Raw genomic sequence first — 143324 nt, 5'->3', positions numbered from 1 at the left:
TGAAGCCAGGCCTGGAGGTGGGGCACGATGGCAAGCGCCTGGTGGCCGGGCTTTTACCCACGGAGCTCACCCGGGCTCAGCCCGAAGAGGAGACGAGGGTCCCCCTTCCAATGAGCTCACCACCTGTCGGAGGGGCCAAAGGAGTCGGGTGCCTTGTGTTACGGGCACCCGACTCCCGTAATGCCCTTGTTGGGCACCCGACAAGGGAGTGCCCGACAAGGGACCGACGAGGCGGTCTGATCAGGACCTCCTGGCGGTCCTGATCAGACCGCCAGGAGGGGACCCTGGCGGTCTGATCCTCGGCTGCAGGGCTGGTTCTTGGGACGTGGAATGAAACCTCTCTAGTGGGGAAGGAGCCAGAGCTAGTGTGCAAGGCTAAAAGGTTCCGACTAGAAATAGTCGGCCTCACCTCGACGCATGGCTCTGGAACCAGTCTCCTTGGGGAGGGGCTGGACATACTTCCACTCTGGAGTTGCCTACGGTGAGAGGCGCCGGCCAGGAGTGGGCATACTTGTTGCCCCACATCTTGACGCCTGTACGTTGGGGTTTACCCCGGTGAACGAGAGGGTAGCCTCCCTCCGCCTACGGATGAGGGAACGGGTTCTGACTGTTGTCTGTGCTTACGGGCTTGTGGTGGATGCCCCTACCACCACCACATCGTGTTAGTATTATTTCTTTATTAGTATAGTTTGTTAGTCATTTTATTTAGACATATATTTTCTAATGGGTGCACACTTTAGTTAATGTCTGTCTGAATAGTTCATTTATACTTGTGTTTTGTTTGAGGTGCCACTTATAGGAACCAGCTGGTGGAGGAACCTGGGGCAAACCATCTACAAATTGTTGAAAGACTGAAGGGGGAGACTTCAAGTTTTATTTAATCTTGTCACTTAAATATTCACTTATTGTTTGTGCTAAGTTAAAGTTAGTTTGCTTTATTTCTTTATAGTATGTTTTGGTTAATTTTGTATTTATTTGTTGTTTTGTTTGGTCAGACCTCCCTCATGTGGTAGATTTAGGTCACTCCACCCCTATATAAAAAGCCATTGTTCTTTGTCAGGTCAGTTTTTGTTGTGTTTAGTTAGAGTTCAGTTGACCTCAGTTAATTTGGATCCACATTTGTTATTTATTCTCTGATTTATTCTTGCTTTAAATCTTAATGTTTTGTCAACAATTTTTTGAAGAATTAAAATTGAAACTTTTTTCCTACTTTGAACAAATGTTTGTCCTCGTTTGAGTTTGGTCCCTTACAGGGCCGAACACCAGTTCAGATTACCCACCCTTCCTAGAGTCCTTAGAGGGGCTACTGGAGAGTGCCCCTCCTGCAGACTCCCTTGTTCTGCTGGTAGACTTCAAAGCTCACATGGGCAATGACAGTGAGACCTGGAGGGGCATGGTTGGGAGGAATGGCCCCTCGATCTGAACTTAAGTGGTGTTCTGTTGTTGGACTTCTGTGCTCGTCACGGATTGTCCATCACGAACACCATGTTCAGGCATAAGGGCGTCCATATGTTCACTTGGTACCAGGACACTCTAGGCCGCAGTTCGAAGATCGATTTTGTCATCGTTTCATCGGATCTGCGGCCGTATGTCTTGGACACTCGGCCAAGACATATGGCCTCTCCAAGATAGTTTGGAGAGGCGATGGAGAAAGACTACCACACGGCTTCGAGGCGATTCTGGTCCACCATCCAGCGTCTCAGGAGGGGGAAGTAGTGCAGCACCAACACTGTTTATGGTGGGGATGGTGTGCTGCTGACCTCAACTCGGGATGTTGTGGGCCGGTGGGCGGAATACTTCAAAGACCTCCTCAATCCCACCAACATGCCTTCTGTTGAGGAAGCTGAGCCTGAGGACTCTGGGTTCGGCTCTCCAGTCTCTGGGGACGGGGTGGTTAAAAAGGTCCTCGGTGGCAGGGCCCCGGGGGTGGATGAGATCCGCCCGGAGTTCCTTAAGGCTCTGGATGTGGTAGGGAAGTGTTGGCTCACGCGACTCTGCAATATCGCATGGACATCGGGGGCAGTTCCCCTGGATTGGCAGACTGGGGTGGTGGTTCCCCCGTTCAAAAAGGGGAACTAGAGGGTGTGCTCAATTACAGGGGGATCACACTCTTAAGCCTCCCTGTTAAGGTCTATTCAGGGGTCCTGTAGGGGAGGATAGGATAGTCGAACCAGGAAGTGCAGTGTGGTTTTCGTCCTGGTCGTGGAACACTGGACCAGCTCTACACCCTCAGCAGGGTCCTGGAGGGTGCATGGGAGTTCGCCCAACCAGTCGACATGTGTTTTGTGGACTTGGAGAAGGCATTAGACCGTGTCCCTCGGGGAGTTTGTGGGGGCTGCTCCGGGAGTATGGGGTACCGACCGGGGCCTTTCAGGTCCCTGTATGACTGGTGTCAGAGTCTGGTCCGCATTGTTGGCAGTAAGTCGGACTCGTTTTCGGTGAGAGATGGACTCCGCCAAGGCTGCCCTTTGTCACCGATTCTGTTCATTACTTTCATGGACAGAATCTCTAGACCAGCCGAGGAGTTGAGGGGATCCGTTTTGGTGGCCTTAGGACCATATCTCTGCTTTTTGCGGATAATGTAGTCCCGTTGGCTTCATCAGAACGTGATCTGCAGCTCTCGCTGGAATGGTTCGCGGCTGAGTGTGAAGCGTCCGGGATGAGGCTCAGTGCCTTGAGCCGGAAAAGGGTAGAGTGCATTCTCCGGGTCAGGTTTAAGTATCTGGGGATCTTGCTCACAAATGAGGGAAGAAGGGAGCAGGAGATCGACAGATGGATTGGCGCAGCGTCTGTCGTGAAGCGGGTGCTGTACCGGTCCGGCGTGGTGAAGAGAGAGCTGAGCCAAAAAGCGAAGCTCTCGATTTACCGGTGGATCTACGTTCCCACCCTCATCTAAGGTCATGAGCTTTGGGTCATGACCTAAAGAACGAGATCACGGATACAAGCGGCCGAAATGGGTTTCCTCCGCAGGGTGGCTGGGCTCTCCCTTAGAGATAGGGTGAGAAGCTCTAAGGGAGTAGAGTCCCGGGAGGGACTCAGAGTAGAGCCGCTGCTCCTCCACATCGAGAGGAGCCAGCTGAGGCTCGGGCATCTGGTCAGGATGCCTCCTGGACGCCTCTCTGGTGAGGAGTTCCTGGCACGTCCCACTGGGAGGAGGCCTCGGGGAAGACCCAGGACACGCTGGAGGGACTATTTCTCTCGGCTGGCCTGGGAACGCCTTGGGGTTCCCGGAGGAGCTGGAAGAAGTGGCTGGGGAGAGGGAAGTCTGGGCCTCCCTTCTGAAGCTGCTGCCCCCGCAACCCGACCCCGGATAAGCGGCAGAAAATGGATGGATGGATAATTTAGTTGCTGTTGGGCCCATAAGTGTTCTTTTTTATTATGCTAACTTGAGGCAAAGCCTGATGTCAAATTTTGTAAAAATGCCATCAGACCTGTGGGCTTAAGCCAAGTCTATTTTATTTGTGCAGCTGAAATCTGCCATGTTAAGTGTTTTACATGTTAAAAGTATAACATAGTGACCAATTAACTACCACTGGTGCTGTGACAACGTTTCAGCAGCTCTACACTAATTCTGATTTTTTCTAGTTTTTAAATCTCTTTAGATGTGTTTTTTGTTTCTGTGTCCACCTGCTCATTTGTTTTTCTGGAGAACTTTGTTTTTGGTGTCTGTTTTCTGGCTTGGAGACTGCATGAGTGACCAATGCTTTTGTTTACTCCTGGGGCCAGCTGCTATCCATCAATAGCTCCACTGTACCACCTATGTAGAACGACCCAATGTTTCTTGTGAGGTGAGAAGGTGAGAACACGGGCATTGGGTGTGCCAACCTGAGTAGAAGGTGTATGTCATGAGATGAGAGGCGGTGAGGTAAAAAGCTGGGACCCAGACAGATGTCCTGAAAAAGGTGACTTTTAATGAAGTCCACAGGAACAAAAACATAATCAGTCCAGAAGGCAGGCGGCACGGCAGAGCGGAAACCAGGGCTCAGCACCGGTAGCAACTGCTACACGAGGACTTACGACAACAGACACAGTTCATCCGAACTGAACGTCACTGATACTCAACAAATTATGCATCCTCATATGCGCAAGTGGGAAGAAAAACAACTTTGAAGGACTATAATGAGGATTAAGTTGTTAATATGCTGCTCTGGTTGGACAACAACTTCAAATATATAAGCTAACCTCCACCGTTAGCATCCATGTTTACTTCCGCAAACACCAAGCACTTCTTCTTTTGATGGCGGTTGGCAGAACACTGAGGACACTTTCAGGTCGTTTGCCCGTTCAGACTGCAGAACTCATACAGGTCGCATTTACTGGCAATGTAAACGGCCCGGCGAAAAAAATCCGATTTGACAAAAAATCGGAATTAGGTCACTTCAGGTTGCAGTGTGAACGCACCCTAAATTTTGTCACACCCTCATCATGTCTTTGTCAAAACCAAAGCCTACAGTTCATGTATTGGAAAAATAATTAAATGTTGACATTTGAGGATATTTTTAAAATGTTTTTTGTGGAATCCTTTATTGCAGTCCAGCCGCCCCCCGGGTAAATTGAGTTTGAGATCCCTGTTCTAGGGACACCTGAAATAGCTGATGGGTGTGGTATGGCTAAAAGGACTGCATTTTTTTCAAGTTGCAAAGACAAAAGGACAGATGTGGAGGAATTCTGTGTTTTTTGCCTCAAGAAGTTCTGCTAAACTATTTGGCAACATAATAAGCTTTTAGTGGAAAGCTTTTAACTATTTAAAAATGGAATTGGATACTTAGCAACCCTGAACAGGAGCACGTAGTTTACATACTTTAGAACATTAGATTAATTTTTTCCTCTTTTTTTCTTTCCTTTGGTTTGTTATTTTGTTTGTATTTCCTTTTAACTCATAAAGCACTTTGAATTGCCTTGTTGCTGAAAATGTGCTATATAAATAAAATTACCCTACCTTACTCTGAAACCATTTTCATCAAAAACTACAATATGTATGTTTGTAACAAATTTAAATGTTTGCTTTAATTTATTGTAAGCAATCATGAATCTATTGTCAGCTGAGAGCTGTTCTCTGCTCTTGCAAGATGGTCAGTAAGAAATATATGTATTGTATGAGCTACATGATTGTTTTAAAAAACTATTTTACTTTATGATTGCAGAATAATTTTACATGTGACGAAAGTGTAAATTTACCTTGAGGGAGTTGTTGATTCATCGTGGATGTGGTTTGGCTCCTCCCTTTATTTAAGCCCTAAAGGAAATAAGGAATCTTTAGTTTCTAAATTCTTATCAGTAAAACGGAAGCTAAAAACTGATCTATCTACCTAACTAATTTAGTATATTTACTCTTGAAGTGAAAAATGATCCGTTATAACCTTAACATGCACACCCTGTATCATAGAAACAGAGCTCTATGCAAAACAATCAAAATTATTTTCTCATTTTCGTTATATTTACTATTATAGATCTCTAATAAACATAAATGCGTAATTATAAGAAAAACAGTTTTAAGTCCTCTTTATTTGACCGAAACTTACCTTGCATGTAGTGAAAGAGGATTCTGAGACTGAAATAATGCCTGTGTTTATTTTCAACCTGAAATAGAAAGAAAAACATGTTCTATGTTTGAACAAGTTTTGCCCTGTATTTAAATTTGAATAAATTCAAATGTTTTCTGAACATGTTGGTTAAAACCAGAAAAGTTTCCTGTTTTTATTATGTTCATGTCATACATCTGCCTCTTACAGGAATTTTAACAAATTTACATAACTGACCCTGAAGGGTTGGGCTTTTTAAAGTGAAATTCTGTGAAGCTATAACCAGTAATATTTCCCTGACTTGTTACAGCAGTGGTCCCCAAACTACGGCCCGCGGGCCGGATCCAGCCCGCCTCCACATTTGGTCCGGCCCCCTGAACAATACCAGGAAGCATTCAGATTTTTTTTCATATATTGTATTTTCCGGTTTATATGTAGATTTTTCTTCAACCACCAGGGGGCACTTTAGCAGGAAGTGTGTCCTGTAAACTGTGGGTGTTTTGTTTTGCATGGCGCATTGCTGCCATCTGTTGGACTTTTAGGGAACTGCTTGACTTTTATGTAATCAGTACGTTAGTAGCGGTAGAGCAGATGAACACGTGTCTGTTATGAACGCCGCATTCCGGAAGCAATGCCTGTAAGTAGCAGCTTATACTTCAAAACGATCCTTTATGTTAACATGTGATAAAAGAAGTAACTTGTTTATTGAATTAGTTTTGGAAATACCTGCGGGCGATTTGATTATGTGCTTCATCATTGCTAACTAGCAGGCTGCTAAGATTTCTCAGGTCGTTACGTAGCATTGCCGCTCATAGCATTCAGAGGTAGCTGTTGTAGCTGTTGTACTTCTAATGTATGCATCTGAATGTAAAACACTTCTGTAAGCTGCTCTGAGCTCATCCTGAGTTGTTTGTGTTTTGACAGTTTCACTCCATTCTACGTGGAAATAAAGGAAGAACTAATTAATCCAGACTCGTGTGAAAGGAGTTTGGCTGATGGTTAGTTTTGGTACAAGACACCATGGCGAGACCATTACAGAGTGAATCAAAATTGGTAATAAAAGAAGAATGCACCCATTAAAACGGAATTAGGTTTTAATAGGGAATTGAAATTTGAGAATGTTGATCAGTTAAATAGCATTGAGGGGAAATGCTATTTAACAGTTTTTTAAATAATACTGGGATCATTATGAGAATTTGAGGTATAGATATTAGGATTCAGTAGATGGCAGTAGTGCAACAATAATGGATGCAAGCTGCTGTTGAAATCTAAAGAAGAAGAAGAAGGCGCCTATTTTCATTTAGCACATGCTAGTAGCAACACGAAGGATTAGCACTTTTACTGTTACAGTTACTGTTTGGAAACTACCGTAATCAGTTGAGTTAAATCTAAACTTGGCAACTTTTCTTTTTCAACGTAATAAATGTGATATTCAATTAACCTGCTATGACTCAGATTTTGACTGTCCGCCCCCCTCTGCTGCTGCTGCATCGCTGTGGAAAACCTGGAGCGGCAGAGATATCTGAGGCTTATATGTGTATGTTTACTGGTTAAAAAAAAACTTTGGGGTTTGGCTTATAGTCCGGTGCGGCTCATAGTTAGGAAAATATGGATTATAATCCGTCCTGGATTTTTTCTGTGAAGAACCCAGAGAGGGTTATTTGATTGTGCTTTCTGGAAAACAATACATTACAATACAATACAAGCAATCGTCTCACTTTTTCTGTTACAAACTGACGCCGGCCCCTGACCAGAGAAGGAAAACGTTATGTGGCCCTCAGGAAAAAGTTTGGGGACCCCTGTGTTACAGAAATGTCAGATCACTGTGAGGTTGTTGGATATGAAAATACATTCTCAGAGCAGTTCAAAGCTAGCAAGCCAGTTAGACCTCTGCAATGCCACCTGATTTTTTAGTGGATCTTGAGTCTGCCTAATTAATTTTTGGACATTTAGCTCAGATTAATGTATCATTTCTAAGAGTAATCTCCACTTCTGGCAGAGCTAGAGAGGACTAGCACTTTGAAGAATATTTGATCATTTGAAATCTGACTCGACCAGTGTAACTTAACATAGCATGGATGTTGATCAACTCAGCAAAACAGCATAAAAAAATCTTGTAAAGAGCATCCTAGTGAGCCTGCTTCTTCCTGTTTGTCTTACACTATTTCACTATCCGTACTTGTTATATTTTGTCGAATGGATTCTTGAGGGCTATTTGTGTTTTTGCAGCCCATGATTCTGCAAAAATATTTAGATTTTGCAAATACTATTGATACTAGATGCCTATAGTTTATGTTTAGTATCTTTCGGTTTCAGACAAAGAGTAGCTACTTTCAAAATTACCTTTCTGATTAGTTTTTATGCTGATAGTTTTATGCATCAGTTATTGGGTGCGGTGGTTTTTTTTTTATTACTGCTTACTTGCTTCAGATGGAAATGCACTTTTGTTGTGCTTTTTCTAGAATTTAGTAACCTGCAGATTGTCATTTTGTATTTCCTTCTACTTTGCCTAACCTGAAAGGACTTGTCTCATTCATGACAGTTCTACCATACTGTTCAAACCTTTGAAACATTTATTACACTGTGCAACATTAAATTTACACCCCTGACAACTTTATATTTATGGCCATCTTTAAATCTGACTAACATGCTCCTTCTGTAATATCAACATTTTGAAATGCACAACCAGATTCCAGACTTGAGTCTGAATCTGAATCTGGAACTAAAGATTTGAGTGATGGCAAAAAGGCCTAACAGACTCGGAGCTCATTATCAAAATATCAGTGGAGACTGAAGCTGTTCAGCATTTACATGGTTGCTGTACTACCACTCTAAAAAAGTATATTTGGGCAGTAGTTCATGTTATGGTCTTATTTACATTAATCTCACTCAATTATTTTGGTTTAGTGATAACTAACTTTTTTGCACTGAATTAACTTAAAATTTACACATTTTTAACTTAGAGGAACTTTTTACTTGAAACAATTAAGTTCAATGCCATGTTCACATCCTGTGTCTGATGTCATAATGCAACCTTCACCCGGGACAGATCCTAAACCTGTCATGAATTGTGGGTGATGGTGGTGAGGGCAAATGAAGGCAGGACCCAGGTTGAGAGGTGATGATGATTTTAATGATGAATAGCTGCTCAGACAGTCCAAAAACATCGACTCGAGACACTGACACAAATGGAGACCGAGACATCTGACACAACAAGGATCCGACAAGAGACGGAGACAACAGGCGGGCTTAAATGCACAGGGAGACAATCAAAGGGAAACGAGAAACAGGTGTAACAAATCAAAGGGTAGGCGGGACAACACAGATACACAAGAAACAGAACCTAAACATGAACACAGAGAAAACCAAATCCTTACAGAACCAACCTGGTGGTGGTACAGGAGTAGAGCACATCTCAAATGAAGAGGCCTTAGTTCTCGACAAGGCCGTCACAGGTTTGATTCCCTGCCTGATGCCATTTACTGCATCTCTACCCCCTTTGTCATTTCCCATTTTCTTGTCTAACCACTGTCAAATAAAGGCTGCCTGAGCAAAAGGAAAATTTTAAAGGATCTGTCAGAATTGGGTTTTTCTTTGTGTATGTTTCTTTAGTTTGCTGTGTTCTATGGAGTCTCTGTGTTGTCTTGTCTGCCCCTGATTGTTCCCAGCTGTGTCTCATTCCATGATTACCCTGTGTGCATTTAATGCCACCTGTGTCTCTGTGTCTTTGTTGGGCCCTTGTCTAATGTGGTCGTTGTTCATTAGTCCAGTGTTTTTCCAACCCTGGTCCTCAAGGCACACTGCCCTGCATGTTTTAGGTATTTCCCTGCTTCAACACACATGATTTCAATTGATGGCTGATTAACAGGGTTTTGCTGAACTGCAGTCATTTAAATGGGGTGTGTTAAAGCAGAGAAACATCTAAAACAAGCAGGGCAGTGTGCCTTGAGGACCACGGTTGGGAAACACTGCATTAGTCGTCACAGGCTTTCGTTTCACTGTGCTGCCTGCTCGTTGTGGACTATTTGAGCAGTTATTCGTCATTAAATCATCATCTTCATCTCCAACCTGGGTCTGCTAGCGTCGTCCTCATCACTACATACTGCAACTCATGACAGGATTCTTCATTAGTTTACTTCCTTATTGAAAGTAAATTAAATGATTTGAGCAAGACCTAAATTTATTAAGTCAAATCAACTTATAAACTTAATTGAATTACTTGTTACTAATTGAATTTAAGTTGGTTCAAATATTTTCCACTTATTATTGAGAAAGGTGTGAATAAACTTTTATTAAAATGTAAATAAAAATAAATTTGTTTAACCACACTATATTATCTTGACGTTCCTTTCATTTCTTTTCAGACAAACTTGGTTGAATGAAAAATAGTTTTCTGTTTAAATCAGTGAAGGCTATGGTTTCTATGATGTTCTATGTAAGTTTCTCTGTAGCCTTTTTGTAACTTAGTAAACAATTGAGAACAGTAAAGAAAGCACTACACATAGTATAACAACTCAATTGAATTCAGTTGCTGAAGATCGCCTTACCTGGCAGCTGATGAGAAAAGGTTTGGAGACGGTGTCAGCGCTGGGGTTTTGTACAACATCCCAAAACCGAAAGCAAATGCAGGACTGGAAAAACAAGTTGTTGGAGATTTTGTTTTTCTCCCTCAATAACTTATGCAAGTGTTCACAAATTTTGTATTGTCAGTTGCCTTTTGCAGAGTCACAAGGCGGCTGCAGTCTAATAGCTAATCTGTTTCAGTGTATTTATAAAATACACCAGGTTTTGGTCATTTGGAAAGGAAATGGTAATGACTCCATTCTAGGTTTTAGTTGCAGACAGTCAAGTGCAGACGTGTGTATTTTGCAGTACTGGATCATTTCAGATTTGTATTGAATGTTTTTAAATTGCTTCTCTATTTGAATTCAAGAAGTTAATATCCTTGGACTCATTGCCTTAATACTTGGAACATTGATTTAGTTGGCTCAATTCTTACAGTTCTTCAAGTTCTTTACTTATTAGAACATAATTTCTGTCATAAATTGATGACAAAATAAAATAATTGTACCTGTATACAGAATATCAGACAGACAATAGATTTGAACAAATGTCACCAAGGTATGTTGCAAAAAAACAACTACAATTGTCTTCCAGGCTGTGATGTTTAAACGATGCCCAACTGGTACTTAGGGGCCAAGAGTGTGTTAAACCCAGGCCTCTGGTAGAGGACCTGAGCTCAGAGGATGAGAGAGACCACCCACGGAAGGGTGAGAAGGAAATATATTTATACACATATATATGCGTGTGTGTGTGTAAAATAAAGGCTGTTTTTTGAATAATTTTGCTGAATATTTAAACTTATTCCTATAACTTCACTCACTAAATATTTTAAGACGATCAAGATCAAGTCTTTCTTCTGCTAAACTAGGTCTACAGTCTGGGTACTTACTGATACCAGTACCAATTAAACAATACAAACAAGTTTGTATTTTCAGTCAAGAAAGACAGATTTGTATTATTTAGAACAGGCTGGCACTTCTCTTGGTTGCTTTAACAAATCCTAAATGGAGAAATACAGATGGCTTAGTTTTCAAATGTTCTAAATAACTTATAATAAATTAAATTAAATGACTCCACTTAAATTAGCCTTCACCTGCTGCAGCCTGAATGCACAGCCTCACAAATTCCTCCTAGTCGCATCTACAGAGAAATCTGCTCTGGTTCATCGGTCAGTCTCCATCCATCCATCCATCCATCCATCCATTTTCTTACATCTTGTCCCTTAGTAGGGACAGGAGGTACTGCCGCCTCTCCAACTAACGTTCTGGGCGAGAGGCGGGATCACCCTAAACAGGTCGCCAGTCTGTCGCAGGGCAGTTGGATTTCTCTGATCCAAACCGATCAATTTAATTATTTTTATTATTCTTTTTTTTTACTGTGCGCGGTCTGGGTGTGCACTTTGAGGATTTCTTGTTTTTGTTTTTTGCGTGGTTTGTGTGGTTTCGCCTCCCCGAAACGGACAGATGTTACGTCTGCCACGCTTCTGAAAATAGTATACACTCCTACACTCCTCTGGGTGCAGGAGTGTAACGTCTTCCAGCTCCATTTGTTAAAACCGCTGGGTGAATTAAGTTTACTTGATCGCAGCAGCGGAGCCGCGTCCCCATTGGTTGTGCAGCCGCAGCGCACTATGCATGTTACGGTCTCATTAACTTCTACACCGTCATTTATTTCCTCAAGATAAACTGCCGGCTCCTTTAGACTATAAATGGATTAACACAGCATTGCATTCTGTTTAGTTTTTTCTGGTCCGTAATGAAGACTGGAATTAAAAACCATTTCAACCAAAGGTTTGCAATGTGCTTCCTAACCAGACGCTCCAAAGCGTCCGGTCCATAACACCGTCAGCTCCCAGTCAGAAAGACGCATTTAGTTCAGAGTCCATGAGATGAGATTCAGTAATGATTTTTTTAATTGATTAAAAAAAAAATTATTTAGTTGCCTCTTCAATTAAATATTTGCTTAAAGTCTATAATGTCTTCCCATGTGCACCATTCGAGGGAGTTAATTAGAACTTGTCAAATGACCGACGGGCTTCAAATTAACTGGTCAAATACGGAAAATATTCTGTTAACGCGACCTCTGGTGTTATAACACTGGACATAATTCATTTAAAAAGTAAGCCTGGTTGGGTAAGTCTCAGTTTCAGCTGCAAATGCCAGATGCTTGGGTCAGAATTAGGTGTAAAAAATGTAAAACCAGAATTCATCCTGCCTCAAAGTAGCAGTTCAGGATGTTGGTGAATGGTAGTCTTATGTGTGCAGTGTTTTCTTAAGGATTTGAGTTTTCCTGTGTGTTTATTTAGATCTGTGTTTCTGTGGAGTCTCTGTTGTCCAGTCTACCCTTTAATTTGTTACACTTGTTGTTTCCCTTTGATTGTCTCCCTGTGTATTTAAGTCCACCTGTTGTCTCTGTCTCTTGTCGGATCCTTGTCTACCCTACCGTATGCCATCTTGTCATAAGTCGTTTGTTTATTCTGTTATATGTCGTCACAGTAAAACTGGTTAAGTTCTGTGTCAGCTTCAGCTCTCATTGGCAGTCTGTTATTTGAACAGTTGCTACCAGTGGCTAACCTAGCTTCCGTTTCACTGTGCTGCCTGCTTGTCTGGACTGTTGAGTTGTGTTTTTCCTCTTCAATACCCCAACATTCATTTTTACCTGGGTCTACAGCGTTAATTCTCACCACCACCACCCACCAACTTCATGACACTGGGAGCAGGAGGTTCTCCTCCAGTATCTTGCATGAGCCTAGAACTGCACATTTCTGGACTGAGATGTCTGATGTTGTTCCTGGGATCTGTTTTAGTCACTGCTCCAGTTTGGGGGTGACTGCCCCGAGGGCCCCGATGACCACAGGCACCACTGTGGTCTTCACCTTCCAGGCCTTTTCCAGTTCCTCTCTGAGGCCCTGGTATTTCTCCGGCTTGTCCCATCAGGTTCTGTTTTTAGTACTGATTTAGACCTGATTTACTGCTTCTCCCTCGAAGCAGCACAAGACCAATGTGCCTAACAAGGGGCAGTGCATGCGTTGTTGAAAAAGCTATTTCATCATGTGCAGCTGCTGTTTAACTTGATTTTGCTACCTGTAGAGCTTGGTAATAACTGAACAGCCATCTGCACACCCAGGTTCAATTATGTGTTTTTAATGTTGATACTGTTATGAAGTCTTTTTTCAGACCAAGACATTAAACAGCCCTTCAGACTTGAGCATCACCAGCAAATGGTTGTAAACTGAAATCTTGCGATTCTAATTGCATTCTTCTCATGTTACCATAATGTCATGAACAATTTATGATTATTTACATTAAATTAGGATGTTGAGAACATTGACGTTAAAAACACAGATAAAATAATTTCCAGGAACCATCAGAATGTCGTCCAACAGGTGAACACTCCCCTGTGGATCAATGCCAACTTCTTCTGTTCCAGAGAATCTTCTTGTTGGAAAAAAAAACAAAACAATGAAATGATGCTCAGTTTCTCTTCAACTGAGTTATTGAGATTGTGTTGAAAGTTACCAAGCACGTTTAGAGCAGGATTCTGTTGAAATGGGTAGAAAATGACAAAACATTCTCACTCTGAACTCGTCATATATGGACGCTGTAATGGAAAATTTTATAATGTGCCCCTCATCCCTCGTTCTTTAGATTGTCTGCATGATCTCCTCATGAGATTGGTCAAGCTGTACTCCTAAAGACTTCTACAGTGCCGTAACAGCAGGGCCTCCTTGATCCTAGATAGACCTGTCGTGATAAACAATAAATCAGTTGCACAAGAAATTAAAATGATCTATGAACTACTAAACTACTATTATTGCCTTTTTTGTTTCTTGCTGCGTTTTCCTTTTTCTATTGATGACACTAAATGAAAAAAGGCTAAACTCCGGTGCTCTCCACTGACCCTTCCTTCTGATAGGGATTTTTTGATATTATCATTTTGTTGTTACTTTAGTTCATATTCAGTCTAATGTTAGTCAGTTTAAAGTGTTCTCTTCTTTAGTGTGTGTATAAACTGACCTGGGGGTCACAGCTGCCTGTTCATCTTCATGTGAAACAGTTTGACCGAGATTTGAACCGGGCTCAGATCGTAGGTCAGATGTTAAATTGTTTTACAACTTTTGCTGTTTTTCCTCTGCTGTCTATCTTACCTATCCTCCCTCTTTGAAGTTTGATAATAAAAGACAAGCTGTACCCAAAGATCTTCAGACGCTCTGTGAACGGCTCGGAGGAGCGGTTGACAGAGTATTTTCCTTTTGCAAAAGCTTTGTCATGAAATTCATATACGTTGTCTGTGGTTCTTTTATGTAGGTTCTAGGAAAATACCTATCACCTTCCTCATTTCCTTAGTCTAATGCCCAGCTCACACTACACAATCTTAAGAGTTGTTGGTCGACTTTTAAAACCTAAGAGACACATTAGCCGACAGAAATCCTAGGTATAACGGTTCGATTGAGTTCAATCGTGTGATGTCCAACAAAGGGCACAAAATAATGGCTACAAATCCAGTTAACTCATTTCAAACTAGGCATTAATCAATGTTTCACTACAATCTACCTGTGATGCATGTGGCTAGAGTTGTAAAGTCCTGACTGAATTAATATCATCATAACCTATTTATGTCATTTTAATGAACAGCTGAAAAGTCACCGGGTTTATCAGTTGCAGTAGAAATAGTCCCATGTAAAGGGCACATTTTCAGTTATCAGGACAAAGACCTTGTTTGAGATAACGGGGCCCTCCTAAAAGTTACTAGGAGTAGAGTGGCCGGATAAACTAATTATCTGAACTCTGGAAAAGACATTTTCAGAGTAATGGAGATCTTCACCCTTTCAAGTAAAAAAGGGATTGCGTTCATGGGTTCCAAGTCTGTGCACCGTCCTGAAGGAAAATAAAAATTAGAATATATGAGAAAACATTGTAGGGAGTGATGTTTAAACTGTGTTGCAGATTAAATCAAATGGAGTGATTGTTCTAAAATGAGTCTTTAAAGTCCTCTGTACATTGAAAGAACTCTGAGATAAAGAGACCAACAATTCAATACATATATACGTAAAGAACAGGTTGATTAGTTCAGCCGCAGTTTGCATCTTTATGTCATGGGTTATTTTTCCAAGGTGCAAATCTGATGTGCATGTAGACTGAGATGGCAGACCTAATTATCTTTCATATGTTAATGAAGATTTATAAGAGAATATGTCTGAGATGTGGACCAACACTAGTTCTTTGGATAAAATGTTTTTATTGGCAGTGCTGTGGGTGAAAATAAAACTAAAGTCAGTTTAAGGAATAATCAGAATGTTGTTCAGCAGGTGTAAACACCAACATTCCACCTTTTGTACCAGACAATATGTTTCTCAGGAAATCATTAAAGCAATTCCTTGTCAACGCCCTTCTTCCATTGCATGATCGAGAAACAGTCGTAAGTTCTCAAGCTTTATTGCTTCTCTGTTTCTACGGTCCATGCTGAACTGGAAAAACACTGCATTCGGTGCTGCTGTGTGGAATAAAATGAGTTGATCTCAGAGGTCTTCCACCATTCTTTTTGCAAAATAATGTTACAATTCCTGTAATGTAACTTTTTCAGCTAAAATTGAGACTAATCCTAAATTTCAGATTTTTTTCTGGATACCTGGAACTTTTCTGATTGTTCTTGAAAATGTAGTTTTATTTTCCCTTACCTTGCATTGTGTCTAATTCTCATTTTCGCAGCTTTTTGGATTCAGTGAAAGCGAACAAACATAAATCAATACACAGAGAATAAAATAGAGAATAGGATGAAATTCCTTCTACTTGAATGCTGTTCTGCAAAACAACCACTAGATGGCAGCATCGTCCAGTGCTGCAGCAAACAGGATTTTATATTCATTTTACTTGAAACAAGTACAGCACATTAGTTATTGTCTCCAGGTTTTTACTTTTTATTAAATGTATTCTAGTTTATATTGAAACTGTTATTTTATTAATACCAGCAGAAAAATGTCCAGAACTTTAACATCAGAAGCATCATTGGATATTTGTTGTTTCCATGCAGTTTAGTAAGAGATTTAAAATATAAAGGGAGGTATTGATGTTAACAATGTCATTTTTAAAGCATCGTTGGGTTTTTAAACTTTATTTTCATGTTCTGAGTTTAATGAAAACCCGTCCAGAGCCGTTCTGATAAATACTGTTGGGACTAGAAGGACGGTGGTTCTGCACTGTGAGCGTTGTTAGTAATTACAGCCCTTTGCCAGTTTAATTGCGGAGCTCTAATCTAAATAGGCTTACAGAGCAACGGTCTAATTTAGCAGTTTTATAATTACTACTGAACTGCATGTGTATCACTTCAGCCCCACTTAATTACCAACAATTTGCCTCTGGAAAATCTATTGTTGCGTTGCAGCAAAGCAGGAGGGAATTAGAACAATAGACTTTGTTTTTCCATCCACTGCTGCAGCCGAACGTCAGCAGAGACGTTTCAGACTCTCCTACGACCAACACCCACAGGAAGACGGGCAAAAACCTCCAATTCAACCTGAAATATTATCAAAATTCAACATTTAATCTGAGTGGTGAGGAAACTGCTGTTAGCATCAGTTAGTCTGTCCCCCCATGTGAGGGTTCTTGCATAAACCAGCCAGAGAGACACTGAATGGAATCCAAAAATAATCTTAATTTATTACAAAAAAGTTCAAAAATAATTAAACAATGAAGAACTGGGCCCAAAAACTGAGGTCAACATAACAAACTCCAACTCAGGTAGTAACACAAAGAACTCAAGCACAAAACTGACCTAACAAACAAGACATGAGGGGAACTTAAATAGTGGCTGATCAGACCACTCCTGACACACAAGGGGTAATTAAACATACAAAAACTTAAATAAATACTAATCAATACAACACCAAATCTTTAAATTAAACAAACATTGGACTGAAACTACCAAATAGAAGAAACATTAAAGAACTGGTCAAATTAAATGAAAGAAAACCAAATTTCCCCGTCCCCTGGCAAACAAATGGAACGGCCCGCTGAGGAGGTTTGCCAGCCATATATGGACGTCAGTTAGCTGGAGCTCTTCTGTGACCCTCCAGCAGCAGCTCCAAAGGAAACTGGTAACTCAAAACAAATTAATTAATTTGTTGCTTTTAACAAAAATATAAAGAACTGACAAATAAAGTTAACTAAAAAGTCAAGTTAATGAAAATTTTCAAAAATAAAAATCTAAACTATTCACTAATTAATATCTAAATTAATATTAAGGATGAACAAAACAAACAGTTACCATTCAGGTCTGTGTGACAGTAGGGTCGGCTGTCACACCCCATCAGGACCGTTTCTGTCCAGATGATCCAGTTCGTTTCCTCTCAGTTTCTGATTTAGGTCTGAGACACGGCTGACGGTTGATTTGGTGTCTGATGAAGCATTTCTGTGTTGATTTGGTCAAATGTTCTGGATCGTTAACCTGCTGAAAGACTCAATGATGAACCATGTTTGGTTTGGTTATGTCTTAGTTAGTTTATGTACATATTTGATCCGAAAATGGAAAAAATCCACCAGAAATTCAAACTTATTTTAAAACGTTTTGCTTCATTTTACCCTAAAAAAATCAGAATTGATGACAGATGAAATTATTTATCCTGTTCTGTGTTTTCACCATTATTTGTTTGTCCTGAAACTTAATAGAGCCACTAAATCATTTCTGGTTAACTCCAAACTTTTAACATTTTAGATTGATGACAGTGGAATAATTTAGCACAACAATGTTACTAATTAACTGATTTGCAATGAAATAATCTGGTAAAACACCTGGAGTTCAAATTTCAAACTGAATTTGTTCTTCACATTAATAAAAAGAATCTAATTGAAGTATAGAAGATGAGTTAATTAAAACCCGCCTGCTTGTGGAAACAGAATGAGTTGCATCTTCTCTCTGATGACTTTCAGCTGAAATATTGAGCCTCTTCATTTTTCTGCTGATGGAAAAAATATTCAAATGGTCGGCGCAGCCTGCACGGCGTCGCTGATTAATGTGTGGGCCGTCTGAGCAGCGCTGATGTTTCTCTGTGAAATTATTTCTCCAAAATAAACAGTTTCCTCCTGAAGTCAGAACCTCGGACCTGGTGATTCATCGGCCGGTCGGAGGAAATGTCCTCCTGCTCGGTCCTGCTTCACTCCGGCGCTGAGACTGGAGCGTTTCAGAGTGTCTGCATTATCCCGGCCTGTTGGCAGCAGCAGCAGCCGCTGCAGCAGCAGCAGCCGCTGCAGCGCTGACTGATGCAGAAACAGACTGCAGGCTAAGCTCCTTTTTCCTGAAACGTCTTAAAACCTGAAGGCCTGTTCCCTCTGTATTTATGTCGCTGCTGCAGAAATGTTTCAGTGGCTCTGATGTGAAGCTAATTATGAAGCTAGCATTTCATTTGATGATTTAATGCTCACATGCTCAACGCTCTGTTTGTTCTGGTGCTAATGGCTCCTTCAGATGGACCTCATTACGCTGAAGAGCTGAAACAGAACCAACGGCAGCAGCAGACCTGATGATAAACGGATCAATCTGTTGTCAACAACAGAAAAAAGCTAAATTACCATCATTAATTGTTTTAATACGTGATATGAAAGGATGTTGAATCAAGTTGTTGTTCATAAATCAATCATTCATAGTTAGTCTCAAGGATTGCGTATTAAATTAAGAATCAGACGATTTCCCTTTACTTCTCAGGTATATTGAGAATCAACATTAAAATTAACATCAACTAAAAGCAATAAGAAGAATAACAGGAACTATTTATACTCCACAACAAGCAGTAGACCTGAGATCCAAACTAGTTTCTTTTCTGTCCTACTATTACAAACATAAAGGGTGAATTTATTCTGATTTTAAGGTTCAGTAGGATAATTGAGCTGCTGCTCCAACGGCGCCAAACTGGATGGATGGATGGATGGATGGATGGATGGATGGATGGATGGATGGATGGATGGATGGATGGATGGATGGATGGATGGATGGATGGATGGATGGATGGATGGATGGATGGATGGATGGATGGATGGGTGGATGGCAATTGTTTGTTCAGCTCTTGAAAAACAACTTCCTGGAGGTGTGGACTGAGTTAAAGTTTTAAATTTTACCCAGTTGCTATTGTTTTCCATAAGACATAAGTAATGCGCCAAAGGAAGCTACGGTATGAAGCTAACTGGAAACTGCATGCAGTGTGAGGTATTACAGCCTCAACATCTTTGTCAACAATAAAATGTCTTAAACATTCATAACTCACTGATGATTCACTGATTGGTTGAAATTCATCCTGAGAAATTGAGCTTAATGGGAGAAAAGCCAGACGGAGCAGTGACGGTAGATGAGAATCCAAAGGTCAGACTGCTTTTACTTCATCAGGGACGTAAAACTGAGTAAGTGAAAGTTTTAAAATGGTCCAATCAGAGATGTTGTCTGTGGCAGAAACTGATTTAGTTTCATCTCTTCTGTACAGATGGAAGGGAACTAATGACCAGAGGAATCAAGAATCAAACTTGTTGAACCTGAAGCAGATGTCAAATCACAGTTTGACAGCAGGGCAGTCAAAAATAACGTATTTATTAATATATTTAAAATGTTGTGTTTTTATGCTCTGAAGATTTAAAACTCTTTGATCATCTGGATTCAAGTTTCCTTAACGTCTCCACCAGAAGTGAGATGTTGAAGCTCAGATGAGCTTCAGACGACGAAATGCAGCGTCTGTTTTAATAATCTATACCACCATTATGATTTATGACAATAACGTCACAATTCTGTCATTTTCTTAAATCATAGAGCTGGAAATCTGAATATTCAGCACCTAATATGTATTTATTGATTAAACAAACACAAAGATAATCTCTCGTCATCTGGAAAACAGGACAGATTTAAAGTTCTTTCACTTCCAGACAATCCCTCCCCGTCGTCCTGCTGTTTCCTCCTGATCCTGGACCATCTGCAGATTACTTCACATGGAGCCGATCAGACGGTGTGGATTTACAGCAGGAGGTCAGATGGAGCAGATCTGATCCCACACAGAGGCACGAGTCGACCAGGAGGCGCAGGACGGATGTGTGGACAGAGGTCTGCCCCTCCTGAGGGGTTTCTGACGGAGGAGGGGCTCCGGTGGCCCTCCATTAATTAACACCAACTAATATGAAGGAAAGCTGTCCCACAGAGACCCCCACCACCCCGCTGCCTTTGTTAGAGGCCTGGCGGTGTGTGTGTGTGTGTGTGTGCAGGGGGAGGACCAGGAGGAGGATGAGGGGGAGGCCATCTGCCGCTGAGCCTGCTGGGTCAGGAGGCTTTTGTTGTGAAGGAGTGATGAGGCTGATAGATGGTGGTTGACACCTACCGCTGATTTAATCAACTGAAAGTGTCCCAGCGTGTGACATGTTTGATTCTCCCACTGCAACACACACACACACACACACCTCCCACAGCGGCAAATAACGATTCTCCATATTTACTGAATAATTTAAAGTTCAGAAATGTAAAATCGATGGATGAGAAATGAGCAGGAGGATGAAGTTCTGGGTTTTAGTTTCATATTTGGGTTATTTATAGATTTCCTAAAAAGAGTGGCCGCCTTTCATCTCCCGCTGTCACCCCGACCCGAATCCAATCAGGAGAGAAGGGAATGCTGCGCACTGCGCATGCGCGTTGGCTAATTAAAGCTGCTGCGTCAAGCTGCATTGGAGGCGGAAATCAATAAAACTGACTTTCATAATAAAACCATTTTAATATCTAGCTTAAAATGGACAAGACTCGGTGACCTTTCACCTCCAGAACCAGAACATGATCTGTAAGTTTTAGATAAAAACAATTGTAGAAGTAATTAAAAAAAAAATCTATTAGATCATGAGTTGTTTTTTTTTGTTATAGTATGGGAATGTTTTACTTTGAAATCAATTAATTATTAAACTCAATTAAAAATAAAGGCCCGGATTGTTGGCGTTTGCCAATTTGTTTTAATAACTTTGTAACAATATTTGTGACAGTATTTATTTTCTTAATAAAAATTTAATTGAGTTGTTAACCTTGTAAGCAGAAATTTGGAAATATTCTTGCTACAGAATATTCACATTTCTAAAATCAACTTGATTGTATCAAATTGTATCTACCTGATATGTTCTTAAATAAACAGCCTTATGTCTTGTTTAAATATTAAACAAGACATTAGATATTTAGTTTCTTAGCTCTCACACTTCACCACCTGTCACTTAAGTGGGTTTGACAGCAATTAACCAATCAGCGTACATGACCCTTACCTGGAGGAACTGAACCTTCATCACTATTTTCAGGGTAAATAATAGGAAGAAATGGTCCAATGTGTCAGTGGGAAAGATGTTATCCTGACTGATATCCCTGAGCATTTAGAAAGCAGAATACAATTTATTACATTTCCAAAACCCAAATGGAATAGAGCATAAAAAGCATCAACGGCAACTTCCACATGTTCATCTGCTCAAATGTGGCTGGTAGTAAACATCCTGTTGTTGTCATAACAAAACTTATTGATGAGAGAAGGTCGGTGTGCTTTATCTTATGTGTAAATTCCAACGGTAGCATTGAAAACGTGCTGCAGTAAGTATTTACATTCAAGCACCTTTTTATCCATCCATCCATTTTCTTTCACCCTCGTCCCTTAGTGAGGTCGGGAGGGTCGCTGGTTGCACCTTTTTATGCTAATGTTTGTTTTAAGCATTTTCCTGAAGGCAGATTTTTATTAGCCGGTATTATTGAAGTGTTTTGTATGTGAACAATGCTTCAGACTCACATCCACAGAGCCTGGGCCCCTCATTGTTCCTCTGGCTGAGAAAGACTTTGGCTTTAATGCTGATTTCTCCTGATGTTTCCCCTGATTTAGGACTTTTTTAGCCGTCAATGTTGGCTGATAAGGCAAAGATGACTTTAAAAATTTATTACATTGATTAGACCAAATGTTAAACATTATATTATCCATCCATCCATCCATCTTCTTGACACCCTTGTCCCTCAGTGGGTCAGGAGGTGCTGCTGCCTCTCCAGCTAACGTTCCGGGCGAGAGGCGGGGTCACCTGGACAGGTCACCTGTCTGTCGCAGGGCAACACAGAGACACACAGGACACACAACCATGCACACACACACTCACACCTAGGGGCAATTTGGAGAGGCCAATTAACCTGACAGTCATGTTTTTGGACTGTGGGAGGAAACCGGAGTACCTGGAGAAAACCCACCATGCACAGGGAGAACATGGAGACTCCATGCAGAAAGACCGGGAATCGAACCCAGAACCTTCTTGCTGCAAGGCAACAGCTCTATCAACTGCGCCACTGTGCAGCCCAACATTATATTTATATAATAAAAATAAATATCAATATACTGAATATTACAAATGACTGAATTTGTAGTAGAAATAATGTAACTATCAAAGAAATACTGTAAAATTAGTCATCAATACATAACACTGATATTACAGATTAAAAATAAGGAAATAGTTCAGCTTCAGACAGTTTTTACACATTTATTTCATCACCATTAAAAAAGCAGAGGAGCCGGTCGAGGCGTTTTACTTTGAAAGGATTCCCGGAAGTGTGTGTAATTAGCGAGTTGTAGCAGTTGGAGGCAGCTGGACCGGCGGCAGCAGTCGGTGCTGTCCCATCATCAGATCACACCCAACGGGGCCGCAGCGCACCGCTCCTCCGGCCGAACACCATGACACCCGGATCCAGGACCGCAGCCTGAGCCGCGCCGAGGACCGAACCCCCGGAGGACCGCGGGCACACGCACACAGCCGCGCGTACACGCACGCACGCTCACGCGCGGGTCAGCGACGCCGAAGATCGCAGCGACCCACCGGCAGATTGACGGAGGGAGCCGCGGAGCTGCCGCTGCGGAGACGCGTCCCGCCACAGAATCCGGTCCGCGCGAGTCATTTCACGCCCACGCAGATTTTAAAACATGTCATCTTCGGGGAAGGACGCCAACAGCGGGCATTACGCCAACTATGTGGGACCGTACCGGCTGGAGAAGACGCTGGGAAAAGGACAGACAGGTTAGTGAAAACCGCACCTGCTCCGCACGCATCACGCGTCCTGCTAACTGGCCCCAGTTTGGTGCTGCGTGTCCTGAATGTGCTGATGGATGCGGGAGAGGACTCCTAAATGCGGATGCAGACTGCAGAGAGAGGAGCTGCTCTGCTCATGATGCTGCTGCTGCTGCTGCTGCTGCTGCTGATGGTGGTGATGATGGTGATGATGGTGGTGGTGGTGCGCCTTTAATCCTTGTTGTCAGGCAGACAGAGCGGGGTGATAATGGGCCCTTGTGAGGTTTGCGTGTCTTTTAGTTTCATCCATCTGTCACTGGGGCCTCTGCAGAAGAGGCAGAGCAGTGATGCTGCAGCTCAGGGTGATGCTGCAGCTTTGGCTCCAATGCAGCACACTTCAGCTCTGTGCCTGCACTGGAACAGCAAGTTATCCTCAGATTCTGATCCAGGCCCGCTCCGTTCGGGGACCAGTCAGAACTCAGAGAGGACTTCCAGGTTTAGGACCGGATCAGACGCGGAAATCCTTTCTGAAGAGGCAGAATCTGGACTCTCTGCGTACGATCCAGCAGAAATGAGCTGAATCAGGTCCTTCTACCGCTGAATGACATCAAACTTAGAGGATGCAGAGAGAAGCTGGAGCTCATTGGTTAGATTTTTATTCATTTTAACAGCATTCACAGATTCACAGGGATCTTTGGAGACCTGGTTGGATCATACCGGAGGATCTTTTTGACTTTTCAGTGATTCAAACAATTCAACATTTTTTTTATTGCTGAACATTTAGAATTAAAACCAATTAACTCACTGATATTAGGGAGAATCTGACTCATTGACATAGAAATGTAAATCATATACAGAGGGTCGAAGGTCATACCAGCACCTGGTATGGTCGAATCAATGTGTGATTAATAAGTCAATCACACATTTATAGTCATCACTAGATAACCTTTATGTGTTCTTCATACACTTGTTCTGTCTCGGAAGGTCGAGACAGAACAAGTGTAAATAAAAAAGTAATCATGTCTGTGGTAGGAGAGATCATAACGATGATGTAAATATTGGAAGAAGAGTGTTCTAAGAACGGAGCCCTGAGGAACCCCACGTTGGATCGCTGCTGAGATTTTTAATTGCTAAATGACACAAAGACGACGTTCACAAAGCAGGCGAATGCGACGCACATCCGACTTTCTCTGAACGGCTCGGTTCCAACTTCCCACCCTAAAAAAAAATCCAATTTCCGCCACTTCCATAAATCAGATATAGATCCGATTCCTTTAAAGTGACGGTCAAGTCACATTTTTCTAACTTTCACCTCATTGATGTGAGACATGCATCATCACTGTGGATGTAGAGAATGGGAGAAGCTGGATTTTTACACTTGGTTTCCTTTTTGTTTTGATCTTGTGACGATCCTGTCAGTTGCTCAAGAACTTTAAAATCTGTCCATCTGTGTGTGAAGCTTCTGTCCATGCAGGTCACTGTGGGGCTGTAACTGTTCACACAGAACGCATGTGGTTAGTGGTATGGATTGTCACGTAAAAAAAAAATCAGAATTCAGCATCAGGACTTCTTACGTGGATGTGGCCAAAGTTGTAACAGCCAGTGAATTAAAGTGGTCCGAGAACGGAGCCCTGAGGAACCCCACATGTCGTCTTTGGTGAGATCTTAAATTGCCAAATGACACAAAGTATTCTGAATCGATATTCTCCCCATCCGATCAACCAATCGGCATTCTTTAATCAGTGAAACGTTTCACTTTATGCAGAACACATCAGAACTTGAGTCCATTCGGCTCTCGCTCTGTTTTCTGTTGCTTTAGAGATTTAATCCCCTGGTGGACGTGAACTAACCATAAAACCACAGCTGGCTCTGAACTCCAGGTTCCAGAAGACGGATCTTTACATCCTGGATTCTCTCTGGTAGCTCAGACGTTCCGTTACGGCTCGGTTGGCCGAGTCCAGGTTCTGGTCTGGATGCTCCACCATCTGTGATCACACACGGCCAGGAATAATCGGGTCCAGCAGGTAGAAGTGATTCTCAGCTCTCTTCCTCTGCGGGTGAATAATTCATAGCCAGCCAATTAGCTCGTCTGCAGACTCAAGAGTTGGAGCTTTGCAGAACGAGTTGCCGCCATATTAATCACAGTTTCTTCTGCAGAGAAACGGAACAAGTTCATTTATTTTTAAACCTCCTCTGTTCAGACTGACTGAAGTTTCTGATCGGTTCCTCTCAAGCGCAGATCAGGTGAAGCTGTTTCTTCATCCTCATGCTGTGTGGAGAGGAAGCAGCGATGCAGAACATCTGGAGTTCAGTTCCAGATGTTCCTCACAGCATCCAGAACCTGTTCTAGTTCTCCACAAACGGCTTCAGTCCGTCTCTGTAGTTTATGGTTATGAGATAATGAACTGCAGGTCATTAAATAATCATTTCTGGACCTGAAACTTCACAAAAGTTAGGAGGTGAAACACAAGTGCAAATTTTCCTCTTGTAAGAATATTATTTGTGAATTATTCAGATAATAGAAATCCCTTTGATCCGCACGTCTTCAGATGACTCCACAGGCTGTAGAAGCTCCTGCCTCAGCAGAAAGTGACGTCAGCTCAGAGTTGCATCAGCTCAGTTGGAGGAATAATGAAGAGGAATCAGTTTCTGCAGCCGAAGCTCTGCAGGACTCAATGAATCCCAGTTTGTCCTGTTTGAGGCGCAGCACCGCTGCAGACAGCAGCTTCCTGTTCGCTCACTCTAATGCTGCGGTTTCTGTCCTCCTGCTGGATGATGGGGTGATTATGGATCCATAGAAGGTGCACTGATGCAGAAATGTGTCCATGCTGCAGACTGAGGGCGGACGGTTAGCTCGCTGATGGTTTTCATGCAAACCCAAAGAATCTGGTGCTGAGCTGTCAGACTGGGAACTCCGGATATTGTCAAACCTCCTACACGAGTTCAGGCTGAGCTCTCGCTGCTCTCGCTGCTCTCGCTGCTCTCGCTGCTCTCGCTGCTCGTGGGAAACACTGGTCGGCTCTGTTAGCTGCTGCTTCATTCACATGTTTGAGATTCTCTGCATTTTTTGGATATGAAAGGAAAGAAATGTTGCAGTTGTTGGGGTCTCGCAAGGCCAGGTCCTTAAAAATGATGAAGTGTTTTTTGTTGAAAGTACTTATGAATTATATTTTCATAAAAATGAAATACTTTGGGGACTTTTTCTGAAAAACCTTTTGCTTGAATAAAATCATCTCTGATTATCTGAATCTATTTGTGGCAGTTTTGCATTTTTTTGTTTTATAAAACCACAAACCAGTTATTCTGCAGCACTTCTACATGACCAAACACTTAACAGACTGCATATCTGTTGAGTATAGATATTAGTCCATGCTGTTATAGGATCTGCTGTAACCTTGATGAGCGGTTCTGGTTCTGAAGGGCCCGGCCCGAGTTCTGCAGGTTTTCAGTGCATCTCTGCTTCATCCCAGAAGTTTGATTTTCTGAATTAAATTTGTTGTTGTTACCTGGTATTCTCTGAAATGATCTCCCCCAGACGTGTTAATTCTGAAAACTCACCATAATTAGCTTTGGATGGTGACGTTAGCGTTAGCTTATCTCAAACTACATTACATTATCAGATGTATTTTCTCTATTGTTCTACTGTTGATGAATCACAATTTTCTTGTAAATTTCTTGTGCACAATGTATGGATAAAAACACAGCCACGCACCTACAGCAAGTCTAAATCATTGCTGTGGATGCTAGCATTAGCATACTTGGCTAACATTTTATGTTAATTTATTGTCCAATCTTTGCACACTGGTGTTTTACTGTCACACAGTTTATTTTCTTATCCACTACACAGAGGAGATTTCAGTTGGAGATTTTCATGAGGTCTGAATCACAGTAGTTAGCTGTGAACGCTAATGTTAACCAGCTAATAACATCTTTAGCTTGTAAAGCAGTAGCAGTAGCGCATTTAGCACATTGGAGGACATTTTGTTTAACCTCTGTAAACTTGGATAACAGTTTCTTGGTACGGGTCATGTACGCCGTGTAGGACATAAAATAATACAAATTAGCTTCTCATCAAATCAAAAACACAATAATTAGCTGTGGATGCTAGCATTAGTAAGCTAATATTATGATGAGCATGCTAATATTAGAGTTGACTTGCTTAATTAGCTCATCACACAGTATGTAAAGCCTCATTTCATCTGATTTATTGTACATTTATTCATTTATCTATATTTAATATTAAATATAATCTTTTCCACTGTGCTGCGGGTTGTTAGCTTTGAATTTAATTATTTTATAAACGAGTATTTTTGCTTTCCAATATGCCTGATTTATGTTTTTAATGATTCGTTCTTCGTGTTAATATTTTGCCAATTACGCCCACTGTGTAGTTTGGAGAGTCGGCCATGTTGGAAATGTGAATCTTTTTCCTGTAGAAGAGAATCTGCTTTTCCTCTTCAGTTTTACTTTTGGCATATTTTAAATTAAAGGCTGAAATGCTTCAGTGAAGAACTCCCAGCTGTAAATTAGCTCAGTTGAATCTAAATGATCTGCCACAGTTTTAAAAAACTCCCACTCTGAGCGTTACTTTCCCGTCTCAGGGCGACGAGCGAGGAACAATGGCTTCATGTGTTGGTGCTGCGCCGACTGAACAGTTAGTTTGTGTTCATGTGTGTGATTGTGTCTGTGGAGAGGGGGGTTATGGTAAGGAAGTCTTTTAAACGGAGGCCTCACGCAGCGCTCCTTCTCTGAATGTTGGCTAACGGTTTGGATGGTTGTCATGGTTTCAGCTCTCCTCCAATGAGAGCCTCCGATCTTCTCTCTGTCCTCACTGTCAGACTGCCAATGTTTCCCTCTTGTTGTTGTTTCTCCCTGATCTGCTTTCCGACCGACTGTTGACGTTTTTATCCGATTTGTTGTTTTTCTGCTGCAGCCGCACAACATGTGGTCTGTTTCACTCTTTTATTTAAATGCAATCAGCATGTAGTGGAGGGCCTTGTGGGCGGTGGCCCAGGGTGGCATCTCGAAGGGGGCGCACATCCACCAGATGGATATAAATTAACCCTATGTAGTCGCTGCTCACCGTGCGGCGTACAAGCATGTGACGCATTAATAAGGATCCGTAATAACAGACGGCATACCGAGTTTTCATTTCTGTTGGACAGCACGGACTTCAAACTTTATAAAAGTTCTGTTTTTATATTGGTTTTGTGGTTATTTACTTCAAAATAAAGCCAGAAATAAGATCGATCATTTCCACCTTATTTTGTGGGGTCTAAATGTACCACATTTCGTAACAACCAATGAAAATGTGTTGACGGTCTGTTGCTAGGTAGAACAGAGACACGCGGAGAGAGAGGAGGGGGGGGATTTGGATACGGCAAGAGACGAGGGTGCAGCGATGCTGTGGATTTTACTAAGAGAGTTTTGATGGGTTTTTTAGACTATAAGTGTTTTAGTTAGAGTTTGTGGTGTGTGTAGGGTTAGTAGTAGTTTAGCTAGCTATCGCTACATGGCTTCATAGCGAGAAGAGAGACTGGGACGGCCAGTTAGACCTCGACTGCAAAGGGTTAAAATCCATTGGATTTTATTCTGCGTTTTAACTGGTTGGAGGAAACATGCATGGAAGAACCGTCACTGTAAGCAACTAGGTGAGAAACAAGTGAACAGGATTCACTGTTTTCTGTTTTTTCAGTTTTCGCCTGGAGATTTAAACTTTTGGGTCACTAAGCGAGAACAGTCGGCTTTAAATGAACGACTGAATGATGGATGATGGGTCAGAGTTTGTGACTCTACTGAGAAAATACGTCTCTGATAAATTACCTAAAAGGACAGAAGATCCAAGAGAAACAGGAAGTATTAAAAAGAGATGAAGGATCTTAATGTACACGGATATCAAGGATAATGGAGGGAAAAAGTTATAACTTTAAACTAAACTGTAACTTTTAGACTTTTCTAAAAGAACGGCATTATTACCGACAGTGAAATCTAGTGGTGGCAGCATCATGCTGGTGGATAAGATTCTGAACCGTCACTTTGACCAAAACCTTCAGGAGTTTGTTAGAAAGTGCAGATGAACGAGTCCAAACCCGGACGTCGTCTCCAGGAGAGAAGTTTCCTCTCGATCTGAGAGATTTGGAGAAGTTTTGGAAAGTGCAGGTTTCTCACCTGGAGGTTCTCCAGGTGAGAAACCTCACCTCTCTGGAGGAGACGCCGCCGCCGCGGCGGCTGCATGCAGGCGGTTCCTTCGCCTCCCGTCAGTCTGAGGATAACGACGCCGGCGAGACGGCAGCGTTTAGTTTTATTTGTCATAACCTGTCGTCGGCCCCGGTGTGCGCTCTAATGAAAGTGTCATGTTATTGACGGGACGGTCCTAAACGCTGCGGTCCCTCGGCCCCTGAGCAGAGTGATGATGATGATGATGATGATGCTGAGGAAGGGCAGCAGATGGCTGCCTGCCGTCAGGTGGCTGAAATACGGCTTCATTATCAGCAGGTTGCAGGTGGAGAGGCTCCCAGCAGGCGCAGCGCCATGCATTCATGTGTGTGTGTGTGTGTGTGTGTGTGTGTGTGTGTGTGTTCTGGGTCGTCACCGTGTTTTATTAGACTTGCAGGCTTTGCTCCATTATGCTGCATTAAATGTAAAACAGCTCACATTAAATTCGCGGCGCCTCATTTGCATCCAGACGATAAAAGCTGGAAACACCTGAAGTGTTTCCGGGTCTGAATCCATCATGAGCCCAAATCAGCTCACAGCTGATGAAACCAACAGTTTTACTGGGTCACAATGTTTTATCAGAACAAAAAAATGATTTTTAATATAGAAATGTGAGTGTAATTAAGGTCCTTGTTGCCTGAGTTACTGCGTCAGTGTGGCGTAGCACGGAGGAGCTCAGCCTGCGGTTCTGTTGGGTTCAGGAAGTCCAGTTTGTGTCCTTCAGCTCTTCTTCGTTGGTTCTGCTGTCATTCATAAGCCGGGCTGCATCTCTCCTGATTCTTCTAGCTCTTCAGATGATTTCATCTTCCTGTGATGTTTCTCATATTCGGCTATCAGATCGAATCTGAACTAAAATCCTGTTTTCTGTCTTTGATGTCTGAGAAACTAAAGTTTTGTTTTCCATCAGCTTTAAGTCGGAATAAAGCTTGAAATGAGTCTCTCTGTGACATCAGTTTCACTTTGTGAGTTTCTGTATTTCTGATTTTTTTGCATTATAACGTCAAACCTCTGATCTGATGCAGCGTTTGGTCAGGTTCGGTTTCCACACGCTGCGTTCTGATGATGGGTTTTGGGTTCTTGCTGCTCTGCATTATCTCCTAAATGTTGGTGTTTTAATCATTTTAAAATAAAAATTAACCTGGATAAGTTCTAGTTTTATGTGATTCAGACTGAAGGAATTCATCTTTTATTTTAAAAGGTAAAAACAATCCTGCATGTTGACTCATTTCAGGTTTTCAAGCTTTTATTGTGAAACTACAACATTTTATTCTGTGGGCCACTGTTGCTATGCAACATGAGGGGCTATAGCTGTCTGACTGTTTTAAATTAACTATTTTAACAGTTAAAACAAACTTTTTCTCATCTTGCAGTCAGGAAACCTGGTGGACGTCGAGGTCTGAGAAATTATTTCACTTGTTTCTGTTGTTTTGTTCGTTTTCAGCTGATTTAACGGTTAAAAGCTGAATTCAGTTTACAGTCAGACTGTGTGAAGTTTGCATATTTCTGTGGTTTTGTTCGTTTTCAGCTGATTTAACGGTTAAAAGCTGAATTCAGTTTACAGTCAGACTGTGTGAAGTTTGCATATTTCTGTGGTTTTGCTCGTTTTCAGCTGATTTAACGGTTAAAAGCTGAATTCAGTTTTTAGCTGCAGACTGTGTGAAGTTTGCATATTTCTGTGGTTTTGTTCGTTTTCAGCTGATTTAACGGTTAAAAGCTGAATTCAGTTTTTAGCTGCAGACTGTGTGAGGTTTGCATGTTGCTGGTTTTCATGTCTGCAGATTTTATCTGTGATATCATGAAAAGTTTGATCTGATTTACGGTAAGAGATTCATCACCGATATGACTCTTAGAAAACTGATCGAGTTTCTTTATTTCCGTCTTCATGGATGTAAACTGACTGACTGAGGAGGTTAAACTCACACAAAATGACTTTTATGAGGTTTTTAAAGCCACCCTGCGGTGCAGGACTGAAACTGAGCGGGCGTTTCTAATATTTCTGATTTATTTTCTGTGTAGAGAGAAAGGAGTGTTGGGTGTGTTGGTCTGCAGGTTGGATCAGCTGGTTTTAAAACTCTCTGCTCTGTTCAGCCTCCGTTATGATTGGTGCTCAGAAACATGATGGAGATTCTGTTGATGTGAAATAAACTGGACAACGGAGCATTTTCCTCCACTTCCTGTTTTATTTCCTGCAGGTTTTTGAGAAGCTTGTCGTCTTTCTGAAAGTTCCCCTCGTTTTCTGGCTTCAGTTGTTTTTATCTGTTTAGCCACAGATAGCTGGTACTGATCCAAACCCGGTCCAGGTCAGAGGCTCACGCAGGCTTTATATCTTCATCTCTGTTTGCATTTATCTACATTTTCACTTCCTTGTTTTGGCTGAAGTTTGACTTTTTCTTTTGAAATAATGAGTTTAAAATAATGGTAGAGCTGTTGCCTTGCAGCATGAAGGTTCTGGGTTCGATTCCCGGTCTTTCTGCATGGAGTCTCCATGTTCTCCCTGTGCATGGTGGGTTTTCTCCAGGTACTCCAGTTTCCTACCACAGTCCAAAAACATGACTGTCAGGTTAATTGGTCTCTCTAAATTGCCCCTAGGTGTGAGTGTGTGTGTGTGGTTGTGTGTCTCTGTGTTGCCCTGAGACAGACTGGTGACCTGTCCAGGTGACCCCGCCTCTCGCCCGGAACATTAGCTGGAGAGGCACCAGCAACCCTCCCGACCCCACCGAGGGACAAGGGTGCAAGAAAATGGATGGATGGGTGGAGTTTAAAAAGTTAGCTGTTAGCTGGGAAAAACCCCTGAACTCAGCAGAAGCTGTTATTCCAGTTTTCACATTAAATGCTCCTCTGATGTTTTTTCCTTTTGTTCTCAAGTTGAGTGAATATTTAAAGTCTCTGATCTTCTATAATCTGTTTGAGCTGTTTGGCTGCAGTGGGACTAAACCCAACAGCCTGAACGTCTTATTCATGCAGAACGTGTTTTTATGACACTAACAATATGTCAACCAGCAGATATCACTTTATAAACCGTCCTTTGGGGTATTATGACGATATATTTCACATATTCTGTGTTTCTCCCTGTAACCAGCCTCAGATTTATGAAGCTGTTTGTGGACGTTTCTTGGTTCTGTGTTTGAAGTATCCGGGTGTGAGCCGTCCTTTTCTGTCCGGGATTTTAGTCCTACAATAATCAGAGCATGAATATAAACGTCCAACTCCCTGAAGAATTAACAGTTAATAACTAAACTATTCAAACTGATCAGTAAGTTAGTAGTTAGGAAGTTATCTGGACATTTTTATTTACGGGAATCTAAGTCTGCTAAACATTTATAAAGTTAGCATAAATGCTAAAGTGCTTTACAAAAACTACGCTCTGCTATTAGCGCTTTAGTGTATTTGGTCTCATCTCTGGTTCTTGGTTTGCAGGACTTTAATTCAGCTTGTTTGTAAAGTGTTAAATAAAGTTCACACAACTGAAAAGCCCCAAGTGTATGACCCTGAGGTACACCGATGATGAGACATGTCATGGACATGTTGTTTTCTTTCACTTTATTATAACTGGTTTTACATTAATCAGGTTTGAACTTCCTGATTTATATAAAATGTTTTCTTCAGGTCAGGAAACATGAGATTATTTTAGTTTTCTCATTTATAAATCCATATTTTATGTAATCCAGATGTTTTTGCATCATAACCAACGTTCCCATGTTGCTCTGGTTTCTCTCATCTTCATGTTTTTGGGTACAGAAATAAAAAAAATCAGAGTTTTTAATGAGCGTAGAAGAGGGGGAGGAAAGCTGCTGGGGGACTAAAAGGCTGTTTCACTCTGCAGGGGGATGAGGGGGTAAGAGGGGTAACAAGGGGTAAGAGAGGGAGCAGGGGGGTGAGAGGGGTAAGAGAGGGAGCAGGGGGGTGAACGGGGGTAAGAGAGGGAGCAGGGGGGTGAAGGGGGTAAGAGGGGTAACAAGGGGTAAAAGGGGGGAAGAGGGGTAAGAGAGGGAGTGGGGGGGTGAGAGGGGTAAGAGAGGGAGCAGGGGGGTGAGAGGGGTAAGAGAGGGAGCAGGGGGGTGAGAGGGGTAAGAGAGGGAGCAGGGGGGTGAGAGGGGTAAGAGAGGGAGCGGGGGGGTGAGAGGGGTAAGAGAGGGAGCAGGGGGGTGAAGGGGGGTAAGAGAGGGAGCAGGGGGTGAAGGAGGGTAAGAGGGGTATTTAAAATTATGTCTGGTGTCAAACAGCCTCATTCTCCTCCTCCTCTGCGTCTCTTTCCTCTCTTTTTTTTATCCACTTCATCCCTTTGGTTTGTCTCTTTACCCCCCACTCCATGCAGAGGGTCTCGGTTACCGTGGTAACCGGCTGGTTGGAGGTATCCTCGCTCTTCATCATCCACCAGTCCCAGAAGGGGGGAGGTGGGTCTTTAGCTCGAGCCATTAAACAACGAGTGAGAAAGAAATCCCCCATCGCTGTGGCGCTCCCTCTCTCTGCTGCCTCTTCCTCACATCACCCCCCCCCCCCATCATCATCATCATCATCCTCACCCTCAGAGTCTTCCTCAGTTCATGTCTGAATGCCCGCCTCTTCCATGAATCGTTATGGAGGCGACGCAGTTCTCATCTCCTGTTGTCGCTCCGTCCAGCAGGTTATCCACAGCTTCATCCAGCGACCTGACCCCCCATAAACCCAACCCCCACCCCCAGGGCTCTCTGACCCCCCTCTGACCCCCCTCTGACCCCAAACACTCTCCAGTCGCTCCCATGGAGAGGAGGAGGCGGGGAGGAAGCCGAGGCTGCAGAGGGAAGTTGTTGAAGTTGGTGAAAGGATCGAACGTCCGGCTCCGATCTGCTCTGGTTGTTTTCCCGCCGCCATGCAGGCGGGTTGGAGGAGAAACTCACCAGGTTCTCACTCAGGTGGTGGAGAAGAGCAGCAGCTTATCAAGTCTGAAGGAAACTGGAGGAACAAACGGTGTTTGTGGTGTGACTGGATGATCTGGAGCCATGTTTGTCTCAGGCCAAGAGGCGCTTCAGGACGCCGTCCCCATCAGGACGCCGTCCCCATCAGGACGTCGTCCTCATCAGACTCCAGGCGACAAACCGGCTTCTCTTTAACTTGAGGATATCAATATATTGACATCATATAAAAGCAGCTGAAGCGTTTTTACAGCTGATCAGAGATTCTCAGCAGTAACTTTGTTCCTCGGCTCAAGAGATGTTTGCAGCGTTTCGACGTTACGACAGAGAGGGACAACAGGGCCCTCGCTGTCCCGGTTGTCCCTCTCTGTCCCTGTTGTCCCTCTCTGTCCCGGTTGTCCCTCTCTGTCCTGGTTGTCCCTCTCTGTCCCGGTTGTCCCTCTCTGGTCTGGTTGTCCCTCTCTGTCCCTGTTGTCCCTCTCTGTCCAGGTTGTCCCTCTCTGTCCCTGTTGTCCCTCGCTGTCCAGGTTGTCCCTCTCTGGTCAGGTTGTCCCTCTCTGTCCCTGTTGTCCCTCTCTGTCCCGGTTGTCCCTCTCTGTCCCGGTTGTCCCTCTCTGTCCCGGTTGTCCCTCTCTGTCCCGGTTGTCCCCCTCTGTCCAGGTTGTCCCTCTCTCTGGCTGCGTCTCCAGGGACTCCTCCCGTCTCTCTGCTGTACTTTCAGACTCGTGTCCTGAATTTGTCTCCAGTCAATTATGTTTATAATGTGGAGCTTAAGGATCCTCCAGCCTGTTTGCAATGTTGGCTGTAAATCTTCAGGGGAAGTCGTGTGTGTGTGTGTGTGTGTGTGTGTGTGTGTGTGTGTGTGTGTGTGTGTGTGTGTGTGCGTGCGCGCGCGTGTGTGTCCATGTTTCTTGCTGGTTACCGTGGCGTCGATGCGTTTCTCTCTCTGTCAGCTGGAGGGAAACGGGTCCGGAGGTCCTGCTGCGCGGCGCCGCCACAAAGCGCCACAAAGCGCCACAAAGCGCCATCAGAAACTGGATGTTTGCAACACCTGGAAACGCAGCTTTAACATCCACACACTGTCAGATAAAATAGATTTTAGATGAAACAGTTTTTAACCAAACGGGACTGGAAACGTTCAGCAGGACTGAGATCTGGAGCCTCAGTGAGATTCTCACTTCCTGCTGCTGTCAGATTTTAATCCCAATCTGTTTTCTGGAAGCTCTTAAATCCGACACAAAGACATGAAAAAAAAACCAAACATCTTTTATAAGTGCAATAATGAATGTTTTCTCAGATGATTTAAACACTTTCTGTAGGACATCCTGGTCAGCGTTCGTCCATGAAGTCGTCGCTGAGTTATTTTAACCTCTGGATTTCAGGTAGTTGTGGATTTGACTGGGCCGTTTAAATCTACCTGAGCTCCACAGACGCCTGCTCTGCTGTAAACTGTCCCGCCCTTTTATTGTCCCCTCAGATCTGTGTTCTTGACGTTCTGCTGTTTTTTTATCAGACACGGTTTGAAGGTTTGATCAATAGGCGGCAATCGGACAGGGACGGGTTCCGGCGCCAGATAAGCCCGACACCAAGCTGCAGGCTTCTTCCTGCGGCCAAAAACTTAATGAAATTGAGCATAAATCCTCCTCCTTTCACGCTCCCTCTCTCTAAAAGTCACTTTCATCCTCTTCCAAAAGCAATCTGGACTTTCCCCCTGAGTCAGCAGTCGGCGTGAAGCCGGGGGAAATTATCCATTCAGGCTCTCTGATCCGGACTCTCGCCCACGCGCCGGCCTCGCTTCATTTCGGACCAAAATGAACTTTGAGGATTCTCATATGAGGAAGATAAATTCTCCTCCCTTCGTCCCCTAAAAGGCCTGACTGCTGCATGTTGGGAACCGGACTCCGTCACGGATGGGAGGTTCGGTCCGGGTCAGAACCCGGAATGAATTCGACGTTTTCCTGCTCGTTAGTGCATGGAGGACCCGCTGTGTACGGAGATAAAGATGCTGCAGCGTCATCACAGCTGCAGCATGAAAATGATTTTACATTTTCACTAAAACTGTCGCCGTGTCCTGACCATCTGTGAAAAGACCGGTCTAATCCTCAACCAATCAGAGCCAGGAGGCGGGGCTTAGCGCTGTCAATCATCCTTATGTATTCACTGCTGAATGTGTTGATGGAGAAACAACTTCTCATTACAGAGAAACCATTAACAGCTATGCCAACTAGCCTTAGCATTCATGTGCCAACTGCAACATAGGAGAGAGCAAGGGGGAGATGAGAGGATGAGCAGCACCACATGACTCACAGCGCTAAGTCCCGCCTCCTGGCTCTGATTGGATGTTTGTAGTTAGCAGAAGGCAGAGCAGTCAGAGGATCTGTTTCATCCTGTCACCACATTGTGACATTTCAACAAATATGTAATAAAATCTTTTCTATAAAGTTTCATTCTGAAGTGATTGAACCCGTTCTGAGGATCTCTGGGTGTCTGAGGTGATGTGAACTTTGACCTTCCTGTTAGCGACGCCAGCGTTGCGCTCTCCTCTGATCCAGATGCTCTGACAGATGTTCTGCCTCCACCCAGATGTCCCATCAGCACCACCTTATGCAGACGATGTCGCCTCCGGCTGCAGCCGCAGGGAAACGTCCAATCATGTGGCATAATCAGATTACGGTGGGAGGGAGAAACTCCATTAAACTGGTTTTACTGGTGTCACTGGCAGGTACCTGCTGTCAGCCTGGGAGCGAGTCGGGGATACAAACAAGCCTGGGGAGGGCGAACACACACATTTCACCACAGGGTGTGTGTGTGTGTGTGTGTGTGTGTGTGTGTGTGTGTGTGTGTGTGTGTGTGTTGTGCTGCGGAATATCCAAGGTGTGCTCGGTCTGTGGAACAGTAAAGCTGTAGTGCTGCAATACAGCAAAGGCTGCAGCCTCACTGCAGTAAACGCATACACACACACACACACACACACACACACACACACACACCTGTGTGTTACAGGTAGCTGAAGGGCTCTAAATCTGAAGCTCCTGCTGGAAGATGCTGCTGATCTCTGGGAGCCTGAATATTAGTTCAACCTGAGACAACGAGGTTGACTGAGCAGAAACCTAAAGGTCAGGATCCGTCTGACCTTTAGGTTTCTGCTCCTGACACAGTCACTTCGATTATTTAGGACGATTAAAACCAAAATCAAATACACGATTACTCAAGATTTAAAACCTTCAAGCAGAAGTCTGGTGGTTCGCGTTCACGTCTTCGTCGTCTTGTTTCCGCTCGGCGCTCCTGCCGTTTTCGTTGAGGCGCAGAACGCTCCGGTCGCCGCTCTTGTTAAAATGTCAGCTCCGTAATGAGAGGGAGGCGGGGTGACAGGAGGTCGTGACCCTCATTATCCCCCCTGACAGATGGCGTTACACCACGCTGAGTGTGTGTGTGTGTTGGCGTGAATGAGCTTTCACATGAACACAGGCGAGGTGATGACACGGTGAGACGCTCCAGCAGTGAGGAAGAGCCACACAGCCTCGGTCTGCTCAGCACCAGTCAGCCACTGGTTTTACTGGTTTCACTTGATGACATCACAGAGGTTTGGAGGAGGAAGATTCATGTTTCATATTAATGTGTTTTGGTGACTGAAGAGAATGAAAGATGTCAGAATGTTGGAGCTGGAAGAGCCGTCGTTTGGGTTTCCATGCCAACAGTTTGATGTATCAATTATTTTAACCTGAATCTGCCTTCGTCTTGAAACTCATCATGTTTCTGTCCCACATCCTGTCCTCTGTCCTCAGGGACGAAACCTGAGCAGTGGGGCGAGTAAAGGGGGTGGGACAGATGAACGGAGTGGAGCTGCCCGGTTGACCCTCATGATGGCGGCGGCTTTAAAACGTGACGTCTGATGATCTGAGCAGCTGCAGCGTCTCTGACGGTCCAACATGGACGTTTGTTTCGTAACTGAACACAAACCGTCTGTAGAAAACATCAGCAACTTGGTACATTATTTATAATGTTCACAAAGATCCGGTCATAAAGCAGTAACCATCTTTAAATCTGGACATTTAGATCCAGTTTGAATCTGTTGTGTCAGATTCAGGATAATGATCATCACCTGACAGGAAATGAGACTCAGAAACGAAAATGTTTTATTCTCCTCTCAATGATGGATGGAAAAATATTCATCCATCCATTTTCTTGCACCCTTGTCCCTCAGTGGGGTCGGGAGGGTTGCTGGTGCCAATCTCCAGCTAACGTTCCGGGCGAGAGGCGGGGTCACCCTGGACAGGTCACCTGGACAGGTCGCCAGTCTGTCGCAGGGCAACACAGAGACACACAACCAGGCACACACACACTCACACCTAGGGGCAATTTAGACAGACCAATTAACCTGACAGTCATGTTTTTGGACTGTGGGAGGAAACTGGAGTACCTGGAGAAAACCCACCATGCACAGGGAGAACATGGAGACTCCATGCAGAAAGACCGGGAATCGAACCCAGAACCTTCTTGCTGCAAGGCAACAGCTCTACCAACTGCGCCACTGTGCAGCTCGATGGAAAAATATTTATTAGCCTAAATGTTTGAATGTCTCCTCTGGTATTTTGGTCATTTATATGTCAGGATGAGCTCGAAGTCTTTGAGCTGGAAGTTCTGGTTAACGTCGCCGTAATCTTCCCTGACTGTCCAATCAGATTCATGTCAGAATGCTACCTGAGCCGCGTCCAAACGTTTTTATCCCCTCCAGAACAAATAAACATGTCGGTATAATAAATCACTTCAAACCAAAATCCATCAGCGGTGCCCATAACGTTTGGTATAACCTGTAGTTGTAAGCTAAGGCCCTGTAGCGTAGCATGTTGCATCTTAGCATAGTTTGGCACAGATTCTTAGAGAACGCATCATGAAATCCTGCAGCATATCGGTGACGCCACGTATTCTGGAAATGTTCCCTGCTGAGCCCTTTGCACATGTTGCAGCAACGACCTGATGACCCAGATGTAGAAACACACAGACGGATCTCTGCTTTCCCCAGAACAAGCCTCTTTGTCTTCCTTGGTTACATGGAGACGCCTGAGGTTTTCCCTCCTGGAAGGTTCCTGACTCCTCCGCCTGCTGGCATCGGATCTGAAACGTTCAGGCTCTGGACCTTCATCGCCTCGGAGCTGCTGCTGCTGCTTAAAACCACCTTGAACAGCCACAGCGTCTAGTTTTCATTCTCCTAACATGGAAACAGAGATGTTGGTGAGGACTTCAGAGAACTAGTTTCAATAAGAAAGTGTTTCTGTGTTGAAACCAGCCTGCAGCTCCACAGTCTTTGTGATTTTATGGCATAATTTTCTACATTTTCACTATTTTTATGTAAGTTTGATGATTTTCTGGGTATTAAGACCTAAAACAAAATCAAAGTAGATTTTGTAAAATAAGCTTGCTTGTTGTATATAAACTAGTTTTGCTCAGAGCAGAAAATGTCTCTCTGTGTTGTAAAAGTTGCTGATGTCAGCAGAATTCACCAATCAGAATGGATCAGGTACCAGATAAACATTTAACTGTTTTTAATTTATAGAACATTAAACCCTGGAGACCAAAATCTGTCGGTTTTTATCTGGATCAGAGTGTCTGAACTGTCTGGATGAACTGGGCATTTCCCAGTGCTGCTTGTTTTCTCACCAGTAGCCGTGCTGGTGGTGCTGGGGCTGAGCGCCGAGGTCTGCAGCAGCGGGTCGGCCGGCGCCCCCGGGCCCTCCGAGGAGGAAACCCGGCTGAAAATCCGCCGTAAAGCGGGCCTGCTGCCAGCCCGGCTCATCACAACCACACAGACAAAGGCAGCGCCGCCAGCGGATCTGGGAGGAAGGAGGCTGGTGGGCGGAGCTGGACGGAGGGAGGGAGATGGAGGGAGGAGGGGGATGTGGCAGAGGATGAATAGAAGCCTGCGGGGGGAGGGGAAGGAGCGGAAAGAAGGGATGGAGGAGGGGAAGAAACAGCTTTCTGGGAAAAACGAAGAAAACAAACAGAACAAACGTGAAAGGTGGACAACGAAAGCTGGGATGTTAAAATAAAAGATGGAAAACGGAGTTCTGGTTCTTCTGGAGTTCTGATGAGCCGCTGAGTCCCGGCTGCGCTCCAACTCAAGCATCGTCCAGCGATGATGTCATCACTTCCAACTGCTCAGTACGGGTTGATTGGCGCCGTGGCTCAGCCAATCAGGCGGCAGGATGGGACAAAGTGGTGAGTGTCCCGTCCTGTCAGGGAACGCTGGAGGGGACTGCTGGGAACGCTGGAGGGAACTGCTGGGAACGCTGGAGGGGACTGCTGGGAACGCTGGAGGGGACTGCTGGGAACGCTGGAGGGGACTGCTGGGAACGCTGGAGGGGACTGCTGGGAACGCTGGAGGGAACTGCTGGGAACGCTGGAGGGACAGCTGGGAACCCTGGAGGGAACCCAGCACACCCCGGACCGCCATGCGGCTGCAGCTCCTGCGTTACTGCGAAGGTCGCCACATGCAACCAGAGGAATTGTGTCCAACTGAAACCAAACCTTCCTAATCTGAATTCAGATGTTCCCACTGGTTGAAATCAGAACATTCAGGATCCAGATCTACATTTATCTATGTTTAACACAGAAACAATTAAAGTAGAAAATATGCAGAGTATGTAAAACTGCTGAGTCCGACAGAAACTCCTCAGTGACCCAGATTGACTTTCAGCAGAACATTTAGCTTCTGGTTTATTCCCAGTTAAATGTCTGATAAACCTCTGAACACGTCACTGTCTGCTGGGTGATTCCTGTTCAGAAACCAGACGACGGTTAACAGAAACTAACTTTAACAGACAAACCCTTCCTTAACCCTGAAACACATTTTAACAGTATTAAGACATAAAAGTAGAGATGTGGAACCCATTCATTAACTGGTCTTCTTTTATTTATAACTCAAACTTTGAATATGCTTTTGTAAAATGTTACTTACTGGTAAATAACAGTTATTAACATCCTAATTATTTATATTTTCTCTTCATTTGTTAACCTTTAGTTTTAAGTTTACGATGTTGGATCACTTGCTCAGCTTTAGGTTGCATTCACACCAGCTCTGCTCAGTCTCCTTCAGTCCGACTCCAGAAAGTCCGGTTCGGTTGTGGATGTGTGAACGCTGGTTCTCCAAGCCTCCATCTGGGTTCGGCTGAAGTGAACTCTGGTTCGGTTTGAATGCACATGTGAACGCCAAGCTAGTACTTAGTTTAAGTTTGTTGAATAAGGAAGTTGCTCTCAGTGGTTTTCGTGTCGTTTCCTTCAGTGCTTCCTGGTGCAGCGCCCCCACAGGCCAGGAGGGGAACAGGTTGGTTTGACTCAGAGCCACAGCAGCTGGAGGAGGAGCAGATGATGAAGTTTTGAGTCAAAGTTGTAACATTAGGCATAAAGTGTTTTTGGTTCAGACTAATACTTGGAATACATTTCCTAAAATGTTGATTTAAATCCCTGAATTTTTCAGTTTTTATGCTAGTGGAGCTAATTAATGTTGTATCATTTGATGAAATATTGCTACATCTGTTAAATATGTTGTTAAATATTGTTGATGTGCTGCATTTTCTGCACCTGTGTGTTAAAGGAGGCCATGCTGATTTCACAGTGAAGCTTATAGTGATGGAGACTCTGGCTGCTGAACCTGCTGACAGACGGGGTTCCCTGAACTCCTCGTCCTCCTCAGTGATGAAGGGCGACTGCATGTGCTAACTGATGGCTGTTGGTTTTGTTTAACTGTAATTGAGTAAAAGTAATGATGCCTGGTGACTGGATGGCAGCGATTACTTAAAGTATGTTCAGTGGTGTGTTTGTTCTCCATCTGTCATCAGACGGTCGTCTCTGTGCCGCTGCTGCCGCCGCAGCTGCGTTTGTTTCACCGCAGCCTGCAGAGTCGCTGCTTTTCATTCGCTGTTGTGGCTCTTATGGATAAATCTGAGGTTTGAAGTAGCTTTAATGGAAACTCTGGGTGTTGCAGATGATTCACCGAAACAAATCACAGTGAAATGTGATGATGTAATTGGTTTCTATTCTTTCCATGTTAATAACATGATTCCGTTGAACAGTTTTATGCAAACATCAGCTCTGCAGGTTGAGTCACAGCTGATATGACGGATGATGCGGAAACGATAATAGCAGATGTGAAATAAACAGAAAAATCTCACCAAACCATTAAAATACGGTTCAGATCATCAGCATCTGTTCTTCAAAACAAAGATCAATAATTGGTGACAATCAGAACCTTGGTGGTCCTGTAAGGCAGTGGTGCCTGAAGCGGGTCCTGGAGGCCCCACCGGTGTCACGATAGTTTTATTCACAAAGCTCAACCTGATAAATAATAGTGAACGAATGTTAGAAAAACTGTTGGTAAAAAATATTTTGAGTAGGAAACTGAGAACCCAGAAGGTTTAAACTGAAACGTCTTCCAGTCTGAGCCGTTTTCTCTCTCTGCTCATTTTAAAGGCAGAAGCCGGATATTTATGAGGGAATTTAAAAGATTAACGTTGCGTCATTAAAATAAATGTGGACTTCAGGCTGAGACTGAAGAACCGGGCCGAACCTGTCAGATTCCTGGGGCGGCCGTCCTGCGGACAGGAGCGATGTGATGAAGAGGACGGTCTGCTGATGAAGAGAGTCAGCCAGTTACAAATGGAGGAGGTTTCTCCGAACCCGCAGATTTGTCAGCGCGGGATCGGGACCGGAGGGCGATGGATGTGACGGGGAGGCGGGATCCGAGGAACGCCGGCTTCATCTGCGGATGTCAGGCTGATGGAGGAGCCTGAAGACGACGAAACGGAGAAATGAAGCACACAGAACCTCCGGAGGTGACTAACTACCGGAGGTAACCAACTACTGGAGGTAACCAACTACCGGAGGTAACCAACTACCGGAGGTAACCAACTACTGGAGGTGACTAACTACCGGAGGTGACTAACTACTGGAGGTAACCAACTACTGGAGGTAACCAACTACCGGAGGTAACCAACTACCGGAGGTAACCAACTACTGGAGGTGACTAACTACCGGAGGTGACTAACTACTGGAGGTGACTAACTACCGGAGGTGACTAACTACCGGAGGTAACCAACTACTGAAGGTGACTAACTACCGGAGGTAACCAACTACTGGAGGTGACCAACTACCGGAGGTGACTAACTACCGGAGGTAACCAACTACTGGAGGTAACCAACTACCGGAGGTAACCAACTACTGGAGGTGACTAACTACCGGAGGTAACCAACTACTGGAGGTAACCAACTACTGGAGGTAACCAACTACTGGAGGTGACTAACTGCTGGAGGTGACTAACTGCTGGAGGTAACCAACTACCGGAGGTGACTAACTACCGGAGGTGACTAACTACCGGAGGTGACTAACTGCTGGAGGTAACCAACTACTGGAGGTAACCAACTACTGGAGGTAACCAACTACTGGAGGTGACTAACTGCTGGAGGTGACTAACTGCTGGAGGTAACCAACTACCGGAGGTGACTAACTACCGGAGGTGACTAACTACCGGAGGTGACTAACTACCGGAGGTAACCAACTACTGGAGGTAACCAACTGCTGGAGGTGACTAACTGCTGGAGGTAACCAACTACCGGAGGTGACTAACTACCGGAGGTGACTAACTACCGGAGGTGACTAACTGCTGGAGGTAACCAACTACTGGAGGTAACCAACTACCGGAGGTAACCAACTACCGGAGGTGACTAACTACCGGAGGTAACTAACTACTGGAGGTTACTAGCTATGTCTTGATTTTTACCCAGGAAGCATTTCGGCTAAACCGTTAGTGAAACAGCCATTGGGGCTGACTAGTATATATTCCATTGGGGAAGGTAAGTTTAACATTAAATACACCTTTCTCAACAGGCGAGGGCGCACTCTCTCCATTTAAGCCAGTGGTCCCCAACCCCCGGCCCGCGGACCAATTGGTACCGGGCCGTGCAACAAATAATTAAATATTTCCGTTTTATGTATTATCTGAGTCTGGAGGATCTTTTGTTTTGAAAATCCTTTAACCGGATTCTCTCGGTTGCTTGCGCGCCAACACTGAGCCCACAAACAGCAAAATGAGTAAGAAACAGATCAGATGTCTTTGGAAAGTTTCTTTGCAAAGGGGAAAAGGCCCAGAGAAGAGACAGGAGAATGGATTTATCCCGGACCGGTAGGTGACTCCCACATTACAAGCCGCTCTGCATAACATGCGGCGACCGGCTGCTAATGAGGCAATGAAGCTTCAAGCTGCTTTGCCACGTAGAGACCAAACAGGCTGCGGATATAAGCAACACTTCGGGTCTCATTGTGTCCGATCACCCCCAGATGGGACCGTCTCGTTGCAGAGAAACAAGTTCAGGGCTCCGTTAGTCAGTATCGTGAGTTAAAGTTTTCACGAAAGTAAAATGTTCGTTTTTGTGGCACATCTGTATCTTATTTTGAAGGGATATATAAACGTTACCATTGCGACCAGAGTCAGAGCGTTTGGGCAGCGGTCGAGAGGAGATGAGTAGAGCTTGTGAGTCTTAAGTCTCCAAACCTCTGTGACCACAAAGCTGATAAAAGTCCAACAGGTTCGATCGGTTTGTGTGTCCAAGGCAGGAGCAACACGAACCGATTCCAGTCACGAACATCCCGATTCTAGAGGATAATCCAGTAAAACCCCCAACATAGCGGGAATTTAGAATAAGCAAACACGGATGACGATGTAGAAGCAACAGTGATAGTTTGTGGAGTCATTTTAAGAGATAAAAGACGTAACAAAAAGAAAAGGCAGTGGATGAAAGACGACGGGAGCAGCCGCTCTATTTGCTGCACTATGATTTGGAGGTGAATATGTGTTTTCATAGCTAACATTTTTAACTGAATGAACATAATAATGACCTTTAGATTTAATAATAAACATTTCCACATATCATCTCTGATATCCACCGGGCTCTCAGTTGCGCAATATGTCAGCTGTTTGGGATTCCCCTCTGTTCTGACGTCACCGCGCTTTCTGATTGGCTACCTGTTACATTCAGCAGGTTTTATTCTCGTTCCCAGACAGGAAAAACCCCACAGGCTGCGATAAAAGGGCCAAGACGACCCAAATAGGGCATATTCAGGATTTAGCGGGAACACCAACATGCATAAAGCTTCTCCCCTTGGGGTAATCTTGATTAATTACCCCAACTGGTGTTTTGGTCTCAACTTGTTCCTTTTATTCTAGAACAATTTTGTTTACAGAGAGTCCATGATTAATTTTTTGTTGTTTTTATTTATTTTGGTTATTTAAAATGTTCTCTGGTTCCAATGTTGATCTTTGAGAATGTGATCTTGCATTATTTTGCCATTTTCATGATATTATTAGAAAATAATCTCAATACAACAATATTATCGTTTATCTTAATAAATTCTGGGATGATTTATCGTCCAGCATCGTCCTAGTCCAAGGTGTCCCGCCGTCCCAGTAGGAACTCCTTTCGTCCAATCAGACGAAGGCGATGGCGGCCTCAGTCTGAAGCTTCCCTCCTGGATCAGACTCCTGTTTTCCTCTGGATCTGGTTGCTGATGCGTCTGCAGCTATAAAGAAACATGAGTTGGGAATCGGGAAGTTTTCCCCCAGCGTGTGTGTGTGTGTGTGTGTGTGTGTGTGTGTGTGTGTGATCTAACAGAAAGCAGCTGCAGACACACACAGGTCCGTCTAATAGGATTTCTCCGTCTCATTCAGGCTTACCACAGTCTGCCTCTCACTCTCTGTCCCAGTAAGCGGATCTGGACCTGGCAGCGCCGCTGACCGACGCGCCGCTGACTGATAATCGCTCTGGATGCAGAGCGTCTGCAGCTCTCAGGCTGCCGGGCCTCCAGCTGCTGTAGGCCCAGTTTGGCCCCAGTCATCAGCAGATATTTCTCTGAGGAACAAACAACTGTTGGTTCATTCACGGCTTATTTCCCAGCTTCATGAACGCATCACGAAATCACTTCTGTGCATCAGGATAAACTGGGATGGAATCTAAGTTCAGCCTTTGCTGCTTCATTACAATATAAGAGGAGAAGCAGCAGCTGGATTCTGCTGATCAAATGCATTGATTAACTGATCATGTCAGTTTTGTGGGAGTTTTCAGGTGTGAAATACAGATGGACTGGAGGACGATTACTGTTATTTTCATGATGTTTCTCTCTGTTTGGAAATATCTGCTCACTTCAGCAGCTTCTTTCTCCTGCTGCTCTTCTGACCTTCTTGGAGTCAATAACTTTACTTAGTCATCATTTTGTAGAGGAGCTCCTCTTCCCAGCTGATCTACCTGAGGATCAGACCAGGTGTTTGTTAGATGCATTTCCACAAGTTGGACGTTTTGTTCTGGCGGTCGGGAACCACAGCGCCCCCTGTGGTTCAGTTCTGCCTGACGGCGGTGATTTAGGAGCAGCCATTAGGGGCAAAGTGGCGTTAATCCATCCACCAGGGCTGATTGATAACAGTCTCATTAAACCATCGATCAGCTGCTGGAGGAGGATGAGGAGGATGAGGAAGATCTGTGGTCTGTTTAAAGACCAAAAACACCAAAACAGCAGAATCAAAATGTTCTTCAAACATCTGCTTTCTTTCCTCGGAGGATAATAATCTGATTTATTTTAGTTGTTACATTGATTGATTAAAAATTTCTTGAATGTTTTCCGGGTTTTTATTGGAATATTTCTTGGATTCATTAAACTTAATGGGGAGAAACAGATGCAACGATTCATTTATTCATCAGTTTATACATGTTGAATGAAATATGAGGTAAAATCTGGATGGCCATCAATACCAGACGTCACAGTTTGCATCTGTTGGTGAAACGAAATGTTTTCGGTTAAAACCATCAATTCATCAAGAAAATGAGATTTAGATTATTTAGTCATGAGGAATAATCATTTCATGCCCTCAAGTGCCAATAAATCATCAGCTATTTATTCTACTTCCACATTTCTCTGTTAAACCCTCGTCCATGTTGGTTCTGTCTCAAACACCTGCCGGCTCCCGGACCGGGTCGGGTCGGTGTGTGAAGGTCAGACCTGCTGCTGCTGCTGCTGCAGGAAAACGCTGAGTGAGCGCAGCGGCGGCGGCGTGTCGGAACAACCTAATGGGCGTTTATCTGCCGGCAGACCCGCCGCCCCCCGCAGACTTTCTTCATTTCCTCTCAGCTGGAAGCTCTCCAAGCAGATAGCAGAGCGCCTGGCGGAGGCCCGCCGCCGGTTCTGAACACTTCACATGAATACAGATCATAAGAGAGGCTTTTCCAGCCAATCAGAGGGCAGGAAGAGGCAGTTCTGAGTTTAAACAACAGGGATTCATGCTGTTTGTAGATTCAATAAATCATTTACAACAAAATGATTTATTGATGTTTTTGGATCATTGTCTCAGAAAATCATCAAGAGAAGCTCGGATATTTTTAACTCGTGGTTCTATTGAGGCTGTACAGTAGTAAATATCTTGCCTCTCTTGGCGCCTTCACTTTGATGAATATTGATTAAAATTGATTGATTGAGTGTGAGATGGAGGGACTTGGTGCCTTTTAGCTGGACTGAGTGAAACGTTTTGTAGCAATAACTCAACTTCATGATACATTTTAAACATAAGCTAAAATGAATAGTTGGTGTTGAAGTTTTTATTGAGCAGAATATCGTCACGTTTCACCCTTTTCTCTTTGCAGAATAATTAAAATATATAAAGTTATTAGCTGGTTGTTTGTCAGGCTGCTGAACACACTTTAGATTTTATGCATCTTTTCATTTTCTGGACTGGATTTAAAGAGGAGCAGCAAAAGCAAAGGAGGTGGATTAGCAGAGCTGGCAACAGCTGATGGTGAGATCCAGGATGTGGAATATCGTCTCATCTTCTGTTAGCAGCTGGAAACGTTGTCATATGAGTTATGAGATTTAATTTCCCTTTAGTGTTGAACTAAAATCATTTTCTGCTGCAGTAAATGAGCTTCACTGAGTTAATTAGAGGCATAAAATCAGGCTAATGTCGCAGCCAGATAATGTTTAGTCTAGTCCAAGTATCTCTTTGCATTATAGGCACATTAGATCCAGTGACTGGATCATAAGTTTGCATTATAACCATGCAGCAGTAGTGTAGATGGGTACCAGTAAGCAGCTCATTCCCAGTCCATTTAAACTGGTGATACTGGTTTCTGATTGATGGAACTGTGAGGCTGGTTTGCTCTGTACCTTCAGGAAGCCGTTAATCTCAGGTTTAAGTCGGATTCTGGTCGATAATTAAACGTTTTGTCTTCAGGCGGCTGCTGGAGGTTTTTCACTCTTTAGATTTAAACCTCCATTATCCGTGAAAGCGACATTTTTCCCCTCTAAACGCCGTCGTTTCATGAGGTTTCGCCATTTTTCTTCCTTTGTCTTGTGTCAGATCACATTGCAGCGTTATTAAAATCCTCCGGCCTTCATCATCATCACAGGCGCCCCGCGGGCCCAGCAGCCGTCCCACAGTCACGCATCTCTGATGAATAAGTAATGTCTTCTTCTCAGTCGCAGCGTCTTCCCCGGAGCTGCGGCAGCATGCAGCGGGCTGAATGCTGCGTCCAGCATGCAGCGGGCTGAATGCTGCGTCCAGCATGCAGCGGGCTGAATGCTGCGTCCAGCATGCAGCGGGCTGAATGCTGCGTCCTGCATGCACCAGGCTGCCTGCTGCACCGGGCTGCCTGCTGCACCGGGCTGCCTGCTGCACCGGGCTGCCTGCTGCACCGGGCTGCCTGCTGCACCAGGCTGCCTGCTGCACCGGGCTGCCTGCTGCACCGGGCTGCCTGCTGCACCGGGCTGCCTGCTGCACCGGGCTGCCTGCTGCACCGGGCTGCCTGCTGCACCAGGCTGCCTGCTGCACCGGGCTGCTGGTGCTGCAGGCTCCCAGGTCTCCGGCTGCTGATGTGCAGAAAGCCGCTCTATTTCCTGTTCTCTGATGGTTTCGTCTTTAATCCCCAAACAACGTGGAGGAAACGCCGAGCGGACCCGGTCTGGCCGGGTTCCCGCTTCAGGCAGCAATAAAGACGACATCCACCTGAGATCCTGAAGGAAATGAGATTACAGCCGAGTCCAGAATGAGGCGAATAAATGACCCTTTCATTATGAGGCTGCTGCTGGAAACCAGTCTGGGATTTAAAGTCATTTAGATGATTATGAAATAAACGGATTAGAGAGTTTTCATCCAGAGGTCCGTTTTCAGCTGAGACTTCTCCAGAAAAATCCTCACAGGTGTGAAGATTTAAATTAAAATAGAAAGACGTTTCACTCATGACATTTTAAATAAACTGAGCAAATTATTTTTGATTGATGCTAATTTGACAAAACTGATTAAAACATCTGTGATATTTATAGTGCAGTTCTGAAAACAGAGCCTCCTGTTGACCTCTGACCCCTAAACGCAGCGTCAGGGTGAGGATGGAGTTATAAATGTTTGGACAAGAGGAGGGTTTTAGTCTGGATTTAAAGAATCTCAGTGTTTCAGCTGTTTTTCAGTTTTCTGGAGGTTTGCTCCAGATTTGTGTTGGATAGAAGCTGAATGCTGCTGCTCCAGGTTTGGTTCTGGTTCTGACGAAGAGCAGAACCAGAACCTGAGAGGTCCGAAGGTTGATACATCAGCAGCAGATCCTGAAGCCGTTCAGTGATTTATAAACTACCAGCAGGTTTAAAGTCTCTTCTTTCAGTGAAGGAATGTAGAAGTGGGTGTCGTCTCCATCTTCCTGGTTTTACTCAGAACTCCAGCAGCAGCTTCTGGATCAGCTGCAGATGAATTATGGATTTTTTTTTGTTTTTATTTTTCTTATTTTTAGTCAGATCTATCATCAGTGGTTAATGAAGACGCTGCTGCAGGAATCAAAGCCACTAAAGATCAACACACTGATCTCATTGGGTCTCTAATCTGAAAATGTTCTTCAGGTGATAGAAGGCCGACTTTGGAACCGTCTTTGAGGCTCTGAAGGTTCAGGTCAGAGGTCAGCCTGGTCTCTAGTTTCCAGATGTAATAACTGAATCTGTTCAGAACAGATTCTCAGCTGGCTGCAGGGAGGGAGGTGGTCCGACCGGTGGAACAGCTGCTGTGTTTTTAGCTAGCGGTGCGTGTTAGCATGAAGCGAGGCTGCAGGCTGTTAGCTCTCACAGTGGGGGGGCTGCAGCTGGGTGAGCAGGGGGGCGCTCCTCACCCCTTCACCCCCACCCAGACACATAAACGGGAACACGGCGTTGCTGTTCGCCTCGTTCTGCTGCTTCACTCCTGGTTTTTATTTCTTTATTAAATGTGTTTTTCCAGAAGCGGCTGCCGTTCCGCTTCGGGTTTCTGTTCTGACGTCAGCAGAGCGTCTCCTGCAGTCCGAGGCTCGGATCTGTCACTTCACGTCAGCCCAACAGACTCGTTAGTATTCGTCTGGGCCGTATGACGGGCGCTGCAGTCATCAGAGGAAAACATCCAGCCTGATGTCTGGAGTTTACCCAGAGTTCCATAAAAACATCTGAAGCAAACGTCAGAGCAGGAGAAACTCCTCTGACTTCATGAATTATGGCCAGAGTTGAACTTTTTAAAGTTTTTGATTGATTTAATTTGGCTGCATCCATCCATCCATGGGCGGTTCTAAACAGGGGCCAAGGGGGGCCAGAGGCCCCTGCACTGAACAGACAATATTAAATCTGGAGATTGACCAGTTTCCAAATTATTTTAATGTTGTATATCTGAATGTATCCAGACTTCAGCTCTGTCTGGTTCTGCTGTTTTATTCACTGAAACAAATCCAACCAACTCTCCAGTCAGTTCTGTATGTTCCACTATTTTATCTTTTGGAAAATGATAAAACAAAATTAATTTCAGAAATTTAAAAAGATTCTTTCAAAGTAAAAGACATATTTTATTTAAAAAAAAAATTACATTACTTTTTTAGTGCAGTAAATCTAAAACATACAAACCATGAATCACTTTACCATTTCATCTCCTAATCCTGACTGGTACCTTTACAGAAGGAACTTATTTTGACCCTTTGTAACCTTCCTGCAAGCTGTGACTTGAAATATGATCAAAATAATCCTGAGCTTCTGAACAGACTCTTCATGCTGACGATTCGCTTTATGCAACCAGTTGATTGGAGATTTTTATTTCTCATGTTTTCATTTAGTAAATATGTTACAGGATGAAACAGTTTTAAAATAATTGATCAGAGCCTCATTTTCTTACATCATAAAGCATTTTATCACCTTTATAATGTGGCTTTAAATATCTTCTGCAAAATGTTGGACTTTATATTTGCATTTTCCTTCTTTGTGTGGAAATAAAACCACCAGTTAAAGCTGGAACTTTAACTGGGCCGATTTGTGGCTTTATTTTGAAGGTGTTATTGGTTAAACTGATAAATGTTAGAATGAAATTCAAAATAAGACGCATTTGGACGTCTGTTAGAATGAAAACGTGATTAGCTCCAGGTAGAACCCGGCTTCTCATGTTCTGCATTAGGTCCTGGTCCTGGTTCTGGTCCTGGTTCTGGTCCTGGTCCTGGTTCTGGTCCTGGTCCTGGTTCTGGTCCTGGTCCTGGTCCTGGTCCTGGTCCTGGTCCTGGTTCTGGTCCTGGTCCTGGTTCTGGTCCTGGTCCTGGTTCTGGTTCTGGTTCTGGTGTCGCCTGGCAGACTGCTAGGGATCAACATCCATTCAGGTTGGAAAAGGAAATTTCCTCGCTGTGATATGAGAATATTCCCAGCAGACTTCTCGGATGGATCAATCCCAGAATCATCTTCCCGACTGTTCTGCTCGGCTTTTCAGGGATTACCCAGAGCGGGGGAGGGGGGGGGGTTACAGTTTGATCTGGGGGGCGCGGGGGGGGTAACTAAAGAGGCCAGGATGGAGGATCTTTGTTTTTATTGAGGATTTGTTTTTTTCAGCCTTTACACAAAGAGGGATTGGTAGGGATCAAGCCCCTCTAACCTTATTCCCGCTTCCCTTTTCCATCCAGCCGTGTATTCCTGCTGCTGGGATGTGGAGCAATGACAGCTTAACCCCCTGCCAGAACCCCCCCCCCACCCCCACCGGCTCGGCTGCCACCACCTCCACGGATGCAGCAGCAGCAGCAGCAGCAGCTCTGAAAACTCCCCAAACCCCCTTCCTCATAAAGCCCCTCATCACGCTGCGAATGAACTCCTGCTCCACTTTCCCACCACTTCCTGTTCAGGCTTCAGGGAATCTCTCTTTGTCTCCTCTGGAAGTGGATTTTATTGAATTATGCAGAAACAAGCTGCATCTTCTCAGACATGAAATAAAACGCCCTTTTGGAAGCCTGCAGTGTGAAACCAAGACTTTTTGCAGCATTAATCTGATGAAAGTGAAGGTCTGTGGAGCATAAAGCAGATTAGCAGCGGTTGGTGTGTCCCACTTTTTTCCAGCTGAATTTCTCGCTCGTCAGTAGAAACCCAGTTATGTCAGCAGAACAAACTGATGGCTGCTGAAGTTCCTCCAGTGCCTCTCCGGATCGGCGCTGCGGGCTTCAGACAGGTTTTGCAGCGCTGCGTCTTTTGGAGAGATTCTGGCGCCGAGCGCCGCCACGTCAGTCAGTCCTTTGAAACGCTGAGCCGAACGGCGGTCCGATACAACGGCTTCTGGACTCACTCACACAGAGACGGTTTGGTGCAGAAAGCTGCTTTTAAATACGGATGAAGGTGCAGATGGCAGCATGAGGTGGGAGGTTAGAGGTTCTTCTTTTCATGGTAGAATATATTAAATCGTCTGACTTGAGAACATTAAAAATGAGAGACGGGGAGGGAGACTCACTCAGATGTGTTTGGATAACCGAACTGAAGAGATGATAGTTTAAATAAAACGCTGTCACCTGAGTTCTGGTCTGTAAAATCTTATGCTGGAGTCAGAACTGTGCAGAACTTCCTCACATGAAGTTATGCATCAGTTTGGATGAACAGACTTTAACTCTGCTGCTCAAAGTAAATCATTTTTGAAGCAGGACACGAGTTAGCGATGCTGTGTTACATTTCTTTTGTCTACAACAGTAAAATAATTCCAGAGGTTGTTCCTGTTTCTCTCTCCCTTTCAGCCTCGGTTTTGGTCGGATCTGTACTTTGGTTTTAAATATAAGTCCATCAGAATTAAATCTGGGATTCCTCAAGGCTCCGTTCTCAGGCTACTTTCATATTTACATTTTCCCATTCCTCAGTAGGACACTAATGTTTCAGTGTAACAGCATGACTATCATATAGTCTATTGTGGTGGTGCAGGATAATGTCAGAGTGGATGGAGCCATGTTTCATCCAGTTTAATGCAGTTTAAAGAGAATTTGTTGTTTTTCGCTTTAAAGATAAACTCAGTGAGGCTCTGATTCCCAGAGCATGGAAGGACATCCCATAAAGACCAGAGGCCAGTTACTTTATTTTTTTAATTTGGTGTCGTTAGAAGCTGTGGTTCTGGTTCTGGTCCGCTCCTCTGGATCGTCCTGCAGTGCAGTCGGAGCTGTCCGTGGTGCTGAACAGAACCGTCTGCAGGAACTGGGCCACATTTCCTCTGCTTACCTAACCTCCAGCGCTCAGAAAGATGCTGGTGCCCGCGGCGGCGCCCGCGGGAACGGCGGCGTCCAAAGGAACGGTGTCGCCCACGAGAACGGCGTCGCCCACAGGAACGGTGTCGCCCACAGGAATGGTGTCGCCCACGAGAACGGCGGCGCCCGCGGGAACGGCGGCGCCCGCAGGAATGGCGGCGCCCGCGGGAACGGAGGCGCCCGCAGGAACGGTGGCGCCCGCGGGAACGGCGGCGCCCGCGGGAACGGTGGCGCCCGCGGGAACGGCGGCGCCCGCGGGAACGGTGGCGCCCGCGGGAACGGTGGCGCCCGCAGGAACGGCGGCGCCCGCGGGAACGGTGGCGCCCACGAGAACGGTGTCGCCCACGGGAACGCCGGCGCCCGCAGGAACGGCGGCGCCCGCGGGAACGGTGGCGCCCACGAGAACGGTGTCGCCCACGGGAACGGTGGCGCCCACGAGAACGGTGGCGCCCACGGGAACGGTGTCGCCCACGGGAACGCCGTCGCCCGCAGGAACGGCGGTGGCCGCGGGAACGGCGGCGCCTGCGGTTACGGCTCCTGATTTAAACGCTGAAATAACGGCGACCTGCAGCTTCATCTGCATCATGAGTCCCAGGATCTCTTTGATCTGCTCTGGATCTCGGGAGCACAGAACCCTGAACGGATCCGTCTGGAAACATGCGAACGCGCGCGCTCGGTCTGCTTCAGCCTCGGAAACGTAGCTGGTCTTCTGCGTTTCCTGTCCTTGGAGACGGCGGAGTGTTTATGTAGATTATTGCTGTAAAGTAGGTTAAGATGAATGTTGTGGCGCTCCATCATCTGCCTGTGAGTTGAATGAACGCTTTGAAAACCAATCAGTGCAGGGAGGCTGGGTACGAACAGGACGCCGCTGTGTGTGTGTGTGTGTGTGTGTGTGTGTGTGTGTGTGTGTGTGTGTGTGTGTGTGTGTGTGTGTGTGTTTTCTGGGGGATGGGATGTTTCCTGGAGCCCATCTGTCCTTCGTTCACTGCTCTGCCTCCCGTCATGGATTTGGATCAGCTTTTGTTTTTCCTTCCTAATGAGAGCAAAAGGAAACAAAACTTCATCTCCCAGAATCCCCTGCCCTCCCATCCTTTGTTTCTGAGCCAGCATTCAGCCATCAGAGGTTTTCCTCTGGATGTTTGTTGGAGCCCATAAAGCTCCTCTGAACACAGCGGAGCTCAACAAGCTGCTCGGCTTTAAATGTCAGCGTCTGGAGATTCAATTTGATTGAGACATTTAATAAAAAAGAGAAATAGCTCCGTGACCTTTGGATAACTTCTCTCCCAAATGAATTGAAGTGTTACAAGAGGACAGACTCACGTAATCCAATATTTGCTGCTGCCTTTTATTCCCCTAAATGATGATTTGTTGGTAAATTTCAGTTCCTTTGAGGCTCGATGTTTATTACTGTTTGACATGAGATGTGTGTTATCAGAAGGTTAAAAAGCTGCTGCTGCTCATCCTGGACACCGTCACGGTTTATTATCAGGCCATAAACCCAGATGGAGGTCAAGAGTTCAACAAAAACAAAAAGAGAAAAGTTACTTACTGACTTACTGTCCAAAATTTCTCTCACAGAAAAAATTTAATTCTCATTTACTTTGACTACGTCCCAAAATCAGTTTTAAAAAATTAAACACATTTTCTATTTGTCAGCCTGAAAGAGAAAAAGATTCAACTGGTCACATCTTATTCAATGTCACATGCTGCTTTTTTTATTTTTTATTATGTAGCACCTTGAAATGTGGGGCTGCACAGTGGTGCAGTTGGTAGAGCTGTTGCCTTGCAGCAAGAAGGTTCTGGGTTCGATTCCCGGTCTTTCTGCATGGAGTCACCATGTTCTCCCTGTGCATGGTGGGTTTTCTCCAGGTACTCCGGTTTCCTCCCACAGTCCAAAAACATGACTGTCAGGTTAATTGGTCTGTCTAAATTGCCCCTATGTGTGAGTGTGTGTGTGCATGGTTGTGTCTCTGTGTTGCCCTGCGACAGACTGGCGACCTGTCCAGGTGACCTGTCCAGGTGACCTGTCCAGGTGACCCCGCCTCTCGCCCAGAACGTTAGCTGGAGAGGAACCAGCACCTCCCGACCCCACTGAGGGACAAGGGTGTAAAGAAAATGGATGGACCTTGAAATGTCTTGCTGCTGAAATGTGCTATACAAATAAAATTTGATTGATTGATCTTTTTACTAAAAACCCAGAAAACGAGTCCAAGGTTTAGAAAATGAAATTTAATCACTTCAGGAAAACCACAGTCAGGGTTTGCCATCAAATCTGTTTTACATGAAGTTCTGAGGTTGTAAATATTCCCACCCATATTATTTACAGATCTAAGTAAATTGGGCTGAACCAGCACCAGGCACCAGATATGATCATCTATTAATGAAACCCTCAGACTGAACTGGAAAATTGGGCGTTGTGCTGCCAACACTTAGCTTTTATCAACAACTGGAGCGCTGCACAGCAGCAGTAATGACCGGCCGGAACATGGTTCACTAAATAATGAAGCATAACTTAACGAAGCTTCGACGCAGATCATTTTCCTCCAGAACTTTCATAATCGAGGAACTCGAATCATTCGAGGAATCGTTAGACTTTAAATACTTTCCTCAATATTTAACTCTAATCAGTCAAAGCTTGATCATTTCCTAAATAAGATTTTTGAGATTTAAGATCTCAAACCTACTTTAATATGTAATTAATATGTAACTTGAGCTCTTTGGTTTGGAAGAAAGTGTTTGAATAATGAAGCAAATCATAAAGTGTGTAAATATTCATGGACCTTTTCCAGAACCTGAGAGAAAACTGAGCAGCTCCAGATTTAAAACTTCGTTGTTTTGTCTGCTGATCGATTATTGGCAGGAGGATTTATAGAGAACAGATGGTTTGACTGTTGATGGTATCTGTCAGTGTTTGCCTGCTTTTAGTTTTGACGGCAGATTTTCCAGTTTTCCGCCATTAAACTCAGATTGAATTATTTTGGATGATCCAAACGCTATCAGCTGATTTAGTCGAATTCCTCTTGACTTCATGTTTTCACAATCGATCGTGTCGAGGAAGTCTCTGAGTTTTCCGCCTGAGCAGGACGACGGCGCATCCAGCAGCCAGAACGGTTGTTCCTGCTCAAACTGAGGCCCGTCCTGATCGCCGCTAACAGCCGTGTTTGTTGAGTGGAGGAGGAGGGGCTTCTGTTTTTAGGCTCGGATAATAAAGGTGGTGGAAGCAGGAGGAGGAGGAGGAGGAAGAGGAGCGGGATGAGCAGGAGGAGGAGGAGGAGGAGGAGGAAGAGGAGCAGGATGAGCTCATCGCTGCTCCAGTCGTCAGGCTTTGTTTCTCAGCTGGAGGCAGAGTTGACACTTTAAAGAAAACGTCTGCAGTCACATCGTCGGTTTCTGTTCCTGATTCTGACATTTTGCTTAATGAGTCGCTGTGACATCATCTGTTGTTTTGACTGAAAAGAGACAACAGACCTCTGGCTATGCTAATGTCCCTGGAAGACGAGGCGCAGAGGACGGAGACGGGCTTTGATGTCTGGCCTCTGATTTGACGTTTCCTCGGGACACGAAGGCATCGTGATCATATTTAACGTCTGCTGTCGACAACAAACGATGAAAACGTTTCTCCATCCTTGAATTCGTCTAGTTCCTGCTGAAAGCAACGCCGTTAAAATTATTTTTATCAAACCAAAAAGTATTTACATGAAGAGAACACAACGATAAATCCACTTCCTGTCCACTTCCTGTCCACTTCCTGTGGCCTGGGTTCAGTTGTATTAAGACTCACTTATTGCTGAACGTAATTTGGCGACGTGAACAGAATCTGTTCAGGCTGATGGTTTTGTGTCGGCTGCAGGTTTTCTCTTTGTTCAGCAGCTTAAAGAATAAAACGTGTTTTTTTTTCAAATTTGACCAAAGTAAATCCATCAATTTCATCATCACAGCAAACAAAGAACAACAAGAATAAACTGTAAACTGTCCTAAACGCAGACGGATGGACTCCAGCTTCTAACTTTAGAGTTTATTGTTGCGTGAATGTCAGTAGTTTTGGAAATGATTCATTTGAACAGTTCTTTTTTCCAGGATGATTCTGTGGGATGTTTTTAGAAACTTCACTAATCTGAGTTAAATGTCTGTCTGATGTTTTTCTAGCTGCCAGGTGTCTGAACTGCAGTTTCCTTCCTGGTTTGAGTTTAGCGCCGAGGTCGGAGCGTTGGGATCGTTGTCCTGCTGGGAACACCAACTCCATCCCAGTTTAACCAGTCAGCTGCTGGTTTGAAGTTGAGGAATCTGGGTTTAGTGGTTCTTTTGTAAATCTGCATATCTTCTGTCCCTTCGTGGTTCAGGATTCGTTTCGCTGATTCGGATGATCCTGTGACTCACAGGTTTTATTTCTATCATCACTTTTATGAGATTAAATAAAATAATGAGACGTTCCTTTAGCCTCCTCCTCCTCCTTCCAGTCTTTATCCTCTCTCCTTTCTTTCCGTCCCTTTAATCTTCCTCTCCGCTCCCAGTGGGAGCAGACAGGAATTATAGCTGAGGTCGTTCATTTGCATCCGGCGGTCAGTGAGATGATGGCAGCAAAACGGGAATCTGTCACTCAGATTCCCACAGATTTGAATTTTTATTTTCCTAAACCAGCAACAGTTTTCAGATAAAAACAGATAATTTAGCAACTTTCTGTAAAAAACATAAAATCAGAGACACATTTTCAGAGAAAATCACCACAGGACTGAGTTTTTAGACTTTTGGTGGTGAACTTACTGCTTTTCTTTGTCTACTTTAGCAATACTTTATTATTATTGTTTAAGTTAATAAGTTGACGTTTTCTGCATAGAGTTTAGTCTGGAAATAGTCAGGAAATAGTCTGATTATTGTCCACCAGGCCTTAAAACCAACCATAAGTATTTAAATGATGATATTTGTCTTTTGACAGTCATAACCTGAAGATGAATGTCTCCTTTAACATGTTCAGGCTGCAGAGTCTCTGGGTTTTCACTCGTTCATCCCTGCACTGGTTTGGTGTGGAGAGCTTCAGCTCGTTTCTCAGTCTGCTGATTTCCTCCACACGGATTTAAGATGCGAGTCTTGGTTTGTAAGAGTTAAAGTTATCGGTGTGAAAGTGGCTGTTAAAGAGGCCTTTCTCTCCCTCTGCTCCAGGAAACGGCTGTATTTTCTGTTAATGGTGAGTTAAAGTGACGGCGCCGGGCCCACAGAGCTCACCGGGTCATAAATCAGGCCCTGAGATGCAGCCGGACCCGGCAGCTCCAGGCAGCCATGTTTGTTTTTATTTGTTTCTCTGTCCTTTCATTTCTCTTCTTCTCTGTTTTGGTGAGTCGGTGAATCGAACTCATTTTGTTTTGGCGGGAAGCTCCACCCACTGTGAGTCACAGCTGCGTAGCTCCGCCCCCTCTGCCTCCTCCCGTTCAAACCGATGGAGTCTTGTGATGTGAGACATCATCCTCCTCATCCTCATCATCCTCATCATCCTCGCTGCTCCATCCGTCTCCGTCTGTGAGGTCATTGAGTCAAAGTGACGGCGCCTCGCTCCGTTCCTCCGGCGCTGCTGCGGGAACGGCTCCACCAATCGGATCAGCATCGATCGGACATTCCCAGAGATGAGGAAGTGAGAAACGCTCCTCATCTGGACCGACCCGCTCTCCGCTCGGACCGGTCAGATTCCCTCAAACCAGGAAATGCTTCAGCTTCCACCAGTTGGAGGCGAATATTTACTGGTTTCTGTTCATGGAGCAACTGGAAAAGGCTTTTGTTCAGATGTTTTTATTTTTAATGTTTAATATATTATTGATATTTGATTCATTTTAACAGATTATTTACGTATTGCAGAAATCTTGCCGTTTATTTTTTACATTTTATACATTTAGTGAAACTTCCATCAGAGTTCAGTTAAGCTCAGTAATTCATTGTTAATCCCACAGAGTCGTCATGGTGATGCTGTGGGCCGGCTGGATCTCCTGTAGCAGTCAGTGCTGCATTAAATCACAAGGCCTCTGACTGTGAGCGAATGCAGTCAGAGGCCTGACTGCATTCGCTCATGAGCCATGTTAGCTCATGAGCTAACAGCTCAGCATTCGCGCAGCAGAGACGATATTCCACAGTAACAGTGACATCATCATCATTAGCCAGCTCTGCTAATCCTCCTCCTTTGCTTTTGCCACTCCTCCTGAAACCTCCGTCTGTCTGTCAGAAAGATGCTGGAGTCTGGGATGATGATGGATGGTTTCAGCTCCCTTCTCTCTGATGCCAATCAGCCTCTCCCAGTTGCACAAACAATACCTTGTTGCCACGGTTACGCATCATAACATCTGTTCACCTTAGCAGGTGTTTTAGCCGCGCTGCGCATGCTATCGGCGGCTGCTGCCTCCAGAGAACCAAACTAAAGCGGTTTTATTGCTCTAATCTTCATCGTTGCCCCAGAACGACATTATTTATCTGTGTTAATTCAGCAGCTCAACGTTTATGGGTTAATCAGAAGTTCTGTTATTAGTTTTGCAGAAAATGTGGGTTATTTGCAGGATATTGTGCCTTTCATGCTCTCTGTAAAGGAACACGCTGATGAATTAAACCTTCATGACTAGAACGGGGGTCGTTGTTCTCCAGCGGGTCCCAGGGAGCCTGCTGGAGGTTTTTATCTGGGGAAAGAAGCAAACCCCCGCAGCATGCTGCTGACTGGACCGACAGGCAGGATGTGACGTCAGAGCTGACTCCATATGTAGCCTACCTGTTAATCCTGACCTTTATCCATGTCTACAGAGAAAACGGAACAAACGTTTTTATCTTGTCGGCTCAATTCTGATCGTCTCACCCAGAAAACAAATCCAGTTTTCAATATGTGGAACTAAATCAGGTACCGTCTGATCGGTCATGTCGCCTTTTATCTGACTTTTACATCGTTGATGTGAGACAACAGAAGAAGCCAGACGGTAAATCTGGACTGAAGCTCAGTTCTGCACCGTCTTATGATCACGTGATCAGGCTAAAATCCATCCGTTGACGGCGGCCGCCATCATTATTTCCATAAACGGAGCGCTGCTGTGACGTCAACGCTCTTCTTCTGCGCATGCGGCTTGACTGGGTTTAGACAGAACTCTGATTTGCGCCACATGTATTTAGCAAAACAATAGAATAAAGTAAAAAATAAGAATATAGACCTGCTGTGTGAACGTAGCGCTGGTCCTGATGGATCCGGTCCACCTGAGCTCAGCCCTTCAGTCTGAGGCTGAAAACATCGTTTGAGTTAAGAAACGGCAAAGTTCTGGATCAGATGCTGAGCTTCATCATTTTTATTGTTTATTTTTATCTGGGAGATTTGCAGAAATATCTATAATTAGTTTTAAAAAAATCCCCCTGCCCTCCAAACCGTTCAGCAACATGAACGTTTTTCTGCTGAACGAGAAGCGAAAGTCTAAAGTGATGAACTGATTTCCTGACGGAGCAAATCGGTAACGACGAGGGAAGAAGAGCGAAGGAACGACGATGGAGGCGTGTGTGTGTGTGTGTGTGTGTGTGTGTGTGTGTGTGTGTGTGTGTGTGTGTGTGTGTGTGTGTGTGTGTGTGTGTGTGTGTGTCAGTCACAGGGAGTTAAAAATAGCGGAGGGTCTCTGAAGACGGGATGGGAGCGGAGGAATCACCTCTGCTGCCCGCGGCAGACACTAATGGAGGCCCGGGCTGCTGAATGGGCTGAGCTCCTCCATGCTGCCTTTTATTCCTTCATGCACTCTGGTTTTTATGTTCTGGTTTTTATGTCAGAACAAGCAGAGCCGTCTTTAGAAACGCAGAATAAAATAAATATTTCAGATAAAACGCGTCCAGCTCGCTGCAGCGGTTTGATCTGGATGCTGATATGAGTCGGGTTATATAAACGCGGCGTCTCCCTAAAAGGTCAGAGCTGTCGGCTCACTTTTAAAAGATAAATGGCGTCTATTCATAATTTACACAGCGTATGCCTGATCCACTCAGAGCTGAGCTGAGAAATGGACCCAGAGTTATTACACAACCAACACGGACAAAGTTCTGTCGTCTTCAAGCCTGCAGTTAATCTGAACCAGGATATGATCAGGATTATTAATCCGAGTTTCATCCACCTGATAAATCTGATAAAACATTTAATTTTGCATGAAAAATCTTTCAGAAAGCAGAATTAATGTTTTGCTGATTAAACCAGAGAGGATCAAATCAGAGAAGAAAGAAATGTGAAACAGCCAATCAGGTTCATCAGGTAGCGCTTTAGCCCCGCCCCCTTGCTGCTGTATATGATTATTATTGCTATAGTTGTTTTGTATTGATTGAGCTGTGTGTGCTGCTTGTCGACACACACCGCTGTCAAACTGAAAGTGTGTGTTGTTTAAAGAGCTGCGCTGGTGTCGACTATCACTTCAACACACACACACACACACACACACACACACACCTACAGGAACACGCTGGCCGAGCGCCGGACTCTGAACAGATGTTGGACTCAGCAGGTCTGTGGCCTTGGGGAGCCGCAGAGTGTCAACACAAACTCCACGCCTTTAATGGCCCCTGAGGTGTGTGTGTGTGTGTGTGTGTGTGTGTGTGTGTGTGTGTGTGTGTGTGTGGGGGGGGTGTGTGTGTGTGTGTGTGTGTGTGTGTTCCCGTGCTCAGCATCCAGCCTGCTGGTGGTGATGTGAGCCCAGCAGCCGGCTGAGCATCAGAAAGTAAAACCCGACTCGTGACTCTTCGTTTCTCACCTGGACTTTGGTCTGAATCAGTTTTTTAAACTTCTTTCTTTTTGCTCAGTTTCTTCTCGCTGAAAACCAGAAGTGGAGTTTTTCATTTTTCACACCAGATCACGTACTGAGTGAGTGAATTCTGGCATGCAGTCATCAGCCTGACTGGGATAAACTCAGTGACCCGGTTCTGGGGAAGCTGAGCTGAAGCCCCAAACTGAGACGAGAACAGAAAAGGTGTTTGACTCGACCGGACTCGGAAATGTTGACCCAGTTCAGCTGGTTCAGTTTCTGTTGATCCGTTTGAAACATGAAACCATCCAGAACCGCATCGTGTGTCGAGTCGTTTCGTTTATCGTTCTGCTTCCTCTGAACTCGACATTTCGGATCAGAACCGACTCCATCCACACAGGCGAAGCCGGCTCCGTCGCCTCCCTCCGCTCCTGCTGCAGCCAATCAGGAGCAGCAGGTTGTATTTGGGTCAGGCAGCAGGATTCCTGCTGAGCTCGGTGAACCTCAGAGCTGCTGCTGAAGATTCAGACGCTGAGTTTCGTCACCGAGAGGAAAACATTCAGACATTTAGGAGAACCTGGAAGAACCTTCTGGAAACCAACGGCTCATTTTTACTGCAGATCTTCTGCTCTTAGCTCATTTCTTTGGGATTATTTTCTACATCATCAGTCAGATTGAAGGTTATTAATAAAACGTCCACTTTGGTTCTTGGAACCATTTTATGCATCAAAACGTTGCATAAAATCTGGGAACACTTGACAGATTTTGTTGCATCTCTGTGCAGATGGTTCATAAACTGAATCTGTTCGTGTCTGACCTTTGAGGCGGTGATTTAAAGTGTTTATCATGTAGGAAGTAAACATGTTTCCTCCTCAACATTTTGGACCACAAATCCCGATTCCAGGTTTTCCCATTCATGAGCCCGTCTGCCAGGACGAAGCTGCAGTCGGTCAATATTCAGTTAATAATTCAGAAGAGAATATTAATTCAGCATCCGGTCAGTTAAAGCTGCTCCTCGTCTGTTTTTAGAGTCCGTCGTCTTCGTGGCGCGTTGAGCAAACACGTTTCATCTTCAGGCTCCTGCAGGAGGATTTCAGGAAACGTTCTGTTCTTGTTTTCTGCTGATTTGCTGCAGATGTGTGATTATTCCCGTGGGATGTTGAAGCTGACAGACCGTTCCCTTGTTCCTCTGACTCGTTCTGAAATGCCGAGTCAGAACGGCATGACAGCAGGAACATCATGATCATGATGCTTTATGATGAACCGTCAAGCTTCATGAACAGGAGCTGCTGCTCCTCGGCTGTTAGAGGAGTCAGTCCAACCATCTAACCAGGATTCCTCAGGGCGCCCCCTGTGGAGCGGAGTCCCTCAGGGACCAGACCGTTCTGGAGAGACTTTTCCTTCTGGTCTGGAACATCCATCCTCCAGAATGAGATGGATGGATGGATGGATGATAGTTTGGATGGATGGATGGATGATAGTTTGGATGGATGGATGGACGATAGTTTGGATGGATGGATGGATGGATGATAGTTTGGATGGATGGATGGATGGATGGATGGATGGATGATAGTTTGGATGGATGGATGGATGATGGATGGATGGATGGATGGATGGATGGATGGATGATAGTTTGGATGGATGGATGGATGATGGATGGATGGATGGATGGTATCTTAGATGTTTGCTGTCATGTGATGCTTGTTGCGTTTATCGGTGATGGAAACATTGCGCGGTTTATAAATGTACAAACTACAGATCAAATGTGTTTTTAACAAATTATGAGAAACAAAGTAAACTTTGCTGAGTTGACAGATTGGTGTGTCTCGCTATGAATGCCCCCTGGTGGAGACCAGTGGGTGGTGCAGCAGTCTCCACCTGAACTTGGGTTTGGATTTCAGAAACAATCGAGCCTCGTTTAAATATTCCTGCTGCCAACATGTTGAACGCGCCCCGACTGAAGCGGATCTCCGGTTCCTCCTGGATCCAGAACGTTCTACGTTCACACGTTCTGATTCCTGCTGCTCTGGTTCCCCTCTGCTTTCTGTTCTCAGAGAAAAACTTCCAGGCTCGTTGGCGTCTGACAGGTTGGAGCGTTGCTGGATATTAATTTGCTCTGGAGCGTTGAGGGATTCAGGAAACCAGACGTGGATCTGAGGGGAGCAGGGCGTTCTGCAGGCGATGCGTTCAGGGACTCATTAGGAAACTGTAGCTCTTCTGGCCGAAGGCCACCGATTGGATTTAAGAGCAGATAATCACATTTTCTGTTAGTATTCAACTTTCTGGACTCATGACTAATTTAGATGAACTTTCTCTGCAGCTTCAGCCTGAATTTAAAACCTGAAGATGTGGAGGTTTTAGAGAACCTGTGGTTGATGTTTAAGGTCAACATTTAAATAGCATATCCTCTGTGAGAGTGAGGGAGGACTGTGCAGCGCAAAAATGTAACGCAAATTCAAAAATACAATAAATAAATCTCTCTAAATGTCAACATCTGGAACCTGTTGGAATAAATAATTTAATGATTTTCCTAAAACAGTTTGTTTCCTCTTTCCATCCTGGATTCTGACAGAAATGCATTTAGGACGTTGTTTTTCTGAAAACAGGATTTGAGGTGTTTGCAGAAAGTCCCGGGTTTGTGAATGAACGTCGCTCAGGGAGGTTTGCTAATGAGAAAACAGGAAGTCGTTAGTCTCGTCGAGTTCAACGCGGCTTCACGCTGAGCTCCAGAATTAATGATTCTTTTATTGTAGCTGTGAAACATGCAAGCGAAGCAGCTTCCTCCTGTTTCAGCAGCAGGTTGGATCTGAGCGCTCACTGGGGCCCCCTGCAGGCAGCGGGGAGGCGTGCGGGGGCCACACAGGAGCCACGCAGCGGAGAGGAAGACCTGGTGGCAAATTCACATCATCGAGTCACTAAAACAAATCCGCTTCTTCCTCCTGAACCGTGAAAGATTGTCGTTTTGAACTCCTGCCCGTCAGAGGAAGGTCACCGACTCGCTCTGTTCTGTTTCTGTTAGCGTCCAGGAGGTGAAACAGTCTCGCATTTTCACAGCCAGACTTTTATTTTATCTGTAAGACGTGAGCGGAGTGGAGTAAAAGGACCAAAGCTGAGCAGGTTTTACTCTAATCCAGGGGTGTCAAACTCCAGTCCTCGAGGGCCGGTGTCCTGCAACTTTTAGAAGTGCCTCTGCTGCACCACACCTGAATAGAATAATTAAGTAATTAGCAAGGCTCTGGAGAACTGAGGAGGTAATTAAGCCATTTGATTCAGGTGTTTTGTACCTGTGGCACATCTAAAAACTGCAGGACAGCGGCCCTTCAGGACTGGAGTTTGACACCCCTGCTCTAATCGGTTCGGTCCGTTGCGTCATCTGGGTCGGAACCTCTCAGAATGTCTGTCTTTCCTCGGCTTTCATCATGTGAGGATGGATTTTGCTCCTCTTCCCACTCAGCTGCGGCTCTGTCCCACGTCGGCTGGCTGCGTGTCTCCAGTGGGTTCATTACTGCTTCCCCCTCACCGCCGTTCGGAAACCCAATCGTTAAAGTTTTGTCTCCAGCAGCGTGTCGGAGGACGTCCCGCTCCTCAGATGCTCTGGTTCCTTCATGTGGAGCCGCTGAGCCTCTCATCTGATCTTCATCAACAGTCTAAGTGACTCGAACCACAATAGATGAATCGTTTTGTTTTAACAAAAAAAAGTGGAGAAATTGAGGATGAGAGAGAAATATGGAGATATTATCTGTGAAAACTGATCGATTCTTATTGTCCTTTATTTCATCCATCCATCCATTTTCTTGACACCCTTGTCCCTCAGTGGGGTCGGGAGGTGCTGGTGCCTCTCCAGCTAACGTTCCGGGCGAGAGGCGGGGTCACCTGGACAGGTCACCTGGACAGGTCGCCAGTCTGTCGCAGGGCAACACAGAGACACACACAGACACACACACACACACACTCACACCTGGGACAATTTAGAGAGGCCAATTAACCTGACAGTCATGCTTTTGGACTGTGGGAGGAAACCGGAGTACCTGGAGAAAACCCACCATGCACAGGGAGAACATGGAGACTCCATGCAGAAAGACCGGGAATCGAACCCAGAACCTTCTTGCTGCAAGGCAACAGCTCTACCAACTGCACCACTGTGCAGCCCGTCCTTTATTTCTAAAATGGAAAATGGAAATAAAAAGGTTTGATATTGATCAGCTTTCTGGTATCAATGTTGATGATATATTATATATTATTAATGTTTATCATCTTTAAGCTCCAGAAAAGCTTTTTGAAGGTGAAGAAACTGATTCCTGTTGTTCTGAGTTTAACCCATTAAACACTTTTTCTGGGATTTCATGTGACGGATAAACACAAAATGGTGAAGTGGATGGAAGATGATTTATGATGTTCATCATTCTTTATTTAGGAATCTGAAAAGTGTGGCGTGCATTCATATTTAGACCCACTGAGTTGTAGAGGAAGCTTTTATTGCAACTCCAGCTGCAGGTTTTTTTTATACATGACACCGCTCAGTTTTCAAGTTTTTCTGCAGATTCTCAGACAGATTTACATCTGGACTTTGACTAGGCCATTCTAAGACATGAATATGCTTTAGTCTGAAACATTCTGCTGCATCTCTGACTGAATATTTACTCTAAACAGTTTTTTTTCTAGGATTTCCCTTCATTTATCTCCATTGGTTAAATTTGACCAAATCCCCACAGCATGATGCTGCCACCACCAGGTTTCATGACGTTGTGTTGTGGTCATTTTCTCATGAAATGAACTTTTTTCTGTGATATTTTTATAATAAATCAGAAACCTACATTGTGAATTTGTAACATTTAGATGAGTAATTTCTCAGTCAGCAGACAGGAAGTGTTTCAGCTCCGCCGCCATCAAACGCCCAACGCTGCACCAAACCTTTAGCTCCGCCTCTTCGTCCGCCTCCCGAGGCCTGACCCGCTTTCTTGGCCTTCCTCTCTTCCTCTTCATCTTCCATGAGGAAACGGACAGAAAACATGCAGCTGGTTTATTAATCACCTCATTAAGCGGGAAGCGGAGCCGGTTTTGTCAGAATCTGGAGGAAGAGCGATGGAGGAAAAGATCACAGTCGATAAATTGAAAGGGATTCCTGTCGTCGGGGGCGGGGCTAACCTTGACACAGAAACACTCAGAGCGATGGAAGGATGTTGGTTCCCATGTGGGTCAGAATGATTCACATGTAAAAACAGGAGGAATTCATCCTAATTAAAGCACAAACAGCCGTCATCTGTTGCCGGGTAGATTTCCTAAACTAACCACTGCTTTCTCCTTCTGCTCTCTCCTCACGCTCTCTGCTGATTGGACGGCTGCTTTCTGCACACAATATGCTGACTTGACAACACAGGTAAGCACTTCTTATGTCTCTGTGTGTGTGTGTGTGTGTGTGTGTGTGTGTGTGTGTGTGTGTGTGTGTGTGTGTGTTTTATTTGTTTGTTTGTTTGTTTGTTTGTTTGTTTTAAAATTAGAACAGTAACATATCAGCTGAATTCATATTTATTTTGGAGTAGCATGTTTTCAGGGGAGAGATGTTGCCTTGCAGCAAGAAGGTTCTGGGTTCGATTCCCGGTCTTTCTGCATGGAGTCTCCATGTTCTCCCTGTGCATGGTGGGTTTTCTCCAGGTACTCCGGTTTCCTCCCACAGTCCAGAAACATGACTGTCAGGTTGATTGGTCTCTCCAGATTGTCCCTAGGTGTGTGTGTGTGTGCATGGTTGTGTGTCTCTGTGTTGCCCTGCGACAGACTGGTGACCTGTCCAGGTGACCCCGCCTCTCGCCCGAAACGTTGGCTGGAGAGGCAGCAGCACCTCCTGACCCACTGAGGGACAAGGGTGAAAGAAAATGGATGGATGGATGTTTTCAGGGGGATCAAACTATAATCAAACTGTTTAGGTCCAGCTACGCTACCCTATGCTAGGCTACGCTACCCTATGCTAGGCTATGCTAGGCTACGCTAGGCTACGTTACGTTACTGGTTCACCTTCACATCCTGGAGGAAAGAGCCATTTATGGTCGTTTATCCTCTCATATGAACACATGAACACCAACCAGCAGTGAAACACCTGAGCTGACTTCACTGCTTCGTTCTGAGAGTGAAATCTTCCAGGCCCGTTTCTCTCCTCCGCTCGGCGTCCGGCGGACCCGGAGGTCAGCAGATGGATGTTCCAGGGCGTCATGGCCGCATCGGGGCGCTCAGCTGCTGCCGCCGACCGAGGAAGACATCGAAGTTTCTGGTTGAGATGAGGAGAAGGAATAAAATGGATCAAACGTGTAATGAGACGTAAATGGGCCGGAGCTGAGTCCGGTTCATCGGTGGTTCTGACAGCTCATCAGAACCCGCTGGGCTCCACATGTAGGTCTGGTTCTGCTGGATCAGAACCGGTTCAGCGTTGTGTTTGTCTGAAACGCTCCTCTGGGCGTTTCCTGGCGGTCCGGTCCTGTTCAGAACCCAAACAGAACCGGAGCTGATTTACCAAACAGCAGCTTTCAGCTTAAAGGCCAGATAAAGTTATTTGTTATATAAAAGGTCCAGGTTCGGTTCGGTTCTGCTACTCATGACCCAAAACTGTCATCCAGCTTTATGGTGTTAATTTGTTTGTTTGGAGGATTTATGAGTTTCATCTGCAGTGAGATTAGAAACGTTTGAACCAGCAGCTGATTTCAGGACAGGATGAAGAATCTGGAGGTCATGTTTCATTATTACATCCGTTTTGTGTAACGCAGTCCCACAGCATGATGCTGCCACCTCCATGTTGGAGGGTTGAAGTTTTTTTTTATCTAGAAGCTTTGTCTCGACATCAAGATTTTCTCCAGATGAGAAGCTTTTAGTGTTGCTGTGGTCAGGAAGGATCTCCAGTAGCAGTCAGTCTTGCAACGCCTCTGAAGATGCCTCTGACTGAAGACAGTTAGTGTATGACGTCTCATAACTTTGACATGCTAGCAGCTCAGCCTCCAGGCAGCAGAGACGATATTTCACTGGATGACATTATCAGCTGTTGCTAGCGCTGCTAATCATCACCCTTTGCTTTTGCCGCTCCTCTTTACACGGTTAGAAAGCCGAGCTGACGTTAATGTTTGCCCATCATGATGGATTAAAGAGTTGGTTTAAACCTCCGGCTTCTCTGTGTCTCATCCGGCTCCTCTGGGATTTGGGGTCAGAGGTCAGGTATTATTTGAGCTTCTGAGGCGCTAATCAGCAGCTCCCAGGTGTAACAACACCTTGTTTCCACGGTTACGCGTCCCAACTGCCTGAACATAAGACAGTGGAAGGGAGAGGGAGTCATTTTTGAGACTTTAAACGTCCCAACCAAAAATGAACAAAAGTCTAGGGAAGCAGGCAGCTGGTGTGCTGATCGGTTAGCTACGTGTTTATCAGAGAAGAAGAACAACAACAACAATTCACCTGGGGGTCAGACGCTTGTCTCTTCTCCCAGTCGACACGTTCGTGACGAGCTAACGGCGGGCGACGCGCGGCGGCCGTCTCACACCTCCGAGGGAAACGTTGTGACACTTCCTGGCGCGGCTGAAGGTCAGCGAGGAAAACTGCTAACGCTAATCGCTGCAACATTTACGGTTCCAGCGTTAGAGGTGGGAGCTGGCGCCTCCTACTGGTCGTCCCGAGCTTCAGCCATTTGTTTTTGTCTTGTAGCCGTCGGCTGGTTTGGTGCAGCTTTCATTATAAAATAAAATAAACAAATCTCACAGTTAAATTCAGTTTCTTTAAGACGAGATAAAAAGTAAGAGTTGTTTATTTTAAAGGGCTTCATGACGGAGGAACATGTGAGTTCAGTTGAATGAATCTGTGTTACAGGATCTCCTGCTTGTTAAAGTTCAATTATTCTTCAGCATTTCCTCCATTTATCTCACCTACAGGAAGAGTCATTGCTCTCATTTGCAGGCCGTCGTTTCCCAGCAGGACGGATCAATCCGGTCAGTCTGCTCCAGGAACTGGACCGGCGCAGGGCTGAAACATTTTCACCACAGCAGGAAAGACAAATGCACAGGTTTATCTACAGATATATCAGGTTTTAAGTAGTTAAATTACCAAACAGGCAGGAGATTCAGGGATTTAAACTGCTCTGGTCAGCATCACAACGGTTTAATTTCCACTATTTATTACAACAATATAACCTGATGAAAATAATAACATCCATAATTAGGAATAAATACAGAAATGATGGAAGAATTACTGTGGAAATACATCAGTTTTAATTCAATAATTTGAATCAATGTCCTTAAATGCTTTTACACTTTAATTTTACAGAACTTATTCTAAATAACTGTATTTATCTTTTTAATAGTTTGTCACTAAAAGCCTTTAAAGGCTCGGTGCTGTGGATGAGTCCCAACCTTTCGGGTCTCGGTTCCCGTCGGGTGGAAACTTGTTTCCTCCTAGGCTGAATAAAGATGGACTGAACACACGGCCCTGGGGGACGCCATGTCTGAGCGCTGGCAGATCGTCTTTAAGCCCAAAATACACAAACTTATAAAACACAAATGAGAAACTGAAGGATTAGTTTTTTATTTAAAAAGTGTCATTTGTTTGTAAGCATCAAAATAGAAGCTTTTACATTTCGTGTCATTTCGTTGGTAAGAAACTGATCGTATTTATTTTATTTTGATCTTATTTATGTTATTGATTTTTCCAGAATTTGCTGCCACATGTTTTAACCAACCAGCTGTTATGATGAGGAGTTTTTAATATTCAGAAAACCTTAATTTCTCAGTAACAAGCTGAGCTCCAGAGGATTTAAACTGAAATAGTTCATCAGAAAGCCGCGTCATTGAACGCAGCGTCCTGTGGGGCGTTCAGGTGAATCATGTTGTGTTTCTGTTAGTCAAGTGTTTTTCATTAAAGGAGATAAATGGACTCTTTACGGGTCTTTCTTTTTTTTTTATCTCTGGGGCTCAGAGCAGAGAGAGGAAACACCTGGGAATGGATGAGAAACGAGTTCAGCCGGCAGAGGTCAGAGGTCGGGTGATATCGATCTGATTAGCGGAGAGGACTGATCTGATTTAGGGGAGAGAAATCAATGGAAGCCAGTGTGACTTCAGCTGCAGTCATGCATGGATTTTATCTTCCTGTGGCTCTGATATTTAATATTGATCTGTGTAATACATCTGAATCTATTTACTCCTCTAATCTGGTTAGTTTGGGTCGTATTTACTCGGCTAACCTGGTTTCTGTTTTCTTATAGCGCCACATTAAGAGTTGGTTACTTAGAAACTGCGGTTTGAAGTACTTAAATATCAATAAACATGCTTCTGTTGGCTGCACAGTGGCGCAGTTGGTAGAGCTGGTAGGTTCTGGGTTCGATTCCCGGTCTTTCTGCATGGAGTTTGCATGTTCTCCCTGTGCATGGTGGGTTTTCTCCAGGTACTCCGGTTTCCTCCCACAGTCCAAAAACATGACTGTCAGGTTAATTGGCCTCTCCAAATTGCCCCTAGGTGTGAGTGTGTGTGCATGGTTGTGTGTCTCTGTGTTGCCCTGCGACAGACTGGCGACCTGTCCAGGTGACCCCGCCTCTCGCCCGAAACGTTGGCTGGAGAGGCAGCAGCACCTCCTGACCCCACTGAGGGAAAAAGGGTGCAAGAAAATGGATGGATGGATGGATGGATGGGTGGATGGATGGATGCTTCTGTTGGTCTTTGTGATAAACTGGATCATCTTTGGTTCTAGAGTGTAACGGAGTTCAGGTTTGACTGGATAAGTCGGTCCTGCGGCTGTAAAACGAGCCCAGATCACCCGCCCTCCTCCGCCGTGCCGGACGGCTGGTCCAGCTGTTTGTGCCGATAGGTTTTCTGGAAGCATGGTGCTGTGGGAGCCGAGGTCTGTGGAGTCTGGGCCGGAGCCATTCAGGGGTTTATTTCCCAGATCTGGGGCTGAACTGGACTGGCGGTTGGAAATAATCCTTTCCTCTGATTGTTTTGAGTAGCAGCGAGTTGCTAACCTGCGGCTGCAGCTTTGCACCTGGGAGACGTTTTCACTTCAGTTTCAGTTTGATTCTGATAAGATTGGAGGAGAATACAAATGATGTCAGAAGGCTAGCTGCACTAGCCGTAGTTTCACTATGCTACTATTACAAACACAGCATTTAGTGGAGGCTAATGCTAACGCGCTAACTTCAATTCAAATGGCTCCTTGAACGACTGCGATCCTCGAGCAGCAATTTAATTTAATCTTGTTCTTCACTGTCTCTGTTTTATTTTTGCTCCTGTGTTTCTTTCCAAGATAAAAAAAAACAAAGTATTGACAGAAATGTTTAACTGTTTGAAGATTTCTTAGCTGTCAAGCAAAACAATTATTTAACCGAACGTTTTTAAAACATTAATTCTTTCAGAATTATCCAGAAAAATTCATTTAGAGGAAGTTAAGTTCACTAAATATTTTAAAATACAGCAGAAGAGCAGAAAAATGATCTCCTCTTAGTGTATTAGCAGATTAGCAGAAGTCTCCCAACCACTGCTTGTACCATTTAACTGCTTTTCAGACATTTTGACACCAGGTTCAACTACCAGCTGTTTTCTCCTCCTACATTTTTTGCTCTTTGTCTATCAGGTGCAGGAATCACCAGACGACTGAAAAGTTGTTCCAAACAGCAAATGTCAGAGCTGAATAACGAGGCAGGGGGAAACTAAGTGGATGTTTCACCGTGTGAAAATGTCAGAGATTATCACTTTGGGCCCAGTTTGGAGCTTTGTGTTTGCAATAACACGCTGAAAAATGTCGGATCCAAACCGATTTTTATGCTTCTCATTTTGCACGAGATCAAAGCTGCGTCGCTCGTCTTCTGAGACAAAACACACAGGGGAGTAATCACAGGAGAGGCAGAGCTCTGCAGGTGATCATCAGGTCATAAATGGGTTTTTAGTGGGATAAGTGAAGCGTTTGGCTCTCAGTGGACCCATGTTGCTCTAACCTCCACCCTAAAAACCGTCTTTTCTGTCTGTGTGGAAACATTCCCACATTAAACCCGGTCTGGGTTTATGTCTCCTGAATATTACATCCGTTTTCATTTGCTCCTTTAACTTCAGAACCTTAAATATTAAAACTCCTGTCATTTACTGATTATTGGGATGAATAAATTATTTTAGTCTGTTTTTAAATGCAGAAACTGCTGAAGTACTTCTGAGCCATTTCCATCCATCCATCCATCCATCTTATCCGGGTCGGGTCGCAGGGGCAGCAGCTTCAGAAGGGAGGCCCAGACTTCCCTCCCCAGCCTCTTCCAGCTCCTCCGGGGGAATCCCAAGACGTTTCCAGGCCATAGAGAGACATCGTCCCTCCAGCGTGTCCTGGGTCTCCCCTCCTCCCGGTGGGACCTGAACTCCTCACCAGGGAGGCGTCCAGGAGGCATCCTGACCAGATGCCCGAGCCTCAACTGGCTCCTCTCGACGTGGAGGAGCAGCGGCTCTACTCTGAGTCCCTCCCGGATGACCGAGCTTCTCTCTCTAAGGGAGAGCCCAGCCACCCTGCGGAGGAGGAAACCCATTTCGGCCGCTTGTACCCGTGATCTCGTTCTTTCGGTCATGACCCAAAGCTCATGACCATAGATGAGGGTGGGAACGTAGATCGACCGGTAAATCGAGAGCTTCGCTTTTTGGCTCAGCTCTCTCTTCACCACGACGGACCGGTACAGCGCCCGCTTCACGGCAGACGCTGCCCCAATCCGCCTGTCGATCTCCGGCTCCCTTCTTCCCTCATTCGTGAACAAAATCCCCAGATACTTACTTACAAATGGCTCAGATACTTCTGAGCCATTTGACCTATGAAATCAGAAACTGTGTAACTGGAATAATATCAGTAAACTTTAGTAAACCTTTGGATTATGATTACGTTACGGAGGAAGCTCATTCCTCGGACCCTCGGTCTCGTTCTGTCCGTCTCCCGTCATTCCTGACCAAACCAGGTGTTTTCCTTCACTTCTCCTCCAGCCGCTCGTTGTTGTCTGGGTTCCTACAGGGAGCCTGTCAGGCTCTCTGTCCTGACTGACGGGACGCAGATGAAACCACGCTGGCTCTTCCTCACCACCAGATCGATGGGACCGGACCAGCACGGCTCTGGCTGCCGTTTCAGATCTACCTGGCGGCATGAAAGCCCCCAGGCTGCCGTGCTGGTCACGCAGGACGCCCCCATTGTTCTCAGCTTTGCTCATTTCCCAGCGGAAAGCACCTTTCAGGCTGACGTCCTGTGAAACACGCGCGGTAATGAAGAGCTGCATATGCGCCGTGGCATTTCCTCCGCCGCCTGCAGACCTTCAGTACAAAGTGAGACACACAGTCTCTGGTGTCAGGGCTTTGATGGAGATGGATGGAGCCATTGTGGCCGCGTTAAGATAAAGGTATTGCTTGTTGACATTTGCGTTACGCTGCAGCAGTTCCATCAGATGAACTCTCAGAGCTGCACAACAGAAAGGAGATCTGGGAGCTAAAGGACGCAGATTTATTACAGCTTCATCTGTCAGGAGGCTCCAGCAGCTCAACTCATTTATTCTGATCACAAACATCTAAAGGTTTATCTTGTATCCACTTGTATCATATTGTGTAAAATAATCCACTCTCCGTGTCTTAGAGTGTTTTTCGTAAAGCAGATTTTATTTGGATGCAGGCAGTCGAGGCCGAGCGCGTTGACGTGTTTTACAGAGTTTCAGTTTTTTGTGGGGACAAAGGAGAAAAGTTAAGAGGTTGCAGCTCCTGATCATCCATGTTGGTCTCCTGTGTTCACACCGGAGTGGATGATTGGTTGATTGGTTGGTTGGTTGGTTGGTTGGTTGGTTGGTTGGTTGGTTGGTTGGTTGGTTGGTTGGTTGGGTGTGAGTGGATGATTGGTTGATTGGCTGGTTGGATGGTTGGTTGGTTGGTTGGTTGGTTGGTTGGTTGGTTGGTTGGTTGGTTGGTTGGTTGGTTGGTTGGTTTGGTGGCTGCGCAGGTGTTTGGTCAGAGCATCTGGTTGGTTGGTTGGTTGGTTGGTTGGTTGGTTGGTTGGTTGGTTGGTTGGTTGGTTGGTTTGGTGGCTGTGCAGGTGTTTGGTCAGAGCATCTGGTTGGTTGGTTGGTTGGTTTGGTGGCTGTGCAGGTGTTTGGTCAGAGCATCTGGTTGGTTGGTTGGTTGGTTTGGTGGCTGTGCAGGTGTTTGGTCAGAGCATCTGGTTGGTTGGTTGGTTGGTTGGTTGGTTGGTTGGTTGGTTGGTTGGTTGGTTGGTTGGTTGGTTGGTTGGTTTGGTGGCTGTGCAGGTGTTTGGTCAGAGCATCTGGTTGGTTTGTTATCGCTGCTCTCTTCCAAAATGTGATGACTTTATAATTTTTAAAAGGTTTTGCCGTTTTGCTTGAGCCAGGTTGGATGTGAATGTTGTTTGCTGTCTGTGTTTCAGGTCTGGTGAAGCTGGGTCTCCACTGTGTCACAGGTCAAAAGGTCGCCATAAAGATCGTCAACAGAGAAAAGCTCAGCGAGTCTGTTCTAATGAAGGTAAGACGGTTTCACCTCTAAACAGGGAGGAGCATCCTTCAGCCTGCTGCTGATCACTGCTATGCTGGACACTTCTGATGCATGGATTTACTAAAGCACTTCTGAAAATGATTCACATTTTTTACTGTGGTTTTTTAACAGATGTGCACCTACAGGTGCCTCATGCCGTCACTGTTTTCTAGCAGGAATTGTTTCTTCCTAGCGTCGGTTTTGCAGAAACATTCGTGTTTCACTCCCACAGGAGCCAGAAATAGAGCAGAAATTATGCAGGTGCACTTTGGAGCTGTCACCGTGTCACCCACTCGCATTGAACCGGCTACAGCCTCGTACAGCGCAGGTGTTCGGCTCACACGGCGGCAGGCGCCTGCTCCTTACCGCTCCTCTTATTACCGCCGTCCCGCCTACGCTCTGAGCAAACAGGTGGATGCAGCGAAGGCCGAGTGAGTCACGTGGGCCGGGTGGCGCTCCGACTCACCGGACAGCGCTTCACTTCCTGCTGTGTGACGGGTTCAACACGTTCTCCTGCTTCATGGTTTGGTCATTTCGCTGAGAAAAGTTCCGCTTCCCTTTAAACGCCGATTTATTCTGAACATTCGTAATGCAAAGATAAATGTGCTGGAAATGAATTACAAGAGTTTTCTGAATCTAAACAACAAACTGGCCTGGTGACCTCTGACCTCCCACTGATTAGAGGTGAACAGACTAATATCAGCTTCTCCTCCTGATGTTATATTAATCTTCCATGCATCATTTTGATGTTTTTAAATGTAAAACGGTTCAGGGGCTTTTCAGCCTGTCGTCTTATATTTGGTCTCATCTGCTTTGATTCCTTTCAGGAACAAAATGAGTGACGATGCTGAACCAAAACTGCACTAAATATTAAAAATAAAACAGAATACGTCCCTGAAAGTGGATTACTGAACAACTAGTGAGATTATTTCTGCCTGTTTTCATCTTGCTGCAGAGTAAAAGTGGAGGATTTGTCTGATTAAAGTGATTTCCCACTGTCCCTCCATCAGGACGGGTTTCTGACTCGACAGGCTTTTTCAGCTCCTGCCTCATTACGACCCGTCTCACTCAGACTCTGATGTTAAAATGTCAGAGTTTGTCTCGGCATTTATAGTGTTTTAATCTGCATTACTGGCACATAAAAAGTTACAGCTGGAAATGAGTCAGTCGTTCATCATCAGCAGAGCCAATTTTCTTCCAAAATGACTTCTTTTCACCTCTTTCTGAGCCTCTGCTCCGGCATGAGGCGTCGTTATGAAACCGTGTGAGTGACAGGAGAGGAGCCGGTGGAGGTCATGTGACCTCACCACTTACATCCTATTGGTCGGCGTGAGGAACTCTGTGGCTCTGCAGCTAATTGGCTGTCTGCACGATGCTGAAGCGAAGTCTGGCGTTGAGTGAAGGAACATTTAGGCGGCGATGTCAGGACGGCTGCAGCAATCAGCTCGCTGCTGATTGGCTCCTGGCTGCAGCAATCAGATTGGAGGAGTTTGTGCTAAATTGCATTTGAAGGAGTTTTTATTTTCTACTGACTGAATGTGAAAACCTCCCGACTCTCAGGTCAGACGTTCTTCATGTGGCAGGAGAGGCGAAAACATGTAATAAACATTTAATATACAAAAGAGTTCAGAAAGATTTAATTTAAACTTTTATTTCTGCACTGGATTCACAAAGCAAATTTCACTAAATACCTGCAGGAGTGGTAGTACCCACAACGTCCAGCAGGTGGGAGCAAATTGCACTTTAAATTTTTCATACTTAAGACATTGTTGTAAAAATCATGATAATGGAAAACTTCAGGTCCTTTTATTGTAAAAGTTGGTTTCTTAACTCCTCCCTTTAATTGAAGCCTCATCAAATTATAAAATTATTACATAGTTTATTCAAAAATACAGTGGCAGTTATATAAGAAACAAGAAAAATTAAATTTTCCCACAGTTTGTGTTCATCTTTACTAAATAATCTAAAGTTTGTCTTTTAAAAAGTGATTATAAACACAATCTGAACCGTTTTCTTCACAGAAATAAAACCTCCAGCTTTCAGCAGGTGGTATTTTCTGGCTGAACTCTGTAGATGAACATGGGCAGGTTTCTCATAAATGCAACCATTTCCCTCAGAAATACCTTCATTTATGACTTTTCTCCAGTCGAATGAAGAAGAAAATGGATCTGCAGTTTGGAAAATATCCAGATGAATCGCATACATTTACCATCTCAGTCTGAGAGGAGGTGCGATACTTTTTGTTGCAAATGTCTGACTTTAAAATCTCAGTAAATTTGAGTTTTTTCTTACAATTTCTTCATTTGTAATACTAAAGAATTTCTTTGTTTTAATCTGCTAAATTTGTGCCTTTTAATGGGAATTGTAATTCCTTTTTAATTCAAATTTACACATTTTTGACATCAGCAAATTTCCTTGTTTCTTGAAAATGTGTGAAATTAAACTTTCTTTGCCATTTTTTGAAGTTTTATCAGCTGAAAGAATTAATTATTAATTCTGAAAGTGAAACGATGAGCAGAGAAACACTTCATGTTTTAATCTCTGAGTCGGACGGACATTTGTTGTTCTGTAGCGACTTGAAATGCATTGCTTTGGTAGCGCTGCATCGTTAGCGTTGTTGCATCGTTAGCATTGCTTTGATAGCGTTGCTGCATCGTTAGTGTTGCATCGTTAGCATTGCTGCATCATTAGCATTGCTTTGATAGCGTTGCATCGTGTTGCATCGTTAGCATTGCTGGATTGTTAGCTTTGCTGCATCGTTAGCATTGTACTTTTAGCGGTGCTGTAATCGTTAGCGTTGCATCATTAGCATTACTGCATTGTTAGCATTGCATCGTTAGCGTTGCATTGTTAGCATTTCTTCATCGTTAGCATTGCATCGATAGTATTGCTGCATCGTTAGCGTTGCATTGTTAGCGTTGCATCGTTAGCATTGCATCGATAGTATTGCTGCATCGTTAGCATTGCATTGTTAGCGTTGCATCGTTAGCATTGCTGCATTGTTAGCGTTGCATCGTTAGCATTGCTGCATCGTTAGCATTGCTGCATCGTTAGCATTGCTGCATCGTTAGCATTGCTGCATCGTTAGCATTGCTGCATCGTTAGCATTGCAGCGTTAGCTTTGCATTGTTAGCATTGCAGCTGTTTCTGTCTGCTGGTTCTGCAGCTGGTTGTGGATCCAGTTAGAGGCGACTACCGTTGCAGAGTTTTTCTGCTCCTCTCAGCTCTGCTGACATCTTTCTGTTGATGAAAACGTTTCCCTCCCCTCACGCCTGTCTGAGGGGTTCTATCCCCTAGTAGCAACCCCCCTGTTGTCACGGCAACAGGTCCTTTTTAATTTGTTTTGTACCGAGTCATGGCCATTGTGAGCTCAGGTGAAAGAGTCCAAACAGCCGGCTGGAAACGGAGAAAACATCGCCCTGCGTTGGCGGGGATTTCCTCACTTCACTCCATCGTCTGTGACATTTAAAGATGTTTCTGCTGCAGCTTTTTCTGCTGCATTTTTTACTGCTGCAGCTTTTTCTGCTGCAGCTTTTCTCGCTGATCTTTGCGGCGCGTTGAGCGTCGTTCTGAGGAGTTTTGCATATGAATGTCTCCTTTTGTTCACACGTTTACATTCCCCTGACAAACTGTTGCTGTGTGAAGACAGATTGTTTTCTTTTTGTTCATCCCTCTCTAAGCTGCTTTTTATCAAATCACTTTAATGGAGAAGAAAATATTTTTCATTGTGTTTCTTTGCTTCAAGAGAAAAAAAACAGGCTGTTGTCATGAATCCGTAGTTGAAGGGATTTACTGGACAAAACGAAACAACCGTTTTTGATCCTGAATGAAGAAATATTAGGAATTATTAGATACTCTGGTTTAGGATGAAGCTCCATCTCATTTTTACTAATATAATTATTTTTGTCTGGTTTCTGTTTCCTCTACTGGGAGCCAAACCTGCAATGTGAATGAATAAAAACAACCAACGCTAACATGTTAGCCTAGCGCTAGCAGCAGAAATCCTCCAACCGCTAAAATCCTCCATCTTGTTTCCATCTGGTGAAGAAGGAAGTTGCTCTCAGTGTCTTCAGAGGTTTTCGTGTCGTTTCCTTCAGTGGTTCTTGGTGCAGCGCCCCCACAGGCCAGGAGGGGAACAGGTTGGTTTGACTCAGAGCAGCTGGAGGTGGAGCAGATGATGGAGTTCTGGTTCTTCATCAGGGGCGGTACATTCGCACCATCAGGTGGGAAACATCCCGACAGCCTGGAGCCTCTTCCAGGACTGGAGCAGCTGGAGCTCACAGCCGTTCGTTCTCCAGGATCTCAAGTTTTCCTGGGTTTTGTTGCTGAACGATGGAGGAGAGCATCCGACCTGCTACCTTGACTCACTGAGGACCTTGAACCAGAGCTTTCACACAGAGGAGAGGCTGTGAAGGCTGCTGCCTTCGTCTCACTCATCATCAGACGTCTGAGTCGCCGCCCGGCCGTTTCCCAGCGGGGAGATTCTCCCTGCTGATGTGACGTTTCTATGCAGACTTTCCTTCTTTCCCTCTGGAGCTTCCTCTTCACTTTTCCTTTTATTCGTCTTTTCCTTCCTGGAATCTGTTTGCGCAGCAACAAAAGGACCTAAATGATCACTACTTGAAGATGCAACTCGATAAATGAAAATGTGTGAAAGTTTATTTCAGTTCCAGAAAAATGATTATTCAGTCTGATGAAACCCAAACTCCAGTTTCTCATACAAATAAAGGATTTTTAACAAAGATGAGCTGCTGACCTGCATGTTCATGTGTTGTACAGTGTTTATCTGGTTGGGGCTCATTTTGCATGGATTAATTAATGCAGGTTGAATTGAATTACTGAGTTAAATAATTGTTGATGAGAACATTTCCAGCTGCTCCTGTTTGTTTTTCTAATACTTGATTTGTTTCTCCACAAATTAGAAGTTAATTTTAATTTAGATTTTACATTTATTTCAATGCTTTTTCTTTCTTCTTCACTCTCTGCTTTATCTTTCTCCATTTTTCGTCACAACCTTGTCAGAAGCCTGTTTAAAATAACAGATGAACGTTTAAAACCTCCGTCATAAAAACTAAATTAATGGCTGTAATTAAACAATATGGAATAATTCAGAGTTGAGGAAAACACTGCAGCATAAATGAGGCCATTAGAGACAAAACCAGCTGAGTAAAGTTCAGCGTCGTCTGCATAAAAATGCACTTTAGCCAAAAAAACTGGGCCTAAAACACAGCCCTGTGGGATTTATTTTAAACGTTTAACTGGACTGTTATCATGTGGAGGAACAGCCTCGGTCCACCAGAATGAAACGATGAGATCACTGAGAGCAAACGGTCCAGCTGGAGATTATTGGTGGAAATTTGAGGCTCCATCCTGCGGGACGATCCGTCAGCTGGAACCGGATTGATGGCAGAAACGGTTTTTCATCAGGGGTCCTGGGAGAATTAAAGCTCTCAGGAAAACCAGGGAGCGGCAACAAAACGCTGACCGAGAGGTTTTAGGTTCATGACTCAGCAGTTTTTCCCCTCCTGACCAAGTAATTTCAACAATTTAATGTTACAAATCCAGAATTTAAGCTGTTTTCCAGTGGTACAGGTCCAATACGTTTCTGTCCTCCCTCTTCTTTCTTTCTCCTCCCGTTTCTCCTGTTTCACCGTGGAGCAGAATTACTCCTCTGAATGGATCCGTGTTGCTCCATGAAGCGCCTGGATGCTCCGTGTCTGTGGGACCTGACTGATCCGGGCTCTCCTCTGGGCGTCATGGCAACAGATGGCGGTTTGATTACCGAGGCGATGTTCCAATTTACGGCCCCCGGGTCCCCCGGCAGCCCCGCATCGTGTTTCACTTAACCAGAGTCAGTCCTCATAATTCATTAAGCTCTGACGTGAGGAGGAGTTTGTTGGCGTCTCTTGAGAAAATGGAGGGAAATGTTGCCGGGTTTCAAACATGAAACCAGCAGAGGGGGACGGGTGATGATAAAATCAGATTTTAAAGTTAAGAGATGCTTGTGGTACCGCTGGGAATTGGGAGAAAGCGTCTAAACTTTTCAGATGTTGCCTCGTGTTGCTCAGCAGCAGGAAAGGCGACAGAGCTCCGCTGAGCCACGTTAAGACGGGAAACCCGGAGTTGAACCGGAAGTTGCCTCACCGAGTCTCTGATCCGGCTTGCAGAGCAGCAGGATAATCGCTGCAAGTTTGGAGTCTCGCTGTCGGGTCGTTGGCAGGTTGTGATGAGATCTTTGATGTTGTGCTTGAGGTGAACGTTGAAACAATCTGCAGTTATTCTCCTTAAAGGAGGCGATGAAACCGGCAGAGGAGGATAAATAGTGTGGCAGAAATTCATCAAACGGTTTGTGTGTTTGGCTGAGATAGAAGCAAATTTCAGTTTTAAGCAGTAGAAATGTCTAAAAGCCTGTTTCACACTTTGGGTGTAAAATCTCAGCTTTACTGTCACTGCTTCTGTTTGCTGTGATGGACAAACAGAAGAAAACATCAAGTTTCTCCACATGTTCCTCCTGTACATGTTCCTCCTGTACATGTGCTTCCTGTACATGTGCTTCCTGTACATGTGCTTCCTGTACATGTTCCTCCTGTACATGTGCTTCCTGTACATGTGCTTCCTGTACATGTTCCTCCTGTACATGTGCTTCCTGTACATGTGCTTCCTGTACATGTTCCTCCTGTACATGTTCCTCCTGTACATGTTCCTCCTGCACATGTTCCTCCTGTACATGTTCCTCCTGTACATGTGCTTCCTGCACATGTTCCTCCTGTACATGTTCCTCCTGTACATGTGCTTCCTGTACATGTGCTTCCTGTACATGTGCTTCCTGTACATGTTCCTCCTGTACATGTGCTTCCTGTACATGTGCTTCCTGTACATGTTCCTCCTGTACATGTGCTTCCTGTACATGTGCTTCCTGTACATGTTCCTCCTGTACATGTTCCTCCTGTACATGTTCCTCCTGCACATGTTCCTCCTGTACATGTTCCTCCTGTACATGTGCTTCCTGTACATGTTCCTCCTGTACATGTGCTTCCTGTACATGTGCCTCCTGTACATGTTCTTCCTGTACATGTGCTTCCTGTACATGTTCCTCCTGTACATGTTCCTCCTGCACATGTTCCTCCTGTACATGTGCTTCCTGTACATGTTCCTCCTGCACATGTTCCTCCTGTACATGTGTTTCCTGTACATGTTCCTCCTGCACATGTTCCTCCTATACATGTTCCTCCTGTACATGTTCCTCCTGCACATGTTCCTGCTATACATGTTCCTCCTGTACATGTTCCTCCTGTACATGTTCCTCCTGTACATGTTCCTCCTGCACATGTGCTTCCTGTACATGTGCTTCCTGTACATGTTCCTCCTGTACATGTGCTTCCTGTACATGTGCTTCCTGTACATGTTCCTCCTGCACATGTTCCTCCTGTACATGTTCCTCCTGTACATGTTCCTCCTGTACATGTTCCTCCTGCACATGTTCCTCCTATACATGTTCCTCCTGTACATGTTCCTCCTGTACATGTTCCTCCTGCACATGTTCCTCCTGCACATGTTCCTCCTGTACATGTGCTTCCTGTACATGTTCCTCCTGCACATGTTCCTCCTGTACATGTTCCTCCTGTACATGTGCTTCCTGCACATGTTCCTCCTGTACATGTGCTTCCTGTACATGTTCCTCCTGTACATGTTCCTCCTGTACATGTGCTTCCTGTACATGTTCCTCCTGCACATGTTCCTCCTGTACATGTGCTTCCTGTACATGTTCCTCCTGCACATGTTCCTCCTGTACATGTTCCTCCTGTACATGTGCTTCCTGCACATGTTCCTCCTGTACATGTGCTTCCTGTACATGTTCCTCCTGTACATGTACCTCCTGTACATGTGCTTCCTGTACATGTTCCTCCTGTACATGTACCTCCTGTACATGTGCTTCCTGTACATGTTCCTCCTGTACATGTTCCTCCTGTACATGTTCCTCCTGCACATGTTCCTCCTGTACATGTGCTTCCTGTACATGTTCCTCCTGTACATGTTCCTCCTGTACATGTTCCTCCTTGTACATGTTCCTCCTGTACATGTACCTCCTGTACATGTGCTTCCTGTACATGTGCTTCCTGTACATGTTCCTCCTGTACATGTTCCTCCTTTACATGTTCCTCCTGTACATGTGCTTCCTGTACATGTTCCTCCTTGTACATGTTCCTCCTGCACATGTTCCTCCTGTACATGTGCTTCCTGTACATGTTCCTCCTGTACATGTGCTTCCTGTACATGTTCCTCCTGTACATGTGCTTCCTGTACATGTTCCTCCTGTACATGTTCCTCGTGTACATGTTCCTCCTGTACATGTTCCTCCTGTACATGTTCTTCCTGTACATGTTCCTCCTGTACATGTGCTTCCTGTACATGTTCTTCCTGCACATGTTCCTCCTGTACATGTTCTTCGCATGTTCCTCCTGTACATGTTCTTCCTGTACATGTTTTTCCTGCACATGTTCCTCCTGTACATGTGCCTCCTGTACATGTTCCTCCTGTACATGTTCTTCGCATGTTCCTCCTGTACATGTTTTTCCTGCACATGTTCCTCCTGTACATGTTCTTCGCATGTTCCTCCTGTACATGTTTTTCCTGCACATGTTCCTCCTGTACATGTTCTTCGCATGTTCCTCCTGTACATGTTCTTCCTGTACATGTTCCTCCTGTACATGTTCCTCCTGTACATGTTTTTCCTGCACATGTTCTTCCTGTACATGTTCTTCGCATGTTTCTCCTGTACATGTTCCTCCTGTACATGTTCCTCCTGTACATGTTCCTCCTGTACATGTTCCTCCTGCACATGTTCCTCCTGTACATGTTTTTCCTGCACATGTTCTTCCTGTACATGTTCTTCGCATGTTCCTCCTGTACATGTTCTTCCTGTACATGTTCCTCCTGTACATGTTCCTCCTGTACATGTTCCTCCTGTACATGTTCTTCGCATGTTCCTCCTGTACATGTTCTTCCTGTACATGTTCTTCGCATGTTCCTCCTGTACATGTTTTTCCTGCACATGTTCCTCCTGTACATGTTCTTCGCATGTTCCTCCTGTACATGTTCTTCCTGTACATGTTCCTCCTGTACATGTTCCTCCTGTACATGTGCTTCCTGTACATGTTCCTCCTGTACATGTTCCTCCTGTACATGTTCCTCCTGCACATGTTCCTCCTGTACATGTTTTTCCTGCACATGTTCTTCCTGTACATGTTCTTCGCATGTTCCTCCTGTACATGTTCTTCCTGTACATGTTCCTCCTGTACATGTTCCTCCTGTACATGTGCTTCCTGTACATGTGCTTCCTGTACATGTTCTTCGCATGTTCCTCCTGTACATGTTTTTCCTGCACATGTTCCTCCTGTACATGTTTTTCCTGCACATGTTCTTCCTGTACATGTTCTTCGCATGTTCCTCCTGTACATGTTCTTCCTGTACATGTTCCTCCTGTACATGTTCCTCCTGTACATGTGCTTCCTGTACATGTGCTTCCTGTACATGTTCCTCCTGTACATGTTCCTCCTGTACATGTTCCTCCTGTACATGTTCCTCCTGTACATGTGCTTCCTGTACATGTTCCTCCTGTACATGTTCCTCCTGTACATATTCCTCCTGTACATGTGCTTCCTGTACATGTGCTTCCTGTACATGTTCCTCCTGCACATGTTCCTCCTGTACATGTTCCTCCTGTACATGTGCTTCCTGTACATGTGCTTCCTGTACATGTTCCTCCTATACATGTTCCTCCTGTACATGTTCCTCCTGTACATGTTCCTCCTGTACATGTGCTTCCTGTACATGTTCCTCCTGTACATGTTCCTCCTGTACATGTGCTTCCTGTACATATTCCTCCTGTACATGTGCTTCCTGTACATGTGCTTCCTGTACATGTTCCTCCTGTACATGTGCTTCCTGTACATGTGCTTCCTGTACATGTTCCTCCTGTACATGTGCTTCCTGTACATGTGCTTCCTGTACATGTTCCTCCTGTACATGTTCCTCCTGCACATGTTCCTCCTGTACATGTTCCTCCTGTACATGTGCTTCCTGCACATGTTCCTCCTGTACATGTTCCTCCTGTACATGTGCTTCCTGTACATGTGCTTCCTGTACATGTGCTTCCTGTACATGTTCCTCCTGTACATGTGCTTCCTGTACATGTGCTTCCTGTACATGTTCCTCCTGTACATGTGCTTCCTGTACATGTGCTTCCTGTACATGTTCCTCCTGTACATGTTCCTCCTGTACATGTTCCTCCTGCACATGTTCCTCCTGTACATGTTCCTCCTGTACATGTGCTTCCTGCACATGTTCCTCCTGTACATGTTCCTCCTGTACATGTGCTTCCTGTACATGTGCTTCCTGTACATGTGCTTCCTGTACATGTGCTTCCTGTACATGTTCCTCCTGTACATGTGCTTCCTGTACATGTGCTTCCTGTACATGTTCCTCCTGTACATGTGCTTCCTGTACATGTGCTTCCTGTACATGTGCCTCCTGTACATGTTCTTCCTGTACATGTGCTTCCTGTACATTTTCCTCCTGTACATGTTCCTCCTGTACATGTTCCTCTGCACATGTTCCTCCTGTACATGTTCCTCCTGTACATGTTCCTCCTGCACATGTTCCTCCTGTACATGTGCTTCCTGTACATGTTCCTCCTGCACATGTTCCTCCTGTACATGTTCCTCCTGTACATTTTCCTCCTGTACATGTTCTTCCTGTACATGTGCTTCCTGTACATGTTCCTCCTGTACATGTTCTTCCTGTACATGTGCTTCCTGTACATGTTCCTCCTGCACATGTTCCTCCTGTACATGTTCCTCCTACTGTTCCTGTACATGTGCTTCCTGTACATGTTCCTCCTGCACATGTTCCTCCTGTACATGTTCCTCCTGTACATGTGCTTCCTGCACATGTTCCTCCTGTACATGTGCTTCCTGCACATGTTCCTCCTGTACATGTGCTTCCTGTACATGTTCCTCCTGTACATGTTCCTCCTGTACATGTACCTCTGTACATGTGCTTCCTGTACATGTTCCTCCTGTACATGTTCCTCCTGTACATGTTCCTCCTGCACATGTTCCTCCTGTACATGTTCCTCCTGCACATGTTCCTCCTGCACATGTTCCTCCTGCACATGTTCCTCCTGTACATGTTCTTCCTGTACATGTTCCTCCTGCACATGTTCCTCCTGTACATGTTCTTCCTGTACATGTTCCTCCTGTACATGTTCCTCCTGTACATGTTCCTCCTGCACATGTTCCTCCTGCACATGTTCCTCCTGTACATGTTCTTCCTGTACATGTTCCTCCTGTACATGTTCCTCCTGCACATGTTCCTCCTGCACATGTTCCTCCTGCACATGTTCCTCCTGTACATGTTCTTCCTGTACATGTTCCTCCTGTACATGTTCCTCCTGTACATGTGCTTCCTGTACATGTTCCTCCTGTACATGTTCCTCCTGTACATGTGCTTCCTGTACATGTTCCTCCTGCACATGTTCCTCCTGTACATGTGCTTCCTGTACATGTTCCTCCTGCACATGTTCCTCCTGTACATGTTCCTCCTGTACATGTGCTTCCTGCACATGTTCCTCCTGTACATGTGCTTCCTGTACATGTTCCTCCTGTACATGTTCCTCCTGTACATGTACCTCCTGTACATGTGCTTCCTGTACATGTTCCTCCTGTACATGTTCCTCCTGTACATGTTCCTCCTGCACATGTTCCTCCTGTACATGTTCCTCCTGCACATGTTCCTCCTGCACATGTTCCTCCTGCACATGTTCCTCCTGTACATGTTCTTCCTGTACATGTTCCTCCTGCACATGTTCCTCCTGTACATGTTCTTCCTGTACATGTTCCTCCTGTACATGTTCCTCCTGTACATGTTCCTCCTGCACATGTTCCTCCTGCACATGTTCCTCCTGTACATGTTCTTCCTGTACATGTTCCTCCTGTACATGTTCCTCCTGCACATGTTCCTCCTGCACATGTTCCTCCTGCACATGTTCCTCCTGTACATGTTCTTCCTGTACATGTTCCTCCTGTACATGTTCTTCCTGTACATGTTCCTCCTGCACATGTTCCTCCTGTACATGTGCTTCCTGTACATGTTCCTCCTGCACATGTTCCTCCTGTACATGTTCCTCCTGTACATGTGCTTCCTGCACATGTTCCTCCTGTACATGTGCTTCCTGTACATGTTCTTCCTGTACATGTTCCTCCTGCACATGTTCCTCCTGTACATGTTCTTCCTGTACATGTTCCTCCTGTACATGTTCCTCCTGTACATGTTCCTCCTGCACATGTTCCTCCTGCACATGTTCCTCCTGTACATGTTCTTCCTGTACATGTTCCTCCTGCACATGTTCCTCCTGCACATGTTCCTCCTGCACATGTTCCTCCTGTACATGTTCTTCCTGTACATGTTCCTCCTGTACATGTTCCTCCTGTACATGTTCTTCCTGTACATGTTCCTCCTGTACATGTTCTTCGCATGTTCCTCCTGTACATGTTTTTCCTGCACATGTTCCTCCTGTACATGTTCTTCGCATGTTCCTCCTGTACATGTTCTTCCTGTACATGTTCCTCCTGTACATGTTCCTCCTGTACATGTTTTTCCTGCACATGTTCTTCCTGTACATGTTCTTCGCATGTTTCTCCTGTACATGTTCCTCCTGTACATGTTCCTCCTGTACATGTTCCTCCTGTACATGTTCCTCCTGCACATGTTCCTCCTGTACATGTTTTTCCTGCACATGTTCTTCCTGTACATGTTCTTCGCATGTTCCTCCTGTACATGTTCTTCCTGTACATGTTCCTCCTGTACATGTTCCTCCTGTACATGTTCCTCCTGTACATGTTCTTCGCATGTTCCTCCTGTACATGTTCTTCCTGTACATGTTCTTCGCATGTTCCTCCTGTACATGTTTTTCCTGCACATGTTCCTCCTGTACATGTTCTTCGCATGTTCCTCCTGTACATGTTCTTCCTGTACATGTTCCTCCTGTACATGTTCCTCCTGTACATGTGCTTCCTGTACATGTTCCTCCTGTACATGTTCCTCCTGTACATGTTCCTCCTGCACATGTTCCTCCTGTACATGTTTTTCCTGCACATGTTCTTCCTGTACATGTTCTTCGCATGTTCCTCCTGTACATGTTCTTCCTGTACATGTTCCTCCTGTACATGTTCCTCCTGTACATGTGCTTCCTGTACATGTGCTTCCTGTACATGTTCTTCGCATGTTCCTCCTGTACATGTTTTTCCTGCACATGTTCCTCCTGTACATGTTTTTCCTGCACATGTTCTTCCTGTACATGTTCTTCGCATGTTCCTCCTGTACATGTTCTTCCTGTACATGTTCCTCCTGTACATGTTCCTCCTGTACATGTGCTTCCTGTACATGTGCTTCCTGTACATGTTCCTCCTGTACATGTTCCTCCTGTACATATTCCTCCTGTACATGTGCTTCCTGTACATGTGCTTCCTGTACATGTTCCTCCTGCACATGTTCCTCCTGTACATGTTCCTCCTGTACATGTGCTTCCTGTACATGTGCTTCCTGTACATGTTCCTCCTATACATGTTCCTCCTGTACATGTTCCTCCTGTACATGTTCCTCCTGTACATGTGCTTCCTGTACATGTTCCTCCTGTACATGTTCCTCCTGTACATGTGCTTCCTGTACATATTCCTCCTGTACATGTGCTTCCTGTACATGTGCTTCCTGTACATGTTCCTCCTGTACATGTGCTTCCTGTACATGTGCTTCCTGTACATGTTCCTCCTGTACATGTGCTTCCTGTACATGTGCTTCCTGTACATGTTCCTCCTGTACATGTTCCTCCTGCACATGTTCCTCCTGTACATGTTCCTCCTGTACATGTGCTTCCTGCACATGTTCCTCCTGTACATGTTCCTCCTGTACATGTGCTTCCTGTACATGTGCTTCCTGTACATGTGCTTCCTGTACATGTTCCTCCTGTACATGTGCTTCCTGTACATGTGCTTCCTGTACATGTTCCTCCTGTACATGTGCTTCCTGTACATGTGCTTCCTGTACATGTTCCTCCTGTACATGTTCCTCCTGTACATGTTCCTCCTGCACATGTTCCTCCTGTACATGTTCCTCCTGTACATGTGCTTCCTGCACATGTTCCTCCTGTACATGTTCCTCCTGTACATGTGCTTCCTGTACATGTGCTTCCTGTACATGTGCTTCCTGTACATGTGCTTCCTGTACATGTTCCTCCTGTACATGTGCTTCCTGTACATGTGCTTCCTGTACATGTTCCTCCTGTACATGTGCTTCCTGTACATGTGCTTCCTGTACATGTGCCTCCTGTACATGTTCTTCCTGTACATGTGCTTCCTGTACATTTTCCTCCTGTACATGTTCCTCCTGTACATGTTCCTCCTGCACATGTTCCTCCTGTACATGTTCCTCCTGTACATGTTCCTCCTGCACATGTTCCTCCTGTACATGTGCTTCCTGTACATGTTCCTCCTGCACATGTTCCTCCTGTACATGTTCCTCCTGTACATGTGCTTCCTGCACATGTTCCTCCTGTACATGTGCTTCCTGTACATGTTCCTCCTGTACATGTTCCTCCTGTACATGTGCTTCCTGTACATGTTCCTCCTGCACATGTTCCTCCTGTACATGTTCCTCCTGCACATGTTCCTCCTGTACATGTGCTTCCTGTACATGTTCCTCCTGCACATGTTCCTCCTGTACATGTTCCTCCTGTACATGTGCTTCCTGCACATGTTCCTCCTGTACATGTGCTTCCTGCACATGTTCCTCCTGTACATGTGCTTCCTGTACATGTTCCTCCTGTACATGTTCCTCCTGTACATGTACCTCCTGTACATGTGCTTCCTGTACATGTTCCTCCTGTACATGTTCCTCCTGTACATGTTCCTCCTGCACATGTTCCTCCTGTACATGTTCCTCCTGCACATGTTCCTCCTGCACATGTTCCTCCTGCACATGTTCCTCCTGTACATGTTCTTCCTGTACATGTTCCTCCTGCACATGTTCCTCCTGTACATGTTCTTCCTGTACATGTTCCTCCTGTACATGTTCCTCCTGTACATGTTCCTCCTGCACATGTTCCTCCTGCACATGTTCCTCCTGTACATGTTCTTCCTGTACATGTTCCTCCTGTACATGTTCCTCCTGCACATGTTCCTCCTGCACATGTTCCTCCTGCACATGTTCCTCCTGTACATGTTCTTCCTGTACATGTTCCTCCTGTACATGTTCCTCCTGTACATGTGCTTCCTGTACATGTTCCTCCTGTACATGTTCCTCCTGTACATGTGCTTCCTGTACATGTTCCTCCTGCACATGTTCCTCCTGTACATGTGCTTCCTGTACATGTTCCTCCTGCACATGTTCCTCCTGTACATGTTCCTCCTGTACATGTGCTTCCTGCACATGTTCCTCCTGTACATGTGCTTCCTGTACATGTTCCTCCTGTACATGTTCCTCCTGTACATGTACCTCCTGTACATGTGCTTCCTGTACATGTTCCTCCTGTACATGTTCCTCCTGTACATGTTCCTCCTGCACATGTTCCTCCTGTACATGTTCCTCCTGCACATGTTCCTCCTGCACATGTTCCTCCTGCACATGTTCCTCCTGTACATGTTCTTCCTGTACATGTTCCTCCTGCACATGTTCCTCCTGTACATGTTCTTCCTGTACATGTTCCTCCTGTACATGTTCCTCCTGTACATGTTCCTCCTGCACATGTTCCTCCTGCACATGTTCCTCCTGTACATGTTCTTCCTGTACATGTTCCTCCTGTACATGTTCCTCCTGCACATGTTCCTCCTGCACATGTTCCTCCTGCACATGTTCCTCCTGTACATGTTCTTCCTGTACATGTTCCTCCTGTACATGTTCCTCCTGTACATGTTCTTCCTGTACATGTTCCTCCTGCACATGTTCCTCCTGTACATGTGCTTCCTGTACATGTTCCTCCTGCACATGTTCCTCCTGTACATGTTCCTCCTGTACATGTGCTTCCTGCACATGTTCCTCCTGTACATGTGCTTCCTGTACATGTTCTTCCTGTACATGTTCCTCCTGCACATGTTCCTCCTGTACATGTTCTTCCTGTACATGTTCCTCCTGTACATGTTCCTCCTGTACATGTTCCTCCTGCACATGTTCCTCCTGCACATGTTCCTCCTGTACATGTTCTTCCTGTACATGTTCCTCCTGCACATGTTCCTCCTGCACATGTTCCTCCTGCACATGTTCCTCCTGTACATGTTCTTCCTGTACATGTTCCTCCTGTACATGTTCCTCCTGTACATGTTCTTCCTGTACATGTTCCTCCTGTACATGTTCCTCCTGTACATGTTCTTCCTGTACATGTTCCTCCTGTACATGTTCCTCCTGTACATGTTCCTCCTGTACATGTTCCTCCTGTACATGTTCCTCCTGTACATGTTCCTCCTGTACATGTTCTTCCTGTACATGTTCCTCCTGTACATGTTCCTCCTGTACATGTTCCTCCTGTACATGTTCCTCCTGTACATGTTCCTCCTGTACATGTTCCTCCTGTACATGTTCCTCCTGTACATGTTCCTCCTGTACATGTTCCTCCTGCACATGTTCCGTCTGTGGCTGCTGCCACCTGGATATCTTTACCTTCAGCTCATCCAGACACCAGCAGTGGGTCGTGAAGGTTTGATCTGATGCTGAATCAGCTCTAAAAGCCACCTGGGGATAAAGTGAGTGAAGAAGCAGCGGAGGTTGACCTCTGGATGACCTCTGCGTCCTCACGCTGACTTTTCATCTCACTTCATGAAGGAGACGCGCAGCGTTTGCACTTGTAATGAGGTTTCTCAGTCTGGAGATACTGGGCTGTGAAATGTCACACGTTTATTTCCATTCCTCCCATCACACATGAACTCAACCAGCACTAATTGCTTTGTGTTAACATCCAGGAGGTAATTGAATTTAAAGCGGCTCTTCTTCGCCTGCGTCCTGCGCAACCCGACTTATTAGAGCCTTAAACATCATCACCTTTCTAAGCTGTTGCCTCAACCAGGAAGCAGTTCTGCTGCCTCTGCTCTACGGGGACGATGAGTAACCCGGAGTTTCACCTGCAACCTTCCACCCACCGTCACAGCGCTCTTTATTACAGCACATTAAAAAACCATATGGGACATAATAGAGTCTAATAGCCGTCAGTGTGGCAGTCAACTCAGGGGGCGCCAGGTTCAGAGCCTGCTTACCTTGTGCATGTCGTTCATCAGCCTCTGCCAGGCTGCACTGTGTGAGCCGGCGGAGAACTGATGAAAACAGAGGCAACTGTATGTGATGGCAGCAGGGCTGATGTGTGAAGGCGGAGACACCGGGGGCATTCACAGAGGATCCCTCACCGACGCAGCGCAGAGAGTGATGACGAGCGGGAAAACCAGAGCCGGAAACTCCAGGGAAGGAGGACAGGAGAGTTGATTCAGTGGCTGAGGATGGAGAGAGAAGACGGCGTGTGATCTGATAAAAAGAATAATAATGGATGGTTTTATGGTCTTTCTCCGGCATAAGACCATCACAGAAGCCAAGAGGAGAGGAAACAAACTCAGAACATTCAAGTTGGAAACTTAGAAACTTGGACTTCCAAAATGTGTACCATTTTTGCTAACAATGTGTGAGCAGTTACTGCTCTAGAATCCAATTCTAGTTTGTTTAGTCCGGTTCGTTTGTGGAGGTGTGAATGCACAACTGGGCCAGAGGAGTGAACTCTGGTCAAACCTCTGGATCAGACCGAATGTGAACACCATGCGGACTGGAGACCGCTCCAGAAGCAGGAAGTGGACTTACAGCGCAGGGCATTCTGGGTAAATGGTTTCACCAAAGACAAAAGAAAAATCCTCCAGTCGTTTAATTCTGACGCCTCCATTTTGTTTCCATCTGGTGAAGAGGGAAGTTGCGCTCGGTGTCTTCAGAGGGTTTTGTGTCGTTTCCCTCAGTGTGTCTGGGTGCAGCGCCCCCCACAGGCCGGGAGCTTCTCCATGTTGTGACGGCCGGTTCTGCAGGACAGTGGGTCCAACGACTGAAACATGATTTGTTTTATTATTTATTTGCTGCCAGCCTGCAGCGCCGTCCTCAGCGACGGAGCTTTGAAGAGCGGCGGCTTTGATGGAAGAGAAATTGATTTTCAGGGTCTTCTGTCCCGAGTCTGTCCGTCCTCTCAGTCGGAGCGGAGTCCAGACGGTGAGGCGCTCTGACGAAGAGGCAGAAGGAAGGACCGCTAACGCAGCGACATGTTGACGTGTTTGAATCTGATGACGATCAGCGGGATGGATTTAACTTATTCTATAAATATTGATGCTTAGACGATGATCAGATCTTCTTCATCAGACCTTCACATCCTCCTCATCTTCTGGAATCTGACAGTTTGAGTCAATATTGTCTAATTTATCAACTTTTTGTTGCCGTCATGTTTCCAGCCTCCTTCGGAACATGAAACGTCCCCAGAGGAGTGAGATGAAGAGACGTTGAATCGTTTCTGCAGCCAGACGTTGCCACTAAACCCTTAATGCTGCGTCTGCAAGCAGACGCCTGAAGGAACCGCAGAGTTTCTCTGGTTCTCCCAACTCACACGAAGGTTTTAGATTCATCTGAGTTCTGTGCTGCACAACTCACAGCCTGCCGTTCATTATAATACAGAATGATTTAACACCACTGATAACTGCGGAGCAGTAAAATATTCAGTAGTGATGGTGAGTCAGAGTATTTAGTTCAGGACTGATTCCAGACTCCTGAAGCCTGTCCGGTTTCTGGTGAGCAGAAAATGTTTCTCTGTGCAGGAACCACAACAAGCTGGACGTCTGAAGATCCGACCTGTGAAAATGTCAGGAGTCACAGCGTCTGTCTCACCTGGTGTGAGTTTTATTCCTCAGACTGGCTGGACTTCACCCACTGATCTGACCAGGAAGTGGAGCGGAAACCCGGCCAGCTGAACGGAGCGTTCAGATGTTTAGTACCGGTTTGTTTCTGCAGCCCAGAGGTCCAGAACCGGCCCGGCCTCCAGCCCACTCAGGCGCCGGCAGGCGGCAAATGGCCTGAGCAGCAGGTGGTCTTTATGCTGCTCAAGGCTGCGACTGTAAAAACATGAATGACTCTCGGGTGAAACGACTGCCGGTAAAAACACTTCTGTCCTTTTTCAGACATTTTGCAGCAGATCTGCTGCTGCGTTTGGGATGATGGTTCTGTTGATGACCCGGCTGCAGCTTTTGGACTCAGAGATCCATCATGGCGTCATATGAACAGAAGCCGAAGAACAAACCACAGTATATTCTAGCTCTTCTCTGTGTAATTTGAATTTTCAGCTCAGATCCGTAGGAGACTCTGTTCTTATTTCTAGATAACTGATGACTGTAAGAAAATCATTTTATATGGAGCAAAAACGTTTATTTTTACAGAACTAAAAAACTAACCGAAGGTGTTTTTAAATAAAATAAAATGTAACTTTATTCGTTTTTCTTTTTATTCCCCTGCTGTTTTTAGCCCCTCAAGGTTGATGGGAACTCAGGCGCTGTGTCTATAAGGTCATTGCTGATTACGTTCCAGCCTGGCGTTGTGCTAACACACACACACACACACACACACACACACACACTCCTGTTTGCTCCAATCAGCCACCTGAGAAGATTTGTGTCTGTTTCCTGTTTCAGTCCCTGAAACTTTCTCTCCTCAGACTCAGGAGGAATTTGATGTTTTCTGAATGAAATGAACAAACTGCAGGCTGTTGGTTTCATTTATTCTGTAGTAGATCTGGATGTTTACCTATAAATCAGCAGTTTGTTTCTGTCTGTTTTCTGTTAACTGAGTGAATTCAGTCTGCTCAGCCACACATTCAGCTTGGTGGGTTTTTTCCTGCCAGCCTGAAGGAGACGATGTGAGAACTGAAATGATTTCTGTTTTCTGTCGCTGCAACAAGCAGCTTTCCTTGTTTCTGGTTGTTGAGGCGTGACCAGCTGGTCGCTGTAACACATTAGTGTTAAACTAAAGTGTCAGACTGTAGATCAGCGGTGGTTACGGCTGAACCAACTGGGGTTAAGGTGTGAATTTCTGCTTCGGCTGCCTCCAAACTGTGAAACCCTGCAGGCCCACTTTGTCTGATTAAAGTGATGGAACGGAAAGATGCTGCGTTTGTGTCGGCTCTCATCACGTCCGGAGGTTTTTACTCTCAGCTTCGGTGTTTTTAACTCATTCTGTGTGTTTTTGTCTGCAGGTGGAGCGAGAGATCGCCATCCTGAAACTCATCGAGCATCCTCACGTCCTGAAGCTGCACGACGTCTACGAAAACAAGAAATACCTGTGAGATCCTTTTTAAAGGTTCAACTGAGGTCAGATTTTCTGGCTGGAGAAATAAAATCGAAAGGTTTGAATTTGTATTTGGGACGTAAGAGTCAAAACGAGCTGATTGGACGACGCAGCAGGAAGCCGGAGCGCCCAGAGAGAAGCGGCTCCTGACCAGGGAGAACATGCAGAGAGACTCCAGGCTGGGATTCAAACAGATTCTCACCCGAGTTCATTTAGCTGTTAAAAAATAAACGAATAAGTAAAATATAATTTTTTTTCCTATTAAAATTAGTAAAATAATTAAAAATTATGACTTTTTAAAAAATCATTTTAAGCAGAAGTTGTAAAAGTTGCTGCATGTTTGGATAATCAAATGAGGCTTTAAACTCAGGAACGCTGCAGCGGCGGTGGCAGCATCATGCTGTGGGCCTGGCATTTTCCACCCGCTTCTCATTTTTTTAGAACGATTGCTGCAAACAAACAGCTGAGATAATCGCTGAGAACATTTCATGCCTCTAAGTGATGAAAGAGTCTGCAGGTAAAGGTCAAAGGTCACTGCTTGCTGCTGAATGTTAAGTTATAAAGTAATTGTGCAGCTAATGTCCGTTTAACAGAGACAAGAGGATCAGGTTGTTCTGTCGTTTCCTCATTAGGCCTGAATTGTTTCTCCATCAGTCCAACCTGCAGCAGCTGCAGCTTTTTCTTCATTTACTGTCTGCATTAATCTGCTGCTTGTTGCTCCAGCGCAACGCTAAACGCGACGCTCAGCGCGACGCTAAAAGTGACGCTAAACGTGACGCTCAGCGCGACGCTTAACGTGACGCTAAACGCGACGCTCAGCGCGACGCTTAACGTGACGCTCAGCGCGACGCTTAACGTGACGCTCAGCGCGACGCTTAACGTGACGCTCAGCGCGACGCTAAGATTGACGCTCAACGTGACGCTCAGCGGCGACGCTGAACGCGACGCTCAGCGCAACGCTAAACGCGACGCTCAGCGGCGACGCTGAACGCGACGCTCAGCGCGACGCTAAAAGTGACGCTAAACGTGACGCTCAGCGCGACGCTAAGATTGACGCTCAACGTGACGCTCAGCGGCGACGCTGAACGCGACGCTCAGCGCAACGCTAAACGCGACGCTCAGCGGCGACGCTGAACGCGACGCTCAGCGCAACGCTAAACGCGACGCTCAGCGGCGACGCTGAACGCGACGCTCAGCGCGACGCTAAAAGTGACGCTAAACGTGACGCTCAGCGCGACGCTAAGATTGACGCTCAACGTGACGCTCAGCGCGACAGTCAGCGCGACGCTCAGCATGACGCTCAACGCGACGCTGAACGGACGCTCAGCGCGATGCTCAACGCGACGCTCAACGCGACGCTCAGCGCCGTCAGATGGAGCCGGAATTTGTTTCCTTAATGCTGCGCAGCCGGCGACGGACGGTCGTCATGGATGCAGACAGGAAGTCCCGCGCTCCCAAATCACAGCCGGCCGTGTTTGTAATTTAAACGGCTCTGACGGGGAGACGCTCCAGCGGATCCCTTAATCTGCTAATAAATCAGGCGGCGAGGAGATCAGGGATGTTCCTGAGATAAATCGGTCCTGGAGATGGATGAAACATTTTACAGCACAAACACGCAAAGCCGCAGATTTACTTCATACATCAACGTAGGTTAGAGCCGAACGCGCTGCAGTTTACGGCTGGATTATGTGATTTATGCCTCCGTCAGCCGGACGGAAGATGAAACAAAAGATTTGTGTGAAATCCGGGCTGACAGGAAACCGTCTGGATTATGAACCCAGATATTTGACGTCTTCTGCGAGGAAAATGCTGAAACTGGTTGAATTTCTTTAAAGTTCAGATCCAGAAACAAAAAACACAAACCAGATTCTTCAATTTATTCATGTAATAAAGTTGCTTCAGTTTGTTGCACAGAAAAAGTCCAACAGCCAAAAGGATCAAATAAAAACCTGAAGAGTAAATCAGTTAAATAATGTTTTATTTATAAATGTTTCTGCCTCAGTGATTCAACCATGTGAAGATCAGTCCATCTGATAGCTGCAACGGTCTAGTCAAAGTCCTTTGATAAAATGGGGGATAAAATCGTAAGCTTTACGATGTGATGACCTCTGACCCCTGCAGGTACCTGGTGCTGGAACACGTGTCTGGAGGGGAGCTGTTCGACTACCTGGTGAAGAAAGGCCGGCTGACGCCAAAGGAAGCCCGGAAGTTCTTCAGGCAGATCATCTCGGCGCTGGACTTCTGCCACAGCCACTCCATCTGGTCCGTAGCGGTTCTGACCCGGTCCGATCCAGAACCAGCACCGCGGTCCTGACCCGGTCCGATCCATGGTTCTGACCCGGTCCGATTCACGGTTCTGACCCGGTCCGATTCACGGTTCTGACCTGGTCCGATTCACGGTTCTGACCCGGTCCAATCCATGGTTCTGACCCGGTCCGATTCACGGTTCTGACCCGGTCCGATTCACGGTTCTGACCCGGTCCAATCCAGTCTGCTGGGTTCAGAACCAGCCTGCGGTTCTGACCCGGTCCAATTCATGGTTCTGACCTGTTCTGACCCGGTCCGATCTGCGGTCCTGACCCGGTCCGATCCAGAACCAGCACAATGATTCTGACCCGGTCCGATCCACGGTCCTGACCCTGTCCGATTTACGGTTCTGACCTGGTCCGATTCACGGTTCTGACCTGTTCTGACCCGGTCCGATCTGCGGTCCTGACCCTGTCCGATTTACGGTTCTGACCCGGTCCGATTCACGGTTCTGACCCGGTCCAATCCATGGTTCTGACCCGGTCCGATTCACGTTTCTGACCCGGTCCAATCCAGTCTGCTGGGTTCAGAACCAGCACCACGGTTCTGACCCGGTCCAATCCATGGTTCTGACCCGGTCCGATTCACGTTTCTGACCCGGTCCAATCCAGTCTTCTGGGTTCAGAACCAGTCTGCGGTTCTGACCCAGTACGATTCATGGTTCTGACCCGGTCCAATCCATGGTTCAGCACCGCGGTTCTGACCCGGTCCAATCCAGTCTGCTGGGTTCAGCTGCTGCAGATCAAAGACAGTCTGCGCTGGACGTCAGGTGCTGCTTTGAAGGGTTTATTTCGCTCTGTGTTTTTACACAGAGACGCTGAAAATCCTCAGGTTTTAACTGGCCGTTTAGGATCAAAGGCTCAAGTTTATTGTAAATGTTTAATGATTTCACTTTGGGCTAAAAGGCAAAAACAGACTGAACTGCAGCAGCTGTCGGCCTGTTTCCTTCGTCTGAAGCTGTAAATTCATAGACGACCAGAAATTCATGTCGACTCGAACGTTCAGTTTTTACTTCAGCAGATTTTCTTCACATTTAAACGGAAAACATCCACATTCAGTACGGACTCTGAAGTCTGCGCTGGCCAGGAAAGGCCTCCAGAGCTAACGGCTTGTTTAGCGCTTTATTGTTTTTGCTAACTTTGAAATTGTTTAGCACATTTAGCACATTTAGCTTTTAGCGTTTAGCTTTCACTAAAAGCTAAATGCTAAGGCGCTAAATTGTTTTGTAAACCTTCAGTTGAATAAAGTTTGACATTTTTATCAAAACTTTGGCGACGACTGAAATTGACTCTCTTTTGTCCCCCATCCCTCTGTCCTCCATCCCCTCTGTCCTCCTGTCCTCTGTCTCCCGTCCCCTCTGTCCCCCATCCCTCTGTCCCCTGCCCCCCTGTCCCTCATCCCCCTGTCCCCCATCCCCTCTGTCCCCTGCCCCCCTGTCCCTCATCCCCCTGTCCCCTGCCCCCCATCCCCCATACCTCTGTCCCCTGCCCCCCTGTCCCTCATCCCCTCTGTTCCCATGCCCCCCTGTCCTCCATCCCCTCTGTCCTCCTGTCCTCTGTCTCCCTGTCCCCTCTGTGCCCCCATCCCCTCTGTCCCCTGCCCCCCATCCCCCCGTCCCCCATCCCTCTGTCCCCCTGTCCCTCATCCCCTCTGTTCCCCTGCCCCCATCCTCTCTGTCCCCTGCCCCCCCGTCCTCCTGTCCCCATCCCCTCTGTCCCTGCCCCCATCCCCCGTCCCCCATCCCTCTGTCCCCTGCCCCCCTGTCCCTCATCCCCTCTGTCCCCTGTCCCCCATCCCCTCTGTCCCCCGTCCCCCTGCAGCCACAGAGATCTGAAGCCAGAGAACTTGTTGTTAGATGAGAAGAACAACATCAGAATAGCCGACTTCGGCATGGCGTCTCTGCAGGTCGGGGACAGTCTGCTGGAGACCAGCTGTGGGTGAGTCCCGACCTGCTGCCTCATTTCTGGTTTCTCAAACTTTTCCTCCTTCACTTCTTCTCTACGTATCAAATATTGTTGCTCCATCGCTGTTAAACTCAGTCATTTCTGCTTCTTATGTTAAATATTCGTTTTAAGATTTTGAAGTTTTCGTTTTCAACTGCAGAATTGGCTGCAGGACGTTGTGAAACAAGCCCACAGCATGACGCTGCCAGCACCATGCTTTACAGTTGTTGAGGTTTTCTTAGCTTTGAAAGCCTCACTAACTTTTCCCATCTTTCTTCTCGTCTTTGTGTCCAAACGACTCGACGTTTGTTAAACAGAACAGCAGCTGGACGAGCTGCAGCTTCTGATGCGAAGGTTTGTTTTCCCTGCTGCTCGGTTCTGATGGTCCGTCTGAAACCGAACCGCGTGCAGGAAGAGCTTAACGGGTTTCTGAAAACGCCTCACCAAAATAAACATCAGGAGTCTGTTAATGCAGATAAACATCTAACCAGATGTGTTTAATCAAAATCTCAAAGCATTTATTTAAATGATGGATTTAGTTTTTTTTATTTGATTTGTTTGATAAATTATCCACTGAGGAGGAAATGCAAAGAGAAATGCTGAGACCTATCAGACTAGCACTTCAGCTGGGATTTAAAAGCACTTCTTCTGTTAGCAATGCTTCTGTTAGCATTGAAGCAGATAAACTCCCAACCTCATCACCCGAATGCTTGTTTAAAACAAAGCTTTAGTGGATGGAAGCAGCCGAAAGTCTCAATTTTCTCAGCCTCGTCTTATCTGTTGGAAAATGATTCAGAGCCCAAAAAAAGTCTGAACTTAGCGTTAGCATAGCATGTTTGGCTTCAAAACGTCATGTTATGCTAACGCTACATGTGGAGGAAAGTCAGAAAACTCAAGTACAAATCTCTGCTGCAGCTGATCATTGTGTGTAAAACCATGTAAGAGCAACATTTAAAGGGGCTGCTGATTGATTGATTGATTGATTGATTGATTGATTGATTGATTGATTTACAGGGATCAGCAGCAGATCTCTAAATGAAAAACTGAAGTTCTTACCCGAGTAAATTCAGCCTGATTCCTCGGTTTTGGTGAATAAAGAGGGGAAAACAATCAGATTTGAGTAATTTGTCTCGGAAAACTGATCGATCCTTTCATCGATCCGTTTGTGGAACGTAATCTCTCATATTCTGAGTTTGGCCACTAGAGGGTCTCAGTGAGTCTTTGGTTAATTTTCAGCTGTTAAAACTGGTTTCTGCAGATCAGCAGCAGCCATGTTTGTTGTCCTCCTGCAGCGACTGAAACTTTCTCCGATCCGGTTCTGATCTCCTCCTCCTCCGCGCTCCGACGGGTTCGGGTCAGATCGGCTCCACCAAGCGCCGTTAATGAAACCCAAACGAGCCGAGTCCGACAGGAAGCTGTGATCTGACGGCGCTCGGCGTGTTGCGGTCGACCTGCTTCACCTCCATTTACATAATTAGGAATGTCATCAGCGGAGATGAAGTGTGTGTGTGTTCACACACTGCTGGGGGAACCGGGCTCTCCGCTTCGCTGGTTCTGAGGACCAGACGGAGGTTCTGCAGAACCGACCTGTCGGAAAATACAACATTTTAATGCCGTTTGTCGCATTTAAGTAGAAATATTTATCAGCAGATGAATTGTTTTTGCAGCTGTTTGAGATCTGCTACAGGATCAGTTACACACTGAAAAAACACAAAATCTCACCAAGATTAATTCACTTATTCACGTTTTATAAGTAAAATAATCTGTCTGGGCAACGAGAGCCTTTTAATCAATACTGAGGAATTATTTATCCTACGTCTTGATGAAAAGTTACCTGTAAGTTGGTTCAGTCTGACTTTAAGTGAACTAAGACATTTGCAGCAGAAACTTGACCAGAATTACTTGCCAATATTTCGTGTTTTTGCAGTGCAGCTCGATTAGTCGTCTTGTTTTATTTCCTCTTTCCAGGCAGTTTTTCAGAATGTGGAGTGATGAATGTTTCTCACTGAAACCGCAGCCGACGATGCATTTCCTGTTCTTCTGCATAAATATGTAAAAATAAACATAAAACACAAATAAAATGAAAACTGAGCAGCTGCAGGGAGACTGGATGAAAAAAAGTTTTCTGCAGGAGAAAAACTTAAATCTAAAACTTCAAACTGACAGAAACTGTAAGATATTAAACATGAAAATCCTCTTTTCCTTCATGTTTGTTCACATTTTAATAAAGTGAATTACAGTAACTGAAGCACCTTCACTGAAAGGATCACACAAGATTCAACCAATCAGAATCTGATTCACAACTCTTTAAATGCACCTAAATTATTGATTTCTGTTAAAACTCCGTCTTTTCCTGTTTATTCCTGCAGAGTCACTTTTTATTGAATAAAATGTAGAATTTATTTATTTTTTATGTAAACTGACGATAGATGTTCATAAGGATCTGGATTCAAAGCTGCTGGTTTAAATCTGCTGCTTCAGATCAAAACCAGGATCCACCAGAAAAGAAAAACGCTTTTATTTCTGTTTCTCTGTCTCGGTTCTTCCTCCTCTCTCTGTTTTGTGTTTCTCTGTCTCGGTTCTTCCTCCTCTCTCTGTTTTATGTTTCTCTGTCTCGGTTCTTCCTCCTCTCTCTGTTTCGTTTCTCTGTCTCGGTTCTTCCTCCTCTCTCTGTTTTGTGTTTCTCTGTCTCGGTTCTTCCTCCTCTCTCTGTTTTATGTTTCTCTGTCTCGGTTCTTCCTCCTCTCTCTGTTTTATGTTTCTCTGTCTCGGTTCTTCCTCCTCTCTCTGTTTTATGTTTCTCTGTCTCGGTTCTTCCTCCTCTCTCTGTTTCGTTTCTCTGTCTCGGTTCTTCCTCCTCTCTCTGTTTTGTGTTTCTCTGTCTCGGTTCTTCCTCCTCTCTCTGTTTTGTGTTTCTCTGTCTCGGTTCTTCCTCCTCTCTCTGTTTTGTGTTTCTCTGTCTCGGTTCTTCCTCCTCTCTCTGTTTTGTGTTTCTCTGTCTCGGTTCTTCCTCCTCTCTCTGTTTTCTGTTTCTCTGTCTCGGTTCTTCCTCCTCTCTCTGTTTCGTTTCTCTGTCTCGGTTCTTCCTCCTCTCTCTGTTTCGTTTCTCTGTCTCGGTTCTTCCTCCTCTCTCTGTTTCGTTTCTCTGTCTCGGTTCTTCCTCCTCTCTCTGTTTTGTGTTTCTCTGTCTCGGTTCTTCCTCCTCTCTCTGTTTTGTGTTTCTCTGTCTCGGTTCTTCCTCCTCTCTCTGTTTTGTGTTTCTCTGTCTCGGTTCTTCCTCCTCTCTCTGTTTTGTGTTTCTCTGTCTCGGTTCTTCCTCCTCTCTCTGTTTTGTGTTTCTCTGTCTCGGTTCTTCCTCCTCTCTCTGTTTTGTGTTTCTCTGTCTCTGTTCTTCCTCCTCTCTCTGTTTTGTGTTTCTCTGTCTCGGTTCTTCCTCCTCTCTCTGTTTTCTGTTTCTCTGTCTCAGTTCTTCCTCCTCTCTCTGTTTTCTGTTTCTCTGTCTCGGTTCTTCCTCCTCTCTCTGTTTTCTGTTTCTCTGTCTCGGTTCTTCCTCCTCTCTCTGTTTCGTTTCTCTGTCTCGGTTCTTCCTCCTCTCTCTGTTTTTGTGTTTCTCTGTCTCGGTTCTTCCTCCTCTCTCTGGTTTTCCGTTTCTCTGTCTCGGTTCTTCCTCCTCTCTCTGTTTCGTTTCTCTGTCTCGGTTCTTCCTCCTCTCTCTGTTTCGTTTCTCTGTCTCGGTTCTTCCTCCTCTCTCTGTTTTTGTGTTTCTCTGTCTCGGTTCTTCCTCCTCTCTCTGGTTTTCCGTTTCTCTGTCTCGGTTCTTCCTCCTCTCTCTGGTTTTCCGTTTCTCTGTCTCGGTTCTTCCTCCTCTCTCTGTTTCGTTTCTCTGTCTCGGTTCTTCCTCCTCTCTCTGTTTTGTGTTTCTCTGTCTCGGTTCTTCCTCCTCTCTCTGCTTTGTGTGACCGGGTTTCGTGTGGAGAGTCTCCTCCAGACTAACGTCCGGTTTGCTCTGCTTTCAGATCTCCGCACTACGCCTGCCCGGAGGTCATCAGGGTGAGTGCTTTCTCTGCTTTCTGTTCAGTAAGAGCTGCTCTTCCATCTCTGCTCTCTGCGCTCTTCCTCCTCCTCCTCTTCATCACGTCGCCTCCAAACTCAAATGCACTTTCTTTGTATTTCATCTTCTGAGAACTAAAACCTGTTAGAGTTTCAGTCCGTATTTCTGCTTAATGCATCTGAACCTCCATAACCTCTGCTGAACTTTGGCTTGACGTCAGTTTTCCGTCTTTTTGCTGTAAAATCTTTTTAATTTCTGAAATAATAACTGATGAACTTCTTGAATTGAGTTCTCGAATCTTTCATTGCTGCATTTTGTCTTCATTCAGGGAGAGAAATACGACGGGAGGAAAGCAGACGCATGGAGCTGCGGAGTCATCCTGTTTGCACTTTTAGTGGTGAGTAACCCTGCAGCAGCACCTGCAGCAGCAGCAGCTGAAGCAGCAGCAGCTGCAGCAGCACCTGCAGCAGCAGCAGCTGCAGCAGCTGAAGCACCTGCAGCAGCTGAAGCACCTGCAGCAGCTGCAGCAGCTGAAGCAGCAGCAGCTGAAGCAGCTGAAGCACCTGCAGCAGCTGCAGCAGCTGAAGCACCTGCAGCAGCTGAAGCACCTGCAGCAGCTGAAGCAGCAGCAGCTGAAGCAGCTGCAGCAGCTGAAGCAGCAGCAGCTGCAGCAGCTGAAGCACCTGCAGCAGCTGAAGCAGCAGCAGCTGAAGCACCTGCAGCAGCTGAAGCACCTGCAGCAGCTGAAGCAGCAGCAGCTGAAGCACCTGCAGCAGCTGCAGCAGCTGAAGCAGCAGCAGCTGAAGCAGCAGCAGCTGCAGCAGCTGAAGCACCTGCAGCACCTGCAGCAGCTGAAGCAGCAGCAGCTGAAGCAGCAGCAGCTGCAGCAGCTGAAGCACCTGCAGCACCTGCAGCAGCTGAAGCAGCAGCACCTGCAGCAGCTGCAGCAACTGCAGCAGCTCCTCTACGTGAGAAAAACTGAATCAAAATCATAAACATTTTATTTCCTGTCAAAATTTATAACATTTTTGATTTCTTATAAATTATTCCAACAAGGTGAACAAATATTTCTGGATGACGAGAAGCAAAATAAAAATAAAAACATAATGCAGTAAAAATAAACGACTCAGAAATGAGAAACACTGAACCAGGAAAACTTTCTGTGAAAAGTAACATTAACGTCATCAGATCCTTTCAAAGCTTCATCTGGGAGGAAACGACTGAACAGAGAAACGTTTTTATCAAAAAGAGTCAAAACCAGAATCTGCTTTATGTTCATATTAATATAATTAGGATTTTTAAAATAACCAGGATTTTACCAAAGTAACTACGGTTACTTCTTCTTCCTGCAGCATCTTCATCAGATTTCTCTCTGTTTTCCCTCTGAGCTGCTTTTATTCCTGAGGTTAAAACCGATGAAAACAGAAGATTTAAGGATTTAAATTACGGTTTTTTATTTTTTTCGGTTTAACGGATCAAATCGACGCTGCTGCAGAAAAAAACAGAAAACTGTGAGCTTCACTTTCCATCCAGATGGTGAGGAAGAGGAGGAAGAGGAGCTTCCCAAACATCTTCCAACCTCTGGCGAAACGCGACAGTGATGAGTGAGTCGCCACGGCGACGAGTTGATTGCTGTTTGTTCGCCGTGTGAAGCGAAGCGTGGCGGCGTCTTGATTAAGGCGGGAAGATTAATGTCCCGGCCCGCGTTGTTGTGACAACTCGTTGCCGTGTCGACGGCCATCTGGTGATGAAGCCGCCCTCCTCGCCTTGGACGTCTTCATCAACGCCGACGGGCCCACTTCCTGTCTGATGGACCCACTGGTTCTGGCAACCAGAAACAGGTCCGCTGACGGAGACAGAAAATGTTTCAAAGTGATGCGAGTTCTTCAGCCGGTTCGGTTCTGAGAGATGAGACCACAGCACGGCGGTGGCAGCATCATGCTGATGGGAGATAAAGCCAGAATAGTCCTGGAGGAAACCGCTCTACTGGGATGGTTCAGATCGGGGGTCCAACATGTGGGTCAGGGGCCATTTGTGGCCCTCAGAGGGATTTTGTGCGGCCCAATTAAAAAAAAAAAACTGCTCAAACCTGGTTTTCCAGCTCATGTTGGAGTTTTAAAATATTTCTAGATGAAATGAGAGTATAGAGAAAATGTCACTGCCTTTAAACAAACATACAATTTAAAATCTTTTAAAGTGGACACTGTGCCGTACGTCATCAGACATGTTCAGATCAGACCTGATGGTTTTACTCCAGCACATTTTGGTGCATCTGTTCAGTGAACCTGGTCAAATGGAGCTGATAACTTTTCCTGATCCTACAGTCTGCAGCTTTGTGTTCATGCTGGTGAAAATTCAGATATTTGATTTCTCACCATCATCATCATCATGGTGTCTTCCTCTCAGGGCGCGCTGCCGTTCGACGACGACAACCTGAGGAACCTCCTGGAGAAGGTGAAGCTGGGAGTTTTCCACATGCCGCACTTCATCCCTCCGGACTGCCAGAACCTCCTGCGGGGGATGATCGAGGTGGACGCCGCCAAGCGCCTGACGGTGAGCTGCCGCCCGAAGAGCCGGCGTCAGAAAACAGGCAGATATTCTGAAATCTTCTCCTCTGTTTCCTGGTTCCTCCTGCAGCTAGAGCAGATCCAGAAGCACACGTGGTACCTGTAAGTACAAACCTGCTGGCTTCACCTGTGAGTGTTTCTCATTATGAGAGCTGAAGAGGGAAAACGTAGCAGATGATGATGATGTCATCAAAGCTAGTTTTTTTTTTTTTGAAAAAGTGCGTCCATTAGTCAGGAAGGAGAGCAGCTCCTGCTGCTCCTCTGATCTCTAATGGATTCACTGTTTCTGGCTCAGAAAAGCAGAAAATGTTGCTGATGAGAGGAAAACATGAACCGTCTGCACAGTTTCTGATGCTGCTGCTGCTGAGACGTGACTCCAAAATGGCTGCCACCAAACATCTGCTGTAAAAAACATTCAACACTTTGGATGTTTCAACATTTTCACTGCGTTTAAAATTCAGTCCTGATCAACAGTTTATCAGGTGAAAGGAAATAAAAACTGTTTACTCAGCAGATCCGTTTCTTTCTGTTTGTTTTTCCTCCAATAATTTTATTCCAAGCAAGAAACAAAAAAACACAAACAGTAGAAAAAATGAACATAAATACAACATCTGAGGATATTATGGAACATGTAAATTATTATGTTAAATTTAAATTAGTGATATACCTTGAATTAAAGTTAGCGCTTTAGCATTAGCTTCCAGTAAATACTGTGTTGATGTAGCATTTAGCATTTGCAGAGCTACTGTTTATTAGTGCTTTGGTGTTAGCGTTACTAGCTAGCGTGGCCCAGCAGTGGTAACATATAGAAATGATAATCTGGGATCCTGCTGACCTTTGTCCTGGTTGACTGAAGAGTTTAAAGCTTCATATTCACATTTAGCTCCACCGTTCGGTTCCCACAATCCTCTGCTGCTCCTCAGCAGCTCCTCCGTTTGTGTTGCAGAGCTGGGAAAAACGAGCCGGAGCCGGAGCAGCCGGTTCCCAGGAAGGTGTCCATCAGGATGCTGGGCGCGCCGGAGGAGATCGACCCGGACGTCCTGGAGAGCATGCACTCCCTGGGCTGCTTCAGGGACAAGGACAAGCTGGCCAAAGACCTGCTGTCTGAGGAGTGAGTGAGAGGACGAACCGTCAGGCCGCGACGCAGCGGCTCTGCTCCGCCAGCCGCTCAGATCCGTCTTCTCTCCTCAGAGACAACCAGGAGAAGATGATCTACTTCCTGCTGCTGGACCGGAAGGAGAGATACCCGAGCCACGAGGACCAGAACCTGCCGCCGCGCAGCGAGATCGGTACGTCCCTGCTGCTCCCTGAGCCGACATCTGGGTTCAGGCAACCAGAGTAAAAGGAAATGTTTCAGTTTTTGGTTAAAATTGTGGAGAATATTAAAATCTGGAAGAAACAGGAAACAAATTAAATGTTTTTTCCACCATAATTTACTTCATACTTGATGCAGATTCACTTTAAGGGAACCTATTATGCAAAAGTCACGTTTTGCAAGTTTTTGTTCTTCCATTTGTGTTTCTACTGCTTCTAAAAACAAACCAAGCACTTAAAAAAATACTCAGCTGCTTCCTGGCAATAAATTCATGTTTTCTGGTGTCTGGAAAATGAGCCGTTTCAAAAACCTCCTGCATGTAACATCACATCCTGTGGGCACTGCGTCCTTACCTAGCAACTAGCAACCAAACGGAGCCCAGCCCGTTACCTAGCAACCCAGCGGAGCCCAGCCCGTTACCTAGCAACCCAGCGGAGCCCAGCCCGCTACCTAGCAACCCAGCGGAGCCCAGCCCGTTACCTAGCAACCCAGCAGAGCCCAGCCCGCTACCTAGCAACCCAGCGGAGCCCAGCCCGCTACCTAGCAACCCAAGAGGAACTCCAGCATGTTTGGTCAGCTGGTACAATGGCTGCTAGAAAAGACAAGAGTTTTGTTGTTGACTCATCTATTCTGGTTGGTTGTGCTTTAGTAGATAAATATCTGGATGAAAAGTTTCTTAATAGGATTATTTTTGCTGCTTTTCAAAGATGTACTGTTGTATAATTGAGAATTATAAACGTTGAGTTGGGGGGCGTGGCCTGCAGGAGCTAATTTGGATTTAAAGTGACAGACCCGTAAAACAGTTCAGGACGGGCAGAACTGATCAGACTCAAATCTCCCTAATAATAATTTCATGTCTGTATGTAATGAACATGCTTGTATCTCCTATAGACCTTTCCTAACCCGTAATGGGTGACCTTTAACCTTTGGGTCCTGAACTGTTGATCTTCTCGCCCCGTCTCAGCAGATCCTCCCAGGAAGCGCGTGGACTCGCCCATGCTGAGCCGCCACGGCAAGCGGCGACCAGAGAGGAAGTCCATGGAGGTTCTGACCGTCACAGAGGGGGGGTCGCCCGTCCCGGTGCGGCGAGCCATCGACATGGCAACCCACGGTCAGAGGTGAGCGGCGGCGGCGGCACGGTGTGCATGGTCCGACACGTCTCTGGGTCCGGTCAGATGCTTAAGGGATCTTTTTGGATCCACTGGGATCATTTCGAGGTATTTAAACAGTTCATGCTGACCAGGAAGCGACTCTCTGCTTCACTGAACTGGAGTTAAATCAATGATCCGTTGTGTCGTCCGTGACGTACGGTCCGGTCTCAGTGGGTTTGGTTCTGGTCCAGCGTGCCGGACCTGGATCTGGACCTGGATCCGGGTGGTGGGCCGGTGTGAGGAGGCGTGCATGGAGCATGCTGTCTGTCCTGCAGGACAGGAAGCGTCTGCAGCTCTGAGCCTGTTGGTTTGTTTGTTTCTGGGCTGAAATACTCAAAGTCTGGATGAATCAGGAGAAACTGAGAAGTTTCCTTCATTTTACCAACACCTGAAATTATAACGATGAAGTTTATTTCTATCTGATGCAAGTAACAATTATCTTAATTATCAATTATTCTGGTGATTAATCAGATTTAAAAGACTTTTTATAAATTATAAGTACATTAAAAGATCCTAATAAGTAAATAATTCAGTTTGGAGAAGAAAGTCAACATTTATCAGTAACAGCATTAATTTAGTTTGATCATTAATAGCAAAGGATGGATCTGCAGCTGAACATTAGCATGTTAGAAATGTCAGCAGATCATCTGGACTCTGATCGGGTCAGGGTTTCCTGCTTTAGTAGATAAATAACTGGATAAAAAAGTTTTGTTTTTTACAGATTTTTTACCTGGTGAAGCTAAAAATGCAACCAGAGGATTTCTGGGTAGAACAGATTTGATCTTAAATGTAAAATGTTTAATTATTTTTAGTTTTGTCTTAAACTCTAAATGTTTGAGCAAATGACCTTTTTCTGAGTCTGACGATTAATCGATTTCTAAATTAGTTATTTTAGCAAACGATCATTAATATGATTAACTGTTTCATGTTGGGAGTTTTTCTGTGATTTTATTCTCCAGATGTTTTTCTGTTTGCATGAACTGCAGCTTCAGATTAAATGAACAAAAATCCTTTTGATTCATCCTGGATGGATCCACTTCCTGTTTCCATCCACTGGACAACGACCTCCATTAGTTTGGTCCCTCTTTGGTTTATTGGACCTTTTATGAGTCCAAGCAGGAAAATCCAGATTTCCACCAGCCGAGGTTCTAAGATCCTCGTTTTGTTCCAGCAGAACCGCTGAGGCTCAGGTCCGAACTGGAAACCGCTGGAACCGACCGGTTCTGTCCAAACTGAACCCAGTTTACCGTCAACCTGGACTGAGGATGAGAATCCAGTTTTATTGATAAAGCAAAGAGACAAAGTGATGCACAACACAACAACAAGATAAAGGCACAAATTGAACATAAAGAGGCTGAAGCTCAGCCAGAGACTGAAGCTGAAGCTCAGCCAGAGACTGAAGCTCAGCCAGAGACTGAAGCTCAGCCAGAGACTGAAGCTCAGCCAGAGACTGAAGCTCAGCCAGAGACTGAAGCTCAGCCAGAGACTGAAGCTGAAGCTCAGCCAGAGACTGAAGCTCAGCCAGAGACTGAAGCTGAAGCTCAGCCAGAGACTGAAGCTCAGCCAGAGACTGAAGCTCAGCCAGAGACTGAAGCTGAAGCTCAGCCAGAGACTGAAGCTCAGCCAGAGACTGAAGCTGAAGCTCAGCCAGAGACTGAAGCTCAGCCAGAGACTGAAGCTCAGCCAGAGACTGAAGCTCAGCCAGAGACTGAAGCTCAGCCAGAGACTGAAGCTGAAGCTCAGCCAGAGGCTGAAGCTGAAGCTCAGCCAGAGGCTGAAGCTGAAGCTCAGCCAGAGGCTGAAGCTGAAGCTCAGCCAGAGGCTGAAGCTGAAGCTCAGCCAGAGGCTGAAGCTGAAGCTCAGCCAGAGACTGAAGCTGAAGCTCAGCCAGAGACTGAAGCTGAAGCTCAGCCAGAGACTGAAGCTGAAGCTCAGCCAGAGACTGAAGCTGAAGCTCAGCCAGAGACTGAAGCTCAGCCAGAGACTGAAGCTGAAGCTCAGCCAGAGACTGAAGCTCAGCCAGAGGCTGAAGCTGAAGCTCAGCCAGAGACTGAAGCTGAAGCTCAGCCAGAGACTGAAGCTGAAGCTCAGCCAGAGACTGAAGCTCAGCCAGAGGCTGAAGCTGAAGCTCAGCCAGAGACTGAAGCTCAGCCAGAGGCTGAAGCTGAAGCTCAGCCAGAGACTGAAGCTGAAGCTCAGCCAGAGACTGAAGCTGAAGCTCAGCCAGAGACTGAAGCTGAAGCTCAGCCAGAGCTGAAGCTGAAGCTCAGCCAGAGACTGAAGCTGAAGCTCAGCCAGAGACTGAAGCTGAAGCTCAGCCAGAGACTGAAGCTGAAGCTCAGCCAGAGACTGAAGCTGAAGCTCAGCCAGAGACTGAAGCTCAGCCAGAGACTGAAGCTGAAGCTCAGCCAGAGACTGAAGCTCAGCCAGAGACTGAAGCTGAAGCTCAGCCAGAGACTGAAGCTGAAGCTCAGCCAGAGACTGAAGCTCAGCCAGAGACTGAAGCTGAAGCTCAGCCAGAGACGTTCGTTCTGCTGACAGGAAGAAAGAGCCAAACAGTGGGAGGATTCAGCAGACGTCCTAACAATGGAGCTGAGAGGGAAGCAGGGAATGACTCCATCTGAACCACTCCAGAACCAATCCAGAACCACTCCAGAACCAATCCAGAACCACTCCAGAACCAATCCAGAACCACTCCAGAACCAGTCCAGAACTGCTCCAGAACCAGTCCATCCGTCCACTGAGATTAAAACTCCACCATTTTGTCCTCTGGATCACATGAAGCTCAACTTCACCTAAAATCAACAGCTGGATGGTTGAACCTTGGACCCGGTTGGGTTTTCCAACAGAACTTTGGTTCCAGACTGGTTCTGACAGACGGCGTGTTCTGGAGTTGAGGTTCTGGAAGACTGGACCTCTAACTGGTCGGGATCTGATGGACCTGATTTTATTTAAATATTTGAGGCCAACAGAAAAAGAAAAGTTCAAATAAACCAATAAATGACATCATGAGTGGATGGAAACCAGCTAGTGGAGTTTGACCTCTGACCTCTGAATGCCTTTCCTCCTTTATTCCTCGACCTTTGCATGAACCGTTTCTCTTTTCGTTGATGAGGTTTTTTGGTTTCTCTGCCTGCTGACCGTCAGCCTCCTTTATGTGATCACCTCTCCTGTCTTTGTTTCCTTCCTGCCTCTTTGTTTTTTCTGTTCTTTCTTTGTAGCAAATCTGTTTTCAGTAAAAGCTTGGATATCACAAACGCTAACTGCAGCAAGGAGGAAAGGTACGGCTCTGCTCCGATCCTCGTCTCGTTTAGTTTTGTCCCTTATTTTCCCTCCCAGACGTTGAAACTGGTTTTGTTTCCTGTAGTTTTTGTTCTTTTTGGGCAGAAAATGTTCAAATCTGAACCAAATGAAACGTCTAAAAAAAGGAACCAAACTCCAAAAGGTTAATAATCTGTTGGAAGTGTTTGACAATAATTATTCAAAAATACAAAATGCAGAGATGTGACTTTCTTTTTTTTTTACCTTGAGTCCCAACAGATTTACGTAATTAGAAATCTAAGATGCTTCAGTTTCCAGTGAAGTGTCCTAATAAAGTATATAATCATAACTGCCGACTCAGTAAAACCTTTAACCACTGAAATGCTAAAAATGTCCAACTCACCGTTTGAAGCCTCATATCATCGACAGAGCAGAACCACATCCAACAAAAATGGTGTTTTTACATCCAGCAGGGTCAAATTAAAATACTCTAATTAAACATTTAGTCTATAATGAGTCTTTGGTCAATAATTCAACATAATCTGCTGCTGAAAACCTTTAAAATTTCCTTCAGTTTCTCAACGTTTTGGGTAAAAACTGGAGGAAATGTCAGGAATAAATCCAAAACACTGGAGTTAACTGTGAATGAATTTTAAATCAACATCTTAACTCTCCGCTTCCTTGTGTGACATCATGGGGGAAAAATCTAAAGTAACTCAGCCAAGGCATCAGGAGTAGAACCACAGAACCTCCGCAGGTCCGGTCCAGATCAACCAGCAGAGCAAACGGCAGCGAAACCTGCAGCCAGGCGGTTCAGGAAGGTTCTGCTCAGAGATGAACGGGTTTCAGTGAGAAATGTGAAAATAAACCCCAGGAGAAAACAGAAAATCTGACAGAAATGAGAACAAGATGAGCTGGAGAGTCAGTGAGTCAGGAAGAAACCATCAGAGTAAAGAAGAAGAAACCATAGAAGAAGAAACCATCAGAGTAAAGAAGAAGAAACCATAGAAGAAGAAACCATCAGAGTAAAGAAGAAACCATAGAAGAAGAAACCATCAGAGTAAAGAAGAAACCATAGAAGAAGAAACCATCAGAGTAAAGAAGAAACCATCAGAGTGAAGAAGAAACCATAGAAGAAGAAACCATCAGAGTAAAGAAGAAGAAACCATAGAAGAAGAAACCATCAGAGTAAAGAAGAAACCATCAGAGTAAAGAAGAAACCATAGAAGAAGAAACCATCAGAGTAAAGAAGAAACCATAGAAGAAACCATCAGAGTAAAGAAGAAACCATAGAAGAAACCATCAGAGTAAAGAAGAAACCATCAGAGTAAAGAAGAAGAAACCATAGAAGAAGAAACCTTCAGAGTAAAGCATTATGGAAAACAGATCAACAGGCTCTGACCTGTGTCTGATATGAATCTGTTTCCTTCAGATCTGAGTGTTTGGACCCAAACTTTGTATTTTAAACAGCTTCAGTTTGCTGCAGTGTCCAAACTCTGCCAGCATGACGCCGAGGATGATGCAGACCAATCAAACCGTGAAGTGAAATCCTGGATTCGTTTGTTTCCTGTGAGAGGAGCAGGAATGACGGCGTTGGATGGACGCCATGTTTGCTGCGGCAGGAAAACCCCGTTAGCGAGTCGTTTGTGGGCCTGGATGCAGATTAGCATAAATTAATTGGCAGGAATGCAGATGGAGGACAAACGGCTCTCAGCAGCCCGTTATCTCACTCATCGGCTAATCGGGGCGACGCGTGGAAACGACGCCTGTTGCAGCAGCAGGAACTAATTTAGCCGCCGCGATCCGGAGAGCTGCCGGCGTTCAGACTGGACGGCCGTCACCAGTAATGAGTTTATGTTAATGGAGCTCCTCGTGAAGTGGTGGAGGCGTGGTGGAGGCGTGGTGGAGGCGTGGCCAGAGTCCGGCTGGATCAGGCGGTGATCCGATCAGCTGATCAGGATCAACAGCAGCACCTTCACTTTAAAACGTCTGATGGAGCACATGGTGGTGGAGCTGAAGGAGGAGCTGCAGGAGGAGCTGAAGGTGGAGCTGAAGGAGGAGCTGAAGGTGGAGCTTCAGGTGGAGCTTCAGGTGGAGCTGCAGGAGGAGCTGCAGGAGGAGCTGCAGGAGCTTCAGGAGGAGCTGCAGGTGGAGCTGAAGGTGGAGCTGAAGGTGGAGCTGCAGGTGGAGCTGAAGGTGGAGCTGAAGGAGGAGCTGCAGGAGCTGCAGGAGGAGCTACAGGTGGAGCTGCAGGTGGAGCTGAAGGTGGAGCTGCAGGTGGAGCTGAAGGAGGAGCTGCAGGAGGAGCTGCAGGAGCTTCAGGAGGAGCTGCAGGTGGAGCTGAAGGTGGAGCTGAAGGTGGAGCTGCAGGTGGAGCTGAAGGTGGAGCTGAAGGAGGAGCTGCAGGTGGAGCTGAAGGAGGAGCTGCAGGTGGAGCTGCAGGTGGAGCTGAAGGAGGAGCTGCAGGTGGAGCTGCAGGAGCTGCAGGAGGAGCTGCAGGTGGAGCTGAAGGTGGAGCTGAAGGTGGAGCTGCAGGTGGAGCTGCAGGTGGAGCTGAAGGAGGAGCTGCAGGTGGAGCTGCAGGTGGAGCTTCAGGAGGAGCTACAGGTGGAGCTGCAGGTGGAGCTGAAGGTGGAGCTACAGGTGGAGCTGAAGGAGGAGCTGCAGGTGGAGCTGCAGGTGGAGCTGAAGGTGGAGCTGCAGGTGGAGCTGAAGGTGGAGCTGAAGGTGGAGCTGCAGGTGGAGCTGCAGGAGGAGCTGAAGGTGGAGCTGAAGGTGGAGCTGCAGGTGGAGCTGAAGGTGGAGCTGCAGGTGGAGCTGCAGGAGGAGCTTCAGGTGGAGCTGCAGGAGCTTCAGGAGGAGCTGCAGGTGGAGCTGCAGGTGGAGCTGAAGGTGGAGCTACAGGTGGAGCTGAAGGAGGAGCTGCAGGTGGAGCTGCAGGTGGAGCTGAAGGAGGAGCTGCAGGTGGAGCTGCAGGAGCTGCAGGAGGAGCTGCAGGTGGAGCTGAAGGTGGAGCTGAAGGTGGAGCTGCAGGTGGAGCTGAAGGTGGAGCTGAAGGAGGAGCTGCAGGAGCTTCAGGAGGAGCTACAGGTGGAGCTGCAGGTGGAGCTGAAGGTGGAGCTGCAGGAGCTTCAGGAGGAGCTACAGGTGGAGCTGCAGGTGGAGCTGAAGGAGGAGCTGCAGGTGGAGCTGCAGGTGGAGCTGAAGGTGGAGCTGAAGGTGGAGCTGCAGGTGGAGCTGCAGGAGGAGCTGAAGGTGGAGCTGAAGGTGGAGCTGAAGGTGGAGCTACAGGTGGAGCTGAAGGTGGAGCTGCAGGTGGAGCTGAAGGTGGAGCTGCAGGTGGAGCTGAAGGTGGAGCTGAAGGTGGAGCTGAAGGTGGAGCTGCAGGTGGAGCTGCAGGAGGAGCTGAAGGTGGAGCTGAAGGTGGAGCTGCAGGTGGAGCTGAAGGTGGAGCTGCAGGTGGAGCTGCAGGAGGAGCTTCAGGTGGAGCTTCAGGTGGAGCTGCAGGATGAGCTGCAGGAGGAGCTGCAGGAGCTTCAGGAGGAGCTACAGGTGGAGCTGAAGGTGGAGCTGAAGGTGGAGCTACAGGTGGAGCTGAAGGAGGAGCTGCAGGTGGAGCTGCAGGTGGAGCTGAAGGAGGAGCTGCAGGTGGAGCTGCAGGAGCTGCAGGAGGAGCTGCAGGTGGAGCTGAAGGTGGAGCTGCAGGTGGAGCTGAAGGTGGAGCTGAAGGAGGAGCTGCAGGAGCTTCAGGAGGAGCTACAGGTGGAGCTGCAGGTGGAGCTGAAGGTGGAGCTGCAGGTGGAGCTGCAGGTGGAGCTGCAGGTGGAGCTGCAGGTGGAGCTGAAGGAGGAGCTGCAGGTGGAGCTGCAGGTGGAGCTGAAGGTGGAGCTGCAGGTGGAGCTGCAGGTGGAGCTGAAGGTGGAGCTGCAGGAGGAGCTGCAGGTGGAGCTGAAGGTGAAAAAATCTGGATTTCATCTATCATGAAGTCTGTATTTGCAGATTCCCAGACTTCATTCCCAGCGTATGAATGTCGGATTCACCCATTAACCCATTCATCCTCCTTGGTGTTTGGTCTCTATGAGCAGTGAAAGCTGCAACGCTCCACCTGTGAAAGTGAATCTGTTGTTTCAGACGATAAACCGGCTGAACAGAACAACATAAAGTCTGAATTCTTCAGAATCACCTGCCATGAATTCAGAATCTGTTGCTTTAAATACTTTAATATAAAGTTTTAAATTGATCAGCTGGAGTCTGAAAAACACGAAGGAATCCTGAAGCTCCACATGAAACTGGATCGAAACGGGAAACTTCTGGATAACAGGAGGAGAGATGCAGGTTGCTATAGTAATTCCCGCCTTTATTTGGAGGTGTGTGGCCCGCAGCATCACTCTTTTCGCCAAACAGAAGAAGAATCTGACTTTGACGTGTTTGGTAGACCTGATTCTGTCTGCAGTGATTTATGATAAAAACAACTTTATGTTCCAGTTTTCAATCAAATTTGAGCTGAAATCTGAGTGAATGTTGATGCTTTCATAGAAAACCATAAATCCTATTACTGAGTACTGAAACTAGATGAAATATCAGTTTTACTGTAAACATTTAGCATCAAACTGTCGGCTTGAAATGAGTTTTAATCCTAATTTATGAATATTGTAGGTGTTTTGCTAAAAGCTAAAATGAATTATGAAACTAAAAAGCATCAAAAAGCCGTTCGGTCGGATAAAATCCAGTTTTTAAATGTAAAATGTTTTTCAGTGGATCCTCAGACTGCCTGCTTTTTCTGCCTCCTCTTGTTTCCTGTCGCCGTTTCTGCCGTTGAGGTCAAGAGTGTTTAATTATGATTTACTGCCTCCATCTTTTAATTTCCCACAAAGCGGAGCCAGGAAACATCAGCGTCTCGCCGCGTTTCCACGTCCCTCTTGACGACGTCGGAGCGGAAGAACGGGGGAAAATGAAAAGTTAATGAGACGAGAATAAAAATGGAAAATCTGATGATGAGGAGAAAGAAGCTGCAGAGCTGATGAAGAGAGACGTTGAAGCGAGTCGGCGTGTTGAAACGCTGACGAGTTTCCATCGGTTCGGACGCCGAAAGACGCAGCTCAAACTTCCTCCGTTTACTTTAATAAATCAAATAAACCAATAAAACATGATCACCGTGACGTCACTTCGTCGCTATCTGGGTCTTTTATTGAATCGCTGGGTGTTGAACTGGTTCCAGCATGAAAACCTTTTGATTCAGGACAGAAAAAAACCAGGACAATAAACAGGTTCACTTTGTTTAAAGGTCAAAGGTCATGCAGGCCATTAAGCCTTGTTCTCACTTAAATATAGAAATAATCGTTTAGAAACATTTTTAATCTCATTGCTGTTATTTTTAAATCTGTCCCTCCAGACATAGAGAAACTTAATGTTAAAGTCACTAAATCTGCAATATATTACTCAGTGGTAATGATGTGACATAGAAAGTGTCTGTTAGTCGTCATAACAGATTAATAAATTAGAATAAATCAGAATAAAATCATATTTAATCATCATGTCAGCATATCCAGCTGGTAAACACGTTTTTCTCCCCCAAAATGTTAATCCAATATTTCTTTTCACTTGTTTTATGTATATTATTACACAGACAGCATAGAACAATAAATACAAACTACATTACAACATTTTAAAATTGACAAATAAATAGACCAAAAAGTCGATTAGGAGGAATTTACTGTTGTTTTGATTTAAATATGAAATGTTTGGTTTGAGATCAGAAATTAAAAAGGTGGAATAGGAAGAAAAACAAGTTAATTTCTTAACTTATAATGAAGTAAGTTAGATTGAAGCCGTTCAGTTGCTGAATGTTAACCTGATGTCGTTGCTTCAGGTCGCGGTCGATCAGCGGAGCGTCCTCCGGTCTGTCCACCAGCCCCCTCAGCAGTCCCAGGGTAAGTCTCCGTCCCTCATCCAGCTGGCTGGCTCTGCTGGCATGCTGCGCGCACACACACACACACAACACACACACACCACACACACACACACACACACACACACACACACACACACACACACACACACACACACACACACACACACACAGTCTTCCATCTCAGACTGCCATCAGCAGCCACTTCAGACTTCATCCAGCCTGTGGGACGCAGAGCGACTCCTGAATGTTGGGACTTTTCATGGTGAAGTCCTTCAGCTCTGGTGAGAGGAGATGATGATGATGATGATGATGATGATGATGGACCAGCACTGGCGTCACACAGAGCTCCAGATGAAGTGATTCTGGATCTCAGATCCAGAGATGTTCTTCCATACGTGTCGACCCGCTGAACCGATCATCAGAGAATCTGTTCATTAGATAAGTCTCATTAATGTAATAAATTAGAAAATATGATTAATAAATTCAAAATTATGTTGTATTTGAAATCAATACAGCAGATGACCTTAACTGAGACGTTATCGTAGCTGAATTGATCCCTGTTTATTTATCTTAATCAATACAATAACTGACCCTGATCGCATTGTAGCAAATAACATGCTACCTGAGTTAGCTAGTGGTCATTTAATGCAAATAATGCTAACTGACCCAGAATCAGTTTCCTTTTTAATCATTAAAATGGTAAGAGCATAAATAAAGCACTAAATGATCTGATTACCATGTTAATATAATTAATGTGCTAACTGTAATATTTGTCAGCATAAGTAAACACTCAGCTTAGCGCACACTAGCATAATTAAAACACACACACACACACACACACACGCACACACACACACCACACGGTGGAGAAAAGGGCAACATTTCTGCAATAACTTGAATCCAGTTAAACAAAATATGAAATAATGAATTGTGGGATCGACTGTAATCCACCTCAATGACATAGCAGCAAATTATAAGCTAACTGCAATACTAGCATTAATATGCTAACCTAGCGATAGCTGACATGCTCAATATGTTAACTAACCTTTAGTGTGATATTAGCATAATTAACTTGTCAATATTTAGTATAAAAAGGTGACAGATGGCGACGCTAACTGTTAGCATGATAACGATGCTAACTGATGGTCTCCACTCTGAACTGGCTGCTTGGTCTTGTGTTTTTGGTCCACTGCGTTCTGTGGGTTCTGGCTGATCCGACCCGATCGCATCAGTCATCCTGTCAGCACTGAGCATGCTCTGGCTGCTCTCCCCGGCGGAGGGCTAAGCTAAACCTGTTAGCTGGTCACCAAGCTGCTAGGGATGCACCGACGTTCCAGAAGAAAAAGATGAGTAATTTAATTTAAAGTAATTTTCAGGTCAAAAGCTAAATGCGGATTAAAACTACATGGTTTGAACTCGGTGCATCCCTTCATGAATGCTTCACTGCTGCCTCCTGATTGGCTGATCACTCTGCTAATAGCATGTCCTGTTTTCTTTCTTTCTTGCACTCTCACCTCCTCCTGCCTGCTCCTCTCCTCCCACCGTTTTGTTCCATTTCTGGCTGTTTTAATCGTTTTTTCTTCTGTATTGGAATGAACTTTTTGGGCTGTGGTGTTCGGGCTTTCTCATTGGCTGACGCTGCTGTCACGTGTCACGCTGCATGGCCAACCGCAGCCCCACCGCCGGTCAACAGAAATAAAAACGGATGTTCAGATCTGAAAGACCAGGAAGAACCAGTACAGGAAAAACAGTCATTTTAACTGGATCGGCCTCCAGAGGAAGGTTTGAAACCATCAGTCCTTCTGGTGCCAGTGAAAGACGTGTTGCCGCGTTTTGTTGCCGCGTTTTGTTGCCGCCTGCAGGTTGCAGCCTGTTACCGTAGTCCAGCCAGTTAGCATCAGAGTTCGGTTCCACTGGTCAGAGAACCAGATTTCTGTTGAAGCAAACTGAACAGGCTGGTGTGAACGAACCATAAAACTCTGAAGATTTAAGGAAACTCAAACCAGAGACTGAAGCTGAAGCTCAGCCAGAGACTGAATCTCAGCCAGAGACTGAAGCTGAAGCTCAGCCAGAGGCTGAATCTCAGCCAGAGACTGAAGCTGAAGCTCAGCCAGAGGCTGAAGCTGAAGCTCAGCCAGAGGCTGAAGCTGAAGCTCAGCAAGAGACTGAAGCTGAAGCTCAGCCAGAGACTGAAGCTGAAGCTCAGCCAGAGACTGAAGCTGAAGCTCAGCCAGAGACTGAAGCTGAAGCTCAGCCAGAGACTGAATCTCAGCCAGAGACTGAAGCTGAAGCTCAGCCAGAGGCTGAAGCTGAAGCTCAGCCAGAGGCTGAAGCTGAAGCTCAGCAAGAGGCTGAAGCTGAAGCTCAGCAAGAGACTGAAGCTGAAGCTCAGCCAGAGACTGAAGCTGAAGCTCAGCCAGAGACTGAAGCTGAAGCTCAGCCAGAGACTGAAGCTGAAGCTCAGCAAGAGACTGAAACTGAAGCTCAGTCAGAGGCTGAAGCTGAAGCTCAGCCAGAGACTGAAGCTGAAGCTCAGCCAGAGACTGAAGCTGAAGCTCAGCCAGAGACTGAAGCTGAAGCTCAGCCAGAGACTGAAACTGAAGCTCAGTCAGAGGCTGAAGCTGAAGCTCAGTCAGAGACTGAAGCTGAAGCTCAGCCAGAGGCTGAAGCTGAAGCTCAGCCAGAGACTGAAACTGAAGCTCAGCAAGAGACTGAAGCTGAAGCTCAACCAGAGACTGAAGCTGAAGCTCAGCAAGAGACTGAAGCTGAAGCTCAGCCAGAGACTGAAACTGAAGCTCAGCAAGAGACTGAAGCTGAAGCTCAACCAGAGACTGAAGCTGAAGCTCAGCCAGAGGCTGAAGCTGAAGCTCAGCCAGAGGCTGAAGCTGAAGCTCAGCCAGAGACTGAAGCTGAAGCTCAGCCAGAGACTGAAGCTGAAGCTCAGCCAGAGACTGAAGCTCAGCAAGAGACTGAATCTCAGCCAGAGACTGAAGCTGAAGCTCAGCCAGAGGCTGAAGCTGAAGCTCAGCCAGAGACTGAAGCTCAGCAAGAGACTGAATCTCAGCCAGAGACTGAAGCTCAGCCAGAGGCTGAAGCTGAAGCTCAGCCAGAGACTGAAGCTCAGCAAGAGACTGAATCTCAGCCAGAGACTGAAGCTCAGCCAGAGGCTGAAGCTGAAGCTCAGCCAGAGGCTGAAGCTGAAGCTCAGCCAGAGGCTGAAGCTGAAGCTCAGCCAGAGACTGAAGCTGAAGTTCAGCCAGAGACTGAAGCTGAAGCTCAGCAAGAGACTGAATCTCAGCCAGAGACTGAAGCTGAAGCTCAGCCAGAGACTGAAGCTGAAGCTCAGCCAGAGACTGAAGCTGAAGCTCAGCCAGAGACTGAAGCTGAATCTCAGCCAGAGACTGAAGCTGAAGCTCAGCCAGAGACTGAAGCTGAAGCTCAGCCAGAGACTGAAGCTCAGCAAGAGACTGAATCTCAGCCAGAGACTGAAGCTGAAGCTCAGCCAGAGACTGAAGCTGAATCTCAGCCAGAGACTGAAGCTGAAGCTCAGCCATAGACTGAAGCTCAGCAAGAGACTGAAGCTGAAGCTCAGCCAGAGACTGAAGCTCAGCAAGAGACTGAATCTCAGCCAGAGACTGAAGCTGAAGCTCAGCCAGAGACTGAAGCTGAATCTCAGCCAGAGACTGAAGCTGAAGCTCAGCCAGAGACTGAAGCTGAAGCTCAGCAAGAGACTGAAGCTCAGCAAGAGACTGAAGCTCAGCAAGAGACTGAAGCTCAGCCAGAGACTGAAGCTCAGCCAGAGACTGAAGCTCAGCCAGAGACTGAAGCTGAAGCTCAACCAGAGACTGAAGCTCAGCCAGAGACTGAAGCTGAAGCTCAGCCAGAGACTGAAGCTCAGCCAGAGACTGAAGCTGAAGCTCAGCCAGAGACTGAAGCTGAAGCTCAGCCAGAGACTGAAGCTGAAGCTCAGCAAGAGACTGAAGCTGAAGCTCAACCAGAGACTGAAGCTGAAGCTCAGCCAGAGACTGAAGCTGAAGCTCAGCCAGAGACTGAAGCTCAGCCAGAGACTGAAGCTGAAGCTCAGCCAGAGACTGAAGCTCAGCCAGAGACTGAAGCTGAAGCTCAGCCAGAGACTGAAACTGAAGCTCAGCCAGAGACTGAAGCTGAAGCTCAGCCAGAGACTGAAGCTGAAGCTCAGCCAGAGACTGAAGCTGAAGCTCAGCCAGAGACTGAAGCTGAAGCTCAGCCAGAGACGTTCGTTCTGCTGACAGGAAGAAAGAGCCAAACAGTGGGAGGATTCAGCAGACGTCCTAACAATGGAGCTGAGAGGAAGCAGGGAATGACTCCATCTGAACCGCTCCAGAACCAGTCCAGAACTGCTCCAGAACCAGTCCAGAACTGCTCCAGAACCAATCCAGAACTGCTCCAGAACCAGTCCATCCGTCCACTGAGATTAAAACTCCACCATTTTGTCCTCTAAATCACATGAAGCTCAACTTCACCTAAAACCAACAGCTGGATGGTTGAACCTTGGACCCGGTTGGGTTTTCCAACAGAACTTTGGTTCCAGACTGGTTCTGACAGACGGCCTGTTCTGGAGTTGAGGTTCTGGAAGACTGGACCTCTAACTGGTCGGGATCTGATGGACCTGATTTTATTTAAATATTTGAGGCCAACAGAAAAAGAAAAGTTCAAATAAACCAATAAATGACATCATGAGTGGATGGAAACCAGCTAGTGGAGTTTGACCTCTGACCTCTGAATGCCTTTCCTGCTTTATTCCTCGACCTTTGCATGAACCGTTTCTCTTTTCGTTGATGAGGTTTTTTGGTTTCTCTGCCTGCTGACCGTCAGCCTCCTTTATGTGATCACCTCTCCTGTCTTTGTTTCCTTCCTGCCTCTTTGTTTTTTCTGTTCTTTTTTTTTTTTAGCAAATCTGTTTTCAGTAAAAGCTTGGATATCACAAACGCTAACTGCAGCAAGGAGGAAAGGTACGGCTCTGCTCCGATCCTCGTCTCGTTTAGTTTTGTCCCTTATTTTCCCTCCCAGACGTTGAAACTGGTTTTGTTTCCTGTAGTTTTTGTTCTTTTTGGGCAGAAAATGTTCAAATCTGAACCAAATGAAACGTCTAAAAAAAGGAACCAAACTCCAAAAGGTTAATAATCTGTTGGAAGTGTTTGACAATAATTATTCAAAAATACAAAATGCAGAGATGTGACTTTCTTTTTTTTTTTTACCTTGAGTCCCAACAGATTTACGTAATTAGAAATCTAAGATGCTTCAGTTTCCAGTGAAGTGTCCTAATAAAGTATATAATCATAACTGCCGACTCAGTAAAACCTTTAACCACTGAAATGCTAAAAATGTCCAACTCACCGTTTGAAGCCTCAGATAATCGACAGAGCAGAACCACATCCAACAAAAATGGTGTTTTTACATCCAGCAGGGTCAAATTAAAATACTCTAATTAAACATTTAGTCTATAATGAGTCTTTGGTCAATAATTCAACATAATCTGCTGCTGAAAACCTTTAAAATTTCCTTCAGTTTCTCAACGTTTTGGGTAAAAACTGGAGGAAATGTCAGGAATAAATCCAAAACACTGGAGTTAACTGAATGAATTTTAAATCAACATCTTAACTCTCCGCTTCCTTGTGTGACATCATGGGGGAAAAATCTAAAGTAACTCAGCCAAGGCATCAGGAGTAGAACCACAGAACCTCCGCAGGTCCGGTCCAGATCAACCAGCAGAGCAAACGGCAGCGAAACCTGCAGCCAGGCGGTTCAGGAAGGTTCTGCTCAGAGATGAACGGGTTTCAGTGAGAAATGTGAAAATAAACCCCAGTAGAAAACAGAAAATCTGACGGAAATGAGAACAAGATGAGCTGGAGAGTCAGTGAGTCAGGAAGAAACCATCAGAGTGAAGAAGAAACCATAGAAGAAGAAGAAACCATCAGAGTAAAGAAGAAACCATAGAAGAAGAAACCATCAGAGTAAAGAAGAAGAAACCATAGAAGAAGAAACCATCAGAGTAAAGAAGAAACCATAGAAGAAGAAACCATCAGAGTAAAGAAGAAACCATAGAAGAAGAAACCATCAGAGTAAAGAAGAAACCATAGAAGAAGAAGAAACCATCAGAGTAAAGAAGAAACCATAGAAGAAGAAACCATCAGAGTAAAGAAGAAACCATCAGAGTAAAGAAGAAGAAACCATCAGAGTAAAGAAGAAACCAAAGAAGAAGAAGAAACCATCAGAGTAAAGAAGAAGAAACCATCAGAGTAAAGAAGAAACCATAGAAGAAGAAACCATCAGAGTAAAGCATAATGGAAAACAGATCAACAGGCTCTGACCTGTGTCTGATATGAATCTGTTTCCTTCAGATCTGAGTGTTTGGACCCAAACTTTGTATTTTAAACAGCTTCAGTTTGCTGCAGTGTCCAAACTCTGCCAGCATGACGCCGAGGATGATGCAGACCAATCAAACCGTGAAATGAAATCCTGGATTCGTTTGTTTCCTGTGAGAGGAGCAGGAATGACGGCGTTGGACGGACGCCATGTTTGCTGCGGCAGGAAAACCCCGTTAGCGAGTCGTTTGTGGGCCTGGATGCAGATTAGCATAAATTAATTGGCAGGAATGCAGATGGAGGACAAACGGCTCTCAGCAGCCCGTTATCTCACTCATCGGCTAATCGGGGCGACGCGTGGAAACGACGCCTGTTGCAGCAGCAGGAACTAATTTAGCCGCCGCGATCCGGAGAGCTGCCGGCGTTCAGACTGGACGGCCGTCACCAGTAATGAGTTTATGTTAATGGAGCTCCTCGTGAAGTGGTGGAGGCGTGGTGGAGGCGTGGCCAGAGTCCGGCTGGATCAGGCGGTGATCCGATCAGCCGATCAGGATCAACAGCAGCACCTTCACTATAAAACGTCTGATGGAGCACATGGTGGTGGAGCTGAAGGAGGAGCTGCAGAAGGAGCTGCAGGAGGAGCTGCAGGTGGAACAGCAGGAGGAGCTGCAGGAGGAGCTGCAGGTGGAGCTGAAGGAGGAGCTGAAGGAGGAGCTGCAGATGGAGCTGAAGGTGGAGCTGAAGGTGGAGCTGCAGGTGGAGCTGCAGGTGGAGCAGCAGGTGGAGCTGCAGGTGGAGCTGCAGGTGGAGCAGCAGGTGGAGCTGCAGGAGGAGCTGCAGGTGGAGCTGAAGGTGGAGCTGCAGGTGGAGCTGAAGGTGGAGCTGCAGGTGGAGCTGAAGGTGGAGCTGAAGGTGGAGCTGAAGGTGGAGCTGAAGGTGGAGCTGCAGGTGGAGCTGAAGGTGGAGCTGAAGGTGGAGCTGAAGGTGGAGCTGAAGGTGGAGCTGCAGGTGGAGCTGAAGGTGGAGCTGAAGGTGGAGCTGCAGGTGGAGCTGCAGGTGGAGCTGAAGGTGGAGCTGAAGGTGGAGCTGAAGGTGGAGCTGAGGGGAGGGGAGGGGGGCTGCGGGTGGAGGGGGGGGGGGGGGGGGGGGGGGGGGGGGGGGGGGGGGGGGGGGGGGGGGGGGGGGGGAGGTGGAGCTGCAGGTGGAGCTGAAGGTGGAGCTGCAGGTGGAGCTGAAGGTGGAGCTGCAGGTGGAGCTGCAGGTGGAGCTGAAGGTGGAGCTGAAGGTGGAGCTGCAGGTGGAGCTGCAGGTGGAGCTGCAGGTGGAGCTGCAGGTGGAGCTGCAGGTGGAGCTGAAGGTGGAGCTGCAGGTGGAGCTGCAGGTGGAGCTGAAGGTGGAGCTGCAGGTGGAGCTGCAGGTGGAGCTGAAGGTGGAGCTGCAGGAGGAGCTGCAGGTGGAGCAGCAGGTGGAGCTGAAGGTGGAGCTGCAGGTGGAGCTGCAGGTGGAGCTGCAGGTGGAGCTGCAGGTGGAGCTGAAGGTTTAGCTGCAGGTGGAGCTACAGGTGGAGCCTCCAGTCCAAACCATCAGAATCATAAAATAATTAAACAGGGTGATGATGTCAGGATGTTATTAGGAATCAAACTCTTCAACCAATTGGACTTTTATTTTGAAGAGTTCCTACAGGGTGGAAAAATCTGGATTTCATCTATTATGAAGTCTGTATTTGCAGATTCCCAGACTTCATTCCCAGCGTATGAATGTCGGATTCACCCATTAACCCATTCATCCTCCTTGGTGTTTGGTCTCTATGAGCAGTGAAAGCTGCAACGCTCCACCTGTGAAAGTGAATCTGTTGTTTCAGACGATAAACCGGCTGAACAGAACAACATAAAGTCTGAATTCTTCAGAATCACCTGCCATGAATTCAGAATCTGTTGCTTTAAATACTTTAATATAAAGTTTTAAATTGATCAGCTGGAGTCTGAAAAACACGAAGGAATCCTGAAGCTCCACATGAAACTGGATCGAAACGGGAAACTTCTGGATAACAGGAGGAGAGATGCAGGTTGCTATAGTAATTCCCGCCTTTATTTGGAGGTGTGTGGCCCGCAGCATCACTCTTTTCGCCAAACAGAAGAAGAATCTGACTTTGACGTGTTTGGTAGACCTGATTCTGTCTGCAGTGATTTATGATAAAAACAACTTTATGTTCCAGTTTTCAATCAAATTTGAGCTGAAATCTGAGTGAATGTTGATGCTTTCATAGAAAACCATAAATCCTATTACTGAGTACTGAAACTAGATGAAATATCAGTTTTACTGTAAACATTTAGCATCAAACTGTCGGCTTGAAATGAGTTTTAATCCTAATTTATGAATATTGTAGGTGTTTTGCTAAAAGCTAAAATGAATTATGAAACTAAAAAGCATCAAAAAGCCGTTCGGTCGGATAAAATCCAGTTTTTAAATGTAAAATGTTTTTCAGTGGATCCTCAGACTGCCTGCTTTTTCTGCCTCCTCTTGTTTCCTGTCGCCGTTTCTGCCGTTGAGGTCAAGAGTGTTTAATTATGATTTACTGCCTCCATCTTTTAATTTCCCACAAAGCGGAGCCAGGAAACATCAGCGTCTCGCCGCGTTTCCACGTCCCTCTTGACGACGTCGGAGCGGAAGAACGGGGAAAATGAAAAGTTAATGAGACGAGAATGAAAAAATGGAAAATCTGATGATGAGGAGAAAGAAGCTGCAGAGCTGATGAAGAGAGACGTTGAAGCGAGTCGGCGTGTTGAAAACGCTGACGAGTTTCCATCGGTTCGGACGTTAATGACGCAGCTCAAACTTCCTCCGTTTGCTTTAATAAATCAAATAAACCAATAAAACATGATCACCGTGACGTCACTTCGTCGCTATCTGGGTCTTTTATTGAATCGCTGGGTGTTGAACTGGTTCCAGCATGAAAACCTTTTGATTCAGGACAGAAAAAAACCAGGACAATAAACAGGTTCACTTTGTTTAAAGGTCAAAGGTCATGCAGGCCATTAAGCCTTGTTCTCACTTAAATATAGAAATAATCGTTTAGAAACATTTTTAATCTCATTGCTGTTATTTTTAAATCTGTCCCTCCAGACATAGAGAAACTTAATGTTAAAGTCACTAAATCTGCAATATATTACTCAGTGGTAATGATGTGACATAGAAAGTGTCTGTTAGTCGTCATAACAGATTAAATAAATTAGAATAAAATCATATTTAATCATCATGTCAGCATATCCAGCTGGTAAACACGTTTTTCTCCCCCAAAATGTTTAATCCAATATTTCTTTTCACTGGTTTTATGTATATTATTGCACAGACAGCATAGAACAATAAATACAAACTACATTACAACATTTTAAAATTGACAAATAAATAGACCAAAAAGTCGATTAGGAGGAATTTACTGTTGTTTTGATTTAAATATGAAATGTTTGGTTTGAGATCAGAAATTAAAAAGGTGGAATAGGAAGAAAAACAAGTTAATTTCTTCACTTATAAATGAAGTAAAGTTGGATTGAAGCCGTTCAGTTGCTGAATGTTAACCTGATGTCGTTGCTTCAGGTCGCGGTCGATCAGCGGAGCGTCCTCCGGTCTGTCCACCAGCCCCCTCAGCAGTCCCAGGGTAAGTCTCCGTCCCTCATCCCAGCTGGCTGGCTCTGCTGGCATGCTGCTGCGCGCACACACACACACACACACACACACACACACACACACACACACACACACACACACACACACACACACACACACACACACACACACACACACACACACAGTCTTCCATCTCAGACTGCCATCAGCAGCCACTTCAGACTTCATCCAGCCTGTGGGACGCAGAGCGACTCCTGAATGTTGGGACTTTTCATGGTGAAGTCCTTCAGCTCTGGTGAGATGATGATGATGATGATGATGATGATGATGATGATGATGATGATGATGATGGACCAGCACTGGCGTCACACAGAGCTCCAGATGAAGTGATTCTGGATCTCAGATCCAGAGATGTTCTTCCATACGTGTCGACCCGCTGAACCAATCATCAGAGAATCTGTTCATTAGATAAGTCTCATTAATGTAATAAATTAGAAAATATGATTAATAAAATTCAAATTATGTTGTATTTGAAATCAATACAGCAGATGACCTTAACTGAGACGTTATCGTAGCTGAATTGATCCCTGTTTATTTATCTTAATCAATACAATAACTGACCCTGATCGCATTGTTAGCAAAATAACATGCTACCTGAGTTAGCTAGTGGTCATTTAATGCAAATAAATGCTAACTGACCCAGAATCAGTTTCCTTTTTTAATCATTAAATGGTAAGAGCATAAATAAAGCACTAAATGATCCTGATTACCATGTTAATATAATTAATGTGCTAACTGTAATATTATGTCAGCATAAGTAAAACACTCAGCTTTAGCGCACACTAGCATAATTAAAACACACACACACACACACACACACGCACACACACACACACACACGGTGGAGAAAAGGGCAACATTTCTGAAAATAACTTGAATCCAGTTAAACAAAAATATGAAAATAATGAATATGTGGGGATTGACTGTAATCCACCTCAATGACATAGCAGCAAAAATTATAAGCTAACTGCAATACTAGCATTAATATGCTAACCTAGCGATAGCTGACATGCTCAATATGTTAACTAACCTTTAGTGTGATATTAGCATAATTAACTTGTCAATATTTAGTATAAAAAGGTGACAGATGGCAACACTAACTGTTAGCATGATAACGATGCTAACTGATGGTCTCCACTCTGAACTGGCTGCTTGGTCTTGTGTTTTTGGTCCACTGCGTTCTGTGGGTTCTGGCTGATCCGACCCGATCGGATCAGTCATCCCCACAGCTTCCTGTCAGCACTGAGCATGCTCTCTGGCTGCTCTCCCCGGCGGAGGGCTAAGCTAAACCTGTTAGCTGGTCACCAAGCTGCTAGGGATGCACCGACGTTCCAGAAGAAAAAGATGAGTAATTTAATTTAAAGTAATTTTCAGGTGAAAAGCTAAATGAGGATTAAAACTACATGGTTTGAACTCGGTGCATCCCTTCATGAATGCTTCACTGCTGCCTCCTGATTGGCTGATCACTCTGCTAATAGCATGTCCTGTTTTCTTTCTTTCTTGCACTCTCACCTCCTCCTGCCTGCTCCTCTCCTCCCACCGTTTTGTTCCATTTCTGGCTGTTTTAATCGTTTTTTCTTCTGTATTGGAATGAACTTTTTGGGCTGTGGTGTTCGGGCTTTCTCATTGGCTGACGCTGCTGTCACGTGTCACGCTGCATGGCCAACCGCAGCCCCACCGCCGGTTTTTCGTCCCGCCCCAGTCCCCCGATCTGTGTCAGTCCCCGAACTGCAGCCCTACGCACCTGAACGGGGTGGGGCCCCGCGCGCCCTACCAGCCAAAGATGGGGTCCCCCCTCATGCACCCCCGCACGCAGACCCTCCCCGCCAAGCCCAAAGTGTCAGAGAAGCCCCTGCAGACCACCAGGTCCAACCCGCTGCCCCACACGGCCCAGACCCCCGGCACCCCCAAACCCGAGCCGTCCACGGCGAGCCAGCCCCTGGCCCCCAGCAGCCCGCGGACCAGACGCCACCCCCCCCTCACTATCCCCCCCAAGCTGTCCATCCCGCTGTCCCCGGTGCCCCCCCTGTCCCCGCTCCGCCGCCACCTTCACCCTGACCACAACGCCAAATCTGTCCCCATCACGCAGGTAACCCCCCACCCCTCCCCCAGGGGGAGCCCCCTCCCCACCCCGAAGGGCACGCCGGTGCACACGCCCAAGGACAGCCCGGCCGGCACGCCGAGCCCCACGCCGCCGCCGAGCCCGTCCATCGGCGGGATGCCCTGGAGGACGCGCCTCAACTCCATCAAGAACAGCTTCCTGGGCTCGCCGCGCTTCCACCGCCGGAAAATGCAAGGTATGATGGGAAAACGCTGCGGTTTCACTTCGTCTGATCCAATTCACCCAAACAGATATTCATCAAAATGCAGCACAAAAACAAACAAAGCGCTCTGGCTTTACCTGCAGCAGCTGAAGGTTTAGCTTGTATTTGTAACAGTCACTGAAAACAGGAACCATGAAGCTGGGCTGTGGTTTGGTCCGTCGCATCCCAGATCAATTAAGTTATGATTCAAGGTGAAGAGTAGTTCCTTATAATCGTATGAATGAATGTAGGAAAACTGAATGTGCTGATTGGACAGCAGGAGTTGATCCGGATGTGTGTCTGTCTGCAGTTCCCACCCAGGAGGACATGTCCAGCCTGACCCCAGACTCGTCTCCAGAGTGAGTTCAGCTCTTCCTGCCGTCCGTTACATGAAACCAGCCAGTGAAGCTGAAGGAAAGGTGGGAAAGTGACGGAGGAAAGCAGCTGGATGAGTCAGCTGACGCCATGTTGCTGCTCCGGAGTCACACCGTTATAAATAACTTAAACAGAAATAGAAAGGCTGGCGTCACCCAGCAGATTAATCTGAAGATTTATTCAAACGTCTGTTTGTCTCGTGACGTTTCCTGAGGATCCTCAGGTTTACCACACAAAGTCAAATTCATGCAGCTTTAAGGATTTTCCAGGAGTTTCCCAGGTTTTCCAGCATGTTGTTAGTGTGACACCTGAACGATGTTTTTGTTTTGGTGACTCCTGATTGGTCCCTGCAGGCTGGCTAAGAAGTCGTGGTTTGGGAACTTCATCAACCTGGAGAAAGAGGAGCAGATCTTCATCGTGATCCGGGACAAACCTCTGAGCTCCATCAAGGCCGACATCGTTCACGCCTTCCTGTCTGTGAGTGGAACAGTCAAAGCCCGATCCGCTGACTGGACAGAGGAGACCAGCTGCTCATCTTCAGGTTCTGGTCAGATCCTCAGGCGGAAAACTCAAAAAGTTTGGAGTAAAAAAACATTCCTGGAATTTTTAGAATAAAATATTTTAATTAAAACATGTAAATATAAACTATAACTAGTCAGAACCATAAACACAGAAGGCAAAGATTCTCAAAGTCAGATTCTGCTTTAAACTCGGATATTAAAGGCTCACTGTGAGTGAAGTGGGGACACCTAGTGGCAGCAGTGCAAACTGCAGCCGGTATTTATCGTGTTGCTGGTATGAAACAGAAACGTTCTGGTTCAATCCGACAGACGTTCGACACGTCGGAGGATTTCTGCTCGGCGTTAACCGTTCCTCTGCTGCTGAAGATGATGGAACCAGCAAGCAACATTTAGATCGGCCTAGTCAAAGTCTGGACTTAAATCTGACCTTAAACAGGAAGTTCATGCTGGATTTTCAGGAAATATTATTTAGTTGATTTGGATCATTTTTCTTCTCCCTAATAAATCAATGTAATCATTTTTAAAAACGTATTCAGGTCATCTGGTGTCGTTTCCTGTTTGTGCCTAAAGAAAAATGTTTTTATTTCTCACTGGAAGCAAAACGTTTGATCTGATCTGAACCTGAAGCGAGCTTCAGATTGAGTGTCCGGTCGGCCAGACGCTGACGCTGCGCAACGTCTCGGCGCGTTTAAGCCGCCCCATCCGTCACGCCGCCGCTCTGTGTGTGTGTGTGTGCGTGTGTGTGTGTGTGTCCAGATCCCCAGCCTGAGCCACAGCGTCATTTCTCAGACCAGCTTCAGGGCCGAGTACAAATCCACGGCCGGTCCCACGGTTTTCCAGAAGCCGGTCAAGTTCCAGGTGGACATCACCTACACGGAGAGCAGCGGCGCCACCAAGGAGAACGGCATCTACTCCGTCACCTTCACCCTGCTGTCAGGTACACACACACACACACACCGCACAGGTTAGCAATCCCCACAGGCACCCAAACTTACACTCCAGAGTAGAACTACATCAACATATTTTTACTCAAATAAAGATGAAAAGTAGCCGTACAATAAAGTATTTAAGATTAAAAAGTATTTGGTAAAAAGCGACCGATCAAAACATTGGTTGAATATTTTACATCACATCATCACTCAGGTGGAAATGTTGGCATTTTAAAGATCAAAATGAAACAATTACAAAATCAGTCAAGAGAAAATTTTGTTTTTTCAATCTAAAACTAGTAAAACTAACAGAAACTGTCTAAACATGTTTGTTCTTCATTCAGTGAAGTTACTCAGAGGAACAGCAGTTAAAATAAATAAATAAAAGTATTTTTTCCCAAAAAGTTACTCAAGTAAATGTAACTATTTGCTACATAATTATTGTAATCAATAGCCAGTTTTCCGTTTACCAAAATTTGATATTTTAGTAAATTTGCTTAATGCTAAACTCACCAATTTTGAATTTTTGATACGTAGCTTTGGGGTCAACATGAGGTGATTATTTATTTATTTATTTATTGGTCTTATTGAAATCACAGTGAAAACACATGATCAACATGTTACCACTGGCAAAGACCACAAAGACGACGACAGGAAGTTGGACGTGATTTTAACTGCGTTTTTAATTGCAGTATTGTGGGAGTTTTTTTGTGGAATATTGACAAAGTTTTGTACATTATAAAGGTTGTTACTGAGTTTAACGTCTGAAGACAGATGGTTGGACTGGACTAACTTTAGAGAATCACAGTCTGTGAATCAGATTTAAATGTCTTGTTTCTAAGCAGGTTTCTGTTGGTTCTTCCTGTCAGGTCCAAGTCGGCGTTTCAAGCGCGTGGTGGAAACCATCCAGGCGCAGCTGCTCAGCTCCAACGACCAGCCGGGCATCCAGCCGCAGATATCCGGTAAGTCCAGCTCTTCCTCCTCTTCCTCTTCCTCATCCACAGCACCTCGGCTCGGATCGGCACCGCTTTAGCGCTCCCCATCTCCCCGTGCATGCTCCCCCCGCCCCGTCCCATCCCATGGCGCGCACGCCGTCCTGCGCAGTAAGCCGGCGCCGTTTCTGGACGATCAGTAGGCGTAGTTCAGCCTCCGGACAGCAGGGGTCTCACTCAGCGCTGCGGGCCGACCCGGTTCTTGTTCTGATCAGAAAGACGCACTGAAGGGAAGAAAGCGTGACTGTGTCCTCCAGGTGTCTGTCTGTCCCTTTCTTCATGTCCTCACTGTGGTTGTTGGCTTGGTAACGGCTCCCTCTTGTGGTGAAGAGCAGCAGCTACAAGCTGGGGATCCGTTATCAGAACCCATCGCTCCTCCACGCCGCCCTGCTTCCCATCATGCACTGCTTCACTCCAAACCCTCCTGGATGGACTGAACCACCAGCATGCTCCATGGAAACCCAAACCCAGACACGCCTGGACCGGATCAGAACCGGATCGAACCGGGATCCTGGCCTGGTCTGGGTTTGTGTTTTCTGGTTCTGGATGAGCCGCCATCTTGGTCCATTAAGAAGGAACCTGCATGTCCAGCTGTCCTCATGTGACCCTGATGACCTTCTGTCCGTCCGTCTGTCGGTTTGATAAACTGAATGTTAACCCCTTCATTCCACGTCAGCGTCTAGAGGTCAAGGTTCAAAAGGTTTGGAGAAAACCTCCATCATCATCATCATCATCATCATCACATTTTAACATTCAGAAGTTCTTACACTCTGTAAAAAATATACACTGTAAAAACACAAAATATTACCAAGTATTTTGGTTTCCACCTGAATTAAGACAAAACTAGTTTTTCACCTTAAAATTGATTTTTAAAGAACTAAAAACAGATTTTTTTTAATAATGTGGAAATAAAATTATAAGTGAAATAATCTGAAACTAGTAAACTTTTAATAAATAAAGTTGCTTGTAAGTCAGTTTTGTCTTAAATCCAGTGCTCTAACATTTGTGCAATAGAAACTAGACAAAAATACTTGGTAAGATTTTGTGTCTTTGCAGTGAAATAATTTCTTTAATGTGAATTTTATCCTGTAGAATTAATCCATCAAACATCCAAAGTTCTTCTAATCTGTCAGATTGTGAGAACATCTCTGACCCGCAGCCCAGATTTCCTGTCAGATCATTTCTGGACTCTCAAAGGGAAATTAAAAGCCTCAACTGATCGTCTGAGTATCTCCAGAGTCGTTCTGGTGGTTAATGCTGTGGCAGGAAAAACCTCCAATAGCAGTCAGTCTAACAGTGAATCTGAAGAGACCTCTAACTGAAGACTGTCATGATATGCTAACATCTCGATTTCCGGGCGCTGCTAATCCGCCTCATTTGCTTTTGCTGCTCCTTCATGTTCTTAAATCACAGGATGTCTCTGATTTTCAGGAAAAGTTTTTGCAGGTTCTCCATAAAAGGCATCAAATGACATTTATTTAGCTTCTAGATTTGAAGGTTTGTTGATTCTTTTCTCTCTTGAATCAGTTTTAAATTTTTGGCCTTGATTTGAGTTAAATTACAGAACCTGAACTTTTTCCTGTCCCTGAGAAACAACCAACAGATTCTCCTAAAACAGTTTTCTACTTTTATCTAGGAAATAATCTTTTTTAATCATGTAATTCACCATTAATTGTGTAAACTGACGTGTTTTAACATTTGAACAAACGATAAGTTTTCTAAGCTCATGCAGTTTAGCAAAACAAACGTCGTTGATGAATCAGAGAAAACAGTTTCTACCATATTTTCTACGTCTGGTTGAGTTTCACTGATTATTCTCTGAAAGCAGCTGCAGATATCAGATATTTTCTGCGTCTTGTCAGGACAAGAGACGTTCTTTCAGTCTTAGAAAAGGAAATGTTTAAGTTTAGTCGTGTTTTTAACGGTAAATTGGCCGAAATTAAGCCGTAAAGGTGAAGAGCGAGTGGAGGGAAGGAGGCGAGAGCGTTGGCGTCTCTGGAGGTTTGTGGTGGGTGTTTGAAGTGCTGCGTCTCTGTCCTCTCCTCCCAGACGCCTCCCAGCGCTCAGCCAGTAAATCCTCCAAACGCGGTAAGACCCAAACGGACTGGGAGTTCTGGTTAAACTGGATCCACTTCTGGCTTCTAACACGTCACAGCAAAGTCTCTGCAGCTTGTCACCAGCACCACCAGTCCGAACTAACACCTGTGTTTGACAGAGTCGTGAAAATTCATCTTAACAGGTCATTTATGTTCAAAGGTGTTTTTTACAGCAATTTGAGATCAAATTTAGTTTTAATTTAAAAAAAAAAACATCTAAAGTATTTAAAGAAATAAGAGATTTAGATATTTTAAAGTTATTCTAAGAACAAACTAAATTACATTTTTCTGACCTTGGTCATCATGTGCATCGGCATAATGAATTTTAAATGTATAAAACTGTATTTAAATATAATTTTTTATTTTTAATACGTTCACTAGCTTATTTAAACAAATTCTTCATTTCTGATCAGGTTAAAAAAACTAGCTGCAAGCAGAAAATTGTAATATACATTAAAAACTCAAAAATATGACATTATATCTGTAAAGTTTTGCTAAAATCTGTAAAAAATCTAAAAAAAAAGTTTTAAATAATTGAATAAACTAAATAAATCTGATATTTAACCCAACAACATAAAGTTTGTGTTCCGTCCCAGATGAATAGTTTCTGCTCTGTTTTGGTTTTCCTGTGATCGTCGTGGTGCAGGAGAAATGATTTGATAAGATGAATGTGGTTCTGTCTGGTTCTGTCACCTCACTGTGGGTCGGCCGTCGTTCCACAAAACCGTTCCAGAACCAAGAAAATAAAAATCACTGGCACTAAATACAAACACTGACGTAAACATGTGATGTTGGGGAGGAGAAATGGTAAGTTGCCACGACGACGGCACATTTATCACAACCAAGGACCATCAGCTCCCAAACACTGTTCTGCACCAACTCTGGCGTTTGTTTTATTGTTGCATGATTATTATTGACTGATTATTAACAATATATCTGTTCAAACTAATGGATGCACTTGTGTGAGTTCTGTGATGGATGTTGACGATGATGCTGGGTTCAAAACGGGTTCTGGAAGACGTTAGAAATGAGAACAGTCACGTTAAATTTAGGCTGATATCGTGATTCGTTAACGTTGATATTATGGCCGATGAACATTTTCATGACTAAACGTGGGCCATGTCTCTGTCCTCAGCCTCTGTGGATACTAAGCAGCTATTACTGTGATTTTTGGTCCATTTTCAATTTTCCCGTCATGCAACAACGTAGCTTTAGATCGTAGCTACTAGCTAACTGTGGACTTTGATTTTAACTTTAACCACTGTGACATTTTTACATTTGTAATTCAGGTTTTATCTATTAAAAGCTATAAGACATCACAGCTGGATGAACACTTGATTAGTTTTAGTCTTGTTTTATAATAGTTTATATTTGTTGTTGATAAAAATCTGTTATTCACATCAGTTATTGTCCATCTAATTGATTTTAGTTTTATCTACCTTTAGGAAAAAGTTGCATCTGTTTAAGACATAAAGTTGGTTCTATGATAGATTAAGTTGGAGCTCCTTTGCAGAATCTCTGATGAAATGTCTTCCAGTGCTTCTTTTGGGCCTTCATCACGCAGGAGAAACTGAGACTGAAGTTAAATCTGAATAAATTACGACGGAACCATCAGAACTAAAACTAAAACCGATTATCATTTTGTCCAAATGTAAACCAGTGATGGGGATGTAAAGGATTTGCTGGCAAACTGAAACTGGCACCAGGGGCCAGTATTTATATCACAGGCGGTCACCGAAGCATCCAACAGTCAGTGAGTGAAGGTCATCAGATCCACCAATCAGTTTTCAGGTAAAGCAACACGATTTGGTGCTGATGCTTCAAACACCAGATTCTGACTGAATGTAGCCAACTTTGAGTTTTCTTCCTGTCGTAACAACTTCCACACCGAAGAGTGTTACAGTTAGCACAGTATGATGCATTCACTGACTAGAAAAACAGTCAGCTCTTTGGGTTTCTTCCAGTTGACTTTTAGCCACGTTTAGTTCCAGCATCAGGCCTGTGGGGGAGGATCCACACCAGCTCTGTTCAGTCCGCTTTAAAAACTCGTTTGTCTGGAAAGTTTGGGCAGGTGGGATAAAATCTGACGCCACTTCGTTTCAGTTTCCATTTGGTGAAGAAGGAAGTTGTGCTCAGTGTTTTCATCAGAGGTTTTAGTGTTGTTTCCTTCAGTGGTTCTTAGTGCAGCGCCCCCACAGGCCAGGAGGGGAACAGGTGGGTTGGACTCAGAACCAGAGCAGCTGGAGGTGAGCAGATGATCCAACCTTGGTTCCCAGTAAAACCGCGTCCACAGGACAATCGGAAGAAAAAACATCTTTAGAGATCGAGGTACCACCTGGTTCTCATGCTAACCTGAAAGGAACACCATCAACCTCCAGAGGGAGCCACTGTGTCTGGAGACCTTCACTAACTGCAGGATGCTTCAGCAACCGCCTGATGTTTCATGACAGACCTCTGGTATCTGCTGACCTGTCAGCTCAGTAATCAGATTACTTGCATACATGTGACGGTTTAAATGTAAACCACTTCCCTGTCGGTCTCCTTTTCTCCTGCTCCACTCCTCATCTCATCACCTCCTCTTCTTCTCCTCATGTTGACCCCATTGCTCATCTGTTGTTTGTTCTCTCTCTCTTTTTGTTTTTCTTTTCTTCCCGTCTGTGTAGGCAGCCCGTTGAGTAACTTCTTTGACGTAATTAAACAGCTTTTTTCAGACGAGAAGAACATCCAGGCGTCGCACTCCCCAGGCGCCCCTACCTCGACTAGTTCCCCCACCAAGCATGCCCCCGGCAGCAGGCCCAGCCAGACCCCGCCCAATGACTCTAAATGCCCCCCAGGCAAAGACAAAACAAAGATGGCCGCCAGCAACAGGACACAGGAGCACCCTTAAGGAGCAGTAGCTGTGCATGACTAGATGAGAAGCAGGAATCAGGTCATTAAGAAGCAGAGAGCTGCTAACTTTGCCCTTTAGCTCCGAGTGAAAGTTAAAAAATAAAATCTACTTTTTGCCTATAAATTTTGTACTGTATAATGGGAATGGCTCAGTTTAAAAGTCGATCAGTATTTTAAGAACTAGTAGCAAATGTAGCTTTGCTGTCCCTCCCTTGTGTCCCTCTGTGTCCTCCTCACATGTGTGATGGCTTGACTTGTCTCTGCCACCAGGGATCATCCATAATAGCTATTAACCTCGACGGCTCCTCAGCTGCAGCCCGCTCACGGCCCGCCGCCACCGAACCGAGCCCGACGCTGAGGGAAAGGCGGAGCATCCCTTTTTGATTCGCCCAACATTACCAAACGCAGACCATCTCAGAAGAGTTTAAAAAGGAAAAAAAGGCCTTAAGACAGTGATGTTTGTCCTCCTCTTCATCCTTTTTCTTCCAGTTTTCCCCACATGTACATACAAAAAACTACAAAACTGACTCCTTTATGGGATTTCCTGACTTGAATCGGTGGCAGACGGAGGGACGGACTCTGCTTTCTTTTAAACGTTGAGTTTTTTGTGACTGATTCTGGCAAACCAGGACAGTACAGGAGGTTCTGTGATGCTCTAAAGATGAATGATCTCTTTTGTTGTACAGGCCAGTTGATGATCTGTGTTGTGACATTAGGTTGATTCAGTTGATTTGTATTTAAGTTCAGGTGTGGTCACACCAGAAAGGGATTGATCCGTTAGCCGTTAACCTGGCATTCTTTCTCCTAAACCTCGTTTATTTAAGTTCTCCAAGTTTGATGAGATGCAGAAACTTAAAATGAACAATTTGTTGGATGCAAAGTTTACATTTACCCACTTTAGCTCATCTTCAGTACTTCAAGTGGCTGTCGTTAGCATAGCTATTGTTAGCATAGCTGTCGTTAGCTATGCTAAGCCGTCGCTGCTCAGTCACATGCTAATGACAGCCTGTCGTTTGTTTACGACCGATAGATACTGCACCATTAATTTGAAAAACTTTTCTTCTTCTTTATTTACAAACAATGATTTTACTGATTATAGAAGAGAAATGAAAATTTCAAAGATTTTTTTAAAACTCGATTTATAAAACTTGAGCCTAGAACTGCAAGGCTTACCTTTAGAGAAACATTACAGAAAACATCCTTGATGCTAGCGCCACCTTCTGGTCCAATTATTAAAGTAGAAAAGGTGCCATTCTGGGGCCTTATTGGCTGTTTGACACAACACACATACATAAAAGCACCAGATGGATTTTTGTTCTCATGGGTTTTCTGTTTAAAGCAGATTATTTTTTGCAGCTGGCGCCCTCTGCTGTTGGTCTAGCAGATTACAACTCTAAAGTTTATGTAATTATTTGTACAGTTTTTAATTGATTTTGGTTTTGACCGGTTCTGGTGTGACCACGTTGTTAGTAAATCGTCTTTCTGTTATGTTGCACTTTCGACAGCACTTCAGTTACATTAAAGTGATTTTTTTTTTTTTTTTACATTTTGTTATTCAGGTTATTTTTTGTAATATCTGCAGGTTTCAGACAATATTGAACTGCACTGAATATTTTTCTATTTTAATGCATTTTTTCATGCGCTATTTATCAGTTATTTATATCAAAGATGTAGAGAATGTTCCTGAAATTGATTATTTAAAAATATTTTTCTCATGCTTAATTTATTTTTCTTTTCCCTTTTTGTTGTTTTTTGATGAGAGAAACTTTGTAATATATGTTTGAAACTAATTTGTTGTATTTAAGAATGTAGATTTAGCCTCTTTGGGAGGAAACCCCCTCTGTTGGGCCAATGAAGACTCAAACATCCATCGTGTAAATAAGCAGTTTTCCTGACAAGCTTATTTTAAAAACCAGGGGGATTCCTGTTCTTAGCTTTGACCTTTGACCTCGTACGGTTGTTTGCATGTTCAGCATTCGTCTTTTCTTTGCATGTCGCTGTTGAAATGTTCACCCGTTCCCTTTTTCTGTCTAGGTTTTTATGCATTTTTTTAATCTGAGCTTTTTCATTCATTTTACCTTCAGATGTTATTTTTTATATTCGTTCTTTTGCCAGCCGCCTCCTTCCTCCCCTTTATATTTGACTACTGTAAGCACACAGTAAACATGCAAAGCATCCTAACCACTCATGTTTCTCGGAGACGGACTCGGTTCAGAGGAAACCTAAAGCAATACCTCCCATCTTCGCTTTTTCTACTGCGGGAATCCAGAGCACACTGACCGGACTCGGAGCAGGAGAACCACTGGCAGCGTTTTCCCTTGTGATGTTACTGTGAACAAATTCAGTGCTAAAGGAATAAATCTGTTGACTTTGGCAGGTTTCATACTTCATGAGGTTTATTTATTCACAAATATTAAGTTTTAACTGACTGAGTGAAAACGGCACGATGGGAAATTATTTCTAATAACTGGGATTATCAACGTTAACGGATCTGATTAATCTGAAAGTTTAAAGCGTTAATATTATGTAGTAGTTTGATTAATCTGCGCTTTGTGTGAAAGTAAACCTGAAAACCAGCTGGGTCGTCTTTTATGAAAGATGATGATAATTCAGATTAAAGTTAATAGATGATTAAATAAATGATTAAATGGGCGGCAGCTGAGGGAGGGGACCCTGGCGGTCTGATCCTCGGCTGCAGAAGCTCTTGGGACGTGGAACGTCACCTCTCTGGTGGGGAAGGAGCCGGAGCTAGTGTGCGAGGCTGAGAGGTTCCGGCTAGAAATAGTTGGCCTCACCTCGACGCATGGCTCTGGTTCTGGAACCAGTCTCCTTGAGAGGGGCTGGACGTACTTCCACTCTGGAGTTGCCCCACGGTGAGAGGCGCCGGGCAGGAGTGGGCATACTTGTTGCCCCCCATTTGGGCGCCTGTACGTTGGGGTTCACCCCGGTGAACGAGAGGGTAGCCTCCCTCCGCCTACGGGTGGGGGGACGGGTTCTGACTGGTGTTTGTGCTTACGGGCCAAACGGCAGTTCAGATTACCCACCCTTCTTGGAGTCCTTAGAGGGGGTACTGGAGAGTGCCCCTCCTGGGGACTCCCTTGTTCTACTGGGGGACTTCAACACTCATGTGGGCAATGACAGTGAGACCTGGAGAGGCGTGGTTGGGAGGAACGGCCCCCCCCGATCTGAACCCAAGCGGTGTTCTGTTGTTGGACTTCTGTGCTCGTCACGGATTGTCCATCACGAACACCATGTTCAGGCATAAGGGCGTCCATATGTGCACTTTGCACCAGGACGCCCTAGGCCGCAGTTCGATGATTGACTTTGTCATCGTCTCATCGGATTTGCGGCCGTATGTCTTGGACACTCGGGTGAAGAGAGGTGCGGAGCTGTCCACTGACCACTACCTGGTAGTGAGTTGGCTCCGGTGGTGGAGGAGGAAGCCGGTCAGACCTGGCAGGCCCAAACGTGTAGTGAGGGTCTGCTGGGAACGTCTGGCAGAGTCCCCTGTGAGACGGAGCTTCAACTCTCATCTCCGGCAGAACTTCGAACACGTTCCGGGGGAGGTGGAGGACATTGAGTCTGAGTGGACCATGTTCCGTACCTCCATTGCCGAGGCGGCCTATCGGAGCTGCGGCCGCAAGGTTGTTGGTGCCTGTCACGGCGGCAACCCTCGAACCCGTTGGTGGACACCTTCGGTGAGGGATGCTGTCAAGCTGAAGAAGGAGTCATACCGGGCCTTTTTGGCCTGTGGGACTCCAGAAGCAGCTGATGGGTACCGGCGGGTGAAACGGCATGCGGCTCGGGTGGTCGCTGAGGCAAAAACTCGGGCGTGGGAGGAGTTTGGAGAGGCCATGGAGACAGACTTCCGTACGGCTTCGAGGCGATTCTGGTCCACCATCCGGCATCTCAGGAGGGGGAAGCAGTGCAGCACCAACACTGTTTATAGTGAGGATGGTGCATTGCTGACCTCAACTCGGGACGTTGTGGGCCGGTGGGCGGAATACTTCGAAGACCTCCTCAATCCCACCAGCATGCCTTCTGTTGAGGAAGCTGAGCCTGGGAACTCTGGGTTGGGCTCTCCAATCTCTGGGGACGAGGTCGCCGAGGTGGTCAAAAAGCTCCTCGGTGGCAGGGCCCCGGGGGTGGATGAGATCCGCCCGGAGTTCCTTAAGGCTCTGGATGTTGCAGGGTTGTGTTGGCTTACGCGACTCTGCAATATCGCATGGACATCGGGGGCAGTTCCCCTGGATTGGCAGACTGGGGTGGTGGTTCCCCCGTTCAAAAAGGGGGACCGGAGGGTG

At 45.5% G+C, this 143324-nt stretch overlaps 2 protein-coding genes and 2 long non-coding RNA genes across 7 annotated transcripts; 2 read left to right on the top strand and 2 right to left on the bottom strand.

Annotated features, from left to right (window-relative positions):
* Nucleotides 1-22667: 22667 nt before the first annotated feature.
* On the top strand, nt 22668-141393 carry LOC103462996 (serine/threonine-protein kinase BRSK2-like). 3 transcript variants are annotated; one of them, XM_081605578.1, is made up of 20 exons: nt 22668-23116; nt 75884-75978; nt 96290-96375; nt 98503-98643; nt 100509-100625; nt 104648-104681; nt 105011-105079; nt 107089-107235; nt 107320-107351; nt 108196-108360; nt 108441-108538; nt 109532-109682; nt 118846-118906; nt 130588-131212; nt 131529-131577; nt 131947-132070; nt 132871-133051; nt 133913-134005; nt 136085-136123; nt 138795-141393. In XM_081605578.1, exons 1-20 carry the CDS (start codon nt 23023-23025, stop codon nt 139016-139018), a joined length of 2625 nt encoding a protein of 874 aa, XP_081461704.1. In that variant the 5' UTR covers nt 22668-23022; the 3' UTR covers nt 139019-141393. The 3 variants fall into 3 exon arrangements, with proteins under 3 accessions (XP_081461704.1, XP_081461703.1, XP_081461705.1); XM_081605577.1 differs by lacking the exon at nt 136085-136123 and adding an exon at nt 112937-112996 and having other exon boundaries at nt 22670-23116; XM_081605579.1 differs by lacking the exon at nt 136085-136123 and having other exon boundaries at nt 22678-23116; nt 131005-131212.
* Nucleotides 41104-43298, bottom strand: LOC145551188 (uncharacterized). The gene is made up of 2 exons (XR_014087034.1): nt 42779-43298; nt 41104-41562 (listed from the first exon to the last, which is right to left on the bottom strand). It is a non-coding gene; the product is annotated as an uncharacterized LOC145551188 (long non-coding RNA).
* On the bottom strand, nt 101164-109606 carry LOC108166188 (uncharacterized). 2 transcript variants are annotated; one of them, XR_014087037.1, is made up of 4 exons: nt 109489-109606; nt 107058-108568; nt 102466-102671; nt 101164-102218 (listed from the first exon to the last, which is right to left on the bottom strand). It is a non-coding gene; the product is annotated as an uncharacterized LOC108166188 (long non-coding RNA). The 2 variants fall into 2 exon arrangements; XR_014087036.1 differs by having other exon boundaries at nt 101164-102671.
* On the top strand, nt 114723-117110 carry LOC145551189 (uncharacterized). Its single transcript, XM_081605570.1, has 2 exons — nt 114723-116090; nt 116256-117110. Exons 1-2 carry the CDS (start codon nt 114969-114971, stop codon nt 116958-116960), a joined length of 1827 nt encoding a protein of 608 aa, XP_081461696.1. The 5' UTR covers nt 114723-114968; the 3' UTR covers nt 116961-117110.
* Nucleotides 141394-143324: the final 1931 nt, after the last annotated feature.

This window comes from Poecilia reticulata, chromosome 3 (assembly GCF_904066995.2).
Source record: "Poecilia reticulata chromosome 3, P_reticulata-male-v2, whole genome shotgun sequence".
NCBI lineage: Eukaryota > Metazoa > Chordata > Actinopteri > Cyprinodontiformes > Poeciliidae > Poecilia > Poecilia reticulata.
The sequence above is the reverse complement of the archived record's forward strand: the minus strand, read 5'-3'. Positions and strand labels throughout refer to the sequence as shown.

Excerpts from the sequence above, each read along its gene's own strand:
- LOC103462996 (XM_081605577.1), top strand. The coding sequence starts at position 23,023 with ATGTCATCTTCGGGGAAGGACGCCAACAGCGGGCATTACGCCAACTAT. Across the intron at positions 107,352-108,195 it reads CAGAAGCACACGTGGTACCT|AGCTGGGAAAAACGAGCCGG; the intron begins GTAAGTACAAAC and ends TTTGTGTTGCAG. Across the intron at positions 133,052-133,912 it reads CACCTTCACCCTGCTGTCAG|GTCCAAGTCGGCGTTTCAAG; the intron begins GTACACACACAC and ends TCTTCCTGTCAG.
- LOC145551189 (XM_081605570.1), top strand. The coding sequence starts at position 114,969 with ATGGAGCACATGGTGGTGGAGCTGAAGGAGGAGCTGCAGGAGGAGCTG. Across the intron at positions 116,091-116,255 it reads AGCTGCAGGTGGAGCTGAAG|GTGGAGCTACAGGTGGAGCT; the intron begins GTGGAGCTGCAG and ends GTGGAGCTGAAG.